We start from the raw sequence: 144,179 nt of genomic DNA, 5'->3' as shown, positions 1-144,179 counted from the left end.
CAACATCCTCTGATCCAGTGAACAAGAAAACAGAGTTGACAGAATTCAGCATTTTAAAAATGTTTTCCCTTTGGCACCATATCATTTAAGCAGTGATCAGTGGCTTCTGCTTCACACCATGACACTGAGGTCTACCAAAATCACTTGGGAAACAAATTGTAATCTCGAGTTTTAAACATGCCACCAGCAGTGGCTGAGGAGGTACAAGCCAGAGAAAAACTAAATTACAGCTTAAATGCAGCAGATGTTGAGAACAGCTGCAAACCTCTTGCCATGGAGCTGGATTTCCATTGTACCCAGAGCATATTTCATCCTTTGGGATTAACTTGGAAGAAGTTAATAGAGGATTAATAGATAAATCACGATTATAGCTGCTCCGCTCCAGTGTCCACAGCCTTGAACTATGGTGTCATAATAAAGAAGAGCTTAATATGAATGCTGTCGTGGAGAGGTATTCTGCCACCTACACCGATTGTGCCGGCGAGGAGAAATTAATTGGTGTGAGATAATATTCTATAAAAATATATATTTATGAAACGCAATATTCTGAACTCTCACCACCCCAAACCATTGTATATTAACATTGAATGGATCTTACACGGTCATGAAAGACATTCTAGGATTAATATCCAACCATAACTTATTAATAACTAGCAAACAGTTCAAACTATAAAGAGAGAGAGGAGTTTTCCCCATGGCAAATACCACTTGGGGTCTATATACTATTTGCCTAGCAGGTGGGCTGAAAGCTCTTTCTGCTCTATGGCAGGAGGCAATAGAAATTACAGAGGCATTAAAGCATTCACTTACAAGTTTTGATTAACTATCAATCACCCTCCGGGGCTACGTCACAGCCTATTACTAGTGTCCAAACTTCAAGGGAATTCTTTGCCCATGGACTTTGAGGCTGGAATCCTCCTGGCTTCAGGGGAAAGGAGAATTCTCCTGGTTTCTGGGGAAAGGATTAATCTCCGACCTTGTTCTCCTGGCGCTGGAAGCAATCTCTGCCCTTGTCTCCTGGCTTCTTCTGGACACTCTGTCCAGGAACTTTTGGCAGGACTTTCAGGTGCAGAGGCAGGATGTCATGCAGTCTGAACATGGTCTCACACTGGCTACATAGGCCAATCGCATGCAGACAAGTGGAGTCTGCTTCTGGTTAACTCAGCGGCAATAGAGTGCTTACCAGGCAATAATAAGGCAGCAGGCATACAATAGGGTGCATGGCTGCTCAGGAGTCTGAGCTCCGTAGGTAAAGGTAAGCAATAGAGGATCTGGCCCTGATAACTCACCACAGTGGTGTGCAAGTGTGCACAGCTGGCTGGGAGACTGTGGGAGATTCTGTCTCTGTAATAACAGCAAAACAAGCAGGCATAAGCAGTGTTGATGAGTCTAAGCCTAATAATGAGTGAGTGAGCCCGAACATGAGCAAGTGACTGTGTGCAGGGGAGTCTGAGCACATTGTTTACCTGTGTACCCCTATTTATCAAATGTGGGCTGAGATCAATGGCCCTTTGGACATGAGAATGACCAATCAGGTTTTGCAGTCAGCCAAACCTTACCATAATAGGCAAAAGCCACAGGCCTGGACTTTCCAAACACAGTGAACACACAGGCCTAGCACCCATCAAGCATGAGCTGGGCGTGTAGGGGCTTACACATCATGTTTACAACCACATTATACAATCAGGGGTCCTGGGCAGGCCAGACTTCATGGCACCAGGTCTCTAGTGCCCCTTTGTGCTCGTTGTGTGTTTACCTCTGGCTTAGGCAGAAAAACATGTCCAGGCAAGGCAGCCTGGACAAGAAGCCTATTTTTGGGCCTACAGGCCCTCCACAACAAATGCAAAGTAATTATTTTTGCTAGTGAAAAGGGCAAATTATAGAGGGTCCTGTAGCTGAGTAAAGTTGTGGGGGCGTTGCACTAGTCATCTGCTCAGCCCTTTTGCAGAGACACAGCCACTGAAGAGAGAGGCTGAATGCTGGTAAACACAGAACAGTTTTACTCATGAGCCAAGGTGGCACAAAGACGCATTGAATTGACTTTTGGTTGCTGAGGCATAGCTTGGTTTGGGATTTCAGTCAAACTGACCATGTCTGTCAACAAGCTTAGAGTTTCCATCTTTGCTACATGGGAGTGTAATTTTCTGTAGCAAGAGCTCTTAGATGGGTCTCCCATATCACAAAACTGCAGACATTATCACTTCTTTGCAACTTAAAGTTCCTAAGTATAATGACCAGAGAAAGAAGGTCTATGTCTGTTTGGGGGATATTATATCTTTGTACAGTATAAATGATTGTTCTCAACTGAAGAGAACCAAAATTACTACAATAAACTATAAATTGCTCAGGCCTAATTTCTTGAATCATAGAATGGTCTGGGTTGGAAGGGACCTCCAAAGCTCATCCATTCCAACTCCCTCTGCAATCAGCAGGGACATCGTCAACTATATCACATTGCCTCAGCCCTGTACAGCCTCATCTTGAATAGCCCCAGGGTTGGGCCCAAACACTTCCCTGGGCAACCTGTTCCAATGCTCAACTACCCTCATGATGTAGAACTTTTTCCTCACATCCAATCTAAAACTGCTCTGCTCTAGTTTGAAACCACTGCCCTTGTCCTGTCCCTTCAGGCCTTTGCAAACAGTTTCTCTGCAGTCTTCTTGTAGTCCCCTTCAGGTACTGGCAGGTCACTATCAGGTCACCCTGGAGCCTTTTCTTCTCCAGGCTGACACCCCAGCTCCCTCAGCCTGTCCTCATAGCAGAGCTGCTTCAACCCCCTGAGCATTTTCATGGCCTCCTCTGGACCTGCTCCATCCAGTCCAGCAGTGCAGGAGAAGTCTCAGCAGAGCAGAGGGGCAGGATCCCTTCTCTCCACGTCTGGCCACGTGGCTTTGGATGCAGCCCAGGCTGCCATTTGCCTTCTGTTCTGTAAGTTCACACTGCCTGCTCATGCCCAGCTTCTCACTCACCAGCACTCCCAAGTCCTTTTCCTCAGGGCTGCTTTTTATCACCTCCTCCCCAGCCTGTATTGACAGTGAGGATTGCTGCAGCCCAGATGCAGGACCTTGTACCTGCTCTCGTTGAGCCTGATGAGGTTCACCTGCGCCCAACTCTGCAGCTTGTCTGTGGGAAGCTTTCTCCTGCAACGAGCTATGGAATGTAAACATCAGACTCTGTGATAAGTGTCCTTGGGCCCTACAAGTTCCCAAGGGCCTAGACTGAGAACAAGTGAGCAACCCACGCACAGCTGCCAGGGGGTGGGATTTGCCCGCCCCCTGAGGCAGGCACTGCCCCAGGGGGCTGACCCCCTGGGTGGTACTCACAGGTTGTTTACCACAGGTAACCTATCTCTGCCTTACACTTAACTTGGGGCCAATCTGTACTGTCCACTTCTGCCAGCCCCAGGCTGGTTGTGCACACCCCCTCTGGGGGGCTATATAGGCCATTGTATTGCCTTAATAAATCGTACTGATGCACAGATGCCTAGAAGCTGCTGTCTCGAGTCGTCAGTACCCCGATCTCGCCTCTCGCCAGCCTCCGTACCCCGACAAATGGTGCTCGAACAGGCTAATTGGACCACCGTATCGCTGCAGCCAGGCACTGAGACCTGCATCGTGACCACCGGCAGGCCTCCAGGCCACGATCGACAGAACTCTAAGCCGGCCCTTGAGCTGCGGGGGCCGCGAGGAGGGGCCAAGACATCGCTTCACCTCCGTGCGTAAGGAGCTGGCAGAACCGTAAGAGATCGGACGCTACTACACCCCCCGCTGGGGAAGCGCGCTGTTTTTCCTTTTTTTTTCCTCCTCCTTTTCGCTTAACCCGTTATTAACCACGGGGGACAGTGTCTGCTAATACGGGCGTGCTATAGAGATAGGCACTTATTGAAGATTGAAATCGCTCATAGATATGGGGGTGCTTTAATATCAGCAGCTGTCGTGACGACGCATGCGACCATACAGATGGGCATGTCCTGGGGGTGGTAATCGTGCAAAGTCAGGTCCTCCCCGGAGCAGCTGCCGCCGGAAAGCAGAAACTCCACCCCCCCCCCTCACTTACGGAATCTTGCCGCTTAACGGAGCACCCTTCACCCCCCCCTTACTTTCGGCGGAATAGCGACCGCGCGGCACCGGGAACCGCCCCTGACCACCACCCGTAATCGCGGCTGCCGGTAGCCGCTCCCACCACCCGTAATCGCGATTGCCGATGGCCGTCCGGCGGCGGCAAACTGCGAAAGTTTCTCAGCCTGTAAAAGTTTTTTCGGGACTGCTGTCCAAGCGGCTGCTTCCAGCCGCCACTGCCATGTCCAATCTGCCAGCCGCTACGGCACTTTCCTTCTGCGTTCGATCGTCTGCAATGCAGCGTCCCCACCACCGCGTCCCCGCCAAAGACGGCATGTGATGCAGGACAGAGACTTTCTCTTTTTCACTGGTAACAGCACGTTAAAGAAGGGACAAAAGGGACGAAAAGCAGAAAGAAAAAGTAGAAACGGCAGCAGCGCCCACGCTAGAGAACTCGGAAACCCAACCCCCAGCCGCGGAGCTCAGCGGAGCCGCGCCGCGCCCCCCCCCCCGACAAACTGCGGAGGCCGGCGGAACCCAACCCCCACCCGTGCCCCCACCGGTCGTGTGTACAGGACAAGAAAACACCAAAGAGACAGACGGACGAACAGAAAGACTCTGGGGGACCGGGCTTGAAAACCAGCCTGCGGAGATCAGCGAGGAGTCGTCTGTAAGTCCGAGCAGCCCTCCGCCCCCCCTTCCCCGTCCGGCGGCAGAGTTCGGCAGGGTCCCTTTCCCGTCCCAGCTTGGAAAGTTCGAAAATGGCGGCGGCTCCGCAGGTCATGGGACACCCCGCCCTCCTCCCCCCCTCTTCCCCTGCCGTTGTCCGGCGCCGGCTCCGCGAGTATCTCCTGCCCTCCCCCGCCCCTCCCTCCCCTGGCACGAGCGGCCAGCACGGCTCACCTACACCCCCACACACACACTTTCTCAGCGGGAAACGAACAGCTAGGTCCTTAATGTAACAAACTCGTATTTTTGTATCTTGCTACCTATATGAAGTATTGACGTCAATATTAATGCTGTTTTCCTTTTTTTTGATTGTACTGGATCTTACAGGTTAAGAGTTTACTGAATGGGATGTTAAATGATTGCTAACTGTATCAAAATTTCTAGGAAGATCTTTCCCCCTCTGTTCTGATTCTGACTTTCCTGCGGTACCACACTTCTTGAATTTTTCTTTGCCTTTTTTTTTTCTCCTATTTCCTTCATTTCCTAGACCTTTCAGCTGCTAAAATAGTATAGTTAAGGCTCAGAGTTTGCAATATGACAGTTATGGGATTTTTTGATATGGGGAAATCATGGGATGTTTTGATCTTGGGTTCTTTCTGTATATCTGGGTAATACTGGAATAAAAAAGAAAAAAAGAGGAGGAAAAAGGGGGTAGAAAGACAAGGGAGCAGGTATAAAGAAATTCTGCAGACAAGATCAATGGATTTGTTAGCCTAGGCACTCGATATGTTTGTGTTTGTTTCTGTGTTTGATTCTGTATTTGTTCACTTGCGTTTGTCTCTGTATTTGTTTGTGTTTGATCCCTTATCTTCACAGGCATTGTAAGATGGGGACCAGCTTGAGTATGATTAGCCTGTCCTTTCTTAAGGTGAGCAGAAATCCTGCTCAGATGGCAGAATTGTGGCAAGATCTTGAAAGGAGTATTGAAATGATGGCTCTATGTGTCTATGGATGATAAGGTCTGATCATGGTTAGTGAATTTGGGTGTTTTCATGAGTTTCAGTGATTGTGGTTTAATGGAATAGATTCAGTTTAGCATCCTTTTGTAAAGGCCAAAGCCCACTCAAATTGGCATAAGATGTCAATGTGACTTTTTCTCTTGCAAGGGCTCTGCAAGAGATAAAAAACACTGCCCTAAATTCTAAAAGCAGATGAAAAACTGTGGGAAAAGGCCTAAGTAGAATAGCCTGAAAGCAACATCTAGGGCATATCTTTGTATTGTATTTAGAGGTTAGCAGTTCTTAAGCACAATAGTCAGACGCAGCTCATAGCTAAGGAGTGTAATGAGAACATCGAGTGAATCCAGAACTATGGGAGTCTGAGAAGAATACTCGACAGCTGAGTGATCTGCGAGTCTGCAGCGTCGACTGCCACACAGAGCCAGCGAAGGCGTGGCACACCTGCACTCTCCTGTGACTGTGATGTTCGTCTGGACTTTTGGGTTTTTGAACGAATGACTTACTGTCGCTTGCAGAAATAGCTTTTGGGATCGTTAGCTAAGCTTGGGTTGTTAGTTTGCCAGGCTATTGCCACTAGCAAAAAGGTTCTTAACAGATGCATTCTCTTAACTTCAGCATTGTTGACCTGCACTTGTATCATCCATCCCTGTATCAAACACGGCCTATATAAGATCTGACGTGGGTTGCTCAAAGAAAAGAAGGGGGTATTGTGGGAAGCTTTCTCCTGCAACGAGCTATGGAATGTAAACATCAGACTCTGTGATGAGAAGTGTCCTTGGGCCCTACAAGTTCCATGGGGCCTAGACTGAGAACAAGTGAGCAACCCACACACAGCTGCCAGGGGGTGAGATTTGCCCGCCCCCTGAGGCAGGCACTGCCCCAGGGGGCTGACCCCCTGGGTGGTACTCACAGGTTGTTTACCACAGGTAACCTATCTCTGCCTTACACTTAACTTGGGGCCAATCTGTACTGTCCACTTCTGCCAGCCCCAGGCTGGTTGTGCACACCCCCTCTGGGGGGCTATATAGGCCATTGTATTGCCTTAATAAATCGTACTGATGTACTGATGCCTAGAAGCTGCTGTCTCGAGTCGTCAGTACCCTGATCTTGCCTCTCGCCAGCCTCCGTACCCCGACACTTGTCCAGGTCCCTCTGGATGCCAGACTCTGCCTTCCGTGTATTGAAGTTGCTTAGGACACACTGACGTCCCCACTCTGCAGCAGAGGGCAAGAAAAGCTGCTCACTTTCCTAAGTCTTCAACAATATACATAGAATAGGAAGGAGAAGGCTGCCAGGTCTCTGGTGCTTTTCTGCTTCTCAAGTTTTACCCTGTAATTCTGCAGCATATTGGCCTAATTACATCTTCTGAGCAGATGTGCAAAAGTGAGATTGATATACCAAGGCTGGTAAATGTCCAATGAGGAGGAGAGTGGTGTGTCCATGGCAGATTTTGTAAATGAGACATTTACAGACATGATGAACAGTAAACATTTTGTTTTGTCATTCCTGAGGTTAAAGGAAACACAAGTCCATTGGGGGAAAAAATAAATTGTAATATATCTCCATTTTCACTTTTAGAAAAATTAGATTTTGTCAAAACCTGTTTAGAATATGTTGGGGCTTTTCAACTTCTTTCCTCTGTTCTCACCCATTTTCTACTTACTGTTTCAAAGGAGAGAAAATAGGAAAGGCTTAGGAAGGGGAGGGGGGAAGGGCTAAATATTTTTAAAATAGATTTTTTTCAAATGTTAAAAGAAAGGGTCATATGCCCTGGGAATTTGTAGACACCAGACCTGAGCAAAGCAGCCAACAGGAATGAGTGATGCTGTTAAGCTGATGTGCTACGTCAGAGATGATTTGCCTGGCCACACAGACACAGCCAGTGCTGCCGAATGTGACACTTAAAGCACGACAAAAGCCTGCCAGATTTTGTCCTGAAAAAAAACCCACACACACAATCCTCCTGTCCCAATTCAGTGTTAAGTTGCTGAGAAAAGTCCCTTTGCAAACGAAAACGAACATTATTTGATATTCAAAATGGTATTTTTCTCCAAATGTATATCAGTAGCACAGAATCGCAGAACATGAGGAGCTAAAAGGGACCTCAAAATCTCATCCAGAGCAGGATCACCTAGAGCAGATCACACAGGATTACATCCAGGACGGTCTTGAACATCTCCAGAGAGAGACTCCACAACCCCCCTGGGCAGCCTGTTCCAGGCCTCTCTCACCCTCACAGGGAAAACATTCCTCCTCGTGTTTTCACGGAACTTCATATGCCTCAGTTTCCACCATTGCCCCTTGTGCTGTCACTGGGCATCACCCGGTAGAGCCTGGCTCCAGCCTCTTGGCACTCACCTTTACATCTTTCTAAGCAGGAATGAGGTCCCCCCCTCAGGCTCCTCCTCTCCAAGCAGTGCAGCCTCAGCTCCCTCCGGCCCTCCTGGTAAATCAGTAGTTCTGATCATGCCATTCCCTAAGGGAACTATGTTCCCACCTGGCTAACTTTAGGAGGATCTTCTTTACTTTCCTTCGGTTTGTTTTCAAACAGAGATGGAGGAAGCTCAAGAAAATGGCAGAGAACTAAAGGGTATTTTGCCTCTCAAAGTGATTTGCGGTTGTCATGCTTTTTATTTTCTCCCCTTAGTCTCTTCATTAATATTCACATATTTCCAATCTGTGTATTCACCTTCTCATGTTTTCATGCTTCTCCTTTATAGTTAATTTTACTTCAAAATCATTTCCCTTCATGACCATGTAATACTTATTACATTAGTGCTAAAACTTCATAAATTATTTATCAACTCTTTTGCCTATTTTCCCATTCAAATGTGGCCCATAATGACTTACTTGAAATATTCATTATTTGAAATGTCTGTCCTACCAAATAATTTTTGCAAATAATTTTTAGCCTGCATATTGGTCAGAGGTGCAACAAGTGGCACAAACTCACCTTTCATCCAGATGTCCCCTGACAGAAGCTCTTCTGATCCAGTGCACCTGCTGAAAATGTCCCAACATGAAACTATCTTTCTGAAAATACTTCTTAATGTTCACTTAAAAGTTCTGATACAGAAAAATAAAGCACACACCAACTAAGTGCATGGTTTTAGACTACTTAGGAAGGACACAAGCAAACTCATTTCAGCAGGAAGAATACTAATCATAGAATCAACCAGGTTGGAAGAGACCTCCAAGATCATCCAATCCAACCTAGCACCCAGACCTATCTAATCAACTAGACCATGGCACTAAGTGCCTCATCCAAGCTTTTCTTGAACATCTCCAGGGACAGTGACTCCACCACCTCCCTGGGCAGCCCATTCCAATGGCAAATCATTCTCTCTGTGAAGAACTTCCTCCTAATATCCAGCCTATATCTCCCCTGGCACAACTTGAGACTGTGTCCTCTCATTCTGTTGCTGGTTGTCTGGCAGAAGAAACCAACCCCACCTGGCTACAAGCCTCCCTTCAGGTAGTTGTAGACAGCAATGAGGTCACCCCTGAGCCTCCTCTTCTCCAGGCTAAACAATCCCAGCTCCCTCAGCCTCTCCTCATAAGGCTTGTGAACAATTTATAAGGAGCTCTCTGCTTGTTCATTCAGAATCGCAGAATGTCAGAGGCTGGAATAGACCTCAAAAGCTCTTCCAGTCCAACTCCCCTGCCAGAGCAGGCTCACCTAGGCTGGATCACACAGGAACACATCCAGACAGGACTGGAATATCTCCAGAGAAAGAGATTCCACAACCACTTTGGGCAGCCTTTTCCTGGCCCTCTGTCACCCTCACAGGGAAAAAATCCTCCTCATGTTTCCATGGAACTTCCTGTGCCTCATCTTCCACCATTGTCCCTTGTTTTGTCACTGGGCATCACCCAGCAGAGCCTGGCTCCAGCCTCTTGGCACTCACCTTTACATCTTTCTAAGCAGGAATGAGGTCTCCCCTCAGGCTCCTCCTCTCCGTCTTCATCCAAGGAGGATGTTTCACCGCCTTCAGCATCTTTGTGGCTCTGTGCTCTGTGGCTCTGTGATATTAAGAGCAACAACACTTGTGGGCAGCTCCCCTGGCAGCATTGATGCTGGGAGCAGAGGGGTCAGCATCAGTCCTGCGAGTGGAGAGATGCAAACAAGAGGCTTCACTTCCAGTGAGCAACACACCAGTGGCAGCCAGGGTATGGGTACTGTGTTTACATGATGAAGGAGTGAGTAGCTGAGACTTTAAGGAGTTCAAAATCAGGTGGCATCAGTGGGTCTTGTAACCAGCTCTCCACCTTCAAGAAGCTGGGTTTGCACTCATCATCTGCTCTCACCAGGAAAACAACTGTTTCCAAGTGAGCATCCCAACTCCCAAATCCATTAATGAGATCCTTAAGGAAAGATCCTTGGTCAAATTCACTCCCAGCTTGCAGCTGGCAGTGACCCTCAGGGTTAGCTTCTCCAGAGAAAGAATGGCAGTGAAATTGGTGTGGCTGGCTGCTGCAGGCTGAGAGGGCTGCCAGATGTGCCTGTCCTCTGCAGAGTCTCTCATAATGTGTCCAGGGCAGCAGGGGGTGAAACAACTGATCAGGGGACAACAGGCACCAAATCACAGAATCACAGAACATTAGACATTGGAAGGGACCTCCAGAGATCATGGAGTCCAACCCCTTGCCAAGGCAGCATCTCCCAGGGTAGTCTACACAGGAATGCATCCAGGATCTCTCCAGAAGGTCCCTGTCACTCATGAACTGGGGAGCCCAAAACTGGAGACACTATTCCAGGTGTGGTCTCAGCAGGGCAGAGCAGAGGGGGAGAAGAACCTACCTAGCCCTGCTGGCCACGCTTTTCCTCATGCACTCCAGGATGCCATTGTCCCTCCTGGCCACAAGGGTACATTGCTGGCCCATGCAGAAATTGCTGCCCACCAGCGCTCCAAGGGCCTTCTCTACAGAGCTGCTTTCCAGCAGGGCAGCCCCAACATGTACTGGAGCCTGCTGATATTCCTCCCCAGATACAGGACTCTGCACTTGGTCTTATTGAACTTTGTAAGCGTACAGGGTTAACCTTTCTGTGGGAGTGACCGTGAACCTGACTCCAGGTGGTCTTGACCCCTCCCCAACTCAAGGATGAAATTCCCCAACTCCAAAAAAATGGATGTGAGTTTAGCTTTGATCATCTTAAAAATTATATTAAACAAAAACTAACCAATTTGGGCTTTGATCCAATTATACACAAGAAAACAGGCCACACAAAGCCCCCACTTCTTCATTAGCTTCATTCTGATTCCCAGAGTTAATTAACAATCACTCAAAAATCAATTTGTCCCGTGTTGGAGTTCCAAATAAAAAGATGTGATGGTTCGGGTGTTCCCCGCCCCCCTGCCCCCCCCACCCCCCCATTAGAAATCACCCAGACTAGACTCAGCCAGCTCTGGAAATAGGAATGAAGCTTATATTTACAGCTGGCACAGTATACAAGCAGATATTTACAGTATATACAGTTATATACAGAAATATAGAAGGTAAAAAGGTAATACAGAAACACAACTCCCCTCCCAGAAACCTGAGTCCCCAGAAGGGGCTCCCAACCACCCCTTCACCTTCCCCCTACCCCTCTCAACCTGACCCCAGTCCCAAGGAAGAATAGAGGTTCGGCCAAGAGGTTAAGAAGCAAAGTGGGTTAGTCCAAAATAGAAGGTAAGGTTAGAGAGATGCACTTCAGCCAGCAGCCCCAGTGAGAGTGATTATCTAATGTTTCTGTTTCTTGTTCCTATACTTCTTAGCAAGACTGTGAGCGAAGTAGACATCACCATTGTTTTCTTTTTACAGCCTGTAATCTAGTTCTTCTCACCAAAACATTCTAGCCTGCTTCTATCTAGCACAATAGCCCACCCACCCTTCCTGTCTAAAGGTCTATAAAAGCAGAGGGGACTTCCTGTTCCTTCTCTCTCTGCTCTCCCTCCCTGCCTGCTTATGAGAAAACCACCATTCCTGTTTCCTGCTGCTTATTGTTTCACCACATGGCCACCATCTCCACAAGGCAGACAAAATCCATTGCCATCAAATCTGGTGTCGTGGAGGGCCCAAATAGGCTTATTCATGCCTTGCCTTGCCTGGACATAATTTTCTGTCCAAACCAGAGGTAAACACATTAAACAGACAAAAGGGGCAGAATAGGCCTAGTGCCACAAAGTCTGGCCTGCCCATGGTCCAGGTTGTGTAATGTGTTTGTGTAAGTGATTGTATAAGCCCATGCACTCAGCTTATGCTTACCAGGTGCTAGGCCCATGCTATCCCCATTTGTGGGAGGTCCAGGCTTGTGGCTTTTCCCTATTATGGTAAGATTTGGCTGACTGCCAAAAGCTGATTGGTCATTCTAGTGGCCAAAGGGCCACTAATCTCAACCCACATTTGATAAATAGGGATACACAGGTAAACAACGTGCTTGCCTACTCTCATTATCCTGCTTAGACTCACCAGCACTGCTTTTTGTTTATGCCTGCCTGCTAATTGCCTACCCGCAGGGTTCACCGACAGTGCATCTACTTTATTCTACAGAGTCTCCCAGCCAGCCGTGCACACTTGCACACCATGGAGGTGTGTTGGAGAAATTCTTGCTAGCAGAGGACACAGAAATGATAAACATGAGCAATCCCTGCTGAGAATGTCCTTGAATCCATCTCGGGAGTTAGATACCAGGCACAGGGTGGCTTCCCCCCACATGCAGCTGCAGGGGGGTGGAGTGCAGCTGCAGGTGGGCAGAGTTTAGCCAGCCCCAGAGGCTGACCCTCAGATTGTTATGGTATACTGACCTATCCATGCCTTACAAGTAACCCTGTACCCTCTGATTGTAACCAATCTTGGTGGAGCATGCCTCTTGCTAGAATGCATACAAGTCACTGTATCACGGAAATAAAGTGGATTATGACCATCTAACCATATTGGTGAAAAAAGAGTCATTTTACCCAGGTGCTCCACCAGTTATACGCCAATAGAGGCAAGACTAGATCCTGTATTGCTTTATCTACGGAGCTCAGCCTCTGTGGAGCCATGCACTCTATTGCATGCCTGCTGCCTTATTATTGCCTGGTGCACACCACTGACACTGAGTTACCAGGAGCAGACCCTGAATTGTCTGCACGCGATCAGCCTATGTGGCCAGTGTGAGACCGTGCTGAGACTGCACGGCATCGTACTCCTTCTGCACCCGAAGGTCCTGCCTAAGAATCTCTGGACAGAGTGTCCAGAAGAAGCCAGGAGAACAAGGTCAGAGACTGTCCTTTCCCCAGAAGCCGGGAAGATCCTCCTTTCCCTGAAGCCAGGAGGATTCCATCCTCAAAGTCCACAGGCATACTCTTCTGAAGATTGGACACTTGCATAGGCTGTGACGTAGTCCCGGAGGGTAACTGAAAATTAGTAAGAATTTGTGAGTAAATGCTTTAATGCCTCTGTAATTTCTATTGCCTCCTGCTATTGCAGAAAGGGCTTCAGCCCACCTACTGGGCAAGCAGCATATTGACCCCAAGCGGTATTTGCCACAGGGAAACTCCTCTCTCTGTTTATAGTTTCAATGTCTGCTAGTTATTAACAAGTTACTGTTTGATATTATTCCTACAATGTCTTTCATAACCATGTAGAACATTAATATTAAAAATTCAGTGGTTGGGGGTGGTGAGAGTTCAGAATATTGAAGTTAATAAATTTTATATTTTTATAGAATATTATCCCACACCAATTAATTTCTCCCCTCTGCCACAATCGGCATAGGTGGCAGAATCCCCTCTGTGACATCTGGTTGTATATTTACATATTTTGTACCTTGTTTTCCCTTCTCTACACCTTTGTAACTTCCCTACATCAGATACCTTTTAATTTATTGCTAAACTTTTCATCTTTTAACTTCCAAATTGCAGTGAGATTATTTATTTGGGTCTGTATACCTTTTCCTCTCTCTCCACCTAATTGCTTTTCTTTTGAGAAAGAAGGGGGAAGAGGGAAGGGCAATCCATAAATTGTTATTGGTTCTATTAACTATATTTGAGTCTCTGGGAATTTAAATTAGAACTGAGACAGTACAGTTTGCCCAGCTCTCAGCCTGCCCAGCTCTCAATGGAGCTGTGCTTTGAAGAGGACAGAAGGAAGGTGCTCTCTTACACACCAAAGCAAACAAGTGGGACTTACTTGGAAGACAGTGAGGAAAGTAAATCTATTTTCTTCTTTCTGAAGCTACAATAAACCTTAAGACATAGAATTATATATCAGGACAAGCACAAAATAGGCAGTTGGTACTTAGTACTCTGTAAATGATTGACTATGGAAGCTGTGACTTTTTGGAATCATCTCATTTTCTTCTGTTAGGCTGAGCTGTCACCCACCATAGCCACATTCCATGGATCTTGTACTTAATTATCACTTACTGGTTTTATGTCTGACCCTTGGAGTTGGTATCTATAAACTGCAAATCATCAGGCTCTGATTCGCATTCACTGCTACTGATGGTGGGAATCATCAGAACTCACTTAACAAATAGAGATGACAAAATAAAATGTCACATTTTATTACATACTTTCGTTCCATCTGTCTGAGCAATTTTAAATGCCAGATCTAAGGAAGCTCCAACAGGCTGTGTCTTTCAGGGGTGATTGCACATGGCTACACTAGGTTTTAAAATTTCCTTTCTATTAAGAGGATAATTTGATGGCACAGTAAACTCCCAGAAGGGGATGAGAGTGCATGTGTTTGCAGTGGGAAGCTGCTCTTTGCTCCTGCCCTTGTGGGGGTCTGCAGTCTGGAGAAGAGAACACTTTGAGGACACCTTGGAGTGGGCTACAGGGGGCTGGGGAGGGACTATTAACAAGGTCTTGTAGTGACAGGATGAGGAATAATGGGTTTAAACTGGTAAAAAGGAGATTGAAACTGAATGTTAGCAAAAAGTTCTTTCCAAGTGAGGGTGGTGAGACACTGGCACAGACTGCCCAGTGTGCTAGTTTGAAGCAAGCTAGAATGTTTTGGTAAAAGAACTAGATAATGGGCAATGAAATGAAAACAATTGTGTCTCCTTCTCTCACAGTCACGCTAAGAATTCTGGGAAGAAGAAGTAAAACATTCTCCATTTAATCTTTTCATTTCTGCTTTTGCCTTCAGACCTAGTCACATCTCATTATCTTTGCTCCCACTAACCTTGCTCCCTAACCTCTTGGCTGCACCTCTCTTCTTTCTGAGAACTGGGGTTAGGTTGAGAGGGCAAGGGGAGGTGTTGGGGTGGTTTGAGAGCCCGTCCTGGGGACTCAGGTTTCTGGGAGGGGAGTTGTGCTTCTGTATTGTTCATCTTTTGTATATTTCTGTATATAACTGTATATATTGTAAATAGCTGCTTGTATAATTGCTGCTGTAAAATAAATAGCTTCATTTATATTCCCAGAGGCCGTCTGAGTTAGCTGGGGCAAAAACAAAGTGTGGGGGGGCGGGTAAGAGCCCAAACCATCACACCCAGGGAGGTTGTGGCTGCTCCCTCCTTGAAGGTGTTCAAGACCAGGTTGGATAAGGGCTTGAGCAACCTGCTCTAGTGGGAGGCGTCCCCGTCTGTGGCTGGGGGTTGGAACTAGATGAGCTTGTGGTGGAAAGTCCCAAGGGTCACAAAATGGGCTTGAGCATGTCCTGTCTTGTCCAGACATGTTTACCTGCCTGTCTGCATTGCAGCCAGAGGTGGGAAAAGAGGACAAAAGTAACCCAGACAACCTAGTCTGGTTTAATCCGGTCGCATAAGAGGGGTTTCATAAAGCCCATGCCCCTGTCGCGTGCAAGGCATATGTGCCTCCCATTTTTTGAGGAGAACAGCCTGTGGGTTCTTCCTATTTTGGGTATATTTGGGTGATTGCCAAAGGTGATTGGGTCATAGTGTGGCCAATGAGACCATTAGCCTTGGCCATTGTCCTATAAAAGGGGGTAAACAGGTGAATAAGGTGCTTGCATGCTTATTCGTTCCTCGCTCACCTGCCACTTCAGCCACCTGAGTCAGCAGCCAATTCCATATTGCAGCCCACGTGGAATTTGCCACAGGACTTCTACTGTATATTTTCCTGCATATGTTTTGGGCCACAGACATTAAGACTGAGGACTAGTGAGTATTCTGAATTCTTTATTCGAGTTACTAAAGGAATTTAATTAACTTCACAAGCAGTGAATTAAGCCACCAGACTCTATCAAAGACATTTCTAAAACCTTTCAAAATTCAATTGTATATAGACATTCTGTAAAATAGTTCTGCTAACCGCATCCAAGAACTTGTGTGGATAGTTGTAAATAAGTTCGGGGGGGATTATCTTTGTATATATATTAATAAATTATTTAATAACTTCTGAACTGGCCTCATTGCATTTCACCCCAAACTCAGATTTCAACTAGGCCCTTCATAACAGAGCTTTGATATCATTTTCAACCTAAATCATACTATGATAAGGAACTTAACTATAGAATCACAATCATAGAACCACAGAACAGCTTAGTCTGCAAGAGACCTCAGAGATCATCTAACTCAACCTCACTGCCATGGGCAGGGACACTTCCCAACTAGCCCAGTTACTCAAGGCCTCATCCAACCTGGCCTTGAACATCTCCAAGGAGAGAGCATCCACCAGGGGAACTGGATGAGCTTTCAAGGTCTGTGGTGGAGGGGCCATAGACCCGAAAAAAGAGGCCTCCCTATGCCTCTACATGCCTGGACATGTTTTCCTGCCAGGACCCCTGGTAGTGAATAGGGTTGTGTAACACACACCCCCCAGCCCATGGATCCCTGGGGTCTGCCCATGTGATCCCCATATTTGGGAGAGTCCAGGCAACCAGCTCCTGCATATTAAGGTAAGGTTTGGCTTACTGCCAACCTGATTGGTCACTTTAGATGGCCAAAGGGCCATGAATTGTGGCCCACAGTCTATAAAGAGGGGTGCAAAGCTGCACCACATGTTCAGCTGTTCAGACTCAACTCTCATCAGATCTGCTCAGATTCAGCTCTCTGATTCTTGCCTGCAGAGCAGCTCAGCTCTCTGATCCACATTGCAGCATCCTGCTGCCTGACTTGCTTGCAAGGCCTAGACACATAGTCTGGCCCCCACTGTGGTTTGGGTGTTACCTGTCCCTCCAGACTTTAGAAATCACCCAGACTAGACTCAGCCAGCTCTGGGAATATAAATGAAGCTATTTATTTACAGCTAGCACAATATACAAGCAGATATTTACAATAGATACAGTTATATACAAAAATATACAAGGTAAAAGGTAATACAGAAAAACACAACTCCCCTCCCAGAAACCTGAGTCCCCAGGAGGGGCTCTCAACCACCCCTGCACCCTCCTCCTGCCCCTCTCAACCTTACCCCAGTCCTAAAGAAGATTAGAGGTTCAGCCAAGAGGTTAAGAAGCAAAGGTGAGTGGAAGGTGAGGTTAGGGAGATGCAGCTCAGTCAGAACCTCAAGGCAGAGTGCCACAAAATGGCAAGAGCGTTATCTAATGTTTTCCTTTCTTCTTCAGCAAGACTCTGAGGGGAGTAGACATCACCATTGTTTTCCTTTCACAGCCTATGATCCAGTTCTTCTCACCAAAACATTCTAGCATGCTTCAAACTAGCACAATCCATCCCTGTCTACTTCATTCAGAGTATTGCTGAGAATTATCTGATCTAATCTAAACCAATATTTACACTAATGAATATTACAAGTTCAGTTCACACTTCATTCCAGCTATCTCAGCTTTAGGTGGTTCAAAAGCTCAGAACAGTTTGTCTCCTCACAGATGAGATGAGAACAGGGACTCCCAGGTGACCTTGGGTTCATGCTCATGTACTGCAGATTTTCTCATAGATTCCTTTCATTGTTGGACACCAATGGTACCTAGAACAGAAAACTCCTAACAGCTTGTATTATACAGTCTGAGTTTAGACTCTCTCAGCTAAGGTTAGATTTCTCTGTGGAATACACTGGATTTCACCATTCTCTGGCATTACTCAGCAGGTATGACCAGGACCTTCAGCAGACACCTCCCTTCAGACAGGTTTCCCTTCGCCCGAAGGTGAAAATACCCAAACAGTTTTCCCTAACAGATTCTTTTCACGTACAACAGGAACTTTATCACTGTCTACTGTTTGAGCCAAGTCTGATTGTGGGGGTCCTGCTCTGTTTACTGAACCTCTACTATTCACCAACTAGGTAGCTTGTGCTAAATGTTTGTCCCAGTTTTTCAGAGTTCCACCCCCCGTGGCTTTTAGGGTGGTTTTCAGCAAACCATTGTAGCATTCAATCTTCCCTGAAGCTGGTGTGTAGTAGGGTATGTGGTAGATCCACTCAATACCGTGCACTTTGGCCCAGTTTTTCACAAGATTGTTCTTGAAATGAGTGCCATTGTCTGACTCGATTCTCTCTGGAGTTCCATGTCTCCACATGATTTGGCTCTCCAAGCCAAGAATGGTGTTGCGAGCAGTAGTACATGGAATTGGATAGGTTTCCAGCCATCCAGTGATGGTCTCTACCATCGTTAGCACATACTGATTGCCAGAACGAGATTGAGGTAAAGTGATGTAGTCCATCTGCCAGGCTTCACCATACTTGTACTTTGACCATCTCTCACCACACCATAGGGGCTTGATTCGCTTAGCCTGCTTAATAGCAGCACAAATGTCACAGTCATGGATGACTTGCATGCTAGCGTCCATGGACAAGTCAATTGACCTATCGCGAGCCCATCCGTATGTTGCATCTCTGCCTTGATGTCCAGATGAATCATGGGCCCACCAAACTAAGAACAGGTCACCTCGGTGTTTCTAATCAAGGTCAAGATCAGAGTTTGCATCAACTTGAGAGATTTTAGCAGCTTGGTCTGCCTCCTGGTTGTGTTGGTGTTCCTCAGTGGCTCTGCTCTTAGGCATGTGTGTGTCTACATGCCGCACCCTCACTGGAATTCTCTCCAGACGTGCATCAATGTCCTGCCATAGATCAGCACACCAAATAGGCTTTCCTTTCCTCTGCCAACCATTCTTCTTCCAGTCTTTTAGCCAACCCCACAGAGCATTGGCTACCATCCATGAGTTGGTGTAGAGGTAAAGGACAGGCCAATTTTCATGTTCAGCCACATCAAGAGCAAGTTGGGCAGCTTTTACCTCAGCGAACTGACTGGATTCTCCTTCTCCATCTCTCGCTTCAGTAACTCTCCTGGTAGGACTCCAGACTGCTGACTTCCATCTTCTCTTGTTCCGAACAAGACAGGAACCATCTGTGAACAAAGCATAGTTCTTTTCCTGATCAGAGAGCTCACCATAGGGAGGAGCTTCCTCAGCATGGGTTATTTTTTCCTCTGGAGGTTTGGTACAGTCTGTGCCTTCCGGCCTGTTGGTGATCACCTCCACCAGACCAGGTCGATCAAGATTACCCATTTGTGCTCACTGGGTTATCAAAGCCATCCATTTAGACCAGGTTGCATCTGTGGCATGATGCGGTACTGAAACTTTGCCTTTGAACATCCAGTTTAGAACTGGCAATCCAGGAGCTAAAAGAAATTGTGACTCAGTTCCAATCACTTCAGAAGCTGCTTTCAATCCTTCATAAGCTGTAGTATCTCTTTCTCTGTTGCAGTATAATCTGCCTCTGAACCTCTGTAGCAATGTCCCCAGAAACCAAGAGGACGACCACGTGTCTCATTTGGAGCTCTCTGCCAAAGGCTCCAAGTTGGACCATTGTCACTGGCAGCCGTGTACAGAATGTTTTTAATGTCCAGGCCAGATCGCACACGTCCCAAGTCCACTGCATGGACTACTTCTCACTTGATCTGATCAAAGGTTGCTTGCCGTTCAGGTCCCCACTCGAAATTGTTTCTCTTACGAGTCACATCGTGCAGAGGTTTGACAATCTGACTGAATCCAGGAATGTGTGGTCTCCAAAATCCCACTGCACCCAAGAAAGATAGAGTGTCCTTTTTATTTGTAGGAACAGCCATGGTGGAGAATTTGTTGATCACATCCTGTGGAATGTGACGGCGACCATCCTGCCACCACAATCCCAGAAACTGAATTTCTCTAGCAGGTCCTTTGACCTTGTCTCTCTTAATGGCAAAACCTGCTTGCAACAGAATGTCAATGATTTTGTTACCTTTCTTGAAGACTTCCTCAGCAGTTTGGCCCCACACAATAATATCAACGATGAACTGTATGTGCTCTGGAGCTTTACCTTTCTCCAGTGCATTGTGGATGAGTGAGTGACAGATTGTTGAGCTGTGTTTCCACCCCTGAGGCGAACAGTTGAACTGGCACTGGATTCCTCTCCAGGTGAATGCAAACTGAGGCCTGCACTCCTTTGCTATGGGAATAGAGAAGAAAGCATTAGCAATGCAAACCATTTAGCATTAGCATACCATTTAGCCTCCTTTGATTCCAGCTCGTACTGCAGTTCCAGCACAGCTGTGCTCATGGGTGGAGTCACCTTCTTGAGGGCATGAAAATCAACTGTCAGTCGCCAGTCTCCGTTGGTTTTACGCACAGGCCAGATGGGACTGTTGAAAGGTGAATGAGCTTTCTTGATGACAGCCTGACTCTCCAGTTGACAAATCAGCTGATGAATGGGCAACAAAGAGTCACGGTTAGTTCTGTACTGCCTGTGGTGCACAGTTTGACTAGCAATTGGCACTTCCAGATCCTCTATGTCATGATGTCCCACAACTGCAGATTCACCTGAAAGTTCAGGTCTAATAGACAATTTCAATTTACCATACTCAGTCTCTACAGATGCTATTCCAAAAGCCCATTTGTGACCTTTAGGATCTTTGAAACAACCTGGTCTCAAAAAGTCAATTACCAGAATGCAAGGCGCATCAGGTCCAGTTACAATAGTATGTTTCTTCCACTCTTTACCAGTTAAGCTGATCTCAGCCTGCAACTTAGTTAACTCTTGAGATCCACCAGTGATTCCAGAAATAGTGATAGACTCTGTCCCCTTGCAATTTGATGGCAAAAAAGTACATTGACCACCTGTGTCAACTAAAGTCCTGTACCCTGTACTTCCAAACTTGTGAACTGCCAGGCCACCTGATGAATACATTCCAATAGATTCGGTTCTCTCCACTATCCCTTTCCTCCTCCTGGCTGGAGGCAGGGCACCCCTAATGCTGAACATGGCATGTGGGGTGTACACAATTATTGGTGGTGTTGTGAGAGAAATTACAATTGTTGGAATAATTGCAGTTGCTCTGGGGAGCTGAAGAAGTGACAGCTACTTTTCTGGCATTGCTGCCTCTTTTTCTGCCACTCTGCAGTTCCCTGACTCTCTTTGAAAGAGCTGAAGTAGGTTGACCATTCCACTTGTTCATTTTCTCACTGTATTGGTCACGCAGAGTTATCCACAGTGACCCATGTGATTGCTGATGTCTGTGTGGAATTTATCTCCTCCTGGGCTGGAATTGCCTTGCAGGAGGTGGGCATCTGTTCCTGATGGCAGAAACATGCACCCATTCAGATGATGCAGGGGCGGTATCCTTTGCCAGATTGGAAATAGAGGTTTTGATTTCCTCCTTCAGTTCTTTCATGGTATCTTAAATGCCACTCCTTATCTCTTTCATCTGTGTAGTCATAGTTTGTACGGCAGAGACTAGGGCAGAATGTGACAAGCTGACCTCTATCTGCCTGAGCTGGCCAGTGAATTCACCAACAGTGATAGACCTTCCATTATCAGTCCTTGATAGGAACTTGCTAGTCAAGATGTTAGCATAGGATGAAGGATCAAGCTTAATAAGCTTCTTCATAAGACCTGTTCCAAGAGGAATGTCATCAGGCTCATGTGTGCCATGATCTCCATAAAGCACTTCCTTCACAGAAAACTCCTTCAGAAGCTTAATTCCCTGCTCAGTGGTGTTCCACCTCTTGGCCGCTCATGGCAGATCATCTCAGGAAGGATATCTCATAGCCACAGCCAACAGAAGGCGTGTCCACAAGCTAACCTTACCAAGAGGACTTGCCAGGTGTTTGTCCACTCCACTCTCTTTGGTGAGTGGTCCTAGCTGCCTGGCAGACTTGTCTCCTGCCTGCAGGGCACTGGCACCAATGCTACGGCATCTCACTAGCCAGCTTAGGATTGGCTTTCCTGATTCCCTTGAGTATTCCTTTCTAACTTCCCTGACCTCTCTGAGGGGATCATTGGAGTCCTGAATGTCATCTTCTTGTTTATCTGGATGTCCCTGGCCTAGAAACAGAACCTTCCTCAAAGCACTCTTAAACTCATTGGAACCATCCTCTTTCTTGGCAGCCATCTCACAGCGCTCTTCTCATCAGAGTACTGGGATCTGAGCATGTTTGCCAGGTCCTGAAGACTAAATGCCTCCTCTTCCTCCTCTTGCTCACCAGAGGACCCCTCTCTTACATCCTCTTTTGAATCGCATTTTGTCAAAAATGTCGTCTTGGCTTTTGCTTTAGCAGGTGCCAAAAAGGCCTGCACAGCGACAGACTTTAATGTGTCTACTGGAGGGTTTGAAAAATTGGGGGTCTGACTTGGGGTCTGTGAGTTCAGATCTGCCTTAGAGCTAACAGGGTTCTGGTCTGCTGGCTGAGGATCCGATATGGCTGAGTTAGTGTTACTAGTATTAGTAGTATTATTTGCCTGTACTCCTGGGACGCCTGCTAATCCTGCTTTGTTATCATTCCCGATAGGAGTGTTGGAAGCATTCCCAGAATCTGGAGAGGGAGGTGCAGTGACTGTCCCTGAATCTTGCTGGGAAGAAAGAGATGGTGTTCCCCCTGAGTTATCTTTGTTTTGGTTTGGATTGCTTTGTTTTTGTGACACTGTCCCTTTCGGTTTGGACACAGAGACCTTCCTAGTTCTTACTGGCATTGCACTCAAATTTTTCACACATAATGCCAGAATTAATATGAAAATCAAAATTACAAGACATAAATTCACATCTGACAGAAACACCACAGTCTTACATGAATAAAATCCTGAACAAGGTTCTGGCATCTCAGTTCGGGGTAAGATAACTCTCATCAGGGCCGTAGATAAAGCAATGCTTTGATTGCTTGTAAAATTTTTGGTAAATACCCATGTAATGTTACTGGTAAAATTTTCAGTGACATTAAAACCAGTATACCCAAGAATGAGATCACCCCAGGACCAGAAAATGTTTGTAAGTTTAGCTTTGACCTTCTTAAAAACAACATTAAGCAAGAAATAACCAATTTGGGCTTTGATCCAATTGTACACAAGAAAACAGAAAACAAGCCACACAATAGCCCCCACCAAATAAAATAGCTGCTTCATTAGCTTCATTCTGATTCCCAGAGTTAATTAACAGTCACTCAAATGAAGTTGCCCCACGTTGGGGAAGCCAAATAAAACTATGTGATAGTTTTGGTGTTACCTGTCCCTCCCACACTTTAGAAATCACCCAGACTAGACTCAGCCAGCTCTGGGAATATAAATGAAGCTATTTATTTACAGCTAGCACAATATACAAGCAGATATTTACAATAGATACAGTTATATACAAAAATATACAAGGTAAAAGGTAATACAGAAAAACACAACTCCCCTCCCAGAAACCTGAGTCCCCAGGAGGGGCTCTCAACCACCCCTGCACCCTCCTCCTGCCCCTCTCAACCTTACCCCAGTCCTAAAGAAGATTAGAGGTTCAGCCAAGAGGTTAAGAAGCAAAGGTGAGTGGAAGGTGAGGTTAGGGAGATGCAGCTCAGTCAGAACCTCAAGGCAGAGTGCCACAAAATGGCAAGAGTGTTATCTAATGTTTTCCTTTCTTCTTCAGCAAGACTCTGAGGGGAGTAGACATCACCATTGTTTTCCTTTCACAGCCTATGATCCAGTTCTTCTCACCAAAACATTCTAGCTTGCTTCAAACTAGCACACTCACTTACGTGCTCACTGAGGCTTAGACCTCGTGCATTGATTTCCATTTGCAGTTAACCTGTCTGCAGACCTCAGAAGCAGAGCACATTCAAGCCTGCACCCATTTACATACATGGGGAGCCGATAGCCCCTAAGCCTAGAGCCAGCCGTGTATACCGGTCAACTATCTTGCTTTGTCTACAGAGCACAGACTCCTAGCTTTAGCCTGGTAAGAAGAACCAGGAGAGCAGACTTTCTAGACTGTTTGCAAACCCACACAAACAGCCTGCTAGCTGTGCAGAAGACTGTGCCAGAGACTGCATGGACAACATCCTTCTCCTGTTCCTGGAATCCTGCCAGCTGATCATCCCTGGACATGCAGCATCCAGAAGAACCAGCAGCATCGAGGCAGAGACCACCTCACACCAGGAGAGAAGGTTAGAGAAACCTGTTTACCCCAGAGACTGGGAAGATTTATCATCCCCCCCTCAAGCCGGGAGGATTCATCTAGTTTCCCCCTCAAGCTGGGAAGTTTCCAGCCCCACAGAGTCCGGACACTGGGCACAGGCTGTGACACAACTCCAGGAGGGTGATTAATAATTAAGGGCAACACTTCTAAGTAAGCTTCAATTCTTTTGTAATATAAGTTACCTCTGCCTTAGAGCAGACACAGTTTTCAGCCCCTGCTGGGCAGACAGCATAGTTCTCAAGTGGCATTAAGCCTGAGGGAAATCTCCCTCCCTGTTTGTAGTTCATATGTGATAGTTATTGACCAAATCCCTGTATATATATCACATCCTAATTGTTTTCATAAATTTGCACAAAAGAACTAATCAGTGGTTGGGGGTGGCAAGAGTTTGTAAATATTAATTTTTATAAATATATTTTTATAAAAAATTATTACCACCTCAAATTAATTTCTTACCTCCCTCAAATAAGGGAGGCTAGAGAAACCCCCTCCGTAACAGGTCCCTTCTAGCCCCTGACCTTCTGTGATTCTCCGACTTCCCAGAAGCTAGAATTTTAACTTTTCCATCTCTTTCTGTGAACTGGAAAGCAAGACGGCAAATTGCTCTGGCTGCTTTTGAGGCACCTCATGTGTTTTTCAGCCTTTCTTTTAAAAGTTGTGTGTACAATGGCAATGCTGACAGGAGATGTCAAGCATCTCTCAAGTTAAAGGTCATTAAAAAAAATATACCAGGAAGTGTCCATCCTGGAGCCGAATATGCAACCAATTTTAATAACCAGTGTGTTTAAAGAGAAGATATTGAAAAGAGGCTGTATCCAGGTGGGGTTGGTCTCTTCTCCCAGGCACTTAGTGACAGAACAAGAGGACACTGTCTCAAACTATGCCAAGGCAGGTTCAGGCTGGATGTAGGAAGAAGGGTTTAGGAAGGGCAGGTCCTGTCTCACCAACCTGATCTCCCTTTATGATCAGGTTACCCGCCTGGTGAATGTGGGGAAGGCTGTGGACGTAGTCTACCTGGACTTCAGCAAAGCCTTTGACACCATCTGCCACAACAAGATCCTAGCCAAGACAGCAGCTCATGGCTTGGACAGATTCATTCTGTGCTGGGTCAAGAACTGGCTGGATGGCCAAGCCCAGAGAGTGGTTGTGAATGATGCCACATCCAGTTGGCAGTCAGTCACTAGTGGTGTTCCCCAAGGATCAGTCCTGTTCAACATCTTTACTGATGATCTGGACGAGGGGGTTGAGTCCAGCATCAGTAAGTTTGAAGGTGACACCAAGCTAGGAGCAGGTGTTGATCTGTTGGAAGGTAGGAGAGCCTTGCAGAGGGACCTTGACAGGCTGCATGTGTGGGCAGAGGCCAACGGGATGAGATTTAACAAGGCCAAGTGCAGGGTTCTGCACTTTGGCCACAACAACCCCAAGCAACACTACAGGCTGGTGACAGAATGGCTGGAAAGCAGCCAGGAAGAAAGGTACCTGGGGGTACTGGTGGATAGTAGGCTGAAGATGAGGCAGCAGTGTGCCCAGGTGGCCAAGAGAGCCAATGGCATTCTGGCCTGTATCAGGAACAGTGTGGCCAGTAGGACGAGGGAACTTATTCTTCCCCTGTACTCAGCAGTGGTCAGGTCACACCTTGAGCACTGTGTCCAGTTCTGGGCTCCTCAATCCAAGACAGATGTTGAGGTGCTGGAACGTGTCCAGAGAAGGGTGACAAAGGTGGTGAAGGGCCTGGAACACAAACCCTATGAGGAGAGGCTGAGGGAGCTAGGGGTGTTTAGCCTGGAGGAGGCTCAGGGGTGACCTCATTGCTGTCTACAACTACCTGAAGGGAGGTTGTAGCCAGGTGGGGGGTTGGTCTCTTCTCCCAGGTAACCAGCAGCAGAACAAGTGGACACAGTCTCAAGTTGTGCCGGAGGAAGTATAGGCTGGATGTTAGGAGAAAGTTCTTGACAGAGAGAGTGATTTGCCATTGGAATGGGCTGCCCAGGGAGGTGGTGGAGTCACTGTCTATGCAAGTGTTCAAGAAAAGACTGGATGAGGCCCTTAGTGCCATGGTCTTATTGACTGGATAGGGCTGGGGGATAGGTTGGACTGGATGATCTTAGAGGTCTCTTCCAAGCTGATTCTATGATTCACAGAAAGAGTGATTGGCATTGGAATGGGCTGTCTGGGGAGGTGGTGGAGTCACCATCCCTGTAGGTGTTTAAAAGGATGAGGCACTTAGGGTCATGGTTTAGTTAGTTAGAAGAGTTAGGTGGTAGGTTGGACTCAATGATCTCAAAAGTCTTTTCCAGTCTGGTTAATTCTGTGATTCTGTGACACTGGATCTAACAAATACTCCATCTTTCCATACTAAACCTTTGAGAAGATATCAATGATTTTTTTCCCCCTGATTAAACGTCTATCTTCACACTTGATCTCTGCAAATCATGCCAAAACTGGAGCCCAAGTTACAAGGGGAGTTAACTCAATATTGTGATTGGAATGTGAAAACTCTTGGTAACTCCATACAGCATTTTGCATCCTGCCAGTGAACAAAGTACAGATTAGGCTCGACAAAATACCCCCATCTGTGACCACATCTCTGGGTAGATTTAGATCAGACTGATTGTTCAGTTAAGCTCCCAGTCTTGTGAAAAGTCGCAGTGGTAATTTGCATCTTCATAAATGAATTAGCAGAGATCTTGCTCTGAAGTTCAGATATCCATGTGCATGTTTAGACCAGAATATTGCAAAAGCATCATGCTGTTTGTACAACTGCAAAGAGCTAAATCTGTGGCATGTTTGCAGGGTTGCCATCAAACCTTCCACAAAGACAGGGCTGTTGTCAAGTCTCCACAAACATGTGGGCAGGCACTGAAGCAGAAATGAAGCTCTAAAGAAAAGTTTATAGCTTCATTTATGGACATTGAGGATAAATTCAACAGGTCAGTTAAGGTGCCAGCTGCAGCTCTATAGTTAAGTCTGAACTGAGCTTTGAATTTAAATCAACTCCACTGTTGATGTGGATGATGTGGTTCCCTTTCGTTATTTTCACTCATCTCTAGTTTACAGTTGTCGTGGAACGCAGTTTCGCGGCAGAGTTTATGGGGAAATACGCGAGGCGTTGACTATTTTATCAGTGATTTATTGCAAAGAATGCGAATTCCCTCTTCCCGAAACTACTCCACCACTGTGAATTCTTTTGATTGAGGTCGAAATAACATTTCAGAGAATGGCAAATTAAAGAGTCTATGATGTTTAAAGAGAGTTCTTTTGAGTCTCTGAGGTTTGAGTTAACAGTTCGTCAGCTACTCACAGTCTGTAGCTTGGTAGGGAGTCCCTTTCTCCCGGTGAGGGTCCAGGTATATGCAGGCTTCCTGCCTCTGCGGCTCGGCTACCCGCCCGAGGCGAGGCTAGATCGGCAAGCAGTTTGTTGTTGTTAAAAGTCCGAGGAAGGACAAGACGAGGGTGAGGTCCAGAAGGGAAAAAAAAACAGAAAGGCTGGAAAAACCCAGAAGGGCAAGGGCAAGGGCGCAAGGGCACAAGGGCCTCGATCCTGGCCTGTCCACCATTTTTATAATGTTCCAAAATAGGACTAGCCCACAATTCGGACCACTTTTACGTTGTTCACATACATTGGTAAAAAACAGTAAGCAACTTATATAATTGGATAACATTACCTAAACAATATAAAGACCACTCCTCAGGCCAGCCCACCTGCAGGTGCTGGGCAGGCCTAAGATAGTCGTTTCTACTAACCAAAACAATACCCTGTTGTCTGGAAAGCAAGGCCAAGTGAAAGGGAAACATGGCCAGTGTTTACCTTTCACTTACCCTAGGGAGAAATCTTCCCATGGGACTGAAAGATTGTTTTGGTTTTTCGATGCTTCTGGCTTGAATGTGAGGCATTAGAAATCTGCATGACATGGAGACTTTAGAGGGGCTTTTGCTACTCTCCATGACAACAGTACATCATGGATTTTCTAGTACCTAGAAAGCAAATCAAGATGGATTAAAATTAAACTGAAAAAAAAAGATCTCTTATGGAATTAGATTTTCTTCAGAATATTGCTGGGGTGTTTCCTATTGTTATTGCTATTGAAAGTTAGACAATATAAAAAAAATGCTGGAAAACACCATACAGATAATTAATGTTTACATAATTGCTATGATTAATAGCTCATTTATACTTACATGGATTATTACAGCAGCACAGTTTAAACAGCCTTTCACCTCTTCTTGCCAGCTTAACCATTCATTGCCATACCACTTCAGGTTACAGCTTTCCAGTACTCCACCTCAGCGTAGGTCTATAGTCCATTCACAGAGACATCTTGGCCCACCATTGCACCTCTCACATCTTGATGACCAGGAGGTCATCATGGCTGCTCAGGCTCTAGAAGTATCCCTCTGTTGGGGCAACCCTTCATGAGACCCTGGCATGTTTCCCAAAGGGCTGGCAATGGACCGTGGTTGGGGCTTGAAAGAAAAGTGCCGAGTACTGCACCTTGGAAGGAACAATAAACTGCAGCTGTACAGCTTGGGAGGTGATTGCTGGGGAGCATCCCTGTGGAGAAGGACCTGGGAGTGCTGGTGGACAAGTTCTGCATGGATAGCAATGTGCCCTGGTGTCCAAGAAGGCCAATGGTGTCCTGGGGTGCAGTAAGCAGAGTGTGTCCAGCAGATGGAGGGATGTTCTGCTCCCCCTCTACTCTGCCCTAGTGAGGACCCACCTGGAACACAGCATCCAGTTCCAGATTTTCCAGATCAAGAGGGACAGGGATCTACTGGAGAGAGTCCAAGAGAGGGATATAAAGATGATGAAGGAGCTGGAGCACTGTCTGATGAGAAGAGGCTGAGAGCCCTGGGGCTTTTTGGTCTAGTGATAAGACTTAAAGGGAATCTAGTCGATGTTTAAAAATATATGAGGGCTGGGGGTCAAGAGGGAGGGGACAAACTCTTCTCAGTTGTTGCCTGGGATAGGACTAGGGGCAATGGATGGAAACTCCATCTGCCCAGAGAAGTTGTGGAGTCTCCTTCTGTGGAGCCTTTCCAGCCCTGTCTGGACATGTTCCTGTGTAACCTGTGTTGGATTCTCTGGTCCTGCTCTGGCAGGGGAGTTGGACTGGAAGATCTCCCGAGGTCCCTCCCAACCTCTTACATCCTGGAATCTGTGATCCAGTGAAAGTTTCTTCCTCTGGGCCCTCCTCACTCATCCACCTTGTGCTCCAGACAGCGTATGACAGGGGCAGGCTGGAGCTGCAGCTCCTACCTGGTGTTCACCCAGGAATGAGCTGGTGGACTGGCAGCAAAGAGACCACTTGCAAAAGCATCTCAGAAATACACTGCTAATGGTCTGCACGTCCCATGGAAAGACAGTCCATGTTCCACCCAGCACTGAAAGGTCAACACTAAACCATGTCACTGAGCACCAGCTCCACAGGCTGCTTAAACACCTCCAGGGATGGGGACTGCAGCACTGCCCTGTGCAGACCATCCCAATGTCTGAGGAGTCTCTCTGGGAAGAAATATTTCCTAGCATCCAGCCTGAACCTCCCTTGGGGCAGCTTAGAATCATCTCCTCTACTCCTGTCCCTTGCCACCGAGGATCAAAGGCTGCCCACTCTTCACTCCAACCTCCCTACAGGGAGCTGTAGAGAGCAATGAGCCTCCTTTTCTCCAGCCTGAACACCCTCTGCTCCCTCAGCCCCTCCTCTTAGCCCAGGTGCTCCAGGACCTTCTCCAGCCTCGTTGTCCTTCTCTAGACTTGCTCCAGAACCCCAAAGTCCTTCCTGCAGTGAGGAGCCCAGAACTGAACACAGCATGAGAAGTATAGCCTCCTCAGTGCTGAAAACAGGGGCATGATCCCGTCCTGTCCCTGCTGCCCACCCTGTTTCTAGCCCAAGCCAGGATGCCATTGGCTTTCTTGGCCACTTGGGCAACCAGAACCCCCAGGGGCTTCTTTGAGCCACAGCTTTACAGCCACACATCCCAAAGTCCACACATCCCCAAGTCCGCAGCTTGCCCCAAAGTTGTTGTGCTGAGAAAGGCACATACACGTGAATAGACAGGTAACAAACCAGCCATATTGCAGTGGTGAAACTGAGCAATGTGCTGCTAAAAGCCTGGCTTCAACACTGGGATTATCCACTGACTGCAAACCTGCTTCAGGGCAGTCCCGTGCTTTCCACTGTCACTTAGCCCAAGTGATAGCATCTGACTGTGCAGAGCCACAGGACCAAACAGCTGACAGCTGTGATTGCTCCCCTATCAAAAAGCAGGCACACAGGAGATTATCATAGAATCATAGCATGGTTTTGGTTGGAAGGGTCAGCAAAGTTCATCTAGTTCCAACCCCCTGCCATAGGCAGGGACACCTCCCACTAGAACAGGTCATTTAAGGCCTCATCCAACATGGCCTTGAACACCTCCAGGAAAGGAGCACCCACAACCTCCCTGGGCAGTCTGTGCCAGTGTCTCACCACCCTCACAGGAAAGAACTTCTACCTAACATCTAGTTTAAATCTCCCCTCTGCCAGTTTAAACCCACTACTACTTGTCCTGTCATTACAAGACCTTGCAAATAGTCCCTTCTCAGCCCTTCTGTAGCCCCCTTCAGATACTGGAAGGCCACTCCAAGGTCTCCTCGAAGCCTTCTCTTTTTGTAAGATGCTGCTGTGCATGAGGAAAAGATGTATTTCAATAGTATTACCTAATCTGTCCAAAGGAAATGCAATTATATGCCAAGTGTCAACTCCCTTACAGTGGCCTAACCATCAAAAGAAGCCAGAAGCCTCTAGGAAGCCTCAGAGAGCAAAGACATTTAAGAAAGACGTTGAGGTGCTTGAAGGTGTCCAGTGTAGGGCACCAAGGCTGGTGAGGGGTCTGGAGCACAGCCCTGTGAGAAGAGGCTGAGGAAGCTGGGGGTGTTCAGCCTGGTGGAGGCTCAGGGCAGACCTCATTGGTCTGTACAACTGCCTGAAGGGAGGTTGTCTCCAGGTGGAGTTGGTCTCTTCTGCCAGGCACTCAGGGACAGAACAAGAGGACACAGCCTCAAGCTGTGCCAGGGCAGGTTAAGGCTGGATGTTAGGAAGAAGTTCTTCACAGCAAGAGTGATTGGCATTGGAATGGGCTTCCTGAGGAGGTGGCGGAGTCACCATCTCTGCAGATGTTTAAAAGGAGACTGGCTGCGACACTTAGTGCCATGGTTTAGTTAATTAGAAGGGTGAGGTGATAGGTTGGACTTGATGACCCCAGAGGTGTTTTCCAGTATGATTAATTCTGTGAATCTGTGACATTTGTCTTGAATGCACTCAGAAGGGAAGAGCAGCTATAAAGAATGCTGTTCCAAGTTCAGAAATCAAAAAGGTAAACCTCAACTTACAATTCCATCAGATAGCTTTCTGCACCACCTTTCTTCCCAACAGAATGTGACTTCTGCCACATAGTATTTCAAATCTTCCCAAGAAAATGTCTAAGGAGTGCTGTGGGGGGCACAGTTCTGGCTGAAATAACAACTCCTGATTCAGAAGTGCTGGGGTCAGGCCTGCTCCAAGCCTCAAGGAACTGTCAGAGGGTGTCTTCTTCCACTGCTGTGCAAGCACAAGGGGACACTTGGGTGAGTGAAAGCTCAAGTCATAGCATATGGCTGCTTCCCAATTTAGTAGGAGGGGAAAGGAAGGCAGGGGGAAACCACCCAAGTAGAAAAAATAGCTCTCAGAAGCTCAAAGTGACCTTTGAGGAATAAGAGCTAAGTCTGTGCCCTGCAGAGATAACTGAAAGTGGTTTTGAGCTGCACATGGGACTCAGGAGTGTTAGTAATAACTACTCAGTACTGTATGACTGAGTAAAGATGATGCTCCCATCTTATTTCTTGCACAGAAGGTTCATTCTACTGCCAGCTCCCTTAGAAAGTGAATTGGTTCCTAACTCCTGAAGTGGGGAGGGGGAGGGAATAACAGAATTTATTGACATTGAGTCAATAAAAACTCCAAATCCACATGCTCTGCTTGGCTCCTCATCCACCAAGAGGAGAATCATATACTTTAATTGGGTATTATTATCATCCATAAACTAATAGGTAGGCCTTGAGGTCTTCTGCAACAACTCTTAAAAGGATGAAGCACCTGCAATAAAGAGTATGATTAACTTAGTACTCAGAAGCATTTTAAACCTTGTTTTTATTTCCAAGTGATCTCAGCCTGCTAATGTACAATCAAACAATTACACCATCTGCAGATGACAGGAGGAGAAGTGAGTTGCAGGTACACTTTGGAGCACTGCCCCGAACCATCAAAGGATGCAGGGGAACTGTTCTTGCATTATTTTAAATGTGGACACAATATAAAATATATTTTAAAAAAGTGCATTCTTGATAGATTACAGCAGAGTGGGTAGGTTGCAAAGAAAGTAGAAAAGGCTAACCAGAATAACCCTGTGTATAGGGTTAACACTCCAGGGGGAGTAACCCTGAACCTGACCCTAGGAGTCTTGACCCCTCCCCAGGGGTGGGTCTGAACACCACCAGGTGATGGTTGGCCCACCACCCCCCCCCCCCTCCTGTCCCATAAAAGGAGGGGGACTTCCTGTTTCTCTCTCTCGCCACACACTTCACTCTGCACATCTCTCCCTGCATACCACCATACCACGTGGCAGACAAAGCCACCATCACAAAACTCGGGTTGTATTTATACCTTTTGTATTTTGCTATTTTCCCTTCCCTATCCTTTGTAAAACTTCCCTACCTTAGATACTTACCTCTCTCTCTCTCCCTATATCTAGTCCCTTTGGGAAAGGAGGGGGAAGAGGGGAGGGCACTCTACAAATTGTTACTGGTTCTATCAAATTTATTAGAGTCTCTGGGAATTTTAATTAGAACCCAAGACACCCTGGAGTTGAAATACTTCAGTAACGTTCACAGAGTTTAATTTGTCACCTGAAAAAATGGCAACAGTGAGATACAGACATGCAACAATGAACCCTCCAGCACAGGAGGAAATGCATCACAATCCTGACACGACTGTCAGGATTGGAAGGGGCCATAAGGATCATCCAGTTTGAACCCGCCTGCCTCATATTAGATCAGGTTGCCCACAGCCACATCCAGCCTGACCTTAAAAACATCCAGGGATGAGGCTGCCACCACCTCCCTCATCAACCCATGCCAGTGTCTCACCACCCTCATGCTGAAAAACTTCTTCCTAAGCTCTAATCTAAATCTGCCTTCCACCCAGTCCTATCACTACCTGACACCCTAAAAAGTCCCTCCCCAGCTTTCTTGTAGCCCCCTTCAGATTCTGCAAGGCCACAAAGTGGTCTCCTTGGAGCCTTCTCTTCTCCAGACTGAACAGCCCCAACTCTCTCAGCCTGTCCTCATAGCAGAGCAGCTCCAGTGCTCTGACCATACTCAGGGCCCTTCTCTGGACACCTTCCAGCACCTCCAGATCTTTCCTTTAAAAAGGGGCTCCAGAACTGGACACAGAACTCACAGAATCACAGAATTAGCCGGGCTGTAAAAGGCCTTCAAGCTCCTCAAGTCCAATCTATCACCCAACCTTTCTAATTAACTAAGCCCTGGCACTAAGTGCCTTATCCAGCCTCCTTTGAAACACCTACAGTGATGGTGACTCCACCACCTCCCTGGGCAGCCCATTCCAATGCCAATCACTCTTGTGTGAAGAACTTCTTCCTAACATCCAGCCCCACCCCAGGTGGAGTCTCACCAGAGAAGTGCAGAGAGGCAGATTTGCCTCACCCTGCTGGCCACATTTCTCTTGATGCAGCCCAGGCTCTGGTTGGCTCTCTGGGCTGCAGAAGTCCCTTGGTGGCTCAGTGCTTCTCATCAGAAGATGCTCAGAACTACTGATGACAGTGCCGTGTTTATGATTGGGCTTCATGGTCTGAAAGGTCTTATCCAACAAAAATCAATCTCTGATTCTCTAATGAGGGTGGCAAATTTTCACTTACAATGTGGCCACTGCATGGCAATGTCTCTCGGGGAGAAATTAGGGCACCAAAAGGAAGCTTTTGAGCAGGACCATCACAGCTGGGTGCACTGAAAGAACACATTTTAACATTGTTCTTCTACTCCATTCCAGCTCAAGAAATGAGAATGATTGTGCTGAAAGCTCCATGGAAGTTCTTACACCCTTAGTGTAGTCTGCTTGATGCTTAGGGTCCTTTAAGTAGGAACTTTATGAAGTGAGTAAAGAAATTTTCTGAAAGCAAGAGCTGTTGAGTAAAAAAATGCCCTGAGGTTGGCACAGGCCAACCATAACCTGGGCTACATCAAAAAAGTGTGAGCAGCATGATGAGGGACCCGATTCTGCCTCTCTGCTCTAGTGAGACCCCACCTGCAGCCCTCTGTCTACTTCTGGTGCCCCCAGCACAAGAGGGACATCCATCAGGTCCAGAGGAAGCTATGAAGATGATCAGATGGCTGGAGTACTTCTCCTATGGGGACAGGCTGGAGGAGTTGAGGCTGTTCAGGTTGGAGAAGTTTCCACGGAGACCTTAGAGCAGTTTTGCAGTACCTTGAGGGTGTTACAGCAGAGCTGGGGAGGGACTTTTTACAAGGTCTTGTGGTGCTAGGATGAGAGGCAGTGGCTTTGAGCTGGAAGAGGGGAGATTGAGACTGGAGATGAGGAAGAAATTCTTGATATTGAGGGTGGGGAAACACCTCCATGGAGGTGTTCAAGGCCAGGTTGGTTGTGGCCAGGAAGAGGTTGCTCTCTTCTCACAGGTGGCCAGCGCCAGAACGAGAGGACACAGCCTCAGGCTGCGCCAGGGGAGATTTAGGCTTGAGGTGAGGAGAAAGTTCTTCACTGAGAGAGTCATTGGACACTGGAATGGGCTGCCCAGGGAGGTGGTGGAGTCGCCGTCCCTGGGGCACTTCAAGGCAAGGTTGGACGTGGCACTTGGTGCCATGGTCTAGCCTTGAGCTCTGTGGTAAAGGGTTGGACTTGATGACCTGTGAGGTCTCTTCCAACCCTGATGATACTGTGATACTGTGATACTGGATGCAACCTGAGCTGGTGGAGTTGTCCCTGCCCATGGTGTCAGGGTTTGAATGGATGATCTTTAAGGTCTCTTCCAACCCAAACTATTCTGTGATTCTGTGATACTTTCACAATTAATGGCTGACAGCATTTTAACTTAAAATTTGCTTTTTTCCATGGTGTGTGACTTGATAAATCTTCACTGGACCAAAACATGGTTCTCAAGGACTAATAGCAGGGACCTCCTTTAAGCAAACTACATTTCAGTAGGTATTTTTTAAATGGTGGGAAACCAGTTTGTGTGACTGAATCTTGATGGCATGTGGCAAGTGCTCAGGATGCAGGGGAAGCTAACAGGATGGTCAGAATGTTGTTTGTATTCTAGAGCAGGTAAAATATTACCTTACTGACAGCATCATGAGAGCTACCAACCTGACACTGCAAATCACTGTCCCTGCAAGTAGGAGCCTTTATTTCACCATTAATGAAAAATGCTGGCCCTGGAAAGACACAAATGGTCACCTGTGCAGCAAGGTCTGTGAGCATTAAAGCACAAAGGGCTCTCTATCCACCCTCCAGTAACCCCTCTTGGATGCCTGCTCAGTAGCTGTGGGATGAGTCTGTGACACATCTCCCAGTGACTTGCCCAGGTTTCCACAGAGAATCTATGCTAAAACCCCAACACCCTCCAGCCCTCAACCTTCATGCCAAACAATTCAGCTCCCTAAACTTTATCCTCTCTCCCCCTTCCAAAAGATGCTCATTTCAACTGGAAGTTTTGACTCAGACAAAGCCTTGCACCATTTCCTTTCTGATTTCTTCAAAGAGAAGCAGAGGCAGAGACATTACTAAGCAACACATGCTGGGTTGGGTGCATGCTGCAGAACCAGGCTGCCCAGATGGTACTTTGCATAGCTCTTCCTGCTGCCCTGTAAGCAGGGGAAATCTCTTAATACTCTCTAGAGGCAAAATGAAGGATTTCTTCACTTCAGAAGCAAAGTATTTCACTATGGGGCTTAATAGATATTAAAACCCCAGAAACTAGGATTTGAAGGAAGGACTCTTCAGAAGCCATATGTCTATCACTTCACATTCTCAGGTGAAGAGCAGAGGCTGTGCTTTCTAAAGCCATCCAAGAGCTAATGCATTGAGCTCTTACTGCAGGCTAAAGCATTTTGCATTTAATTTTACAGAGTCTTTAGCAAATCCTTTGGCTGTGGTATATAAGCACCTTTTCTTCGCCCTAAGAAATTGTCTCCTGCAGAGACTGTTTTATGGCCTAACAGAAGCTGGTTGGACAGCGCTGGCACTGCAGTGGGCAGGAATGCCTCAGCAGGAAGCAGCGAGGCCATTCCACAGGGAACAGCCCTTGCCCACTGCCAAGCTCAGGGCGTGTACCAGTAGAGTGAACTCATGGCCTGTCTTTTCCACTGTCCTGCTATAACAAGAGTATCACTTCTATTTTTGTGCTCCTCATTCCTGAGAATCTTTCCAGGCCAATCTGTTCTGCACAGACTGCTTGGGCCACCTCTGCCCCTGCTCAGTCAGTCATGAGGCATGCATTGCTTAGTCTCTGTTGGCTGTGTCAGATGCACTCACACAGATAAGAAAAATCCAAAAGCATAAGTTATGCTTCTCAGCATATCTGGTAGTCCTTTGTTGGGTGTAGTAATATTAAATGTAGTGATTCTATAGAAATGTCTGAATATTATACACTGCCTTGGACAGGCAAGAGTGCACTCAGTAAGTGCTGAGTTGAGATAAAATAGAAGGTTGGAATGACCTTAGAGAATGGTGTAACAAATATAAACAAATGTAAGGCTGGAGACTGTGGTTTTCACCTATCTGCTGACTTAGATTGCTTAGACACAATATGCGTGTTGTTGAGAGAATATGATGAACGTCTATGCTAATTAGTATGTAATTTCTAACACAAGTACATGTAACCAATTACAGTTTAATACAATTTGTATCCTTCTGATGAAAGGTATATAAAGGTCTAGCCTTGATCTCTGTGGTAAAGGGTTGGACTTGATGATCTGTGAGGTCTCTTCCAACCCTGATGATACTGTGAAATACTGATACTGTGAAAATACTGTAAACACGTTTGGAATGCAATAAACAGCTTGGATTGAAATTGGCTTACATTAAGCATCGCCTGGTGTCTTCTTCTGATGGCATCCAGCCTGTGGCAGTCCTTTGCTGTGTCTCTCCCATGGAAAAGTCTTAGGCAGCTTAGTATCCTATACAATCACATGCCTCTGTATGAAAGCCAAAACCTGAAGGCTTTTAAGCTTAACTTTGTAGGAGCATTCACATAATCACAGAAAACATCCAGTTGGAAGAGACCTCCAAGCTCAGCCAGTCTAACCTTTGACCAAGTTTAGAGTCAATCCTAAACTATGTCCCTAAGCACCAGCTCCACAGGCTGCTTGAACACCTCCAGGGATGGAGATTCCACATGCCCTGGGCAGAGCATTCCAATGGTTGAGAACTCTCAGCTCATAACTGCCACTACATTAAGCACAAATCCAAATGCTCAGCCTAGTACTAGATTGCTTCATCTAGACATAAGCACATCCCTGAATATGTGGACAGATATTCTTTGAAAGAATTCCAACTTCTGGAACTTCAAATGCATTTGAAAAATCTTACCCAAGGACACAGAAAAACAAAACTATTCCCAATGGTATGGAAAAGCCTAAGGGAGAGAGAGACAGCTCTACTGAGCTAGCTCTGCTAGCATCTCTTCAGGCAGAAGTACAAGGTTAATCAAAGAGATCCATCCAGATAAGGGTGACAAAGCTGGTGAGAGGCCTGGAACACAGTCCTATGAGGAGAGGCTGAGGGAGCTGGGGTTGTTTAGCTTGGAGAAGAGGAGGCTCAGGGGTGATCTCGTTACTGTCTACAAGTACCTTAAGTGAGGTTTGTGATGGTTTGGGCATTAAGCCGCCCCCCCACACTTTTGAATTTGCCCCAGCTAACTCAAACGGCCTCTGGGAATATAAATGAAGCTATTTATTTTACAGCAGCAAATATACAAGCAGCTATTTACAATATATACAGTTATATACAGAAATATACAAAGGATAAACAATACAGAAGCACAACTCCCGTCTCAGAGACCTGAGTCCCCAGGAGGGGCTCTCAAACCACCCCAACACCTTCCCTGGCCCCTCTCAACCTTACCCCAGTTCCCAGGAAGAATAGAGGTGCAGCCAAGAGGTTAAGAAGGAAGGTTAGTGGCAGTGGGGTTAAGGAGATGTGACTAGGTCTGAAGGCAAAGGCAGAATGAGAAACAAAATGGAGAATGTTATCTAATTGTTTTCTTCTTCTTCCCAGAACTCTCAGCGAGACTGTGAGAGGAGTAGACACAACCATGTTTACCTTTAATAGCCTATTATCTAGTTCTCCTTACCAAAACATTCTAGCTTGCTTCAAACTAGCACAGGTTGTAGCCAGGAGTTGGTCTCTTCTCCCAGACAACCAGCAACAAAACAAGGAGACACAGTCTCAGGTTGTGCCAGGGGAGGTATAGGCTGGATGTTAGGAGGAACTTGTTGCCAGAGAGAGTGACTGGCATTGGAATGGGCTGCTCAGAGAGGCGGTGGAGTCGCCGTCTCTGGAGGTGTTCAAAAAATGATTGAATGAGGCACTTAGTGCCATGGTCTAGTTGATTGGACGGGGCTGGGTGCAAGATTGGACTGGATGATCTTGGAGGTCTCTTCCAACCTGGTTGAGTCTATGTATAAAAACAGCTAGTAAATAAAACTACACACTTTTAGAAGTAACAGAACCGCTAACACGGGGATCTGTTATAAGGAGTCCAATGGAGAGCCACAAGGATGATCGGGACACTTGAGCATCTCCCCTATGGAGAGAGACTGAGAGTCCTGGGGCTCGTTAGTCTGGAAAAGAGAAGGCTGAGAGGGGATCTGAGCAATATCTGAGGAGTGGGTGTCAAATGGAAGGGGCCAATCTCTTTTTGGTGGTCAGCAGCAACAAGATAAGGAACAATGGATACAAACTGGAACACAAGAGGGTTTCAGTTCAACATGAGGAGAAACTACAGTCACGATGACAGAGCCTTGAAGCAGGCTGCCCAGAGAGGTTGTGGAGTCTCCTTCTCTAGTGACTTTAAAAACCTGCCTGGATGCATTCCAGTGTGGACTACCCTGGGTGATCCTGCTTGGCAGGGAGAGTTGGACTCCATGATCTCTGGAGGTCCCTTCCAATCTCTAAGGTTCTGAGATTTGTAATAAGCACTTAGAAAAGTTCTTTGAGTTTACAAAATACAAAGTAACAACTCCAGACAAAACACAAATCAGAAGTGATTTTCCTGGGAAGGACAACACCCAAAGCACAAGCTGCTAATGCTTATACTTGGTGCTTGCCAGAATCAATGTCCTGCTTAGAACACATGTTCCATATTTCCATTTGTGCTGAGTATAGGGTAAGAATAAACTCCCTTTTCCTACTGGCCACACTGTTCCTGATACAGGCCAGGATGCCATTGGGTCTCCTGGCCACCTGGGCACACTGCTGGCTCATGTTCAGCTACTATCTAACATCTTTCAGTTCATTTTGTTTCTAGAGTAAGATGGGTACCAAGGTATCAGGAATAGTGTGGCCAGCAGGACCAGGAAAGTGCTTCTGCCCCTGTACTCAGCACTAGTTAGGCCACTTCTTAAGTACTGTGTCCAGTTCTGGACCCCTCAGTTTAAGAAAGATGTTGAGGTGCTTGAACGTATCCAGAGAAGGGCAACAAGGCCAGTGAGTGGTCTGGAGCACAGCCATGTGAGGAGAGGCTGAGGGAGCTGGGGGGTGTTTAGCCTGGAAAAAAGGGGGTTCAGGGGAGACCTCATTGCTCTCTACAAGTACCTGAAAGGAGGTTGTGGCCAGGTAGGGTTGGTCTCTTCTCCCAGACAACCAGTGACAGAATGAGGGGAAACAGTCTTAAACTGTGCCAGAGCAGGTTTAGGCTGGATGTTAGGAAGAAGTTCTTCACAGCAAGAGTGATTGGCATTGGAATGGGCTGCCTGGAGAGGTGGTGGAGTCACCATCCCTGGAGGTGCTTATAAAAAGAATGTGGTACTTAGTGTCATGGTTTAGCTGATTTAGACGGTGCTGGGTGATAGGCTGGACTTGATGCTCTCAAAGATCTTTTCCAACCTGATTAATTCTGTGATTCTGTGATTCTGTGAAGGTGAGTGAAATCTTGGTCACTAATCTCTGCCACTTCAGCTTAACTCTGCAAGGCATGCTAAGGTAGCTACAGCATATGAAAACACAAAACCCAGCTATGAGCTGCCCTTCAAAACCAATCTATGGCTTTCCTTACCCACAGATGGAGCTTTCCTTGTGATACTTCTCCTCACAGGTCTCCTTCATTGTTTGCAAAAGTGAATCCACACAAGGCAAGCATGAAGCAAATCTCACACTCAAAAAGCAGTCTGGACACAGTTTATGCTTCTATCACTCTTGTAAAGTTGTGTGAGGATCTTAGTAACAATATACCTGAGCTAGCCAGCCCAGCCCACCATTTAGCACTGCATCACAGGGTACTCAGTGCTTGGTCCCAGGACAGCCTCTTCAGCCACCTCTGGTTTTGCCCAGTGACTACCATTTCAGTGCTTCATGGCAACACTACACCAAGTTGAAGAACAGTTTGTGAAATCAGTTTGATACCTCTGAGTCAACTAAGCCAAACAGAATACATTCAGGGGTTAGCCAGAATGCAAAACGCACTACAGATTCTTTCAGTAGAATGGCTAAGAGCTTAGACTAGAACTCAGACCAAACTACTTTGAACAGGAAACAAGACATAGCTACAAATTTATATCTGCACCTTTGTAATACATTTTTAAAAGAAGTTAAGAGAAAGATTGGCTGAGGTCTTATTTTTGCTGTTGTCTGCCATGTCTTACTTCTTTGCCACTAGCTGAGACCTGAGCAATGCTCCCTTCTAACAGCTGCTTTTTTGCTGTTAAGAATCACAGACTCACAGAATCACTGAGTCTAGAACAGACCTCTGAGACCATCCAGCCCAGCTATAACCTAACACCACCACATCGACCAGACCATGGCACTAAGTGCCACATCAAAGCTTTCCTTAAACACCTCCAGGGATGGTGACTTTACCACCTCCTAGGGCAGTCCATTCCGGTCTCTAATTCCCCTTTCCAGCAGGAATGGCTTCCTAACATCCAACCTAACCCTCTCCTGGTACAGCTTCAGGCCATGCCCTCTCATCCTGTCATAAGTTGCCTGGGAGCAGAGCCTGATCCCCACCTGACTACACCTTCCATTCAGGTAGCTGTAGAGTGTGCTAAGGTCCCCCTGAGTCTCATCTTCTCCAGACCAAACCACCCCAGCTCCCCCAGCCTCTCCTCAACATCCTTCCCCTCCAGCCCCCTCCCCAGTCTCATCACTCTCCTCTGGCCCCACTCCAGCCCCTCAAGATCTCTCTTGCAGTGAGGGCCCAGAGCTGCAGAGTGCTCCAGGGGAGGCCTGTGCCTACTGTGCCAGGACAGAGCAGAATCACATCCCTGGTGCTGCTGGCCACACTGTTCCTCACACAGGCAAATATGCCCTTGGCCTTCTGTGCCAGCTGGGCACACTGCTGGCTCATGCCCAGCCAGCTGCCAGGCAGCACTGCCAGGTCTCTCTCTGCCAGGCTGCTCTCCAGCCACTCACCCCATTCTGTAGCCCTGGACAGGGTTGTTGTGACCAAAGCTTCCTGATGAACGGATTCCACAGGGCAATGAGCAGCTTTTAATTAGAGCCAGGGACAAACAGCCCTTGTCTATCAATGCTTCAGAAACAAACTGCCTGTTCTGGCTGAAAACTAAGTTAAAGGTGTTCCGATTGACCTCAGTAGTCAACACCCAGTGAGCCAACACCACCTGCCATTTTTATGGCTAAGAATTAGAGTCCTTTTTAGAATCTCACAAGCAGTCATAGATTTGAGGGCTGCTTTTTGTTTTCCCCAATTGTTTTAGGATTTTGCCAGGTGAAAGAAATAAGAATGCATGAAAATAAAACAACTCTTAAATGGTATTTTTGAGGAGATGCAGCTTTACATGTTTCTTCTGTGTCTTTGCCATAGGAGTATCAGAAAATCAATGGAGACATTTTTTAAAGTTTCAAGAAAATTCAGTGTGTCTTCAGTTATTTTTACTATCTCCCACCAATTCTCAAGTGTTTATCTGTCAGCTCAATCCAAGGTTTTCTACTAGCTGCATCTTGCATTGCCACTCCCCAGGCTTTGTTCATTAGGCTAAATTTGAGGTGAGACAGCAAAAGACACACCACATAGCTATTAAAGGGAAGCAGATTTTTACAACTCACTCTGACCAAATCAAACTTTCCCTTCTCTGGGGTCTCCCAGGTGTCAATTCAAAAATATCCATGAGCTGGGCAGGTGGACCAGGGAGCAGGTGACAACACTTGGATAAAGTCTTTTCCCATGATTTTCTAACGATCAACTGCTTTAACAGATGATAAACAGGAATCCTCCTACAGCACCATCTTATGCTTACAGCCCTAAGACCTAAATACCTCTTACAAGCTTCAGCTCCAGCAGAGAGCCACAAGGATGACTGAGGGACTTAAGCATCTCCCCTACAAAGACAGACTAAGAGCCCAGGGGCTGTTTTGTCTGGAAAGAAGAGATCTGTTCAATGTGTACAAATATCTGAGGGGTGGGTGTCAAGTAGAGGAGGCCAAGCTCTTTTCAGTGGTCAGCAGCAATAAGACAAGGAGCAATGCATACAAACTGGAACACTGAAGGTTTCAGTTCAACATGAGAAGAAACTTCTTTACACTGAGGATGACAAAGCCTTGAAGCAGGCTGCCCAGAGAAATTGTGGAGTCTCCTTCTCTGAATACTTTCAAAATCTGCCCAGATGCATTTCTGTGTGGACTACCCTGGGTGATCCTGCTTGGTAGGGGGAGTTGGACTCCATGATCTCTGGAGGTCCCAGAGACGCATTCCTGTGTGATATGCTCTAGGCAATCCTGCTCTGACAGGGGGGGTTGGACTGGATGAGCTTTTGAGATCCCTTCCAGCCCCTGACATTCTGTGATTCTGTGAGCCTGTGATTCTATAATAACAATGGGGAAGTCACTAAAGTGCCGGTGGAGCACCTGGGTAAAATGACTCTGTGTTCACCAATATGGTCATTTTCCATTTACTTCCATGTTACAGAGACTTATATGCTTTCTTGCAAGAGGCATGCACAACTAACTTAGTTTAGGATTGGCACATGTGAATAGCTCCGGTTGGTCCAGAGTTACAAGTATGGCATGGATAGGGTGATATACAATAACATTCTGAGGGGTCAGCCCCTAGGCTGGCTAACTCTGCCCACATGCAGCTGGCACTCCACCCCCTGCAGCTGCATGTGGGGGTGCTACCCAGCGCCTGGTATCTTAACTCCCAAAACACACTCAAGGACACTTCCCAGCATGGGTTGCTCATGTTTATCATTTCATGTCCTGTTAGTAAAAACCTCTCCACGCTAAAGGAAGGGAGTAAGATGAGAAAAGAGCAGCAATACTATGTTGCTTCCTTGGTTAAAAAAAAAAAAAAAAAAAAAAAAGGTCAGTCACAAAAAAAAGGTCAGTCACATCTGAAGGATGAAGGTGAAAACAGGTGAAAAGAGGTATCAGGTGACAATTGCACTGACATCAGGTGATACTTGCACATCCCAGCATGGTGCATGTTTGCACAAAGAGGCAGACAACAGCAAAGGTTGAAAAGCACAATGCAAGTATGTATATGGTTATCTTCTAAGGCAACTGCTAAACTGCTAAACTGCAAATCAACATCAAACAAGGAGAACAGTGACATGCTTAAGTAGTGCTGAAGTGCAGAACAGCAGAGAGCAACTGCGCCAAAGGGAAATGGGAAATGACAAATGAGTTAGGTTAATGCATGCTGCAAAGCTCCTTATACCACCTGGCAATAAAAGCAACAAAAGACCAACACCCAAGGGTAATTAAGTTCAAAGATTAACCATGAATAAGAAACTGCTATATTAAAAGAAGATGCCATCTGCTGCAGAGAATGAATGTGAATCACATCTTGCTTATACTCAAAGAGTAAGAAATGACAACCTGAAAGCCTATTTTGATAACCTTCTGTCCTGGAAATAGACCTAGGCCAGCCCATCTTAAAGCCTCCCAAAGAGAGACTGGAATTATCACATGATAATTCCAGTCTCCATCTGGTAGGTGAAAGAGCCTTTCCCCATTCCAGGGCTAACTCCTGATGTATGCAAGCTTGCAGCCTCTTGTCACAACTAAATCTTGTCAGAAGAACGATACTAATATAAATGTGCAAATACTCAGCAGCAGCTAAACCCGTGGCCTAGTTTCCCACAGAATGTCATCCTGCTGAAGACATCTGGTACCCTTTCACCCTAGTGGGAGGGAGCACGGCTGTCTATCTCAGCTTATGCTGCAGAACAACAGTGACAGGAGAAGATCTCTTGCGAAAAGCTGTGTTTGAAGCCTTGCTAATAGTCTCTGAGTGCAAGCTGCAGCGGGGTGACAGCAGAGATGTGCAGGAGATCCACATCAGGCAGCCTACATTTGAAGTCTAATTCAAAGCCTGACCAGGGTGCAGTGAGAGTTTCACAAAGGGGAGCTCTCAAAATAAGAAGACACGAGGTGGCCAAAGGAGAGTCATGATGCCTGGGATTCTCCTGTTGTCTTTCATATGACTTTATTGGTGATTTTATTCTAGCAGCTCCACACAAAAAGCTTGCTTAGGAAAGGGCTATTTTTGCCCTGCCTAGAGCGCTGCTCCCCAATGCTACTTGTATTTGAGAGAATTAACAAACATTTTTACATGACAAAAAAATACAAAATCACCCCTCCCACTTCCTCCACTAGGGCTCCTATTTCAGTCACACAGAATCACAGTGATAGAAGCTGGAAGGAACCTTGGCTTCCCCCCAGTTACACAAACCAGAATAAACAAGAGCAGCCCCCAGTCCTTTCTTGACCAACTTGCTTTTCAGCTGTATTGCAGCTGGCACACACAGCCCTTCTATCATTGCTTTCCCTTTAGTCTGTGACTGGCACTTCTCCACATTTTTCTGCTTTCCTATTCATACCTGGACTTGAAAAATCCATTCTATGCCACCAAAGACCTAGGTTCATCTAGACCACGGTTACTACATGCTGTGACACAGCAATATGTAACATCTAAGGACAAAGATAAACGCCAGAAGCAGAGTGCTAAAGTGAAGGCAGAGCACAGGGCCATACACCACAAAGAGCAAGTATACTAAAGGCTAGTGAGGATAAAGAGGGAAGTGTCAGTACTGTTTTACATCTCTCAGCAATCTGCTTTCCAATTAAAACCACAACCATAGTGGCTATTTGCCATCAAGATCATAAAGAGCCTTGTAGATGACTAAACCCTTGCAGTATCTCCCACCACAGTGCAAAGCTGCCTCTTTGAGCCTGTAGAAGTAATTTCCCCTCTACTACAGGGGCTTTGAGTTTCAGGTCGATAGCAGCATATAGCTAGAAGTGATCTAATTCTCAGAATTACATCCATGAGAGAGGTTTTTTAATCTCTACATGCAGATCATCGGATTCCTGAAGAAAAGAAAATCCATTTTATTCATTCAAAAATGCAGAATACAGCCTTTTACCTTAAATTTGAAGGTAAGCCAGATCCTCAGGTGGCAAGAAAAAGCAGCAGCACAGTGTCCAGTGCTGTGGCAGTACTGACTTCTCTTCTTCTGATGAAGAATCAAACTACGACCATCTGTTCTTAAGATAAATAGTAACTGACTTGAGACATATACATTATAAACAGGGAACATTCCCATAGGAGACCCAGGATGACAGAATTCTGTCACATAAACAGCCGACTTCTAGTTCCTACCCACTTGGGACTTCTTTCCTGAAAAGACTCAGTGTGGGGAAGGTCTCGCCCTCCACTGACAATGTATAGTTTGTTTAGTCTTTCTAGTTGCCCTGTTCTGTGCTGGTGTTTACTGTCTTAGAGTGTGGAAACACAGAAAAAAGACTATACAAAAATAAGGACATTCCCTTTTTCTTTTGGAAGACTCAACATGAGCCACCAGTGGATACTTGCCGCCCAGAGAGTCAACCAGAGCCTGGGCTACATCCAGAGAAGTGTGGCTAACAGGGTGAGGGAGGGAATTCTGCCCCTATACACCACTCTGGTGAGAACCCACCTGGAGCACTGTGTCCAGTTCTGGAGCCCCTGTGACAAGAAAGATCTGGAGGTGCTGGAATGTGTCCAGAGAAGGGCCACAAGGATCATCAGCCATCTGGAACTCCTCTCCTGTGGGGACACGCTGAGACAGTTGGAGTTGTTCAGTCTGGAGAAGAGAAGGCTCCCAGGAGACCTTCTTGTGGCCTTCCAGTACCTGAAGGGGACTACAGAAAAGCTGGGGAGGGACTTTTTAGGGTGTTATATAGCAAAAGGACTGCAGGGAATAGATCCATGCTAAAGGAGGACAGATTTAGATTAGACATTAGGAAGAAGTTCTTCAGCATAAAGGCAGTGAGAAACTGGCACAGGTTGTCCAGGGAAGTGGTGGAAGCCTCATCCCTGGATGTTTTTAAGGCCAGGCTGGATGTGGCTGTGAGCAACCTGATCTAGTGTGAGGTGTCCCTGCTCATGGCAGGGGGCTGGAATGGAATGATCCTTGAGGCCCCTTCCAGCCTTGACAATTCTGTGACTACATGCTCCAACTCTTCATCCTTACAGTATTTTCTGCAATTGCTGCAGAAAAAATCAAAATCAATCTCAGAATGGTTTCTCACCTTGTCTTGAGAACAATGAAAACTACTACCAAAAGACAAGGGTCTTGGTTAACTCCTGCTGTATCCTGCTAAGATTATCTCCACGTTTGCTGTCATCAAGGAGAGTCAAGAGGTTTTTCTTTTGTTTTTCTAAGCAAGCATTTAATCCTTATCACATCAGACTTATTTCTGGAATATCTGAATAGAATATCTTCAAGTTGTCAGCTGCTGCTGTATAAATAGAAGTTGCTAGGGAAGGAATAGTGGCTGCTTCCTTAAGCAACAGCAGCAGAAGGGGATGAAACAGCAGGTAAGGTCTGAACAGGCACAGCAGACTAGCAGCAGCAGGTCTTGTCTGCTGCACCACTTCAGAAATGTAGTCCCTCAAAGCAGTACAGGAAACCCACCTCCAGCTGGGACATTTGCTAACAAGTGGAAGAAGTCACTGTCCCTGCTCCTGAAATTCACTCTCTTCTCATTTGATAGCTCTTCAGTTTTCACTTTTAGTTGCAGACATGTTTACTCTCCTTTTTAGGGTTATTTGCCTTCTTCAGAGCAAGCCTAGGGATTCACAACTCAAGGACCTCACATTCAGAGACATATTAAAGACTGCCAACAAGGCTAAAAGTTCCCTGTGGCTGCAGAGAGCTTGGAGTTAAGTGTAACCTCACTACAACCTCCTTTCACACAGTTGTACGACACAGTAATGTCTCCCCTCAGCCTCCTTTTTTTCCAGACTGAATAACTCCTTTTCCCTCAGCCACTTCTCAGAAGCAACTCTGTTCTCCAAACCCTTCACCAGCTTCAGTGCCCTTCTCTGGACATGCTACAGCACTTCAATGTCTTTCTTGAGGGGCCCAAAGCAAACACATTATTTGAGGTGTGGCCTCGCCAGTGCTGAATGCAGAGGCAAGATCACCTCTCAGCTCCTGCCAGCCACATACAGGCAGCTTGGAATCAAAAGCAAAGCTGTTGAGTCATACTTTGGTATGGTAACTCCACACAGTCACACACACGGGCCTCCAAAGATTGGTTCCAAGGTGTTCACAGTTTCCTCATCTCTGAACATCAAGTCAAGCCTGGGAATCTCATGGAGCTTTTTCAGTCATTCTCACATGGGAGAGGGCAACAGAACAGCAACTTTCTCTTTTAATGAAAAGCCCCTGCTTTTCATTAAGAACATTCAAAAAAAAGCTTGCACAACCCTTGGCAGGCCATGAAAGTTCAAGTGGGCAGCCACTGTGAGTATTTCCTTTGTGGAAGGCCCTGAAAACCAGAAGGCCTAAAAAGTGGAAGAGAAGGCCAAAAGCTGAAGCCACAGGAGGTCCTCATTCATCTGGCTTTCCACTTGTCCAAGCGAGACTCAGGAAGCGTGGCTCCAGCTGCAGTCATGCCTGTAGTATACTCAGATGAAAAGTGCTGGCGTATTGCAGGGAATTCTGTTGGATTTGATTTAGCTGTCAGAGCCTGGTGAAAACACTCCTGTGCTTGGAGGAAGGTGCTGCAGGACTGAGAGGTCTGGAGATCTGCTCACCATTCCACCTGCAAATGCTTTTGGGCATCCTCAAGGCCATGGATATACAGGTAGCCAGGGACATACTTGATCCAAGTAAAATCTGCTTGCTGCCTGGCAAGCTTCAGAAATGCAAAATTAGACTTCAGAAGAGCACATGAAGCACCCTGCTAACATAATGTGCAATTGGACTGCCACAATGACTGTGATCTTGGACAGCAACAAAACTAGAAGGCAACAGCAAAGAAATGGCAGCTGAAAACACACCAATTTTACCATCTCTTAACAGACATCGATAAAACTGAAGAGATATGAGTCCACCTTACTGCAGCTCATGATTATCAACAGCAGAGCACATGGAAGTGAATCCTCAATTGCATGGATACAAGCCCAGTTGCCATCCCCGTATCTCTCAAGAACTCCATTTTTAGGAACACAGCAGCATGCAGCATCAGAGATGCTTCCCAGGTGGCCAAGAGACCCAATAGCGTTATGGTCTATTTCAGGAACAGTGTGGCCAGTAAGACGAGGGAGCTTATTCTGCCCCTGTAGTCAACAGTGGTCAGGCCACACCTTGAGCACTGTGTCCAGTTCTGGGCCACTCAATTCAAGAGAGATGTTGAAATACTGGAACATGTCCAGAGAAGAGCCATAAAGCTGGTGAGTGGCCTGGAACACAAACCCTATGAGGAGAGGCTGAGGGAGCTGGGATTGTTTAGCCTGGAGGAGGCTCAGGAGTGACCTCATTGCTGTCTACAACTACCTGAATGGAGGCTGCAGCCAGGTGGGGGTTGGTCTTTTCTCCCAGGCAACCAGCAGCAGAACAAATGGACACAGTTTCAAGTTGTGCCAGGGGAGGTATAGGCTGGATGTAAGGAGGAAGTTCTTGACAGAGAGAGTGATTTGCCATTGGAATGGGTGCCCAGGGAGGTGGCGGAGTCACTGTCCATGAAAGTGTTCAAGAAAAGACTGCATGAGGCACTTAGTGCCATGGTCTAGTTGACTGGCTAGGGCTTGGGGATAGGTTGGACTGGATGACCTTGGAGGTCTCTTCCAACCTGGTTGATTCTATGATTCTACGATGTAGAGTGGAGCTCTTTCACAGAAGTACATACAAAAAAAGGTCTACAAGGAGAACAAAGCCAGCTGCACTTAGAGCCACTGTAATGGTTCAGTCACAGTGGTTTTTACCAGGGACCACTCTGCACCTGAACAGTCCTTGAATGAGGGACGAATTTTGTTTGTCACAGGCTGCTCACCAGAATTACTTTCAAAAGCAACACCTAAAAAGCCATTTTAATCACAAAATGCCAACTCACTTCTGTTTTGATCATAGAATCATAGAATCAATCAGATAAACTGTTTCTACTGAGAAAGCCTTTTCAGGTCCAGAATGGAAAAGTGAGGGCCCATTCTCCGGGTGGAGTGGTGTGGAAGAGGTAAATTCAAGCTGAGTCCCAAGCTTGGTTAATGCACATCCTGGTGAAAGTCCTTTACCAGCAGGTTGTGGAAAAGTCTGCAATACAGATTCTCCACTCCTGCTTTTCAACTTCATCACAACCAGTCCTAAATGGAAGGTAGTTCGTTCTGGGGTTTCCTGCTTAATTGTAAAAATACATCCCCAAACACAGTTGACCTCAACATCATTCCATTATGTGGATAGACTCAACGAAAATATACTTAAAGCAGATAGCTTTAAAAAAAAGGACTACTATTGAATGAAAAATTATTTTATTTAAAAATACATTATACAGCAGAGTGTCTCTCTTTTTTGTTTTCTCACTGCTGGTTTTACAGAGATAATATGATAAATTTAACCCAAATATTTGACTGGGAAAGATCCTGAGAGAGAAAGACACCAGTTACAAGGTGATGATATACAGTACATTGAAAAAAAAAAAGAGTAATCTCTTTTAACATAAAAGAATCTCTTGGTAATCTTATAAATCAGATATAAAAAAATGCAGGTTTGCTACCATGCAATTATGAGTGAAAATTTCATTTCAATCTGCACACAGAAATCATTAGTACGTTGACTCTAAAGAGCTAAAAGAAGGGTCAGTGTGCCTAACATGGTGATACAAACTTTGTATCTACTACAGTTTTGTAAACACAGTTAATAGTCTAAAAACAATGGAGTTTCAGTCATGTAAATTACATTGTTTGTAGCTAAGGGCTCTATTCTAGGACTTTTCTCCCCACTGATGTCTTTCTTTAGTTCTCAGCTCAGCACAATGGCTTTGTGAGATATATTCTATTGCACTCAAAGATTACTTGGCCTTGCCCTGCTTGCCAAGCACTATTTAGGTAGTTGCATTTTAGTGAAAGATAAGGTTAAAACAGAAAGTAAAAAGCAGGTGTTGTCTGGATGCCTGTGAGGGTGCATTCAAACTAATCATAGCAAATGTATCCCTGATTCTACAACCTTCTATCCCAACCATCTTTTAAGGATGATTAATGCACAGGAAATGCACCAAATTTTAAAAAATTTAGGGCCTTGAACGTTCAGCAGCCAGCACTGGATGTTACTATGCCTCTCTAGCCCTGCCACTTTATCAGATGTTGCCAGAGGAAATTGGCCTGGCAGGCATCAAACACGTCTTCACCATCTACAGTGCTGGGGTCCATTTGATGCTCAGTGGCCAGGCAGCAAGGCTGTCTTTCCAATTGGAGGTTTGAGTTATTCCCAGCAGTAACAGAGGTATAAGAACATAGCCTTATGGTGAATTAAAAAAAAAAAATTGTCAAAATCACACAGACCGATAGAGAGTTCTGTTGTTCTGTTTTTCAAGACTGCAGCCCTGAAAGATAAGCAGAGATAGAGACTTGTAGAGTCTGTCCTGCTCAGTTAGGCTGAAGAAAATCGATTCTGGCATGCTGGGTTTTTCACATGAGTGCTCTAACATAAAACTGGGAAGCAGAAACTCAAATGCACTTTTCTCACTGAGCCAGTGACCCTCCTCTTGTCTTAGCACCCATTCTCCCAGCACATCAGGCTGCACAACAAGGATGAGAAGATGCAAGCTCCCTTGGATAATCTGTTTAAATGATTTCTGAATAGCACAACTTCCCAGCAGATATGCTGAGCTTGGAATGGAGCCCTTAACCTTTCATGGGATATCATTAGTAACAAAGAATATATTAATTATCAAATCCTCTATATTATTTTCATTGCTTTTAACCTAGATACATATATATCATCCAAGACATTCAAGAATTACAAAACAACAATTCAACTACAATTATGTCAGGAAAAATATCCAAATAAATATCCAAATAAATTAGGATACAATACTTATTACAGTAAAAATTGGCTTTTTGTTTGTTTGTTTGTTTTCTCTTCAAAAGCAGAAGCACCAGTCTTACATATAACATACTGTTGGAATGATATTTTACATGGAATACAGCCTCATACTATGTGCAAATAGCATTTTCATACAGAATGTAATATTCATCAAATTTTATACACTGAAATTGATTCAAATGGAAACAAGTTCATGCTGAACTTTAAAAAAAGTAGATTAATTTAAAAAATAAAAACAGACAAAAAAAATCAAAGTCAAATCAAAACATGAAGTACTGCTGGAATAAGTACATGAACCATTAAAAAAAAAGAAGCCAAAATCGCAGGTATTGTCAGATAAACATAATTAGTGCTCATTTTGTTGCATTCCACTCAAAACTAAAGAGTTGGTTTATTTTTTTTCCTCTAGAAAGTACAGTGACATTCTAACAGTTCAGGATTCTTCAAAAGGTTGGTAGCGTTGGAAATGACCATAAAAATCAAGTCAGAAATAGGACCTCTAAAAACTTCTGATCTTTTGAATACACTGCAATTATTGTGTGTGGGCTGTGAAAAGAGATGAAGTCCAATAGGGTGAAAACACATCGGCATCAACATCATGTGACTTCTGCAAAGGCCGTGATATGGTTCTGCGAGTTAAAGGAGAAACAGACAGGTAAAACCCCAGAAAACACACAGACACAACCAGTCATCATTCTCAATGTTTCTGCCTCTTGTGCTTGAGGCACACCCGTCTTTGGAGATCATTGCAGGGGGGTGGAAATAAAAGCGGCTGTGGCTGCAGTGCTTTGGCTCCCTGCCAAAGCAATCCCTTGCTCACCAGTGGCAGGCTGGCTAAGGCAGTGTGCTGAACAAAGGAGTTAGGTGTGGTGGTTCTACCAGCATTTTGTGGTGATTTGGCCCAGGTCCCCTTAACAAAGCCATTGGGTTCTCCTGGAGGAGCAGAGGTCTAGGAAGTGGACCCCAGAAATCGTAATTTTTGTTGTTGTATCTCATAATCCTGCTATTGCAGTTCCCTTCCCTCAGCTCTCAGGAGGCAGTCTTATCTGACGACTAATGGGGGAGTAACCTGCCTGTGGCCTTCAAGGCTGCAGTGAGTTCCTTGCTGCAGTCAGTCCTGTTGGGGCTTAATGGGAGACAGTGTAGGGAGAGCAAATAAGCACTGGGGTTTAGTTTGGTTGGGAGAGAAAGTTTTTGAGGGAATTTTCATGTATCCTGTATCTCTACTAAGTGAAAGGCTTCATCTATTCCCCCTTTTTTTTTCCTGTACATTTTAAAATACACTTTTCTGTATTCCTCTCCAATTAAGGCTATAAGAGTTGGGGCTCTGCAACCTGGAGAAGGTTTCAAGGAGACCTTGGAGTGGCATTCCACTATCTGAAGGAGGTCTACAGGAAGGCTGGGGAGGGATTATTTGTAAGGTCTTGTAATGACAGGATGAGGAGTAATGGGTTTAAACTGGCAGAGGGGAGATTGAAACTGGATGGTAGAAGTTCTTTCCAGTGAGGATGATGAGACACTGGCACAGGTTGCCCAGGGAGGTTGTGGCTGCTCCCTCCCTGGAGGTGTTCAAGGCCAGGTTGGATGACGCTTTGAGTGACATATTCTAGTGGGAGGTGTCCCTGCCTACGGCAGGGGGTTGGAACTGGATGACCTTTGAGGTCCCTTCCAACATGAACCACTCTATGAGTCCATGAAGTAGCAAAAGTGCTACAACCAAATTGCATTTGGCAGCTGAGAACTCCAATTCAAAATTTTTTTTTTCAGAATCACTATGCTGTCCTCTTTATCTGCAATGTTAATTCTCCTCTTTACTTCAGTGGGACTATTCTTGCACGCATGTAGATGTGTATCAGAATTTGACCCTACGCACTAGAACTCCAGCATCCCAAAGAGCTTTGCTACTATTTCATGCTCTGACCTAAGCGAGTGCCTCTTCAAACATCTGGTATGTGACAATTCAGCTGCAGTTATGTGTGGGATCCTAAGGAACTGTATGCTCCCTTCAGATACATGGCACCTTTGGCTGGCACCACTGCTTGAAAAACATGCAATGTGTACAATTAGTAAAGGAAATCTTGCTGGTCAGCCACAAAAATGCAGAGAGAGAAATAATATCCCACAAACCGCTGCAGATTACTCTCAACACCTCCCTTCTCGCGCTGCAGACAAGGGGTGGATGTAGACAGCTCCTGGAGAGCACAGACAACTGAAGGAGACAGATCCCACTTAAGTCTTCAGAAAATCCATTACCACACAGCACAGAAAATGCTGGAGAGGAATGGTGGCCACCACACAAGCCTCTTAGTTGTGTTTTATTCCATATGAATTTGGAGTGTCTGCTGCCTTTTAATGTGTAACTCTCCTCTTCAGCACAGGAATATCTGCTGCTAAGGTGAGGTGTTTAGAGCGCTCCTTACCAGCCTGTAAGAGTACCTGGGGAACACAGAGCTCTTGAAGACCACTCAGATGTCATCTATTAACAATTCTACAGGTTAGTTCCTCCCCAACCCTCCATGTGCCAAAATCCTGGGTGACTGCCACTCCCCACTTCATTGACAGACCCTACTGCAGTCTTCCAGTATCTGAAGGGGGCCTACAGGAAGGCTGGAAAGGGACGGTTCACAAAGACCTGTAGTGATAGGATGAGGGACAGTGACAGTGATTTTAAGTCAGAAAAGAGTAGATGTAGATTTGATGCTAGGAGGAAATTCTTTACCATGAGGGTAATGGAACACTGGAACAGGATGCTCAGGGAGGTAGCTGAGCCTCTGTCCCTGGAGATACTCAAGAGCAGGCTCAGTAGGGCCTCAACCAACCTAATCTAATGGAACATGTCCCTGCTGACTGCTGGGTGGTTGGACTAGATGACCTTTGGAGGTCCCTTCCAACCCATGATTGTTCTGGTAGGGCATAAATCCTGCCTGGCTGGTTTAACCCTTGCTCTCATCCTTCTGTTGTGGGTCCAGGATTGGAGTCAGATGATCAAACAATAAGGGTTTGGCCTCAGCAAAGCCTTGAGGACTAGGGGGCTTAGCACCATGTGTCAGGTGTCCTTAACGTGACTGCATGGTCAAATGAGGCATGGAGCTTTGAATTCATTGACCAGAACAATGGTGCTAGTGCCTATTGTCCCGTTTGATTTTCAAAACAAAGTATTTAAAGGGGGATGATTTAGAAAATTGCACCTTTCTGCATTCAGCCTTCCTGCAGGGAGCCTTCCTGCCTCTTATCATTTGTGGGTCGTTAAAGGCAGCCACATGTATGCAGCTCACACCTGCCAGCTTAGCAGCAACTCAGCTCTCCTTCCCTCTGCCTGGAATATTTTGTATTTTATTCTGGGATCATTATCACAAGTTTGAAAGTGTCTTTGATACAGGAGACTTACTCAGGGACCAGAAGCATCATGAGTACATATGCTGGACCGAATGCCAGAAGCATAGTTAGAATTTTTCCAAGTTACTATTTTCCAAATTCTGATTGTTTAAACTGTTTAATTCTGTGCAATTACTTCCTTTTGACCAAAAATCCAAAGAATCTCAGGGAATTTTCCTGATTTTTAATATGACAAAATAATCTTTATACATAAATTAATATTCATAATTAATAACTTATTGTTAATTTCCAATACAATGATTCAATGCTATTTCTCAGTTCTTACTTTCAAGTGTCTGGATATTTGTCTACTGGTCCATGGAGAGTCAGGCAGGCAGCTGTCTTTGACATTACAGAAAGGCATTCAGAATTACCCTGAGAAGGAGCACAGCAGAACTACCTTACTGCCCTCTCTGCAAACAGGGCTGGGAGTTCTTCTCCCTCTTGTGCTGGTTTGAGGCTAATCGGAATATTTTAGTGAGAGAAATTACATCATTGGTTGTGAAAAAAATAATGATGATGTCTGTTTCATTCATTGGTTTGTTGAGAGGGATAAAAAGTCAAAATATAAACAGTGTTCTCTCATTTTGTCCTAGGATATTGCCCTGTTTGTTTCTCTGGTCTGTGCTGCTTGATCTAATAATTTCCTTTTAAATGTGATCTGCTATGATATCTCATCTCTAATGTCAGCAACTAACATGTAAACTTTGCTGGCTGCTACTGGCTTCTGCTTTGTTTTCTTTGTCCATCTGAGATAGAGGGGGGAGAAAAAGAGGAAGGGGAGGGGTAGCTTTGAGCCCTTCTGGGTAGTTTTCTTTGTCCAGGAGGGAGTTTGTATTTCTGCGTTATTTCTAACTTTTATATAATCATAATTAGTTGTGTATATTGTACATATATGCTTGTGAATTTTGTCATGCTGTAAATAGACCTTCATCTTAACTGCCAAGGTGTCTGAGCTGGTCTGGTAATCCTGCAACTAGTTGTGAGGGAAGAGTTCCTAATCCACCACACCCCTCTTCACTGTGCTGTGTCTAGGAGGAGGGGGAGCTCTCTTCCCTCTCCCCTGAAAAATGCATTTTAGCTCTATTAATGTTCTTGCTGCATTGCATGACAGCTATCAGAGGAGGACACCACCACATCTGTGGAGATCTGTCTATAAATAGGAAAAAAATCTATTTTAAATAACGATTAAACCACACCAGATTTTTTTTTTAAAGCCAGTGTGCAACTTTCTGTATGTTTTCAGTAAATGATGTTAGCAAATGCCATTGTTTCAAGCTTTTGATTATGCAGAAGAAAAGAAGAATTAGATTTCCCAATTAGGAAACAGAACATTAACAACTTGAAATGTTTGAGCTGGCTGGCCAAGGAAATGCAATAGACTGGGGCAAACTTGATGACTCTGGAGATGCTGTGAGGCTATCATGAGATTTTCTTCAAAGCACTTACTATTATTTTCCTTCTTTAGATCTGTAAATTATCTGTCAACTTAGACAAGCATTGGTCTAAAATTACTCACTTTGTTGATAAGTAAATGGTTTAAAAATGATGAAGTGGAAGAAAAGAACTCTTCCTTGTTTGTTCCAATCGATGCTTTCAAGTCCTGCTATCCCTTTCGCTGAGCAACACACATTTGCCTGTGATGCAGAGAACCAAATGTTCTTTCATGTGGCATTAATTCAGGACTGGACAGCCTATACTTAAGAAAGGAGAATACGGTTTGTGTTCCTGCCAGTTATGCTTCCAAAATGAGGACAGCACCCTTGGAAGGATATTCAGGGCATGGGCTACAACAACATAGTAGAAAATGCCCTTTCCTCAATAAGCCCTCAGAAAGAAGTGCTAAGCTACCAGATGCAGAGCTGTTGATTCAGACCCTAGCAAGGACTTGCCCATTCATTCCTAACAGACTCATCAGGGTGACGGACAACTAGGGCCAAAATAATCACTTGCTAATAGCAAGAATCGTTGATACAGATTCATGCAACTGGCAGGGTGTGTTCATGCTTTTTCCTATGATATTGCCTCAGGCAAAACTATAAATAAGCATTGCTAAGACTCTTTACAGAAAAGAAACCAACCAAAGGAACAACAACAAAACAAAAAAACCCTAAACCAATCAACCAAACCCCAAAAAATCAAGACCAAACAGCATCCCTCTTACATAACTGCATTTCAGCTCTTTTACTGCACTCTTTTACTTAGATTACCATGACAAAGTTCAGCATGCCGTAACAACCACCAGCAGCAAACATTCACACAGATGCAGGAGACAAGGAATCAAAAAACAAAACCAAAACCAAACCATGCACAAGACCTCAGCTTCTCCAACTCCATGGGAAATTATTTTTATCATGGTTCTCAAAATAATTATAACATGAAGGGGGTGTGCTCAGTGGCAGTGGTTTAGCAGACAGGCATGCCAGCTGTTCTATTATCATTCTGAACTGGTGCTATCAGCTTGATGTCAGCATCACACAAACAAGGCACGCTTCAGAGCTATGCTCTTACACCAACAGCAAAATGAAAACTAAAGGCTAAGCCTTGAGTGCAGGTTTCTGGAGGGGTAAACAATCCATACTTGTTTATCAGCTGTTAAGATTTTGGTTAAACTCTGTTTATAAGTGATTCTACAGTGTTAAAGCACTGGGGAAAAAAAAGGGTCACCTTTTATGTGGTTGGCAGTTTTCATTACGCATATTAGATATTCTTTTACTTGGAAGTTTTTTGTTCTCATGGATACAGTTAGAAATACTCAAACCCAGCCATCATTCCAACAAAAAAAAATCCATTTTTTCTAAAATGAAAATTTGAAAATTTATTTGTAGGCCTTAACATAGTGGAGTTTGTCAACAGTCAACCTACTATAGTCTGTCAGGCCTGTGATACCTTCTCCCATAAAGACTGTAATGTAGATACAATTCTCTGGCCAGCAGAGTGTATTTGATGCTGGTGGTGGAGGAAAGGTTAGGTTCAGGTGCAATTCCCACTTGAAAAAGTAGCAGAGCTGCACAGAATCCTGCTGCCGCACTCCATCTGCCTATGCTTCACACCTCCCCTCCTCCCCACACACACACTCGGGGTACTCTTGCACACGTGTTTATTGCCAGAGATGAAGCTGTCCAGTCCTATCCAGGAGAAGAACCTGGTAATGCGTGCTCCGAGGGAAGTGCCTTGCAAAAGCTGTTCTTGACTGGTGCTAAGACCTTGATTCTGTAACACCTACAACAGGTATAGTTAAGGAGGTGTGCTGGTTTGAGGCTAATTGGAATGTTTTAATGAGAGAAATTAGATCATTGGCTGTGAAAAGAAAATAATAGTGATGTCTGTATCACTCATTGCTCAGGGATATAAAACCAAGAAACAATAACAAAGTTTCTCAGTCTCTGTCTGGCTGCTGTTTGCTTCATTAACTCTTTTGCCTGGACCTGTATAACTCAACCTAATCACTGTTCTTCTAACCCCTTACCTGCATCTCAACCCTGCACATAAGCCTTCTGAGACAAGGGAGGAGGTTGGAAGAAGGAAGGGAGTTAGTTCAGAGCCCTCCTGGGCGGTTCTGCTGTTTGGGAGAGGTTTTGTAGTTCTGTTTTAACTTGTATATAGATGTAAATTTCTGTATATCTTGTGTATATATGCTTGTAAACTTGCGCTATGCTGTAAATACAGCTTCAATCCTTAACTTCCAGCCAGCTGATTCAGTCTGGTGAATTGTGGCAGGGGGAGGGAGAACTCTCAAACTACGACAGGCGGTCACACAATGTATCATTCCATTTCCTACATTTTAAGTATTATTTTCTGTAAGATTAGATGTCATGATCACAGTTTGTATTCAGTCAGCAACAATTCTTGTACAACCCCCTCAGAAGCAGATTTAAGCAGAAGAGTGGCAGGACATAAATGCAAATTCAAATGCTTGACATTGAAATACAATTGCTTATGGTCTTCCATGAGCTGCCTCTGTTATGTTTCTATATATGAAATGAAACTGTTACTCTATCTCCTCCAATATACTGCATGATTAAGAGAGCAGCATTGTAACAACTGAGAATAAAAAAACTCCCTATGATCTACCATAAGCACACGGCCACTAACCAAGCCATCCTGGAGGCAGAGTGCTCTAATTTATGGATGTCTGTGGATATCCGTGTATGCTTGTGCACATCAAGCGTAACAGTGTTTAGCTACATCTCAGTTGAAATATTTTGAACAGAAACAGACAGAACCCCTCTGGCCCATTTCCCCGTGTATGATACCTAAGACATCTTTGTGCTTTGCTTTTAGCCTGTGACCTCACTGACACGTGATCAGCCTCCCTGGATAAGCTCAGGGATGAGACCAGACTCCTTAGCCCACACTGTGTGTATGCAACCGCACACATCAACTAAAGACTTCTGAGCTCCACAATGCTGAAACCAAGGAAGAACCAGTAACAGAATTAAAATAAAAAATATCCTTTTCTGATACTATGAAGAAGCTGTCCTGTGACTATCCAGATAGAGTAAACAGAAGAAAGATCATACCTTAAAAACAGAAGGGGAAAGCTTCCCCAGTGTTAAAATCCAATCAGAATCCATCACGGTATCTATACTTATTATTGCCAAATGTTTTACCACCTCATCATCTTTAGCATGCAGATGATACAACAACAATTATAGTGTCAAACTCAACAATATTTTCGAGAAAATCAACCTTGACAGCCTGGTGTGACAGGCAACAAGGACACCTATTGTGAGAGGAACTTGAAATATTGTCACCACTGAGACTTAGAAATGGCACAGAGAGAGCAAATTTAAAGTCTCTGTTTCTAGTTCACAGTCATGCTACAGTCAGGCCTATGGGTGGAGTATACAAAACCTCATGTGAACAAGAAATGGTGACTCTGTTTGGGAAAGCATTTGCTTTGGGCACAGTTGACAGAAGTAGCACTATAAAGCAATGCCAGGAAAAGACTCTGGAGATAAATGCTGCTCAGCTGTCAGAGAACTGCAAAGAATCCACTGTGCAAATAAGCGGTATTGCACAGCTACAGAAAACACAGAATCATCCCAGAGGAGATGAAGCACCTCTCCTACCTAAAACACCTCCTTCCAAAGTCTTTTACATTGGGATTCTGCCTACTGCTTCCATTAGTCTTCAATGCTCCATCCTCCCTTTGCATTTGATTTTTTTCCAACCTAGAATACTTATTGTTTTAAAAATAATAATAAAAATAGAGAAAGGCTAGGAGAGTCAGCAGCAACTGCAAAATGTGTATGAACCCTGTGTAAGAAATTTCAGGTGACCAGCATGAAATAATGTCAGTTTCCCCTGAAGCAGAAAACAGGAAAAGTGACTGCACTCGATGAAGCTGAACATCAAACTCTTCCAGGTGCCAAAATATTCCCACTTCCCAGCAAGTCTTGCAAAAGAACAGGAGTCTTCAACCTTGACAGCACTAGGAAGAAAGCCTCCCCTCTGCAGGAGTGTGCCACTTGTGACAAATTCTCTTGTAAGAGATGATGAAGGTCAGAGACATGAAGGAAAAAGAAGCAGATATGTCAGCCATGAGGTTTCTTGGTTTCCATGCTTTTCATTACATTTTGAGGATGAAAGTAGTTAAGGTGAAACCAGTAAGTCTGCATTGCTGAGCCAGCTCTGGCAGGGATTCTTCAAGGAGACACTCCATAGCTATGGCTGATTTGAGTGCATGAGAAGTGGGTACCCATGCAGAACAGCTTCATCGTTTACCTGCACCACAATTAAACACCAAGTGTCACGTAAACAGTGATCAACCCTGGTCATTAACCAGCAGCAGCAGCTCAATGAAGAATATTACAAGCACACTTATTCCTACTTAAGTGCACTTCAAATGTAGCTCCTGACCTCCACCAGAACTCAGACAGTGGCAGCTCTCCATCAGGAAAAAGCACTGGAGCAGTAGGCAGCAGATCTGGAAGCACAGAAGTAAGGTGTTTCGGGCCTGTTGTGGTGCACTATATGCTTACTTATTGATGTGTGCATTTAGAACAACACTGCAATGAGCAAGGTACCACACAGCCATTTCTAATGAAGTCACTCTTAAGACAGCATCTTTTAATTGATTATCTCAGGTACCATGTAATTATTATTTTTAAATACCAATATCAGAGTTGCATTGATTCATGCCAGCACTGCCTTACCCCATGATACCTTCACTCAGTCAGGATTTATGCTGCTCTCAGTGTCTAAGCCATCTTTACTGCTGACACAGGAGTCTGCAGACTGAGAATAAGGAAAAACAGATTTCAAACAAGCCAAATGTAAATCTAAATGCATTCAGAATATGGAACTGGAAGGGCCCTCACTGAAATGTACTGAACAGCAACTTGCAGATGGCTAAAGTAGGCAAAGGCAAGTGGCACATACATTATTTAGCACTCTCCTCTCTCCAGAGGAGAAAAAAAATGAAAAAGGTCACAAAATAAGAAGTCAGTTCAAAAGCAAAGACTAAGTTCTTTCAGTGATGGCAGTTACTTGAAAGCTCAAGTTTAGACCTTAGCTACATATAAGTATTATTCTTAGTGCCTTATATTAACAGGGTCTGGCTTCCATCTAAAACTTTGGGCCAAACATTTTTTTTTTTTTGTATTTTAAAATCCGCAAAATCTCAACATCTAAACACATGTAAGTAGTTGCTAAATCAAACTTAAACTTTCTCAGAGTGGGAACATAAAAAAGCATTCCCCTATCTCATTCTCTCTGTCTAGGAAGGACATCAACTTTGTAATGCAGCCAGTGATGAACCTACACAGAGATTTCAACAAATGTAACACCCTATGGACAGTCCCAAACTTCATGAGAAGCTCCACAACAGCAAACATCTATGCTCCACTGCCACAGGAACGTGAGTTCAAAAGCAAAGAGGCTCATTCACAAAACAGAGTCCTGGGCAGTTCAAAAATGGTAGAGGTCACTATCAAGCAGAGCAAACATCATTTCTGCCACTACTCTTGCACACTCAGCTATAAGTTTCCCCACATCACCTCAATCTTGCCTAGGTTCACTCTCAGGAAAAGAGCATCTTTAGTCATGAGAGAGAGGGTGCCAAATCAGGTAGAAACACTAAGCTGGCATGACATCTTTACCCTCAAAGAAAAGATTTAACATTTCAATAGCTAGAGAATGTACATTTATTATCTATGGGGGCTTCTGAGCCACTGAAATAGATTCTATTGCATGAGATCCTCCATCACTCTTATTATTAGAGTGGTACATCCCACGCCAATTGACATGGTTGGCTTTGCCATTTTACAGGAAGTTTACTGAATGAAGTCTTCTGAAGATACACATTCATCATCCAAATGTTTGTTCCAGCAAATGACAAACGATCTTATAATAAGAAAGCTGGGGAGGGACTTTTTAGGATGTCAGGTAGTGATAGGACTACGAGTAATGGAACAAAACTAGAAATGGGTAGATTCAGACTTGATGTTAAGAAGAAGTTCTTCAGCATGAAGGTGGTGAGACATTGGAACAAGTTGCCCTGGGAGGTGGTGGAAGCCCCATCCCTGGAGGTGTTTAAGGCCAGGCTGGATGAGGCTCTAGACAGCATGATCTAATGTGAGGGGTCCTTGCCCATGACAGAGAGAGGTTGGAACTAGACGATCCTTGTGGTCCCTTCCAACTCTAACTTGATTCTAAGATTCTGTATCAAAAGAAGTACCTCAGACATATCTGGTTCAACAAAGCATGTTAGACCATTATCAAAAGAAGTCTTTTTTTCCTTCAAGGAAAAGGATAAGAAACCCACGGCAAGCAGCAGTTCTTACTACAGGACAACTCCCACCACTTTCTAGTGACTACAACAGACTGGGAAATGGTAAAAACATTTCTCCCAATGTTTAATATGAAAATGTATCAGGAGTTACTTGGATTTAGAAGAATGCCATAGCAACATACCTTTGGTGCCCTATCCAGGGTAGAATTGCTTACTATCTTCAAACATGGACACAACACAAGAGATGTTAACAAACAGGTGAAGTCATTAGAAAAGAGTAGAACTGATTTCAAACTTTGCATTAGTATTTCAAGCTGTCTCCCCTGGCCAAACTACCTAAATGTTTTCCTGATTTGGTTATGTTATCTACTGCAGTCCTTGTTTGCTCAGGAAATAGTTTGGACGTTACCTAACACTGAGGCAGTACAATATCCCCTTTGAAAAACTAGGTTGGGTTTTTGGGGTTAGTTTTGTTTTTTTTTACAAAAAAATAAATTTTAAATAATCACAGTATTTGGTCATTCAAAAAAGTCCTGGCATACTGAGGAGACCATCACTAGCATATCCTAGTCCAAAGAGCCATTTTGCTTTGGCAAGAGGTAGTAGCTTTTGTGCAGCTCTTGTATGACCAATGTGACTCTCTCTTATTATCATGTTCATTAAGTTGTGTTCCACTGTTTCCAAGTTGGTGTTCTGTCCTAGGCTAGCATATACCTGATGATAACAGTCCCACAGCTGATGCAGTAAGGACTGCATTCCATGCTCTGCACCAGAACCATCCCAAAGAAACAAAATAAATGCTACTCTTACTTGAACTGCATAACCCCTTGGGCAGTTCAAGCTCTGCAGACTCTCAGCCAAAGCATTAATCAAACCTGCTTGGGGAGTGGAACAGGGTCTCATATCTACTCAGTCTGACTCCACAGACTTAGCACTGTGGCTACAGCAGCAAACTGGACTGATAGGTAGTGACTATTCTTGGAGGTAACATGAAGAGTCTTCCACGCAGTGTCTCTGAATTAATTCTTGTCTTATTTCTCCTTCACTGACATATCTACTTTAAATCTGATTGCCTGGGCACTTTTGTCAAGATATTTTGGGATCACCCTTCCAGGAATGCTACATTTTATTTAATTGTTTTGGGAACTTTTTTTGTTTGTTTTTTGGGGGGGTTTTTTGTTTGTTTCTTTGTTGGGTTTTTTTTTTTTTTTTAAGTCAGACATTACCTTTTCTAAAGGGCTTTCAACTCTGGGTATGTTGATCATAGGCATCTGGGCCAGATTATCCATATGAGAATGTTCATGCTCTGGCTGACGTCCTCTAAAGTTATTTACCACGCAAACAACCTAGAAGAGATTAGAAGATAAACAGAATACCTAAGGAACAACTCCAGGTTTTTGAGCTTTGATCCTGACATCCATGAGGCAGAACTGACACCAGCTTTAGTTGCAGCTTACTGTAGAAATACAGCTCATGTTCTACAGAAAATTCTTCATTTCAAGACAAAAGATTTTCAACAAGCCTGTTATACACATCATCTGAGAACCAAAAAAATCCCAAACCTCTTATCTAAAAGCAAATCCATCACCAAAGCTGAATAATAGAATACCAATTATTAGCAATGTCATGAACACTTGCAGCAGCAGCAATGTACCTGTGTGGGCAACAGAGCCAAGGCCATCCTGGGGTGCATAAGGAAAAATGCTGTGGCCAGCAGGGCTAGGGAGGTTCTTCACCCCCTCTACTCTTCTGTGTCCAGTTTTGGGCTCCCCAGTTCAGGAGAGACAGGGACCTGCTAGAGAGAATCTAGTGGAGAGTCACGAGGGTGACTAGGGGACTTGAGCATCTCCCCTATGGAGAGAGACTGAAAGCCCTAGGGCTGCTTAGTCTGCAGAAGAGAAGGCTGAGAGGAGATCTGATTGATGTGTACAAATACCTGAGGGGTGGGTGTCAAGTGGAGAAGCACAAGCTCTTTTCAGTGGTGCACAGCAATAAGCCAAGGAGCAATGGATACAAACTGCAACAGAGGTTTCACCGCAACATGAGGAGAAACGTCTTTACAGTGAGGGTGCCAGAGCCCTAGAGCAGGCTGCCCAGGGAGGTTGTGGAGTCTCCTTCTCTGGAGGCTTTCCAAACCTGCCTGGATGCATTCCTGAGCGAACTACCCTGGGTGAGGCTGCCTTGGCAGGGGGCTGGACTGGATGATGTCTGGAGGTCCCTTCCAACCACTAAAGTTATTTCTCTTTTCAAAGAATCATAGAACCTTAAACTCCTGTAAATGGTCAATATCATCTGAATTTTGATCAGCAGAAACTTTCTCCAATGGAGAGTAAGAAAGGGAAAATAAGGCAAGGACCATATCCAAGTTTGAACTAAACTCTCAGTCAGCTCAGTACAAGTGTGCTGCACAAACTCTTCTGTCTCCTTTCAGCTCTTGTTCTTTGCAATTCTTCTTTTGCATTTCTCCCTTCTCTCTTTTCTGACCTTCTGCTGGCGTATTTCACCTATGAGGCACTGAGAATGAAAGGGGAGAAAGCTGGCTGGTAGTCCCATTTGCGTTTGTCCAAAGGGACAGGGTGTTAGGGGTTGGAAGGGACCCAAAGAGATCATTGAGTCCAAACCCTATGCCAGATTAGGACCATACAATGTAGCTCAGGTCACACAGGAACACACCCAGACAGGCCTCGGAAGTCCAGAGAAGGAGACTCCACAACCTTTCCGGGGAGCCTGTTTCAGTACTCTGGGACCATTACAGTCAAGAAGTTTCCCCTTGTGTTGAGGTAGAACCTCCTGTGTTACAGCTTCCATCCATTGTTCCTTGTCCTATCACAGGGAGCAAGTGAGCAGAGCCTGTCCCCCTGCTCCTGACACCCAGCCCTCAGGTATTTGTCTTATTTCTGAATTGCAAATATTTTGTACACATATGCTGTATTTTATGCTTTCAGATTTTAGTTTGCTGGACATATAGCTTTGTTTTGCTTCCAAACCTTCTGAGGTAGTCTGGTGATTTTATTCTGGGAGACACTTTAACCCATCACAGCTACTCAAAGGAGTTATGTAGCATGCATCACAAAACAGAAGAGAAAATGTGGGGACTGATTTATTTTATGTTCTGTTCTTTTATAACTCTGGGGACATACACAAAACAGAAAACTTCTTTAAGACACACAACCAAACATAACACTTGGACACGTTGTCTGGAAGGGAAATCTGAGGAGGTATATTTTGGAGACCTAAAACTGCAGTCATTTCTCAAAGGTGTGAAAACACACACCTCAGCCATCCGTCTAAGAGTTCTCAGCCAAGCCAAGTCTTCAGATTCAAGATCTTGATATAAAGACCCTGAGATCCAAGAATCAAGTTCAAAAGCATTTTCATGAGGAAAAAATCGAGAGGTGTATTTAGTAGTACTATGAGCTGCCAGGCAAACAAACTTGCAGACAGTGAACAGCAGTCACTATTCTGTCACAGGCTCACAGGACGTTAGGGATTGGAAGAGACCTCTGGAGATCTTCCAGTTCAACCCCTGCCAGAGCAGGACCAGAGAATCCATCCACACAGGGCTGGAAAAGCTCCACAGAAGGACACGTCACAGCGTCTCTGGGCAGCCTGTGCCAGTGCTCTAGAACCCTTACAGTCAAGAAGTTCTTCCTCATGTTGAGCTGAAACTTCCTGTGCTGCAGTTTCCAGCCCTTGCCCCTTGTCCTATGCCAGGTCACAAGTGAACAGAGGCTGTCCCTGTCCCTTCCTTCCTGACCCTCAGCTATTTACAGATATTGATCAGATTCCCTCTCAGTCTTCTGCTCTGCAGACTAAGCATCCTCAGGGCTCTAAGCCTTTCCACATCAGGCAGTGCTGCAGTCCCCTCAGCATCTTTGTAGCTCTCCCTTGAACTCTCCCCAGTAGATCACTGTCCCTCTTGAACTGGGGAGCCCAGAACTGGATGCTGCATTCTAAGTGAAGCCTCACCAGGACATGCCAGAATATTATCCTGAAGTTATGAGTGAAGACAATCAACACACCAGCACCAGCTTTCTGATACAGTCATTGTAAATCTGGTTCCAGCAAAGCAAAAGGCTAAACAAGTTTGTTTTGTTGATGATTTGTGGTCTTTTTTGTTTGTTTGTTTGTTTCCTTTATATATATAATAATACCATAAAATTTCAACGTAAATCTGAATTAGCACAAAATAAATTCAATGGGGTTACTTTAAAGCTGCAAAAGAAATGCTGCTTATTGTCTGATCAGTGTAGGTATCAGTAGAGTGAATTTAATACTTCATACATTAATAGATGTTGCTCTCAAGGACACATCTGCTTAAACTGAGGCTTGGTGCAAAAATGCCATAGTATGGTATAGAAGAAATTAAAAAAAGATAATGTGAGCAGTCCTCACTTGACTTCACATGTTTGAGTGTATGTAAATATAACTAAGGAAATTGACAATTAATTAAATCCTCAAATTAGAAGCATCCCTTATGTCACATGATCATCTGAAAGTCTCTCAGTTTTTAAGTGACACAAAGTTATGCACTGCTATTTTCAAACAGAAGAGGCACAGATCCACACTTACCAGAAACACTGCTATAGATATTCCGATTACAAATCCTGCTATTACATCTGACCAGTGGTTTCGATACTCTGACACTCTGTTGATTCCAGTAAGGAAAGCCATGCACATTAAGCCCAAACACAGAACAGGTTTTGCCAGCCTTGTTCCTCTGGCCTTTACTGTGTTGGTGATATACATCTGAAAATCAGAAAGGAAGACAATGCAAGACTGATTGGCATTTCCCACTAATCAGTGAATAAAACCTCTGCCTTTTGTTTGAACAGAGTGTGTGTATTTGGTTTGTTGGGGGTTGGGTTTTGGCTTTTTTTTTTTTTTTTTAAGAAACAAGAAAACAGAACATTAAAGTCATCAGGCCCACTTCTTAGTGATACAGAAAGGGATTAGGCTATACAGCAAAATTACCTTCTGTGGGAATCTGAAAAGCCCCCCAAAAACTAGGAAAATTAGATAGTCCTATCCTCTTACATCAAACCTATGTATTTACTTAGGCAGAGGAATAAGGAGACTGATGTCTCACTGTACAGTGTTGACAAGAATAGGAATTCTTTTTATTAGCAACTGTCTTGCATATGTGAGAGACTAAATCTTGTCCCTTTCGCACATGTAAACCAACAAACATAAAAATCAGCTTTGCCAGGTGGTTTTCCCGAAAGGCCCAGGGATGTGTACTGGGCAAGGGGTGAAAGCTCACTGCTGGCACCCGACCCCTGTGGGCACCTGGAGATGCAACACTTGTTGAAAACGACTTGCCTGCTTGGCTCAGCTCTGCCCACTGCCAGCACACCTGGCACTCATCTCTGCATTAATGTGCCCTGGGGGAGCTGTGACAAACTGAATAAAAGACACTGGGTCTGTACTATCTTTGCCGAGTGTGAGAGAGGGTGAGTGGGAGAAAACATCACCATGGATATCCAACCTGAAGACAGCAGCCCGGGAACGCTCTCTCCACCACCACCACCAGCAATCATGCCGTGCCCTAAAGAGAAAAGAAGCACTCCCAAAGAAGAAGGTATCACTTGCTGGAAACATCCCTGGACAAGCTAAAAAAGACTTGGACTTTGGAAACCACAGGATCACAGGATGTCAGGGATTGGAAGAGACCCAAAGAGATCATTGAGTCCAACTCCCCTGTCAGACCAGGACCATACAATGTAGCTCAGGTCACACAGGAACACATCCAGACAGACCTTGAAAAGTCTCCAGAGAAGGAGACTCCACAGCCTCTCTGGGGAGACTGTTCCAATGCTCTGTGACCCTTACAGTCAAGAAGTTTCTCCTTGTGTTGAGGTGGAACCTCCTGTGCTGGAGCTTCCATCCACTGTTCACAGTCCTATCACAGGGAGCAAGTGAGCAGAGCCTGTCCCCTGTAATATAATCCCTTTCCTTCTCTTCTCCTGTCTTTTCATTCTCCCTTACTCTCTCTCCCCTTCTCTCTCTTTCTCTGTTTTGTTCACTTTATCCTTTAATAAATAGTCTCATTTCTGGTGTCTGGTCTGGCTTGTACTTTCATTCCACAACACAGAAGTATATAAGAACGAATCCCTCTCCTCTGGACAGAGATATTTTTAATCTCTGTCCATGCTACCTCTCCATGAGATTAACTAGAGAGTCATCAAAAAGCAGAGAGCTTTTAACTAAATGCCAATATCATCTTCTAGAAATAATGTGCAATAGCTTCAAATAGTGCTGAATCAATACACCCCTGTGCTTCATAGATGGTGACTAAGGATGTTTAGTACCAAGCTCTCCACCCCCAGCACATAAACCAATCCACATACAGAAACCTTTATGAATCATCCCTGAGAAATCAATTTGCCTGTTTGCAGTCTCTCTGTGCAATACTGCTGAACAAAAAGCACTGACTAACAACAAAGCAGCTCTTCTGCCCTAAGGGTGCCTGCAGTGCCGATTAGGTTTAAGGCAGCGCTCTCCAAGTTCTGATAGGTCAATGGAAGAAATGAATCACAAACCTTTGAATTTCCATTCTCTGGAATCCTGCTGCCTGAAAGTTTCCCTCTGAAAAATTATACTTCAACTAGCAAGATTTTTGAGAAAAAAAGTATTCACTTTCTGCAGAAGATGTTCCTTTAATTAACTCAGTGAAATCACAGAATGGTCTGGCTTGAAAGGGACCTCCAAAGCTCATCCAGCCCAACCCCCTCTGCACTCAGCAGGGACATCCTCAACTAGATTAGGCTGCCTACAGCTCTGCCCAGCCTCACCTTGAATAGCTCCAGGGATGGGGCCCCAAATACCTCCCTAGGCAACCTGCTGCAGTGTTTCAGGACCCTCATGGAGCAGTACTTGTTCCTAACATCCAATCTGAACCTGCCCTGCTCGAGTTTGAAGCCATTGCCCTCATCCTGTCCCTGCAGGCCTTTGCAAACAGTCTCTCTGCAGCCTTCTTGTAGCCCCTTCCAGGTACTGGCAAGCTGCTCTTAGGTCTCCCTGGAGCCTTCCCTTCTTCAGGCTGAACACCCCTGCAGCAATGGCTGCAAACTAGAGCAGAGTAGACTTAGATTGGATGTGAGGAACAAGGTCAGCACCAGGAGGGATGTGGTTGACTCTATGATTCTAAGTGCCAAAAAGACACTACCAAAGACAAAGCTAACTGTGAAGCTTCTGATGTGACCATCTCAGGTCACAATATAATGAAACATTGCACTATTGGCACTTAGCTTGTGCTGGGAAAGCTCTCAAAACCTAGCTGTTGTCTTTCACCTATCTTTAGGCTTACCCACACAACCGCCTGTGCACACAAACACACACACAACAGGTCCCAGCAGCCCATTTTAGAGCTTCAGAGCAGAGATTTATCAGACTGCTGCACCAGCCAAGAGGGACGTTAACTTTCCTGGCATTAGCCTGGGGCCCAGGAACGCGAGTAGGAAGATCCCCTCTGTGTTTGCTGTTTCAGTCCTCCCTACAGCAGATGGTCTGGGGGAGGACAGAGATAGACCAGTCCATTAGTGGGAACAGAATAATGACTCAAGGCGACAAGCAGAAAGAGGAAGGAATCACTGCACAGGCAGTGATCTAAATATAAATTATCTCATGTTTGGTTTTACCTTTTTTAATGTGTTGTATTAAAGAGAAAACCTTGAACTATTCAATTTATATAAATACATATATACGACAAGGGCTGTATAACTTCCAATATTCATCATAGCTACAAGCAAAGAGATACTCAGAGATCTCAAGCTGAAAAAGTAGTGGGGCTAGAGTGGATGGTAGGCTATAAAAAGCTTTCTTGCTTAGTTTGACAAACTGAAAGCTCTTCAGCTTCCTTGATTTGTAACTACTGGGTCACATTATTTCTAGAGCACACCATAGTAAAATTCATAAATCATCTGCAGCTGCCCAATGAGGATTTTTTTCAGTGCTTTAGAAGCCATCTCCAGCTTTCTTCACCAGTTTTGCAGTATTGATGACCCTAGAGAAAAATTTGCTTTCAAAGGCTGTTGAAAAGAAGACAAATCTCTAGAAATCTTGGACTTTATTATTAAGTTTCTGACCACAAGCCCCCCACAGTTGTAACTCTAGAACAGCTAGAAAATAGATTATCTTTCAATGTACAAGGGCTGTAAGATGCATCCCAGACTAATTCAAGCCAATTCAGTCTACAAAGGTCATTACCATGAGGAACTGAATTGTAACGAAGAACTGACTGAGTAGAAAGCTGTAATGTTCTTTTACCACTCAACCCAGAAGCAGCTAACACCTCCAACATCTGAAGCCCATGATGTCTGATGTACAACCAGTTCCAAGGGACACTTTGACTTGCTACACCAGATACTGAAAAGAAACTCCACTTCCCTGCCCTGAGAAGTAGCCAAACAAATCCCTTCGGTTTTCATTTTCTGAGTGAAAAACAGACAACAAAGTCACTCTGCTAATCCTTTTCTTTCAGAACACTTCCCTAAGGCCCAAAGACAGCCCTGTCATGCATCCAAACCACTGCCTACTGAGCAGGTGCCAAACAGGCATTTCAGGCCTAACCAGAGGTCAGATAAGATCTACACCTAAGGAGTGAATCAAGAAGTGACAGTGAGCAGAAGATGACCATGCTGGAAGCACTGTCACCCCAAATGCCTTACTGCCTTTTCCCAGTCACCTACAAACACACTAAATGGCAAGGACAATACAGCAGAATACCAGGAGCAAGAACCCTGTAGGAAAGATGATTCCAGGGCAAACAACTGTTCTACAGAGAGGTAAAAAGATTGTCAACTTTACCTGCTAGCCCTACCTCAGGCCACAGCTGAGGCCATGGGTTTGCAGTAGGAGTCAACAAAAGTAGTCTACAGACCTAAAGGGCTATGTCACAGAATCACAGAATTAACCAGGTTGGAAAAACCCTCTAGGATCATCGAGTTCAACCTATCACCTAACCCTTTTAATTAATTAAACCATGGCACTAAGTACCTCATCCAGTCTCCTTTATACACCACGAGGGATGGTGACTCCACCACTACCCAGGCAACCCATTCCAATGCCAATCACTCTTTCTGTGAAGATTTTTTTCCTAAGATCCAGCCTGAACCTGCCCTGGCACAGCTTGACTCTGTGTCCTCTTGTTCTGTCACTGCGTGCCTGGCAGAAGAGACCAATCCCACCTGGCTACAATCACCTTTCAGGCAGTTGTAGAGAACAATGAAGTCTGCTCCAGGCTGAACACTCCCAGCTCCCTCAGCTGCTCCTCGTAGGGCTTGTCAATTATGAAGACATTATACCTGCTCCTCTATCACTATGAAGCCAAAGCAAAGCTGAAATACATGTGGTAGCAAACTCACCCTACGAGACAGTGGTTGCCAACTGCTGTTGTCCAATGCAGTCAGAATAAAACAGCAAAAAAGGAGGAATTTTATTGAATTAATAAAAACTTGCCTTAAACGACAACAACAATCAATCAATCAATCAATCCTTTGGGTTTGTAACAAAGGACAACTGTTAGCCACAAGTCTCCTTTGAAAAGTCATCAACATAGATCTACTGAATCTTCAAAATCCTTCTAAAAAAAAAGATTCAGGATTTCTCATGTTTGTCTCTCAGTTATGGAAGAAGCTCAAGTATTTTGCTGCCCGAAAATATACCTCCAATTGTCCAGTCTGTGTTAGCTTCTACATAAAATATATAGCTTATAGAATTGCATTTTATTTCATAAACTTGCAGTGTTTGCCTTAATAGCTATGTGAGCAAGCATAGCTCCAGCTGAGAGAGGGTGAATTGCAATATTGATAAGAAATTGGAGTAAATGTAGTCAATCTATTAATTCAACCTAAAAATCAACTAAAATATGTAAGATATGTTGAGCACACACCTAAGGTAGCAGCCAGCTTGGCTAGAGGTTTTGGAATAGATTCATAGTAGTTAATTTTGAAGGCTTTGATATTCTGGGAAAAAATAAACCTAAGAGCCTGAAGACGATAGGTGATGCCCTGAGGAGAGTGCCTGTGTTTTGAGCAGGTAAAGAAAATTCCTAACCAGAAGGCTTCTACTCAACATTTCCACTGCTAAGTCTCTCTTGATAGCTACTGAGAGAAAACGTGAGAGAGCAAGCACCAAAGAGAAGTCTAAATATTAGCAATACATTGTTTGAAAAGGACTGTTCACTCAGCAGGAGAAAAATTCAGAGTTGCTATAGCAGCCACCCACTCTCAAAAGAGGGGGGAGGAGGGAAAGGAAGACTCAAGAAGTTAGCTGAAGAAAAGCAGCTATTGTTAACAAGACAATATCCACAAATGCTAGGTGCTAAGGCCAAGCAAGAAGATAGGGGAATTGCTAGTTAAAATATAGGCTAAGCTTCTCAGTGTGCTGATCAGTGAAATCACACGTGGCTGACACTGCTCTGGCTCAGCCTATTAGCAGTCTATGCCTTTAAGCTGTTTTTGTTTGGCGCACAGCTGGCTGGAAGATTCTGCAACAATCCAGCCCTCCCCTCCCTCCCCATTTCTGTTAAACAGAAAGAAAGCACATTTTTTTTCTGAGATTATATGCTCATGAAACCCTAGCTGAGCAATATATGGAGGTCTTTATGTCCACAAAGCTCATACAAAGACTAAGCTACTGTTTAAATCTTCTACCCCAGTGAACAGTGATGAGAATGTCATTTAGGGCCAACTATCCTAATAAACACCATGACAGTGTAAGGACAAAACCCCAAATATTGGATCATTCTTTCTCTGGTGTCTAATAAACAGTAGTTTTAGCATGCAGCAAGACAATAAATTAAAAAAAAAGCCTCAATATTAATCAAGGACCTAAATTTCAGGCTCCAACTCAGCTGGTACATCACAGCAACTCACTTTATTAGGCAGCTGTTAAGAACTTAGAAATCCTGAGGGCAGTTTATAATGCTTCAGTTAAATGAGTGTCATGCATCATGCAGTGATACAGTGATAGATAGGAGATATTAACTTCTGCAGTTAGCAAAAGATCACCATTGCTGGCGCTCAGTGTATACTGACCACAGACAACGTAAGGTTTGCATGAAGTAGCCATTGATAGTAAGTATTTGACTTGACTAGTGTCTACTCGTATGCTTTTAAAATATATTAATACTATTTTCCTTCCGGCTCTGCAGGAGCTGAACAGTTGGTTTCCTTTAGTTACTGTGACTCATGGCAACAGTGGAAATCCAGCTTTACAGATGGATGAGAAAAATAGGACCAATTAAAATGAAGAATGCTGAATGTTTTCTAAAATAGCTTGTGCCAAATTTAGAGGTGTGTTTCAGAGAAGCAAAGCCTTACATATGTCTGCAAATAAAGACAATACTATTAGGAGCCCTACACTTGCCTTGAGTTAGAAGATGATTTTATTGCTCGTCTCTGATTCGCAGACAACCCTTGCCTGCACTAACTGGTGATAAGCAGACACCACTTAGAAGAAACTTGTGGAAAACATTACTGCCAGGGCTACAGATTTCAAGCAATTTGGCCTCCAAGCATATTCAGAAGCATGGAGTTGACAGATGCCTGTGGATAGGGTTGAGGTCTTTGCCACTTGGCCAAGCACCACTCTCTGCATCAACCAGGAATTAAAAGTCAGCTCATGAAATATACGCTGGAAAGCGTATAGATGTGCAGAAGTCAGGCCACTGTTCAAATACTGAAGGAATCTAAGAGATGACTGCTGCAGTGACCACAGAGATACCCACATATTGCCTAGTTTCCCACTGACACTATGAAGGCAGCCCAGGGCTACAGAGGAGTGTGATTACCAGCACAGACTGCCACAGGCACGTACTGTGAACAGCTTTACAAAGGACAAGATGTGCTTCTGGTTAAGACAACAACACCAAGTTGTTGAACTGAGATTCACTAGTCACTCTGCTTCCTACCTGCCTCCCTGTACTTCTCAACAGCTTCTAGAACAGCTCTGACACCAGGCAGCCAAGACCACTTTCAATCCCAGCCCTACTTGCTCCTTGTATCAGACAGAAGAGGGAGAGTAAAAGCTGTATTGTCCTGTAGCCCACTTCATCACAGAGCAAGAGCCAAAGTGACTTTGCACAAGCAGTAAGATGCCTATATATAAATACCAATTCTGGTGCCTAAACACATTCACAGATCTTGGGAAGCTTGCAGGTATCAGACGCATACACCATTCTTCTGTTTCATCCCACTACAGAATGCAGCTGTGTGCAATTCTACTAATCTATACTGAGTTAAAACTTGGAAAAGAATCTTTACTAGTCACAGGCAATTCCTGCCCTCATTCTTTACCACCCAACAAAGCCTCCTCCCATGTTATCTGGAAAGGAGGAAGTAAACTGAGAAGCTGGTTCTCATTCTTTGACTATTCACCCTCTGCCAGCATCGCCTTAAGCTTTCAAGGCTCTAAGGACTCCCTTTGTAATCACCAGAATTAAGTCCAGTGAACTGCACACACAAAGGCCTCAGCATGTAGAAGGTTTACACACACACAAAAATTATACAACATTTGCCTTATGTTCTCCCCATTCCTCCCTCCTCCACCAGGCATTTGCCCTCTCAGCCACAGTGCCATCAAAGAGTGCAGGATACTTACAGCCAGATACATAGCTGCATACACACTCAGTGCTGCTTCTTTGGAGGGGAAAGTCTTCCTGGCTTTCATGATAAGCTCTGGATTTCCAGTACAGGCATGCACACTACTGATGAATTGTGTGTACTGTTTACATCCAAGGGCTGTGTAGTTTGGTTTACAAAGTGCAAGAAAATGTGGTGCAAGATTCCCTGTTACTACTTGACCAGCATTTACAAATATGTCCGTAGCAAACAGTCCAAATGCATAAATTCCTAAAAGGGAAAACAAAGAGTTAAATTTCCTGACAATTTCACTCCAGGGCAACATATTACAATATTTATCATAGTAATACACCAGCTCATTCCATTTAAGAACATGAAAAGCCTAATATGCATTGTAGCCTGAAGACCTTGACTCCCATTGGAGATGACACTTCCCTACACAATCACAGCAGCAACACTGCAATGTATCACAGAATTGTCAGGGCTGGAAGGGGCCTCAAGGATCACCCAGTTCCAACCCCGTTGTCATGGGCAGGGACACCTTCCACTAGATCAGGTTGTCCACAGCCATATCCAGCCTGGCCTTAAAAACATCCAGGGATAGAGCTTCCAACACCTCCCTGAGCAACCTGTACCAGTGTCTTATCACCATCCTGCTGAAGAACTTCCTCCTAATCTAAGCCTGCCCTCCTCTGGATTGGATCCATTCTCCCCAGTCCTATCACTAACTGAAACCCCAAAAAGCCCCTCCACAGGTTCTTGTAGTCCCCTTCAGATACTGGAAGGCCACAAGGTGGTCTCCTTGGAGCCTTCTCTTCTCCAGACTCAACAACCCCAACTCGCTCAGCCTGTCCCCATAGCACAGCAGGTCCAGCCCTCTGATCACCCTCATGGCCCTTCTCTGGACACATTCCAGCACATGTAGCCACACACCTGATCTCTGTCCAGCTTTCACAGGAGTACAGTCCACTCTTGCACAAGTAGCCTGGTTTGCTAGTACCCTCAGCCATGAATGCCCAGTACTCAGGGGAGCTAACTGTACTTGTGCCCATCTTCACTAAAGAGAAGTGACACAGGCAAAATCTTCACCCCAGAGAAGATTCTTCCTTGAGAACCAAGGAAGTCAGGCCCTGACAAGGTAGCCACCAAAGTTGTAACACATACTGAACAAACATTTTCTGTTTCCCTTGCAGCTGTAAAGAAGCTGAAGAAGTGAATAATTCAATGCACAACTTGTCTTCATTTGCCTGCTGCTGAGTAGATCTCTAGGTATGGCATATTAATCACAATGCCAACACAGTGAATTATAGACATAGGGTTTTTTTTGAGGAGCCACTTATGCTGAAGAGTCTTTTTGTCAGACACATCAGCAAAGCATTAAGCACATGTGCTCATTCATTAACATGGAAATGCAACTATAAGCCTTTTAAAAGAAAACCTAATTCTGCTATTTCAAGTTCACTTTCATATCCTTCTGGGAGCAGAAGATACACTCAAGGAGGAAATGCCAACACAGCACCCTGACTAGAAGCAAAGACAGCAGGTGCATGCCCAAATTTGACTTGAGCTACAGATTTCCTCCTGTACTTCCACAGGCAAATTGCCTTACCTTTCCCAAACTCCAATTCACTGGGAGCACAGGATGAGTTCCAGCCGCTCCAATCTTCACAGAGTACCATGAGAACTTCAATGAATGTACATTACAGCAGATGTGATCTCTGAGAAGCGTGTTTTTCTAAAAACCAGGGGTTTTTACCTCAGCAAAACTAGAGGACCAAGGCTGATGCCCAGGATTCTGGCTGGTCAGCAATGTCACACTAACATTAATTCACTCTGAGCTGCTGGGCACTGCTGAGCTGCTGCACAAAAGGGACCTTTCAGCACGCCCCAAAGATGTGCACTGCCCCAGCGTAAGCGGCCACATCACTGTGTGTGAACTTACTGGGTAGTGATGCCTCCTCTGGCAGAAGGGTGCAGAAGTCATTGTTCATCCCTTCCCTGCCTCCCAGTCTTTGTCTTGCTGGGTTTGTTGTTTGGTTTTGCTTCAGTGAGCAATGAGGGCCCACCAAGAGAGAAGGAAAAGATTCTACACGAAGCAAGTGGAGCTACTCTGGAGCTATGCAAGACAAATTCTCCTTAATGACTTGTAGCAGCGCAGTGTGCCAGCACGCAGTGGCACACCGAGCAGGCAGCTACTGCTGTCACGCAGACACAGCTGCACATGCCCACTCTCCCTCCTCTGCCACTAGGGCATGCAGGAGGATTGGCTACCCCAAGGCTTAGCTCCTCCAGCTGTTTCTCTGAGATACAGCAGTGACTGAGAAGCAAATAAGGGAACTGAACCCTGCTGTGGCACCGCTACACATACTAAAAAGCAGCATCTTAGAATAGCCATTCTGAATGGTGATACTTCTTCCTCCAAACACACTTGGAATGAACTAAGTAGAAAGGGTGACACCTCCTGCCTGCTAAAGCCAAGAGTAGACTTATAGATGCATGGATTTTGCACAGTTTTCCCCTAGAGACCATAATACAATGCCCAGGCTAATACAGTACCTAAATCAGGTTTGGCTTTAAACACACATTTATATTCCAGCATCTTCCAGTTTGTCTACTACATGTGTGGCACAAAAAAAACCTACAAGATATAGGTATGGCACAAGGAGATCTCCTTTCTTCACTTCCCCCTCCCTATTCCACACCTGTTGCTAGTTTTTCACTCTCATGGTCCCTTTTTTTCTTTTCTATTTTTAGTGCTGTTGCTGTGGTTGTTTTCTGTTGGGGTGGGGGGGGGGGGGTTGTTTCATTTTTTTAATCTAAACTTTCAAGAAGTTGCATTTGCTCTCCAAAAGGAGAAGTCATAGCCCCCATGTTAAAACCACACATGAAATGCTAGGTGGTTATCTGAATATTTTTCCCATGTCAAAATTAAGACAAAATTTCTCCCCTCTCACCATTCAGAAAATGAAAGCATTTTTCTCCTACCAAGGAATCTGATGGTCCTTCGCACCAGCGGATTTATATAACAACAGTCTCCAGTTAATATTGTTTTCTCTTGGTTTTCAAAATCCTTTGTAGCTAACTGTAGACAAAACACTACAGTTTCTCCAACGATAATCTTAGGGAAGGAGAAAAAAAGGGGAGAAAAATGGTACATCAGATGACAGCAAATAACACATACTAATATCACACAGATGGCTACGTCGTCGTAAGAAAACAAGACCAAATCAGCACAAAAGACAGCAAATCAGCACAAAAGACACCATAAGCAAACCACGTTCTGCATATTAATCTTCTTATGAGGGAAATGTGCCTTATGGCATGCTTTATTTGCTTTAAAAGACAACAAACTTCTATAACTGTAAGCTGGAATCTGCATAATATTGCCTTCATCCTGAAAAATAAGTTAAAAGAAAGAAATCTCTTAGTTGAACAAGATCAAAGTAGAGTAAGGCTTAATCCTGGAAGATGATGAATATTTCAGACGGTTCCCAAGTGGGTTTCACTCAGCATTTCACAGGGTCCATCTCTAAATTTTTCACCACAGTGGGAGAGAAAAGACAAACCACAACAGAGCTCCTGTTCACAGAAGAGGATTGGATTGCCAGGAGGTACTTAATAGTGTTTGATTCACATTTTGCCAGCCAAGTGTGGTGGTTTGGGTGTTACCTGCCCCCCCCACACACTTTGGAAATCACCCAGACTAGACTCAGCCAGCTCTGGAAATTTAAGTGAAGCTTATATTAACAGCTTAGCACAAAATACAAGCAGATATTTACAGCATACACAGTTACATACAGAAATATACAAGGTAAAAGGTAATACAGAAACACAACAGCCCTCCCAGAAACCTGAGACCCCAGAAGGGACTCCCAACCACCCTTCCACCTTCTCCCACCCCTCAACATTAACCCAGACATTGCCTTGTGCCTCAAGGAAGAATGGAAGGCCGGCCAGGGGGGTTAGGAAGCAAGAGGATTAATCAGAGAGACGGAGGGTGAGGTTAGAGAGAAATGCAGCCCACAGCACAGACAGAGAGTGACTCCCTTACCTATATTTGAATTTTTACTCTCATACCTCTCAGCAAAGCCTGTAATCTAATTCTTGTCACCAAAACATTCTAGCTAGCTTCAAACTAGCACAGTCCACTCCTGTCTACTTCACTCAGAGTATTGCTGAGAACTACCTGATCTAACCTAAACCAATATTTACACTAATGAATATTACAAGTTCAGTTCACACTTCATTCCGGCTATCTCAGATGGAGGTGATGCAAAAGCTCAGAAAACAGCAAACAGTTTGTCTCCTCACAGATGAGATGAGAACAGGGACTCCCAGATGATAGGTTCTTGCTCATGTACTGTAGATTCTCTTGTAGATTCTTTCATTGGACGCCAATGGTACCTAGAATAGAAAACTCCTAGAGGCTTGTATTATACACTCTGAATTTAGACTCTCTCAGTTGAAGTTAGATTTCTCTGCAGAATACACTGGATTTCACCATTCTCCTGCATTATCCAGTATTTATGACGAGGACAAGTTTCCCTTTACTCAAAGGAGAAAATACCCAAACAGTTCTCCCTAACAGATTCTCTTCATGTACAACAGGAACTTAATCACCATCTACTACTGTTTGGACCAAATCTGATTGTGGGGGTCCTGCTCGGTTTACTGAACCTCTACTATTTACCAACCAGGCTGCTTGTGCAAAATGCTTGTCACAGTTTTTCAGAGTTCCACCCCCCGTGGCTTTTAGAATGGTTTTCAGTAAATTGTTGTAGCGTTCAATCTTCCCTGAAGCTGGTGCATAGTAGGGTATGTGGTAGATCCACTCAATACCGTGCTCTTTGGCCCAGTTTTTCACAAGATTGTTCTTGAAATGAGTGCCGTTGTCTGACTCGATTCTCTCTGGAGTTCCATGTCTCCACATTTTGTCATTCCAAGCCAAGAATGGTGTTAGGTGCAGTAGCATGTGGACCTGGATAAGTTTCACCCATCCAGTGCTGGCCTCTACCATCGTTAGCACATACTGCTTGCCAGAATGAGATCAAGGTAAAACGATGTAGTCCATCTGCTAGGCTTCACCATACTTGTACTTTGACCATCTCTCACCATACCATAAGGGCTTGATTCGCTTAGCCTGCTTAATAGCAGCACAAATGTCACAGTCATGAATGACTTGGGTAATAGCGTCCATGGATAAGTCAACTGACCTATCACTTGCCCATCGGTATGTCGCATCTCTGCCTTGATATCCACACGAATCATGGGCCCACCAAACTAAGAACAGTTCACCTCGGTATTTCAAATCAAGGTCAAGATCACAGTTTGTATCAATTTGAGACATTTTAGCAGCTTGGTCTGCCTGCTGGTTGTGTTGATGTTCCTCAGTGGCTCTGCTCTTAGGCATGTGTGCGTCTATGTGCCGCACCTTCACTGGAATTCTCTCCAGACGTGCATCATTGTCCTGCCATAGATCAGCACACCAAATAGGCTTTCATTTCTTCTGCCAACCATTATTTTTCCAGTCTTTTACCAGCCCCACAGACTATTGGCTACCATCCATGAGTTGGTGCAGAGGTAAAGGATAGCCCAATTCTCACCTTCAGCCACATCAAGAGCAAGCTGGACAGCTTTTACCTCAGCAAATTGACTGGATTCACCTTCACCATCTCTTGCTTCAGTAACTCTCCTGGTAGGACTCTAGACTGCTGACTTCCATCTTCACTTGTTTACAACAAGATGACAGGAACCATCTGTGAACAAAGCATAGTTCGTTTCCTGATCAGAGAGATCACCATAGGGAGGAGCTTCTTCAGCACAGTTTTTTTTCTCCTCTGGAGGTTTTGTACAGTCTGTGCCTTCCAGACAGTTGGTGATCACCTCCACCATACCAGGTTGATTGAGATTGCCCATTTGTGCTCAATCGAGTTTATCCCATTCATGCAGGTATCATAAAAAAAAGTAGAGCAGATAGGTCAAATACTGACCACTGCATTCCAGTTCTGATTCCCTGTGGGACTTAAAGGCCAGGCTCTTCCACTCTTCTACCTGAAAAACAACAAAGCTTACTGATAGGTACATCATACTGTGATAAAAAAGAAAGAAGACCAGCAAACTGAAGTCTTAATATTGCATAAATCAAGAACAAGAAAGGCTTCTTTAAATACATCAGAAGGGCTTCTTCAATATAGCAGTATACGGTTCTGCTCTGGCAGAGAGATTGGACCCAAAGATCTCCAGAGGTCCCTTCCAAGTCCTAAGATCCTGTGAGATCCAAGAAGTAATGCCATTAAATTTGAATCACTGCCTAGTTTTTTTTTCCTAAACATCTGACCTAATAGGAAATTAGAACCATTTTCATATGCCACAATAGATCTGAAAAGTTGCACACACAAAGCTGGTTACACAGAAACCTGTAGGTGACTGCTCCTAAGCACCATTTGTTGTCAACAGGAAGAATGCAGTTAAAGACCTTAGTGATTTGTAGGTCTACACACATGACTCTGGGCTCTGCTGTGACACAAGAGAAAAGTGCTTCTTGTAACAAAACACAAATAACAAAAGTAATAGTGTCAAGCATGGAAAAAGCAAAATTCACTCTGCCACAGAAACAAACCAGTGGAATTTTTAGATGAAGCATAAATTTCAATACCTAACCTAACAAGGGTCCTCTCTCTCTTTGATGCAAGTACATTTTCAGCACACTGAAGTATAATTCCTTCAGCTGTAATGAACAGATGATCAGTACATAGATGAAAGGTAACTCAGCCCTGAATTCAAGATCTTGAAAATGATGACAATGATAGGGAGAATTCACAGAATCACTGAATTGTCCATACCACAGAGGCTTCAGACGCTTGGCTTGTTTAATAGCAGCACAGATACCACAGTCGTGTATAACTTGTGTTATAGTGTCCATGAATATGTTGATTGCTCTGTCCCATGCCCATTGGTAGGTAGCATCTCTACCTTGATGAGGAATCATGGGCCCACTGGGCTAAGAACAGTTCACCTCAGTGTTCCCAGTCTAAATCCAAGTTACAGTTTACATCGGTTTAAAACACCTTGGCAGGCAAATCTGCCTGATGGTTGTGTCAATGTTCCTTGATAGCTTCACTTTTGGGCATGTGCGTGTCTGTGTGTCATACTCTTACAGAGATTTTCTCTAGATGGGTAGCAATGTCCTGCCATGTCAGCAGCTCAAATAGGCTTTCCTTTCCATTGCCAATTATTTCTTTTCCAGTCTTTTAGGCAACCCCATAAGGCATTGGCCACCACCACGAATAGGTATAGAGGTAAAGCACAGGCCAGTTCTCATACTCAGCCACATCAAGAGCAAGTTGGATAGCTTTTACCTCTGCAAACTGGCTTGATTCACCTTCTCCAGCTTTTGCTTCAGCCACTGCTCGCATAGGTCTCCAAACTGCAGATCTCCATTTTTGCTTGCTGCCAACAAGGTGTGAGAGTCTAAATCCTCTCTCTCGTTCATCAACAAAGATAAAGATTGCATCATCTCTCCTTAATCAACGAAGATAAAGAAGATTGCATCATCTCTCCTTAATCTTGTTACTTCTGGGACTCAGACTCGGTGCTTGGCCCAAAGCTCAGGGATGCAAATCAACAGACAACACCTTCGAAACTCATGGACCTCAGCCTGGCTGGAATGCCCAGGAGGCCTACATCTTATCTCAGCTACCCCCAAGGGAAAAGGTTTATGTGCATTCAGGTTATGGACAGGTGCAGCCAGGGAGGGGGCGGAGGTCCTCTCCCCGGTGGCGCCGGACCCCTGCGAATGCATGAGAATACACAGGAAGATGCCCTGGGGAGCTGCAGCCAGACACTGAGCAGAAAAACTGTATAAAAAGGCAGGAGAAATGCCTGCCAAAGTGTGGCACCTCCATCGGACCACCAGTGGCACTCCCAGCAGACCACCAGTGCATTCCCACCGGACCACCAGTGGCACCTCTACCGGACCACCGAGGGCGGACCGCCACCAGACCACCAGAGCTGCACACAACCCGAAGAACCTCTGACAGACTCCACAGAAGATCATCCCTGGGCCACGCACCCGTCTCTCTCTCTCCCCTCCATCTGCGACGGAGGGTAATATGATCACAGCTTTTTTCCTTCCCTGCTCCTTCTTCTCTTCTCCATAGTTCTCTTTATCTTTCTCTCTCCCCCTTCTCCCCTCCCTCCCTCTGTTTTGCCCAACCTTATCCTTTAATAAATAGTTTCATGGTGATATATGGTCTCATTTGCACCTTAATTTCACAACACGGAATCCATAAGAACTGGTCTTGCTCCTCTGGACAGAGATACTGTTAATCTCTGCTCCACCGGACCTTGACACAAGGCGACAGGAACCATCGGTAAATAGAGCGTAGTTCCTTTCTCTAGACAAATGACCATAAGGAGGAGCTTCTTCAGCCGGAGTTATTCGCTCCTCTGGAGGATTTATACAGTTTGGGCCTTCTGGCCAGTTGGTGATCATCTCTACTATGCCAGGTCGTTCAAAACTCCCCATGCATGCTCAGTGTGTTATGAGAGCCATCCACTTAGATCAGGTAACATCAGTTGCATGATGTGGTGATGACCCCTTTCCTTTAAACATCCAGTTCAAAACTGGTAATCTGGGAGCCAAATGAGGCAAAGAGTCTGTTCCAATTTCTTCAGAAGCAGCTTTTACTCCTTCATAAGCAGCAAGGATCTCTTTCTCTGTTGGCATATAGATTGCTTCTGACCCTCTGTATCCTCTACTCCAGAAACTAAGTGGTTGGCCACATGTTTCTTCTGGGGCTTTTTGCTATAGGCACCAGGTTGGACCATTATCACTTGCAGCCATATACAGAATGTTCTTAATGCCTGGACCAGTTTGAACAGGTCCCAAACCCACTACTTCCTGCTTTATCTGATCATAGGCTGCTTGCTGTTCAGGTCCCCACCTGAACCTAAAGTTTTTGAGTCACATCATATAAAGGTTTTACAATTTGTCTGTATCCAGGGATGTGCAGCCTCCAAAATCCAACTGTTTCTAAGAAAGATAACTTATCCTTCTTATTTGTGGGATTTGCCATGGTGGAAGCTTTATTTATCACATCCATTGGAATGTGGTGGCGACCATCTTGCCAACGAATTCCCAGGAACTGGATCTTTCTAGCAGGTCCTTTCACCTTGTCTTGCTTTATTGTGAAACCTGCCTTCATCAGAATGTCAATTATTTTGTTGCCTTTCTCAAAAACTTCTTGTTCTGTATTCCCCCAGACAATGATGCCATCAAGGAACTGCAGATGCTCTGGAGCTCCACCTTTCTCCTATGTATCATGGATCACTGCATGACAGATCACTGAGCTGTGCTTCCAACCCTGGGGCAAATGCTTAAATGTATACTGAATCCCCCTCCAAGTGAAAGCAAACTGAGGCTTGCATTCCTCTGCTACTGGAATAGAGAAGAAAGCATTAGCAACATCTATGGTTGCATACCATTTGGCCTCTTTGGATTCCAGCCCATACTGGAGTTCTAACACATCTGGCACAGCAAAACTCATGGGCAGAGTCACTTCATTTAGGCCATGGAAATCAACTGTCAATCACATTCTTCATTTGCCTTTCACACAGGCCATATTGGACTGTTGAAAGGTGAATGGGTCTTTTTAATGATGTTCTGGCACTCCAGATGATGAATCAGATCATGTATGGGCACTTAAGAGTCACAGTTTGTTCTATATTGCCTATGATGTACAGCTTGAGTGGCAATTGGCAACTTCATATCCTCTATATTATGCTGTCCATCAACTGCAGACTCATCTCAGAGGTCAGGCCTAGCAGACAACTTCAGTCTTGTCTCCAGCAGCTTCTACAGTTGCTATTCCAAAGGTCCATTTAAAACCCTTGGGATCCTTGAAGAGCCCTTCTCTCAAAAAGTCAATTCCCAAAATGTAAAGTGCATTTGGACCTGTTACAATGGCACGCCTTCGGCAATCACTCCCAGTCAAACTTAACTTTGCCTTGTCAATTCTTGAGATCCTCCTGTGATTCCAGAAATGGTAATAGACTTCATTCCTTTACAATTTGAAGGCATCAATGTACATTGTGCACCTGTATCCACTAGAGCCCTATATTTCTGAATTTTCAAGGTAACAGGCCATCTAATATATACATTCCAGTATATCCTATTATCTTCCTGGTCCCTGGCCTCCACACCTGGTAAGAGGCAGGGCCCCCCTAATGTTGACCATTACAAGTACAACTGGCACAGTGTTTAATGGTATTAGCTGAATCACTGCCAGAATTGTTTGAGTCATCTGGGGAAACCAAGGCAACTACTCTTTTAGTCTTCTCATTCCGCAACGCTCTCACTCTTTACAGGAGAAGTGACGTAGGTTTCCCATCCCACTTACCCATGTTTTCACCAAATTGGTCACGTAATATTACTCAAAGAGACCCATTTGACTGTTGTGGTCTATTTCTGAGTGAGTTAGTTTGAATTGATCTTTTGGGAGGACGCTTATCTCTGATGTCTGAGACATGTACCCACTCCGATGGAGAAGAGGAAAGGTCATTGTTCTTCGCCAATTGGGATGTGGAGGTTTTAAATTGCTCCTTGAGTTGTTTCATGCCATCCTTTATCTCTTCAGCCATAGTACTGATGGCTGACACCATGGCATTAAACGTAAGGCTATCCTCCATCTGCCTCATCTGATCAGCAAACTCACACACAGTCAGAGGAGTTGTTTCATCTTCTTTCCCTGTCGGGGTCCAGAGGCTGGCGAGACGCAAATCGGGGCACTGAAGAGTCAACTCTGTAGCTTCTATGCATCAATACAACTTTATTAGGGTAGTGCAGTGTCTTATGTAGTGCTCAGAGGAGGTGTACCCAGCCAGCCTGGGGCTGGCACAAGTGAACAGTACAGATTGGCCCCAAACCACGTGCAGGGTGCAGATAGGTTACCCTTATCAAAACAGCCCGGGGTTCCACCCCAGGGGGCTGGCAGGGTCAGCCCTCTGCAGATGTGCATGGGTTGCTCACAGTGTCTTCCAGCTCAAGGACATCTCCCATCACAAGTTCTCATGTTTACAGCTCATGCCCCACTGTGGGAGAAATTCTCCCACATTTCCCCACCATTTTACTTGCCAATGTATGGGCATAATTAGAGGGGGCGAGCTGAATAAGTTTCTTTAGGAGAGCATGGCTCACAGGTATCTTATTAGGGTCCTCTGTCATATAATTTCCGTAATTAGCTCTTTTATGGCCATCTCTCTCAAGCACTGCACCCTCTGTTCAACTGTATTCCAGTGTGAAGGTCTCCAGGGTAAATCATCCCTTTTGGGGTACCGCAGTACCACAGCTGTCAATACATGTGACCAGAGGTTAGAATTGCTGCTGAGATGTCCTAGGTGCTTACCTATGCCATTGTCTCTTGAGAAAACTACCAACTGCCTCACTGTCCAAGGGTTTATTTCTGTGGTATCCATGCCTCCATCCCAGCATCTGTTTAGCCAACTCATCAAGAGTTCTTGCTCTTTCCAGGCATATTCCTGCCTAATATGCCTGACCTCCTTCATTGGTAATGCGGCTTTCTCCTCATCACTATCGTCTGTCTCCTGAGTATATTTTCCCTTAGCTCTAGCCTTTCCATTCCTTTTGCCTACAAGGGTAATAGCCTTCACAGCAGCTGATGTACCCTCTCCTGGATCCTCTTCCCTTTGCTTCATGAGTTGAGCAGATTTCTGAAGCAAAAGGGGTTCTGACAGTTCCCTCCTTGGGATTACCCTGCTGTGGTTTATCTCCATCGTCATCTCAGCTATCTTGACCGCAATGCTAGCTGACATTTTTCTCCTTGTTTTAATTGGAGCAAGCAAGATCTTAACTCTTGCATTTGAATCTGCCTGCTGTGAGAAATGTATGTTTGATCCAATCAATTTGTGGCAAGAGGCCACAGACAAGGGTGAGGGGGGATTTTGAATGGAGCTGCACTCCTCCTCGCACCACCACCACAAAAGTATGCACTTGGCTTAAGATAACAGAGGAATAAATAATTAGAAACTAGAAAGGTTGATGGAGGAGGAAAACAGGTGGAAGAGACAGCCTTTGCGCATGAGCAAACAGAGGAAGAGCCATACAAAGGACACTACTAGTTTCGAGTTCATGAAAAGGTCACTTAAGGAAGACCCTTACTTCATTACTTAAGACCACCAGAGGGACCACCAGATAAAAGGAGACATGCGCGGAAGAGATACCTCTCATTCTTGGAACTGATAAGGAAAATCCAACCTTTTCTGAGAACTAGTAATGAATATGTAACAGAATAGGATATAAAAAGAGAAGATTAAAAACAAATGGTGTGCGTTAGGGTAGAGCAGAGCCTCCCCGCGCACCCAGGCCTGTACAATGCTTGATTACTAGACTCCATTAAAAGCCTTATTTTGCATTGTGAGAAATATATGTTTGATCCAATCAATTTGTGGCAAGAGGCCACAGACAGGGAGGAAGGGGGGGTTTGAATGGAGCTGCACTCCTCCTTGCACAACCATCACAAAAGCATACACTTGGCTTAAGATAACAGCAATAAATAATTAGAAACTAGAAAGACTGGTGGAGGAGGGAGGCAGGTGGAAGAGATAGCCTTTGCGCATGAGCAAACAGAGGACTAGTTTGGAGTTCATGGAAAGGACACTTGAGGAAGACCCCTTCATCACTGAAGACGACCAGAGGGACCACCAGATAAAAAGAGGCATGCGTGGAAGAGACACCTCCCATTCTTAGAACTGATAAGGAAAACCCAACCTTTTCTTAGAATTACTAATGAATATGTAATAGAATAGGATATAAAAAGAGAAAACTGAAAACAATAGGTGTGCGTTAGGGTAGAGCAGAGTCTCCCCGCACACCCAGGCCTGTACATTGCTTGATTCCTGCAACTCTATTAAAGCCTTAACTTGCATGAACACAAGTTTATGCCTGTTATTTATGGCAGCATGAACATAAGTTTATGCATTTTATTTATGACACTGCTCACTATCATCTGCCTGAACTGTTTGCCTATAGTAAATTGTGTCTTACTCTGGGAGGTGCCTTTCATTGAATCATTTAAATTTGGTTTGTCTGCCTGGCTCTGTTCCTCATGTGCTGGTGGAACTGGGACTGAGGCAGAGGGATCCTTTCTCACAGCAGCAGCAGCCGGCTCGGCAGAAACAAGCAGGGCTAGGGCAGGAGCAGCGGAATTAGCAGGCTCGATGGCATTAGTGAGCTCGCCCTCTGAGGACCCCGCCGCATCCCCCAGTACCGCTTCTGGTTCCCTGGTTTCAGGCAAAAGAACCTTTTCCTCAGCAGCCCCTCTAATGGCGGAGGCTCCGGTCTCAGGTACTCTCCTACAGATCAAAATGTTCGAGCCATATTTTCCACAAACAAGTTCTTCAATTTTATCCGCCTGAGGGACTTTGCCATAGCCCTCACCATCTGCAGCCAGATCCGGCGCCGCCGCAGCTATTTGTGAGCGCATCCCCGCAGGGGTTCCATTGCTTCTACCCTTACTTTCCTCCGTTCTGTTAGGTATGAACGGGAACCAGATAGTTTCCTGCCTCCACGCTTCAGGGTCAGTGGGGTACGGGCCATGTCCAACTACTTTTTCTTCTTTCAAAGGTCCTGAGGCAGGAAGTTTTGCTGCTCTGTGAGCAATCCGTCTACCCGGTGCTGCTGCCTTCCCTCCCCGGCTTGTTGCAGGCTGTGTCTTTAACCCCCATCTCATTGCTACTGCCTCCGGAAAAGGCAAAAACCTCACTTGTAGCCTCTTTATTCCTGTATCTCTCTTGTTTCCAAACTACAATCAGACCTACAATAGCAGCCAAAAACATCAAGTTCAAACATACTAGGCAGGCCACTAGATAACTCAGCTCTCCCAAATAACTCCTAGTTTCTGACACCAGCATAACATATAGCACACCCTCAGCAACATTCCTAAACCTTAAAACATCCATAACAAAATCTCCAACCTTAGTTAACACAGCTTTTACTGAGTTCTAGACCATCTTAGCAAAGAAAGAACACACATGGGAATGCACCATAGTGGTAAAACACTGCTGAACCGATAAAGTCAAAATTGAAGCAATAATGGGCCAAAATATATCAAACAAATTCACTTTTCCCTGACTTCCTTATCCTGATTATCAATCAAAAGAAAAACCAGACCAAGATCATGCCCCACATTTGGAAAAGCACCAAAATTAATGTCCCGGGTTAGGGTGGATCCCTCCCCCAGTAGAATAAACTCACCACAACACGGATTTTTTTGGAAGGTCAGGGAAGGATGAAATTGTACTTCTTATAGTTTAAGTCTAACAGTATAAAGAAAAATAAAGTACTCGAGAATAAAAATATAATAACCTTAAGGAAGATGGGGAAGGGGTCAAGCGGCGGCAAAGCAGCAAAAGCAGCAGCAGCCAAAACAGCAGTGGGGGAAGATAGCAAGCCAGCGCAGCTCAAGCCACAGAAGCCAGCAAGGGGCTGTGCTTCTAGACATAAAGCTCCTGATGCTCTAATGAAATTATATTAACTTATCCATTGTTGCCATTATATGGCCTAGCCCTGGAATGTTCTCCTCAGCTCAAACGGCCACAAGACTGAACAATCCCAACTCTCTCAGCCTGTCCCCATAGCAGAGCAGTTCCAGCCCTCTGATCATCCTTGTGGCCCTTCTTTGCACACTGATCATTCATCCCAATGACACCTATAGCTCTCATGAAAAACAAACAAAACATAAAAAGGCACAAGCAAGCAAAAAATAATTTTTAATATAATTAATTATGGGGAGAATGGAAACACTAAGATGTGAGGCACAATAACTCTCTTATTTCCTCTGAAATAATGAAGCATCAACTACAGAACAACCTGAAAACAGTAATATTCTGCATATAACTTTTAGAAGTGTTTTTTTCCCCAAACTCAGTAAAATTAGTGCAGATTACCAAACAACAGGAAAAAGCAGAGTCTAGCACCAGGGAAGCATCTGTGACACAAAGTGCTCAACCTTTTGCAAGATCACAAGAAGGAAGTGTGCCAGGATTCTCAACTCTCCATCTCCAAGTAGAGACTGTGAATCTGCTTATCGAGGACTACAGGTTCTTTGTTTTGCTTGGCAGGTAAGCTGGGGTTCGCAAAATTATAGGAAAGGAGATTCTCCTTCCAGCAATCTGTCTTCATCAGATGCATCTAGGTCCTTGCTGCTGGCAACTGTTTTCCATTCCTGCCTTTGATTGTGACTTGCACAAAGAAAACTCTTCTCCAAAATAAGCAGAGAGCAGTGTTCAAATTCTTAGCTGAACAAAAATACCCTTAGAGTGGGTATGCAGGCGCAAGGGTCTGACAATGCAGAATTCAGAAAGAGGCAGGACTCTTGCTACCCTGAGCCTAGGAGTGCTGTACCCTCAGAAGGCATTGGGATGTGCCATGGAACACAGCAGGCAATGATCACTGTGCCTCTGTGCTTGTACTTTGATATAATCCCTATGGAATTTGGCAATTAATGCAGGTCCTGTGTTTTTCTGTACAAGCGGCTCAGCTAAAGCTGTTCTTCCATCCTTCAGCACATTCGCTGCTCATCTCAATAATCAGCTCACAGATTATTTCAGAAATGGAAGGAAAACACTTTTCAGTCTCAGTAAGCACCAAGAGAGATTCTGTCTCTCATTGCAATTCCTTCCTTCTCCCTGGCACCACTGGCAATACAGGGTAAAGGAAAGGCAGAGTGATGTCCCTCTTGCCCTTTACCATTATTTCCATGCTTGGTATATCTCAAGAAAGAATAATTTCTGCATTCTCGAGACTGTCATTACCCCTTCCACTGCATATGCAAGTTGCAACCAATCAATAAATGCCAACGTAACACAATTACTTGAGCATTTCTTGGCTAAGTCTTGGGGAAAAAAGCTTTTTGAGACATTCCAAAACTGACTTGTAGTGGAGAATCTGAAAGCTTTGACAATATAACTTGTGCACATAGCTACAGAAATTCAAGTATAGAAATATAATTTGCAATTGAAAAAGTGAGGCTAAGAGTTATCTTTTACCCTATTCTAACAGAGTTGTTGTGCAGACATCCTGAAGGATAATCAAATTATTAACTCACAATAACACAGAATCATAGAATGTATGGGGCTGGAAGGGGCCTCAAAAGCTCATCCAGTCCAACCCCCCTGTCAGAGCAGGATCACCTCGACCAGATCACACAGGAACACAACCAGGTAAGTCTGGAATATCTCCAGAGAGGGTAACTCCACACCCCCTCCTGGGCAGTCTGTTACTAGAAGAAGACAGACAAGAATGATTGCCCTGAGCTTCCCTCTCTAACCCTTAGCCCTGGTTCATACTGTACATAATAGGAACAATTAAAAAATCAGCCTACATAATGACATTTAATATTAATATATACTTCCTAAGTAGCACTTAGACAATCCTTTCTTTAGAGAGAAACATGTAGAAAAAAAATTAAAATAGCAAAATCTAAATTCCAGGAAAGTTCTCACAACCATCTCCATGGTAATTGTATCCTGCTTGTGATGCGGCAACCCAATTCCATAGCCACGAACAGGGTTTGGAAGGGGCAAGATATAAAATTAATATTCTCCTTGTTTCATCTCTTGGCTCCTGCTTTATTGATTAGCTGACTGAATTTGGTGGTGGTTTTTGTACTAATAATATATTTATTACCAATCACTCAATACCTGTCCCTTTCCCTGTTCTCTGTACAGGAAACTTAAGGAGTTTTGACAGATCCTCTCCAGTGACTCCCTCCTCTCAAATAGGTTCAGTTTTCTAATCTATTAGTAATTTTCCTGAATCCAGGCAAGCTATTCCCAGTTTTAGCAACCTGATCTGACCTTTCCAAAGTCATCTAGCCAGTATATTCTTAACTTGGTTCTTCATTCTGAGCTCTTTTTCAGCTTGAAATGTCAAATCTGACTCATTCCAAGAAGTAGAGATGAAGCAACTCTGACCTTGCTGATTTTGCAATAAACAGATACATTAACATACTTCCTGTAGTGCCACAAATGCTTTACAACAGCCAGCCCCTATGTAAATCAATGACTTCAAAACTAGACTTCTGAAATGCTAATGCAGTTTATTTGCACACAGAATCACAGAAAGTCAGGGACTGAGGGAACCTTGAAAGTTCATCCAGTCCGACTATCCTGCCAGAGCAGAGGGCACCAGATCATACAGGAACACATCCAGGCAGGTCTAGAATACCTCCAGAGAGGGAGACTCCACAACCCCCCTAGGCAGCCTGTTCCAGGGCTCTCTCACCCTCACAGGGGAAAAAAAAATCCTTCCTCCTGTTTTCATGGAACTTCCTATGCCTCAGCTTCCACCACTGCCCCTTGTCCTGTCATTAGCTCCAGCCTCTTGGCACTCACTTTTACATCTTTATAACCAGGAATGAGGACCCCCTCAGGCAGCATGGCCCCAGCTCCCTCAGGCTCGCCTCCTAAGGAGGATGTTTCACTGCCTTCAGCATGTGTGTGGCTCCGTGCTGTACTCTCTCAAGCAGCTCCCTGAGATCCTTCTTGAACTGAAGGGGCCCAGGACTAGACACAATATTCCAGATGCAGCCTTGCCAGGGCAGAACAGAGGGGGAGGAGAACTTCCATCAACGTACTAACCACAGCCCTTCTAATCTACCCCAGGATGACACTGGCCTTCTTGGCCACCAGAGCACACTGCTGGCTCATGGTCATCCTTACATCGACCAGGACCCCCAAGTCCTTTTCCCCTTCACTGCTCTCCAGCAGGTCAGTCCACTTCATGGACTACCTTCTCACACAAGGCATACCTTCCTACAAAAATCCACTAAGAATGAAACATACACGTGGGTGACAAGGTAACTGCAGGTATATTAATGAATTTAAACAAGAGAAATCCTGAAATTTTAGATTAATAACCTCCATTTGGGATTAGGAAAGAGTATCATGTACAGACTGATAGATCCTTCCAGCTAACGCCTACTGTAGAGGGTACATACATTCAGGAAATACTTCACCTGGACCAGGGAATGTGGTAGAATACACGACTCCCTCTCTGCCATTTCTCGAGATGATGCTGTAGCTACAGCAACCACTCAGGCAATATGAGTGACACTGCAAAGCAGCTACTGCATTAAAAAGACCAGTCCCTATTCATCCACCATCTGAAACTCTCAGTAACAGTTGACCATACTCTGCACTATAATTTCTTTCCTGACTTCACTAATTCTGTTTCTCTCATTTAGGCATGTCTTGAAGCAAGGCTTAAATTAAGTTTTTTTCTCTCTAGAACCATCTTCCACACACTTCTTTATAAGGCTAAAAGGGGTGATGAGAACTGGAGATAAAGATCCTTGGGATGCTCTTTTGGCTGATTGTTATAATTGAAGTTGCAGGGGCTCCACATTCATTTTGCTTCCAGAGTTCTCACTTTACAAGCATGGAGCAGGTTTCTTCTAAAAATATTGCTCTTTTATCCCTGTTCTTTATTTTCTCTTCCCAATTTTCAGCAAGATCACAGACTATTTTTGCCCTCTTTGCCTTTTAAAAATGCCATCAGCATACCACAGAACATAGTGGTGTCCAGAGTTTGGAAAAATCTAGCAACATAATCCCCGATCTTCAGTGATACTGTAGACAAGTTCCAAAGCCTGCTTTACATTACAATTGCTGTCTGAGGTGACAGCCCTGGCAGGAAAAGCAGCAACAGTATTTACAGTGGCAGCAATTTCAAATTCATTATGTAGAGCTTTCCCTCGAGGCCATTTTCTATGTGTTTTTTTTTTTTTCTTGTTCTCATTATTTCCTGCTTCCTTAACCTGACAGGCAATGGCCTAGCTGATTTTCAGAGAGTACATTTTCCATAGAAAAAAAAAAAGACCAGTAGTTACGAGGCAAATGAAAACTAAAATCTTATATGAATACTTCTGCTATCAGCTAAATACATAAAACATGAACTTTTGCACTCAGTGTGGAGATACAGGACCATATGTCACTGCAGCTTCTGAAAGTCTGGAGAAAAGAGGTGAAAAGAAAAGTCCTTTTCTGGAGAAAGACTTGGAAATAAAGGCTACCTTTTTTTCTTAGTAAATTAAAAGAAAATGAAAAAAATCAGTATTCTCCAGATGTAAAAACATCATTTTTTAAATACATTTCTTGATATATATTTGGTCATAGCCATTTAGAGAAGAAATACGGCACTAGAAGATTATATATCCAATAGTGAAATATCATCTCCTTTACTTGTATCTCTGTAGTAAAGAGATCTATGCTACCGAACACTTCTTATGCTTCTGTCACAAATATTCTTTACTGCTCTTTGTACTACCCTGCATACAGTAGGTACCTAACAATGGTAAAGGTTGTTTACTTCATGAAGTCTTCATTACTGGCTTGAGAGCAGCCCTCAAGAAAAGGACTTAGGGCTGCTGATGGATGAGAAACTCAACATGAACTACCAATATGCACTGGCAAACCAGAGAGCCAACCAGAGCCTGGGCTGTACCAAGAGAAGTGTGCGCAGCAGGGTGAGGGACGGGATTCTGCCACTCTGTACTGCTCTGGTGAGACCCCACATGAAGCACTCTGTCCAGTTCTGGAGCCCCTGTGACAGCAGAGATCTGGAGGTGCTGGAAGGGCTGTTCAGAGAAGGAACACAGGGATGATCAGAGGGTTGGAGATGCTCTGCTGTGGGGACAAGCTGAGAGAGTTGGGGTTGTTCAGTCTGGAGAAAACTCCCAGAAGACCACCTTGTGGCCTTCCAGTGTCTGAAGTGGGCTACAAGAAAGCGTGGAGGGACTTTTTAGGGTGCCAGGTAGTGATAGGACTAGGGAGTGGATCCAAGCTAGAGGAGGGCAGGTTGAGATTAGACATTAGGAAGAAGTTCATTCAGTATAAGGGTGGTGAAACACTGGCACAGGTCACCCAGGGAGGTGGCATAAGCCTCATCCCTGGATGTTTTTAAAGCCAGGCTGGATGTGTCTGTGGGCAACCTGACTAGTGTGAGATGTCCCTGCCCATGGCAATGGAGTTGGAACTGGATGCTCCTTGAGAACCCTTCCAGCCCTGACAATTGTATGATTTGAAAGGAAGAGGTAGATGATAACCAAGCATTTGTAATCAAGGTGTTTCAAGGAAACCCTGTGAGTGCATCATCAGACAGACACAGATGACATCATTCACTGAGTTACCTTCACTCATTGCTTTACCATATGACAAAAAAAAGTTAAATATTAAGCACAAGGTCCTGAAAAGCTTCATTTCTGCCCTCTTCCCCTTCTTTCATGTCATTCTTCCTGAGCAACTGATCAGACATGCAAATGAATCTCTTCCATGGAACGTCTGCGCTGCCCAACAGGTCACCATTCTGCAATTCTGTGACCATAAAAGAAAGCTGGAGAGAGACTGATTACAGAGGCTGCAGCGACAGGACAAGGGCAATGGCTTCAAACTAGAGCAGAACAGAGTTAAATCGGATGTGAGGAACAAGTTCTGTACCATTAGAGTAGTTGAGCACTGGAACAGGTTGCCTGGGGAGGTGTTTGGGGCACACTCCTGGAGCTATTCAAGGTGAGTCTGGACAGGGCTGTGGGCAACCTGATCTAGTTAAGGATGTCCTGGCTGAGTGCAGAGGGGGTTGGGCTGCATGAACTTTGGAGGTCCCTTCCAACGCAGCCCATTCTGTGATGGGCTACTACAGAAGAGTAGTACTCAATACTCAGCAAAGTGGATTGACAGGTGGGGTAAATCAGAAAGAAAAGTGCTAGTTTGAAGCTAGCTAGAATGTTTTGGTGAGAAGAACTAGATTACAGGCTGTAAAAGGAAAACAATGGTGATGTCTACTTCGCTCACAGCCTTGCTGAGAAGTATAGGAACAAGAAACAAAAGCATTTGATAACACTCTCGCCATCACTTTCACTCTCACTGGGGCTACTGGCTGAGCTGCATCTCTCTAACACACCCTCCATTTTGGCCTAACCCACTTTGCTTCCTAAACTCCTGGCCAAACCTCTATTCTTCCTTGGGACTGGGTTAAGGTTGAGAGGGGTAGGGGGAAGGTGAAGGGGTGGTTGGGAGCCCCTCCTGGGGACTTAGATTTCTGGGAGGGGAGTTGTGTTTCTGTATTACCTTTTACCTTGTATATTTCTGTATATAACTGTATATACTGTAAATATCTGCTTGTATATTGTGCTAGGTGTAAATAAATAGCTTCATTTATATTCCCAGAGCCGGCTGAGACTAGTCTGGGTGATTTCTTAGTGGGGGGGGGGGGGGGCGGGGAACACCCAAACCATCACAACTGTAATGTCAACTCCTGAGCACATTACCTTAAAGTCATTCTTCTGATGTAATACCTTATAGAGTTCGCATTGCTGCAAAGGGTGCAAGACTCATTTTAAAGGAGTTAAAACCGTTGCTAAAGCCGTTGCAGGAGAAGCATCTGACCTACAACAATGACTTCATTTCAAGCTGCTTCACATCATGATTACTTGCTCTCTACAGTTTGTGAAAGGAGGATGAACTAAGGCTGGTATGGGCCTCTTCTCCCAAGCAATTAATGACAGAACAAGAGCTAACGGCCTCACGCTGTGCCAGGGGAGGTTTAAATTGGATATTAGGAAGAACGTCTTTACTGAAACCATAGTGGAGCAGGCTGGTGAGAAGATGTGGAGGAGAGGTGTTAAAAGAGAAGGAAAGGCCGAGAGCCCTGGATCCTCTGACTATTTCACTGAAGTGAAAGAATACAAGTGGCAGACTCTAATTTTCTGGGAAAGTTTTTATTTGCTCATGTGTTTCCTGGCTTTCAGAGGCACTAGAAAGTGGATTAAAACTGTTGGGAGTTGTTACTCAGTGGTTCTCTTGTTTTGTTTTATGCTGGATGCACGTATTACAAGTAGAACCAGAGAATCATTGGTGTTGGAAAGACATATGAAATCAAGTTCCACCTTCTACACAACACCTCTATGGCCATTAGACCATGCCCTAGAAGTGCTGCAGTCCCCTCAGCATCCTTGTAGCCCTGTGCTGGACTCTCTCCAGCAGATTCCGGTCCCTTTTGAATTAGGAAGAAGCCCAGAACTGGATACAATATTCCAGGTGGAACCTCACCAGGGCAGAGGGGGAGGAGAATCTCCCTCCATCTGCTGGACACACTCTGCTTAATGCCCCCTAGGGGCCCACTGGCCTTCTTGGTCACCAGGGCACATTGCTGTCCCATGCAGAACTTGTTGTTCACCAGCACTCCCAGGTCCTTCTCCACAGGGCTGCTCTCCAGCAGATCACCTCCCAACCTGTACTGCTGCAGTTTATTGGTCTTTCCAGGTGCAGGACTCTGCACTTACCTCTGCTGGACCTCATTAGGTCAAAGTGAGTGAAAATGTGGCTCTACCAAAATGAACTTCTGAAGCTCCACTGGCGTCAAGCAGACCCACATCATTATTCCCATAATGGTCACTGGAGCTGCCAATCAGTGAGGAAGGACCAGAAAGATACAGAGATCAGAAATGTCTCTCCTGAACATGCTCCAAACAAGGTGCAAGCCTGGATGCAAAACAATGTCTAACCATTCACCTGCATTGCATGGGGCCTTGAGCAGCCTGGACTAGTAAAAGGTATTCATGCCCATGGCAGAAGGATTTCAGCTATACCATCTTTAAGGTCCCTTCCAATTCAAACCATTCTGTGATTACAGAATCATAGAATGGTTTAGGTTGGAAGGGATATCAAAGCTCATCCAGTTCCAACCCCCTGTCTTAGGCAGGGACACCTCCCGCTAGAACAGGTCACTCAACGCCTTATCCAACCTGGTTCTGAACACCTCCCTGGGCAACCTGTGCCAGTGTCTCACCACCCTCACTTGAAAGAACTTCCTCCTAACATCCAGTTTCAATCTTCCCTCTGCCAGTTGAAACCTGTTACTCCTCCTCCTGTCATTACAAGACCTTGTTAATAGTCCCTTCCCAGCCCTCCTGCAGCCCAGATACTGGAAGGCAACTCCAAGGTCTCCTCAAAGCCTTCTCTTCTCCAGACTGCAGAGCCCCAACTCTAGCAGCCTATCCTTCCCTCACACTTCAAAGCATTCTAACAGCATTCTTAAGGAGAAATATGAAATTAGTATACTGAAATGATGTTTATCAGAAACAGAACCTTAATTAAGGCATAGAAGTGGGAGCAGAGACCTCTGTATGAGCATCAGAAGTTGTAAGAATTACTTGCCTCTTCTCTTAGTGGCTAATTCACTGCCATTGCATTCAGTAGTATTGAATTAGCCACTAAGCTATCTCACAGAAGACTGCATATCTCATTTGTCTTTATTGGATACCTAAAGTCCACTTGCACACCTCTTCTGTATAGCATGCAGATCAAATAGTGGTTTTACACAAATATGATTTGCACCACTCTTGTCACTCTTTCAACACTGCTACACAACATCTATTTTACTGCTCCTGCCACAAATCCAGATGGCTGCAGATGTGCAGCTGGCAACACTATGTTGTCTAACCCCGTTCAGGAGTTTACACAATGCAGTGCTTGAATTAGGAGGAAGTCCCAAGTTCCCTCATTAACACAGAAGCCAATGAGCTGAAATGGGAGCTGCAAGAGTGGAAAATTTTAGCAAAAAATTCCTAGTACAGGAAATGCCTACAAGACAGAAGGGAGATTGTACACTTTGCTGTGGAGACATCAGAGCATAAAAACAGCTCTTTTATGCCTGCAATAGCATTCTGAAAACTGGAAAGTATTGGCCCAAGTAAGCTCAGACACTTTTCTTCAATGTGTGACTGCCTCATTTCACTCCTAAACCACGGTATAACAGTTAACCTTAATAAGGATCATAAGGATCACCTACTTTGCACTGATCTGGAAAGTAATAGTAAACATGTTGGTAGCTTTGTCAAATATCTTCCCCCAGAAAATCAAGGGGTAAGATAAGTGTTTTCAGGATGAACAAGTCTGTTTAAAAATTTGACACTGGCTGTCTTGAACACAGAGCTGTCATTTGGTCTTCTCTGTGAAGATAATAAAGGGGTATGTGAAAAGTTACATAGTTGTTACATAAAGGTGTGACCATACATTGCGTTTTTAAACAGTGTTGGATTCTTTAAGCATTATCTGAACAACTTCAGATGGTTACTAGAAAGAGAAGTGAGTCTATGTTGTGCTTAAAGGTGCTCTTGCATTCAGTGACGTGATAACCTACTTATGTATTCTGGTGTGATGGATTCAATTTTTTTCAGGCTCTACATTCAGATCGCTGGCACTCAAGGTCAAAAGCACGTGTGAACTGAACTATGGATATAGATCAGCCACATTAACACCACGAGTTTCTGGCAGTACACTGTGCACACACAGTTGCATGTTTAACTACATGGAGCTTTCAAAGGAAAGAGTCTCTGCTTTATTTCCTTCTACTTCCAAACACACAATCACAACAAATTCATAAACAGAAGAAATACTGAGTAAAAATGCAACACTGACTCTTAATGTGCCTCCATAAAAGATTCATTCACCGCCACACTCGTGCACACAGCCCAAGGGGAAAACCTTGCTATTTCAGACAGCACTGAAGCATGACAGTAAATCTCACCAATAGCAAAATAATTAAATAACAATTAGTACACACCTAGCTTATGTGTAATTTTTTCATGCACAAATCTCCTAGTGCTTTACAGCACAGCCTGGTTTCACAATCATCACTTGGCAGCTAGACAGCCACCCAAGTGGCCAGGTCCCTCCATCAAGGAAAAGCCTGAGAGGGCTTTTCCTCCACTCAGCTCCATACATTCATTCTGCCAGCTGCAGATCTCTGAATGACTTGCATGTCCAAGGGTCAGTCTGCCTACAAAGCCTATCTGCCTTTGTTAAATGTTTTAGAAAGAGTCCCCATGACCAACTGAAGCATTGGCTTTTGACAAGGAGAACCGCTGTAACACACTGTCCTCACCATCACTCACATAAGCATGCTTGTGGCCTACAGTACAAGGCAGCACAAACCCCTCATTCCTCCCTCCAGCCTCTTGGTTGCTCAGACATACATCTGTGCAGCTTGAGCACACCATGGCAGCATCTTTGCCCCTCCACTCTGCCCTGGTGAGACCACACCTAGAATACTGTGTCAAATTTTGGGCTCCCCAGTTCAGGAGAGACAGGAACCTGCTGGAGACAGTCCAATGGAGACCCAGGAGGATTACTGGGGGCTTGAGTATCTCTCCTGTGGAGGAAGACTGAGAGCCCTAGGGCTGTTTGGTCTGGAGAGAAGAAGCATGAGAGGAGATCTGATCAATGTGTATCAATATCTGAGTGTGGCCGTTTGAGCTGATTTTCTAGCTGAGACATAGAGGAGAGGTCAGCATTCCAGGGATAGGCCATATAATGGCAACAATGGATAAGTTAATATAATTTCATTGGAGCATCAAGAGCTTTATGTCTAGAAGCACAGCTTATTCTTTCCCCTTGCTAGCTTCTGCTGCTTGAGCTGCACCTGCCTCCTATCTTCCCCTGCTGCTGTTTTGGCTGCTGCTGCTTTTGCTGCTTCGCCACCACTTGACCCCTTTCCCATCTTCCTTAAGGTTACTATATATATTTTTTCTCTAGTAGTTTATTTCTCTTTATACTGTTATACTTAAACTATCAGAAATACAATTTCATCCTTCCCTGACTTTCAAAAAAAATCTGTGTTGTGGTGAGTTTATTCTACCGGGGGAGGGATCCACCCTAACCCAGGACACTGAGGGGTGGGGGTCAAGTGGAGGGGGCCAAGCTCTTTTTGATGGTCTGCAGCAATAAGACAAGGAGCAACAGACACAAACTGGAACACAGAAGGTTTCACCTCAACATGAGAAACTTCTTTAGAGTGAGGGTGACAGAGCCCTGGAGCAAGCTGCCCAGAGAGGTTGTGGAATCTCCTCTGGAGACTTTCAAAACCCACCTGGATGCACTCCTGTGTGAACTACCCTGGGTCATCCTGCCTTGGCAGGGGGGTTGGGCTTCATGATCTCTGGAAATCCCTTCCAACCTCTAAGGTTCTGCAAGTCTGTGATCTGAAGCCTAGCATAATGGTAGAATCTCAAATACAACCCAAGAAGTCCAAAGACACTTCCCCCACAGGAACACAAGAGGCAGAAACTGAACAGTGAAGACAGACCAAGTTCATTCTACATTAGTATGATCAAAGTACTATGAAATATGTGCTGACATTTGAGCACAGCCACACACTGTTCCACATAGAAATGAACTTATGTACAGAGACAAGCACCTCTGCAATGTGGGAGGTCCAACTTCAGGCACCAGCCAGAAGCAGTTTGACTGCAGGAGGTCCCCACTTGCCAACAGAACCATGTTAAGGGATAGCCTGCACAGCCACTCTCTAGAAGGCAGAAGGGTAGTACCTGTTGGCCTAAGTCTTCATTAAAGCAGGTCAGGATCAAATACCTCACTCCATGATCCCATAGGCTACAAGCTGCTCCTCGTTGGTTACTGCAGCTCAGCTGACCCATGATTAAACAAATCTTCAAGCGGAATTAATTCAGTCATGTCTGAGCCCTAAATTGCTATGGACAGGCCACAGAAATCTCTTATTACTATCCAAATTAACTATACTGGGAAGACAAACTCCATTGATTCAAGAAGAATCAGACTACAAATTAACCAAAACCAGTCCTTATAATATTCAGTATGAATGCCAAAAAAAAAATTAAAATGTATGACTCAGACCCTTTTTAGAGACAGCATGAAACCTACAAGCCTAAAACAATGAGCATTTAAAAATGTTGCACAGAGAAATAACTAAAAAGGTTCAGAACACCAGGATACTGTTGAGTTGACTTCTGTTCTTGACAGCTTGCTTTATTATTAAGAAAACAAACAAAAAATACCAGTTCAGAAATTAATGCATCATACATACTCTTTAACCCTACACAAGCCAGCATCAAGCAGTATCTGCAGAAAAGAAAGAGTACTATTTGAAAAGAAGAAAGCTCTAAAGACATAGGCATATTGCATTTATAATTTATTCTACATTAACAAGCATGCAAGGTTAATGCAACTTTCATATAAATATAGAATATATAATCATTCTACAATGGATAATTATACTGAGGGAGATGGGGTTGTTCAGCCTGAAGAAGAGAAGGCTCCAGGGAGACCTAAGAGCAGCCTGCCAGTATCTGAAAGGGGCTACAAGAAGGCTGCAGAGACCGTTTGCTAAGGCCTGCGGGGACAGGACAAGGTCAATGGCTTCAAACTAGAGCAGAGCTGATTCAGGTATAGTTTCTGCACCCTGAGGGTTGCTGGAACACTGCAACAGCGTTCCCAGGGAGGTGGTTGGGGTCTCTTCCCTGGAGCTATTCAAGGTGATGCTGGACAGGGCTGTGGGAAACCTGATCTAGTTGAGGAAGTCCCTGCTGACAGCTGAGGGAGTTGCAGTGCATGAGCTTTGGAGGTCCCTTCCAACCCAGACCATTCTGTGATTCTATGATTTATGCCACATATGCAAAATTACAGGCAACAGTGTTTGTTGTCCAGAATGTAGAGACGTGGAATCCAAAGTCTACTGAGTTTTCACACAGGGTAACCTAATAATTCTTTGACAGTGCTTTATATGACAGGAATCAGCATTCAGGAAGAAGAGACAGTCTCAAGGCAGTACCGAAGAGTTTGTTAGATTAGTAGATTTTCTTTTAAAAACATCTTTATATTGTAATTTTTCTGCTGCAGATTCCTTAGTGCTTTATATTGAATATGAACATATTCTAACCTGTAGATGAATAGAAGTGACCTCAGCAAGGCCAGCACTGTAAATTTTGCTTTCACAGTCTCTTTCCAGTACCACATCTTCTGCACTATGGATGGACATTAAGGACTAGCATGTTTACATTGGCTGTTCCTCATTCAAACACACCTCCTCCTGAGTTCTACACCTATGGTACAGCCACTTCAGCTACGTTCTTCATTCGCAATCTGTGAGGTACCACACCTCAGGTAAACAAGCACCATTTCTGATGATAGCATGGCCATCAGTCACTCCACTGTATCTGAGAGGCTTCACAAAGGCTTTGTGAAGCTTTTTAAACATCACACTGCTTCTAAGGCAGGAAAATACAGCTAAAGCTACTTTAGCTGTCATTTATTATCTGTCACATGGGCATCCATCTCCTCGATGCTGCGTGATGTACAATGACCAAGAACTGTTTCAGAAACTGATTACTTCGAGCCTACTATTTCAGATTACAAACAATTGAAATACATTCCCTAAATGTGTAGTATGAGTAGGATTAACAATTTCCTCACATAAGTGCACCATTTGTAGGACAAGAAGGCATTCATCTGTTGCAAGCAAAATCCTGCCACTTTACTTCCAGAGAGCCCATCAAGTATGAAGTGTATAGCTTTGATACTGTTAGTGTTTGTAAATAGCACACACAGAAAGCACAGCAGAAATTAGGCATTTTATTGGAAGTGTAAATACAGCTTCTGCAGGCAATGTTCACGTAAGTCAGCACAGCACAAGACGACGACAGACAGACTGACAAAGAAAAATTCCCCCCAAACCTCACAGAAGTTCTGAACCTTTTCTTGTTTCTCCTGGTTACGGCTCTGCTGAATTAGCGGCTTTATGGTAAGGAATAAGCACAGCATCAGAGTATCAAGCCATGTACTTTTCAGGCTATGTGTCCCTACAGGCCAATACCAGCATCTGGTGCGCAGTTACTGCAAACCCCAGCCGGGCATGGGAGGGGATTCTGCCCCTTCACTCTGCTTTCCTGAGACCCCACGTGGAGTACTGTGTGCAGTTCTGGAGCCCCTAACACAAGAAGGACATGGAACTGTTGGAGTGAGTCCAGAGGAGGCCATGAAGACGCTCAGAGGACTGCAGCAGCTACAAGAGCTGGGGCTCTGCAGCCTGGAGAAGAGAGGGCTTCAAGCAGACCTTGTAGTAGCCATCCACTATCTGAAGGAGACTACAGGAGGGCTGGGGAGGGACTGTTTACAAAGTCTTGTAATGACAGGATGAGGAGTAGTGGGTTTAAACTGGCAGAGAGGATATTGAAACTGGATGTTAGGAGGAAGTTCTTTCCAGTGAGGGTGGTGAGACACTAGCACAGGTTGCCCAGGGAGGCTGTGGCTGCTCCCTCCCTGGAGGTGTTCAAGGCCAGGATGGATGAGGCCTTAAGCAACCCTGTTCTAGTGGAAGGTGTCCCTGCCTATGGCAGGGGGTTGGAACTTGATGACCTTTGAGCTTCCTTACAACCTAAACCATTCTATGATTCTATGATCACTTTATGCGTTTTGAAAACACAAGAAACTAGCCCCACATCTCCAGAAATCAATTCTACTGGAAGTTAAAGGATTAGACTGACATATATTTCCCAAACTACTTCTGTCACAAGAAGTCTGAAAAAGCAACCACTCCACTGAACAAGAACTGGCATTTCAGAAAATGGCTTAAATAGCACCCAGCTCTCAAATAACACTTTTATGCTTATTACATATAGCAACAGACTCCAATCAAAGGTGCATTAGAAGGGCTGTGGCTAGCACGTTGAGAGAGATACTCCTGCCCCTCTACTCTGCCCTGGTGAGGCCACATCTAGAGTACTGTGCCTAATTCTGGGCCCCTCAGTTCAAGAGTGACATAGAAGTGCTTGAGAGAGTCCACCACAAAGATGATTAAGGGAATGGAATAGAAGAGGAGAATGGAAGAGAAGAGCCTGAGGGAGCTGGGGCTGTGCTGCTTGGAGAGGAGGAGCCTGAGGGGGGACCTCATTCCTGGTTAGAAAGATGTAAAGGTGAGTGCCAGGAGGAAGGAGACAGGGTCTGCAACGGGTGGAAGTTGAGGCATAGGAAGTTTCATGTAAACACAGGGAGGAATTTTTTGCCCTGTGAGGGTGAGCGAGCCCTGGAACAGGCTGCCCAGAGGGGTTGTGGAGTCTCTCTCTCTGGAGATATCCAAGACCTGCCTGGGTGCATTCCTGTGTGATCTGCTCTAGGTGATGCTGCTCTGTCAGGGGGGTTAGACTGGATGAGGTTTTGAGGTCTCTTCCAGCCCTTGACATTCTGTGATTCTGTGCCTTTCTCAGCTTAAAGATTACAAAAGAAAGTTTAAAAAAAAAACACTTTTAGAATTGAGAGTATTAAGAATTCCTTGGCCTAGCAGATTTGTGGCTGCTGGCACTGCAGGCAGCCAAGACAGGAGCACAGGGCCAGCAGCACTCTTTCAATCACAAGTGACAAAGAGAGGTGAGAGGATGTGAAACCACAGGGGCAGTGTCTCTGTGGAAGTCTCTTTCTTCAATCACAGAATGTCATACTTAGGAATTTTACATTCCTATTCCGATTGCAGTTCCATCATCATCTATATTTTGTAGAGCATTTTACTTTGGGCTGCTTAATGCTCCTTACGCAAACATACCTACTCACTCGAGGCATTACTTTACCTGTGCATAAGGTATGACTCAGAAGACCTTTCAGAGATTTTGTTCTGTGTCAAGCTGCATTTGTTTTGTGCCCATGCATACAAACATTTGATTAGAACTCCCTAGCACAAAAACGCCGCTGGAACGCGCTTTTTTCTAAGTTTTTTTCTTTACTTTGGGCCTCTCCCAATCGGAGCAACCAAGAAAGCGGCAGGCAAGTTGCAAGTGCGGCAGGCTACGTGGTGTACGTGCACGCTCGAGGGTGAAGTAGAGGGGGCGGTGCCTGGCGCGCAGGCGATTTAGACGAGGAGCAGCAGCGGGAACGCCAGAGCCTGGTTCGGGAAGAGAGCGAGTCTTCTCTGCTGAGCCCAGCCTGCAGCGCCGGAGAAAGCGAAAAAAAACCACAACAAAACCCAAGCTCCATATTCAAATCATCTTCCATCAGTTCCTCGAAAGAAACGAGACATGGTGAAAACTCAGTCAAAGGTTTACAATACTTGTGAAAGTGTGGGCATCCAAACAGAGCCCACCCGTAGGCATGCAGGCGTCCAGGCAACGGGCTGTGAGGAATGTTGGAGCCTAGCACTCAAAGTTGAGGGTGGCAGAGGCAATGGCTGCATTAGGGGTGAGCAGATTAATGCTCTGCTTAACCTAGTGGCTGAACTGAAGGACGAAGCAGAAAGGCTAAGGGCAAACAGGGAATGTGAAAGGGAGTTGGACCTACAGCACCATGCTCTGCAGACCCCCTTAGCAGAGGGAGGTGAACCAAGAAACAAGGAAGAATGGATACAGGTGCCTGCCAGAAGGGGCAAGGGAAAACCCTTCCAGCCCCCCTCACCTCCTCAGTTGCCCTTACACAACAGATATAAAGCACTAGAGTTTGAGGGCGAGGTGGTTTTAGAGGCAGAAGCATCACCATCTGGGGGGTTGACTAAAGTAAATCAGTTGTCCCTTCACATCAGAGCAAGTACCCAAAAGAAAAAGAGGAGGGTAATCGTTATTAATGAGTCCTTTCTGAAGAGAAGAGAGGGCTCCACATGCCAGCCAGACCCTTCCCACAGGGAAGTCTGCTGCCTCCCTGGGGCCCGGGTGGGGGATGTTACCAGAAGGCTGCCTCCTGTAGTGCATCCCTTTGATTACTATCCCTTGTTAGTTATACAGGCAGGAAATTATGAGGTTGATAACAGAGGTCTAAAAGCAATCAAAAGGGACTTCAAGGCACTTCAAGGCAGTTGAGGCCCTGTCCCTGGAGGTGTTTAAGAACAGGCTGGATGGGGCTCTGGCCAGCATGATCTAGGGTAGGGTGTCCCTGCCCATGGCAGGGGGGTTGAGACTAGATGATCCTTGTGGTCCCTTCCAACCCTGACTACTGATTGTATGATTCTGTGAAAAGCAGTTGAGGGATCAGGGCACAGGTAATTTTTCATCTATACCCTTAGTTGCAGGTTAGAATACTGAGAGGAATAGGAAATTGTAGCTGATTAACAAGTGGCTCAGAGGCCGGTGCCATCAACAAAATTTTGGATTCTTAGATCTTGGGGAACTTAATGTGGCCCCGGGTCTGCTAGCAACAGATGAGGTACAACTGACTCAGAGGGGGAGAAAGATCCTGGCACATGAGCTGACTGGGCTTGTTGAAAGGGCTTTAAACTAGACTGGAAGGGGGAGGGGGTTAAACATGACAGTACTAGACACAAACCGAAGGAGGCTGAGGGTGGTAGGCCAGAGATAGGGGTAAAAGCAGCAGCCCAGCTGAAGTGTATGTACATCAATGCACGCAGTACGGGTAACAAACAAGAGGAGCTGGAAGACATGGTACAAAAGGAAAACTACAATGTCGCCATCACAGAAACATGGTGGGATGAGTCACACAATTGGAGTGCTGTAATCAATGGCTACAGAATCCTCAGGAGAGACAGGCAAGAAAGAAGGGATGGAGGAGTGGCCCTATACATTAGGGATGCTCTGGATGTCATGGAGGCAGAGATTAAGGATGATGAGGGTGAGTCCCTGTGGGTGAGAATTAAGGGGAAGGTCAAAAAGGCTGACATCCTGGTTGGAGTCTGTTACAGACCACCCAACCAGGAAGAAGAGGTTGATTTATTAGTCTTTAAGCAACTGGAGGCTGCCTCAGGATCACCCGTCCTTGTTCTGGTGGGCGACTTTAACCTACCAGACATCTGCTGAGACTTTAGTACTGCAGTGAAGTGGCAGTCTAGAAGGTTCCTAGATTGTGTAGAGGACAACTTCTTATCTCAGCTGTTACATGAGCCTACCAGGGGTGTAGCCCTGCTTGGCCTGCTGTTCACAAATAGAGAGGGGCTTGCGGGAGATGCAGTGGTCGGAGGCTGGCTGGGGTCCAGTGACCATGAAATTATAGAGATTTAAATATATGGAGAAACCAGGAGGGGCATCAACACTGGTCTTCCAGAGGGCAGACTTCAGCTTATTTAAGGAGCTAACTCAGGAAGTTCCTTGGGAAACAGCCCTTAGAAACAAAGGGGTCCAGGAAGGTTGGACCTACTTAAAGAAGGAACTCTTCAAGGCACAGGAGCAGGCTGTTCCATTGTCCTGGAAGATGAGTCAATAAGGGAGACAGCCAGACTGGATGGGGAAGGAGCTTCTGAAGGAATTAAAGAAAAAAAAGGGTGTATCACCTTTGGAAAAAAGGGGAGGTATCCCAAGAAGAGTTAAAGGATGTCTTGTAAGTCCTAGGTCTTGTAGGAAAAGAATTAGAGAGGCATAAATCCATTTAGAACTTAAGATGGCCATTCATGTTAAGGAGAATAAAAAATGTTTATGTAAGTGTATTAATGGCAAAAGAAGGGGCAAGGACAACCTCCAGTCCTCATTAGATGGAGAGGGGGATATAGTGACAAAGGGTGAGGAAAAGGCAGAGGTGCTTAACACCTTCTTTGCCTAAATCTTCAATAATGGGACAGGCTCTTCATCATTTATCAACAGTCCTGGCTCACTGGAGAGGTCCCCAAAGACTGGAAACTAGCCAATGTGATGCCCATCCACAAGAAGGGCCGGAGGGAGGAACCGGAAAATTCCAGACCTGTCAGCCTGACCTCAGTGCCAGGCAAGGTTATGGAACAGGTCATCTTGTGTGCCATCACAAAGCACCTACAGGATGGCCAAGGAATCAGGCCCAGCCAGCACAGGTTTAGGAAGGGCAAGTCCTGCCTGACCAACCTGATCTCCTGTCATGATCAGGTTACCTGCCTGGTGAATGTAGGGAAGGCTGTGGATGTAGTCTACCTGGACCAGGGTCGGTGCTGGGCCCACTCCTGTTCAATATCTTCAACTCCGAAGTTGCAGGGACTTCAAGCAGATACATCTGGTAGCAAACTGCTGAAGTGAGTAACACAACAATTTGCCTTCATATTAGCTCTTACATGACCTAGAAGATCTTGTGGAGCAGAATAGTTTAATTGAAAGGAGCAACCATTTAGTCCAATCGTGTGACTACTTCAGGGCTGGCCAAATATCTGGTTCATACTTTGCAAGTAGGAGTAACACTACAGGTATACAAGCCCAGCAAGTTCCAGGTGCAAATTACAAAACTTCCTTGAGTCCCAGTTTCCCTTACCCACACTAAAGCACCTGCAGGTCAAGCATTACAGTAGAGACAACAGTCTCTGCTTCTGCTCCCCAGACACCATTTCCAAGATCAGACTCCTGAGGACCTATGACCTGACAGCCAGCTGCACTTATCCTTGGAGGACACAGAGGGAGACAGGATGGAGAAGCAGATGGGCTGAGGAATAGGAGTGTGGCAGCAATGCCACACTAGAGCTGCAGGAATACATTACCAGGAAGTAGCATTTTAAAGATGAACCTGCAAGTTTCCAAAATTAACACAGTGATCACAGGCACATCCCTGTTAAATGGCCCAGCGACCTCTTAGCACATGAATGTTGCTGCCTTTTGACCACGAGCAGCTCTACCACATGGCTGGACACTCAGGTCTGCTACCACAGATTCAGATGAGCAGCTGTTTAAGAGTCTCGCTCACACCAGCAGCAAGACACACATTGCTGAGGAGAATCTCATCTAGATGGACCCAGCTACAAGCATTCAACTTCTACAGTTTTTTAATAGCAGGGATGGAAAGTGGATAGGCACTGGAAAAAGTCTGTTTAAAGCAACTCCCATTAAAACTCAATGCTACGGAACAATTGATTGAGTCACACTGAAAGAACCCGAGTCAACTCAAAGCATGCTATGGCTCTAATCCAACATGTCCCATCCCTCAAAATAAAACCAGTTACCCTGAACACCAAGCTAAGGACTCTGCTGCTCTATCTCAAAACTCCAGAACAGCATTAACCCCACACAAATTAGAAGAAAGAACATTTTTAATTGTAGCTTTAAAAAAAAAACCAAACAAACAACCCTCTCACAGATCACAGTATTTAATAAACTATTTTCCGTGGCAATAATGATTTTGAGGGAAAAAAATAGCACAACATCATCCACAACATAAAGAATTTAATTTCCTTCACTGGTCTAGCTTTCATCTTTACAGGCAGAAATATGGCTTTGTTATGTGAACTATACAAATGAGCCATTTACAGAAAAAAGATTACTCTTAACATCTATGCTTAAGATGTTAAATGTAATGTTTGGACAAGAGAAAAATAGAAAATAGAGTAACAGAAAAATTAAATCCAACTAAACTCTGAAGCCTTGAGAAGAAATTTCAACTACCACTAAAAGCACAGTTTGCCTTGGTGAAGAAATACCACCTTATCACCTATTACTCAACATTCCTTTCAATGAAAACATAAACCAAGGCAATGTCCATCTCCTGCACAACTAATTCCACGTAAACACCATGTCCAGAAGGAATGCCCAAGGAGAATCAGAAGATAATTCTGTCTGAAACTTGAAAAAATATTACCCCTATTCAGTAACGTCTGTGATCAGACTTCATGCCATTGAAGTCATCGGATTCTCAGGGGACAAATTCTCCATTTAATAAAATAAAATTACAATACAAGTGTAATACAGACACCTTTGGTGACAATTTTTCCGTGCCCTGACCCCCCAGTGCATGCCATTTTTCCCAGAGACTCATGACTGGGAGCAGAAGCAGAGTTAAATATCATCAAATTCTATTACTAGATTTTTAGGAAGGCTAATTAGAAGTCTGCTAACCAAAAATGTCATGGTGATTTCTCTGATGTCATCATCTAGCAGGAAACGAAGGGAAACTAACAATCCATCTAACTGACATGCATTAGGAAAAAAAAGAGATGCTCCAACTTCCTGAGCCACACCAAAAGAAAAATTAATTAAAAGCGTAACATACATCAAACAGCAGAAAAACATCAGCAATGGAAACATCTTATTAAGATCTTGACAGCATTTAATTGATGTTAAAACGAGAAGGAAAGCAAACTCAGAAGTCTAATAACATACCTGTCAAAAGATGTAGCTCAATCCCTAAAGAACAAAGTCTCAAATACTAAGGCTGAGCCTGGCCATGAGGTATTTATGCTGGATACCATCACATGTTTTGGTGTTATTTTCCTGAAAATTAATTAATCTGTGAACTGATAGTCACTATCTCACAAGGCCACTCATTATTGGGCTTTTAAAGATTATTCTAATGCTTACAGCTCTCTAAAATAAACTCTTCTGAAGAGTTTCTGTACGTGTAACTGCGTGCATTCAGTGAATCGATGTATGATCCATTCACCATGGTTAAATAATCCCATCCCATTCCTTCTCAGTCTTTGCTGCACATTATGGTCAAAGATCGTAAAATTATGCTAATGCCTTTGTTGTCTGAGAACACAACCTTGAACACCTTGAAGGGAAGGCATCACTGCTTTTCCCTCTTAGGTACCTTACGCCAAAAGTCAAAGATAATCATGGAATATATCTTCTCTTAGTCACAGCTGTGCAGATCTCATTGACAGATCACATGCAATTGGAGACACAGGTTCAGGCTGCACACACATCTGTAACGGTGACATACGGAGACGACATACGGAGACAACCAAACCCAACAGATCGTTGTTCCTTGCACATCAGTTTACTTTCTAAAAAAAACCCCAAAACCAGCCACAAAAGCCGAAGGGAGCTGGTAGCTCCGGCACCGCCAGTTACATAAATGGGAGCTAAAAATACTCTTCGGAAACGCGAGTTGGACAGGGGCTGTGGCAATGGCCAGTCTCGGCTGCACTGCCCACGGAGGCCCGCATGGCCGAGATACAGCCCCGCAACGCCGGGAGAACGGAGGGAGAGCGGAGGGAGAGCGAATGGCCCACTCCAGAGCGACGCCGCCGCTGCGGCCGGGGCCCGCAGTGAGACCTGGCCCGGTCCAGCCCAACAAGTTGCCAGAGAAGGGAGCGCGGGCGGCCCCTGCTTACCACCAGCACGGGCACGCCTGCCATCAGCGAGTAAAGGAGCACCGGAGGTACAGCGCTGCGGTCCTCTGGGCCCGGGTAGGGCTTTCGATACGCGCCCTCGTAGCAGAAGAAGCCTTGCACGTTGACCGTGAAGGTGTCCGTGTATTCGAAATAATAAGCTAGCATCACGGTCCCTGCCATGATCACCATCTGGAAGTAGAGCATACTGGTGAGCGGAGAGGGCACTCGCATGTACGTCGGCTCCCGCAGCAGCGGCGGCACCCCTTCCCGGCGCCGCGCTCCGCCCGCTCCCTGGCTGCATCCACGGCGCGCGGAGGCGGCTCGGCGGCAGCGCGGTCAGCGCAAAGCAACGGACCCGTCCCCGCCACGCCGGCAGCAGCTCCGGCACGGCCACGGCTCGGGGGTGGAGGGGAGGGCGGAGGCGAGAGGGGCGGCTCGGCTCCGCCCCGCTCCGGGAGCGGCCTCCATGCCGGACCCCGTCCCTGGCGGAGGGAGAGCGAGGGGGCGGGTCCACACCGCTGCCAAAGGCCAACCTCAAGGTTCCCAGGTCCGGAACGTCTGGCACAGCACGACCCTGAGGTAGTGATTAGTGAGTGAATTCTCCCGCGCTTCTGCACCGGTACACACCTGTGTGGGGGGCGTGCACAGGAGGGGAGCTCTCGGAGCTGCCAAATGCCCGATGCGCTTTCGCACAGAGACTCCTGGAACCACCAGGCGCTCAGCGCTGCGCGATGGTGGCTCCGCTACCGCCAGCAACTACACTTTGGATGAGCCTGGGCAGGCAAACGCATCGCCGCTCTTTGCTGAGGCGGTAAAGGCCTCGGTGAAGCGGATACGCACTGGTTTGTGCTATTAGAGCAACTCAGGTTTAGCGCTTTCCTGTAACAGCTGTAAGGAAAACGGGTAGCTGGGCATGAATTGAATTTGACCCAAGGTAACATCGCAGGGTGAGAGGAGAATCTGCTTCGGTGCAGACAGAAATCAGGGATGTATGAGCACAAATTGTTCCATTTGACAATGCATACAGAGAACATGCACTTAAGTGTTGTGCCCAGTGTCCTATAGATTCACCTGTGTGCAGGCTCTAGTCTGGATTCCCAAAGTCCAAAATGATCAAAAGTTACCTGAAGGTACTCCACAGTCTGAGCCACGATATTAAATGGCCAAGAAACAGTATGTATAGGGATGCCTTAGCCCTGAAGATCCTCTTGGCTTACTTAGTAAAGACTGTTTGATATAACAAATGAGATCTGACCACCCTTGTTTCATAACCTGTAATCATTCTTCTAGCCTTGTGCTTCAGCTTTAACTGTTCACTTTCCTGCCCTTTCTGGATAATTTTGTTTATATTTAGTCTCCATGTATTTATTTTCAACCGGCCCTTCAAGAACATGCTTCTCATACTTGGATTCCACATCCAGCCTATTTTTAGGTATTCTTAATATACTCCTCAGAAGAATCTAAATCAAGTCATTCACCAGACTTAGCTGGGTATCTCCTTGCCGCTGTGAAAAATACCTAGTGAGATATGAGACATCTTGTGGTGAAATCTGCGCAGCAGAGTTTCTTTTCACCTTTAGTGCAATCCCCTATCCGTTACCCGGAAAAATCTTAATTCCAGCCTACAGATTGCACACTAATACGCACACTGTTAGGGTATAAGGCCTGACCCAAAGTCCAAAGTCAGCAACAACACTGCAAAGAGCACTAGACTCAGCTTTTCAGTTCTATTAGAATGGATGCCCCAGAGAAACGCTGCCAGCATATTTCTTTCAAAAATTGGCATTGAGGGTAATTAACCTGTTACCAGCAGATAAAATCCTCCAGCATTTTACTATTACAAGACATTATTTATAGGCATGCAATGGAGCTACTGCATATAAGAATTGGAGAACATATAAAGTAATGTTTTTACGGAACTTTTTGGAGGCTACTAGCAAAAGCTCTGAAGGATTTTGGAGCATAGTTGTGCTAGTTTTAGGCTAATTAGAATGTTTTAGTGAGAAAAATAGATTATAGGCCATGAAAAGAACACAGTGGTGATGTCTACTTCACTCATAGGTTCGCTGAGACATACAAAAACAAGAAAACAAACATAGGTAAGACAGTGTGTGTGTCTGTCTCTTGGAGAGTGTATTTCCCTTTTGCTTGCATCTGTGTAAGTAATCTTTCTGCTTCTAACTCCCCTCGCCAATGCTCCAAATTCACCTTGCATATAAGGCAAACTCTGGGACAAGGTAGAGGGGTGGAAAGAAGGTGGAAGGATGGTTGGGAGCCCCTCATGGGGGCTCTGTTTTCTGGGAGGGGTATTATGTTTCTGTATTACTTTTAACTTGTATATTTCTGTATATAGCTGTAAATATTTAAATATCTGTTTGAATGTTGTGTTAAGCTGTAAATATTAAGCTTCATTCCTTAAATTCCAGCCAGCTGAGTCTAGTCTGGGTGATTTCTTAAGGGGGAGGGATGGGGGGTGGGTTAACTCCCAAGACATCACATAGTTCACCATAGTCTGGCCCCACAGGTCTCATCAGATCAGGCTACTCAGTCCGGGTACCTCAAAAGGTGTTTTCACAACCACTCTGTGCTAGTTTGAAGCTAGCTAGAATGTTTTGGTGAGAAAAACTAGATTATAGGCTGTGAAAGGAAAACAGTGGTGATGTCTACTTCCCACAGAGCCTTGCTGAAGGAGAAACGAAAACATTAGGTAACACTCACACCATTTTCTTTCACGCTCTGGCTGGGCTGCTGACTGAGCTACATCTCTCTAACACACCTTCCACTCACCTTTGCTTCTTAACCTCTTGGCCAAACCTCTATTCTTCCTTGGGACTGGGTTAAGGTTGAGAGGGGCAGGGGGAAGGTGCAGGGGTGGTTGAGAGCCCCTTCTGGGGACTCAGGTTTCTGGGAGGGGAGTTGTGCTTCTGTATTACCTTGTATATTTCTGTATATAACTGTATATACTGTAAATATCTGCTTGTATATTGTGCTAGGTGTAAATAAATAGCTTCATTTATATTCCCAGAGCCAGCTGAGACTAATCTGGGTGATTTCTTAGTGTGGGGGGGGGCGGGGAACACCCAAACCATCACACACTCTAAACAACCTGTACCAGAGTCCAACCACTGATGCATGTAACATCTTTTCCTTATCTTAAGATCGATTTTTCTGTGTTCCATGCTGGGCCTGCTGACTCTCCTCCTGTCACCAGAAATTGGGAGAAATCTCACCCTAATCCCTATGGGATTATCTCACTAAGGCTAAAAAGCTAATAACCCTTCTGGTGGCACAGAAATACATCTCCATGAAAGATGTTATCCATGGGACAGCAATGTGCCCTGGTGGCCAAGAGAGACAAGAAGAATATGTCCAGCAGATCAAGGGAGATTCTCCTCTCCCTCTACTCTGCCCTGGTGAGACCTCATCTTGAGTACTGCATTCAGTTTAGGACTCCCCAGTTTAAGAGGGACAGGGATCTGGTGGAGAAGGTCCAGCAGAGGGCTACAAGGATGATTAGGGGACTGGAATACTGCCTGATGAGGAGAGGCTGAGAGACCTGGAGCTGTTTAGTCTGAAAAAGATAAGACTGAGAGGAGATTTAATAAATGTTTATAAATATCTGAGGGCCAGGGGTCAGGCGGGGGGAGCAGGCTCTGCTAACCTGCTGCCTGTGATAGGACAAGGAGCATAGAATCATAGAATCAGTCAGGGTTGGAAGGGATCACAAGGATCATCTAGTTCCAACCCCCCTGCCATGCCCAGGGACACCCTACCCTAGGTCAGGCTGGACACAGCCTCATCCAGCCTAGCCTTAAACACCTCCAGGGATGGAGCCTCAACCACCTCCCTGGGAAATCCATTCCAGGGTCTCACCACTGTCATGCTGAACAGCTTCCTCCTCATGTCCAGCCTGAACTCACCCATCTTCAGCTTCACTCCTGTTGCGGAGGGGTATTCTGCTGCCTACGGCAATTTGTGGCAGAGGGGAGAAATTAATTGGTGTGAGATAACATTCTATAAAAATTCTATTTATTAACTTCAATATTCTGAACTCTTGTCACCCCCAACCACTGTATTTAATATTAAAAGGATCTTACAGGGTTATGAAATACATTCTAGGATTAGTACCACACCATAACTTATTAATAACTAGCAAACAGTTCAAACTATAAACAGAGAGAGATATTTTCCCTGCAGCTTAATGCCGCTTGGGGTCTATATACTATTTGCCCAGCAGGCGGGCTGAAAACTCTTTCTGCTCTATGGCAGGGGGCTATGGAAATGACAGAGGCATTAAAGCATTTACTTACAAATTCTTATTAATTATCAATCACCCTCCGGGGCCCTGTCACAGCCTATACCAGTGTCCAAACTTCAGGAGAGTCTTTGCCTGTGGACTCTGAGGCTGGAATCCTCCTGGTTTCAGGGGAAAGGAGAATTTTCCCGGCTTTTGGAGAAGTGACAGCCTATGACCTTGTTCTCCTGGCAAAGGATGCAATCTCTGCCCTTATCTTCTGGCTCCTTGTGGACACTGTCCAGGGATTCTCGGCAGGACCTCAGGTGCAGAAGGAGTACGATGCCATGCAGTCTGAGCATGGTCTCACGCTGGCTAGCAGGCCGATCATGTGCAGACAAGTGGAGTCTGCTCCTGGTTAACTCAGTGGCAGTGGTGCACCTACCAGGCAATGATAAGGTAGCAGGCATGCAATAGGGTGCACGGCTGCACTGGAGTCTGAGCTCCACATATATACACAGGAAGGCTTAAGTGAGCTCTGCAAGTGAGTATGCAGGCAGGCAAGCAATGCAGGGGAGCAAGCACGTGCTTACCTGTGTAACCCTATTTATTAAATGTGGGCCAAGATTAATGGCCCCTTGGCCACTAAAATGACCAATCAGGTTTTGGCAATCAGCCAAACCTTACCGTAATAGGCAAAATCCACAGACCTGGACTTTCCAAATATGGTAAACATGCAGGCTTAGCACCCGGTAAGCATGAGCTGAGTGCATGGGCTTACACAAACATGTTTACACAATCAGGGGTCCTGGGCAGGACAGACTTTGTGGCACCAGGTCTGTTGTGCCCCTTTTATCAATTTAATGGGTTTACCTCTGGTTTGGGCAGAAAAACATGTCCAGGCAGGACAAGGCATAAACAAGCCTATTTTCAGGCCTTCAAGCCCTCCAAAACAGCTCCATTCCCCCTTGTCCTGTCACTCCCTGGTAGCCTAAAAAGTGCACTTGGTCTTGTTGGACCTCATGAGGTTGGCTTGTGCCCACCTTTCCAGCCTATCCAGGTCCCTCTGGATGGCATCCCTGCCCTGCAATGTGTCTGCTGCACCACACAGCTTGTTGTCACCAGCAAACTTGTTGAGAGTGCACTCAGTGCCACTGTCCATGCCACTCACTAAGATATTAAACAAGACTGGTCCCAGGACTGATCCCTGAGGGACTCCACTTGTCACTGGCCTTCACTGGGACATGGACCCATTGACAGCCACTCCTTGGGTGCAACCATCAAGACAGTTCTTTATCCATCTAGTGGTCCACCCATGAAATCCATGTTTCACCCACTTGGATACCAGGATGTGGTGCAGGACAGTGTCAAAGGCTTTGCTCAGGTCCAGGTAAATGACATCAGTTTCTTCCCCCTCATCTATTAATGTTGTGACCTGTTCATAGAAGGCCACCAGGTTTGTCAGGCAGGATTTTCTGGTGAGGCAGATCTCGCAGAGAAGGACTAAACTCAATATGCAAGGACACCGCACAATCCAATGTGGATCAAAAGCCAGTGACAACTTTATTTAGTAGACGCGTGCTTATATGTGTTACAGATAATATATGCATACATGTAAGAAGCTAAATGGCTGAATCTCTAAATACCCCATTTGCATGGTGCACCTACTTGCTAGGTGCAGCTGCAAGCAGCAAACCTACTTCCTATCTTATTCAGAGTTAGCTGGATTCTGCTCTGCTTGAGTTGTCTGCTGACTCGTCAAGGACAGTGCCTCCCTAGCTAGTTATATTAAATGCTGCCTTTGTTTCTTCAATGTGGTGTTGGGAAACACGTTCGGTGGAGCGCTATGGGAAGATGACTCTTTGTTCACCAATATGGTTAGATGGTCAAATCCACTTTATTTCCGTGATACAGTGACTTATATGCATTCTAGCAAGAGGCGTGCTCAGCTTAAGATTGGTTACAGTCAGAGGGTCCAGAGTTACATGTAAGGTGTGCATAGGTTAACTTATCACAACATTCTAAGGGTCAGCCTTCCAGACCACCCACTCCAGCCCCCTTGGTTATCTAGTCTCTGCCCACTGCAGCTGTGTGTGGGGTGCTCAGTTGTTTACATCTCGATTTCCTAGCCTCGCTGGGAACCAAGGACGTTCTCAGCACCAGTTACCCATGTTTATGACTTTATGTCCTCTACTGGCGAGAAATTCTTCCACAATGTGGCTTTTGTTTCAGTGTGGCCTAGAACAGCCTTAATTTAGTTCTATATACTCATCCTGCTTGCCCACCTCTAAGTCATGTCCATTTTCCTTTAGCCATCCTGCAACAGGATTTGCCCTTGGTGAAGCCATGCTGATTGTAGCCAGTCACCTCTTTACTATTCTTGTGCCTCAGCAGTGCCTCCAGGAGGATCTGCGCCATGATCTTACTGGGCACAGGGGTGCGACTAACTGGCCTGTGGTTCCCTGGTGTCGTGGAGGGCCTGTAGGCCTGAAAAGAGGCTTATTTACACCTTGCCTTGCCTGGGCATGTTTTTCTGCTAGGACCCCTGGTTGTAAACAGGTTGTGTAAGCCCCACACACCCAGCTCATGTCTCCCTGGGGTAAGCCCATGTGATCCCCATATTTGGGAAAGTCCAGGCAAGCAGCTTCTGCCTATTATGGTAAGGTTTGGCTGACTGCCAACCTGATTGGTCATTCTAGTGGCCAAAGGACCCATTAATCTCGGCCCACATTTAATAAATAGGGGTACACTGGTAAACAAAGTGCTCAGCTTAGACCTTCAGGTACAGACCCTGCATGGCTCAGCCGCTCTGATCCTCACTTGCAGCTCAAACCCGTGCTCAGATGCTCAGCCACTCAGATGCTCAGAGGCCCAGACCTCATGCTTTGACCTATTCACAGCTCACCTGCCTGCATACCTTAGATGCAGAGCTCATTTAAGTCTTCACATATGTATATATATGAAGAGCCTATAGTCTCCTAAACCAGCTGTGCACATCTGCACGCTATGGTGTTATCAGGACCAGATCCTGTATTGCATTTACCTATGGAGCTCAGACTCCCAGCAGCCGCGCACACTTTGCATGCCTGCTGCCTATTATTGCCTGGTAAGACCTGTTGCCGCTGAGATAACCAGGAAGCAGGCTTTGAATTGTCTGCACACACAGTCTGAAGCCGTGAAGAACCATGCCAGAGACAGCACAATATTCTCCTCCTGCTCCTGAGATCCTGCCAGCTGAGAATTCCCAGACACAGCATCTGGAGGAAGCCAGCAGCACCAAAGGTAGAGATCGCATTCTTCGCCAAGGAGAACAAGGTTAGAGAACACCATTTCCCCACAAAATGGGAAGATTCATCTTTTCCCCTCAAGCCGGGAGGATTCCAGCCTCAGAGTCCACAGGCAGAGACCCTGGAGAATTGCACATTAGACATAGGCTGTAACATAGTCCCGGAGGGTGATTAATAATTAATAAGAGTTGTGAGTCGAAGCTTTAATACCTCTGTAAATATCTGTTACCTGTGCCGTAGAGCAGAAAGAGTTTCAGCCCACTCTGCTGGGCAAATAGCATAGAGACCCCAAACGATATTAAGCCACGGGGGAACTCCTCTCTCTGTTTATAATTTGAATATTTGCTAGTTAATTAACAAGTTCCTGTACATGTTTTATCCTAGATTGTTTTCATAACCGTGTATCAAATATTAATATACAGTGGTTGGGGGTGGCAAAAGTTCAGAATATTGATATTAATAATTATATATTTTTATATAAAATTATCTCACCCCAATTAATTTCTCCCAAACTGGCATAGGTAGCAGAATACCCCGTCCACGACACCTGGCTCCTCTTTCCCACCCTTTTTGAAAATGGGAGTTATGTTCCCCTTTTTTGAGTCAGTGGGGACTTCACCAGACTGCCATGACTTTTGGAATATAGTAGAGAGGGGTTTAGCAACCTCATCAGCCAGTTCCCTCAGCACCTGTGGGTGTATCCCATTGGGTTCCATGGACTTGAACACTTTCAGGTTCTTCAGGTGATCACAAACCTGATCTTCACTTATGATGGGCAGTTTTTCCTTCCAGTCCCTGCCATTATCTTCCATGGCTCCAGGAGTGTGGCTGGAGGCCTTTGCAGTGAAGACTGAGGTAAAGAAGACATTGAGAGCCTCAGCCTTTTCCATATCACTCATGACCATTTCACCTGTTTCCTTTCTGAGGCGGCCCACACCTTCCCTAGGTTTCTTTTTACCAATAATATACCTGTAGACAGGTTTTGCTCACTTGCTTCCTGTGATAGGACAAGGAGCAATGGATGTAAGGTGCAGCACAGGAGGTTCCACCTCAACACAAGGGTTCCACCTCAACTGTAAGGGTCTCAGAGCACTGAAACAGGCTCCCCAAAGAAGTTGTGGAATCTCCTTCTCTGGAGACTTTCAAGGCCTGTCTAGATGTGTTCCTCTGTTATTGGATGGTCCTGATCTGGCAGAGGGGTTGGACTGGATGATCTTTTGGGGTCCCTTCCAAACCCTGACATCCTGTGATCTCTTTATCCTAAGCACTCGGTCATTTCTGCCGATGCAAGTGAAAACTGGCGGCCATTAAATGCAGCATAAGATTGTTGAAGGAATTACTAAGAGGCATGATAGCAAAAAGAGTTTGCCTTTTCTTCTACAACAGTGACAGTCTTTATGCTCTAATGTGTAGCTTCAACCTTTTAAACAGATGATGTGCAACAGGCCAAAAAAATCTGTTAGATGCAATATTCAGTTGTATTATTTGGCTCAGCCTACTGCCTATGCTTCAAATACTACAGGTAGAGCAGCCAAGTGATAGAGATAGAAATTTGAAAATACAGGATGCAACTCATTGGTAAGCAACTAACAGTCATCTCAATGGTCTGATTCAGCTAAGGTCACTGATGAAAAAAACTTAAGTGTTGAAAACCTCAGGCTTTGGGTTTCATTCAAAAAATAGTGCAACATAGGTTGTGATGGTTTGGGTGTTCCCCACCCCCTCACACTTTAGAAGTACCCAGACTAGATTCAGCCGGCTCTGGGAATATAAATGAAGCTATTTATTTACAGCTAACACAATATACAAGCAGATATGTACAGTATATACAGTAATATACAAGGTAAAAGAGATAAAAGGTAATACAGAAACACATCTCCCCTCCCAGAAACCTGAGGCCCCAGGAGGGGCTCCCAACCACCCCTGCATCACTCCCCACCCGCCCCCCCCCCCGCCCCTCTCAACCTTACCCCAGTCTTAATGAAGAATAGAGGTTGTTCAGCCAAAAGGTTAAGAAGCAAAGTGGGTTAGGCCAAATGGAAGGTGAGGTTAGGGAGATGTTGCTCAGTCAGCAGCCCAAGGCAGAGTGAGGAAAAAAAAATGGTGAGAGTGTTATCTAATGTTTTCATTTCTTCTTCCCAAACTCCTTAGCAAGACTTCTGAGGGAAGTAGACATCACCATTGTTTTCCATTCACAGCCCGTGATCCAGTTCTGCTCACCAAAACATTCTAGCTAGCTTCAAACTAGCACAGTCCACCTCTGTCTACTTCACTCAGAGTATCGCTGAGAACTATCTGATCTAATCTAATCTAATGAATATTACAAGTTCAGTTCACACTTCATTCCAGCTATCTCAGATGGAGGTGATTCAAAAGCTCAGAACAGTTTATTTCCTCGCAGATGAGACAAGAACAGGCACTCCCAGGTGACATTGGGCTCATGCTCACGTGCTGTATATTCTGTTGTAGATTTTCTCATTGGATGCCGATGGTACCTAGGATAGAAAACTCCTAACAGCTTGTATTATATACTCTGAATTTAGACTCTCTCAGCTAAGGCTAGATTTCTCTGTGGAATACACTGGATTTCACCATTCTCCTGCATTAACCAGTAGGTGTGACCAGGAGCTTCAGCAGACATCACCCCTTGGACAGGTTTCCCTTCGCCTGAAGAAGAAAATACCCAAACAGTTTTCCCTAACAGATTCTTTTCACATACAACAGGAACTTCATCACCGTCTAAGTTTTGGATCAAGTCTGATTGTGCAGGTCCTGCTCTGTTTACTGAACCTCTACTATTTACCAACCAGGTTCCTTGTGCTAAATATATGTCCCAGGGCCTAGCTCCTTTCCTTTCAAAATGAAACACATTTTAATCCTGGCTGCTTTACGGACCCATACAAATGCGGTTTAGAAAAGGCAATCATCTTCCTTGTAGACCCTGCCAGGAATGGCCTAACCTGGAATCACATGCACCATTCTGCAGCTTTTCAGCAACCTCACACATTGGAAAAGAAACTTTCTCCTAGCCCCTTTCCTTAGAAGCAGAAACAGTTTCGTCATTTCTCCTTTGCACACTAATACAAGTGCAGTTTAGAAAAGGCAATCATACTTGCATAACCGGCCAGAAATGGCCTCGCCTGGAATCACACACACCATTTGTAGCTTTCCAGTAGCCTCACACATTGGCAAAAGAAACTTTCTCCTAGCTCTTTTCCTTTGAAGCAGAAACACAATTTGATCCCAGCTTCATTGCAAACCAATACAAATGCTGATTACAAAAAGCACACATTCTGCTTGCAGAACCGGCCAGGAATGGCCTAGCCTGTAATCACATACACCATTCTGCAGCTTTCCAGCACCCTTACACATCGGCAAAAGAAACTTTCTCCTAGCTCCTTTCCTTTGAAGCAGAAACTCATTTTGATCCTAGATTCATTTCAAACCAAGAGAAAGGCGGTTTAGAAATGGCAATCATTCTGCTTACACACCCGGCCGGGAATGGCCTAGCCTGGAATCACATACGCCATTCTGCAACTTTCCAGGAGCCTCACACATTTGCAAAGGAAGCATTCTCCAAGCTCCTTTCCTTTGAAGAAGAAACATGTTTTGATCCTCTCTACTTTACGGACTCATACAAATGCTTTTTTGAAAAGGCATTCATTCTGCTTACAGACCCTGCCAGGAATGGCCTAGCCCAGAATCGCATGCACTATTCTGCTGCTTTCCAGCAGCCTCACACATTGGCAAAAGAAACTTTCTCCTGGCTCCTTTCCTTTGAAGCAGAAACACATTTAGATCCTGGCTGCTTTATGGACCCATACAAATGCAGTTTACAAAAGGAACTCATTCTGCTTACACACCCTGCCAGGAATGGCCTAGCCTCGAATCACATACACCAATTTGCAGCTTTTCAGCAGCCTCACACAGTGGCAAATACACTCTCTCCTAGCTCCTTTCCTTTGAAGCAGAAACACAGTTTCCTCATTTCTGCTTTGCACACTAATACAAGTGCGGTTTAGAGAACACACTCATTCTGCTTGCAGACCCGGCCAGGAATGGCCTAGCCTGGAACCACATACACCATTCTGCAGCATTCCATCAGCGTCAAACATTCTCAAAAGAAACTTTGTCCTAGCTCCTTTCCTTTGAAGTAGAAAATCATTTTGATCCTGGCTGCGTTGTTGACCCATACAAATGCAGTTTAGAGAAAGCAGTCATACTGTTTAGAGACCCAGCCAGAAATGGTCGAGCCTGCAATCACATGCACCATTGTGCAGTTTTCCAGCAGCCTCACACATGGACAAAAGAAACTTTCTCCTGGCTCCTTTCCTTTGAAGCAGAAACACAGCTTCATCATTTCTGCATTCAGTCTAATGCAAGTGCAGTTTAGAAAAGGCAGTCATTTTGCGTGCAGACCCGACCAGGTATGGTCTCGCCTGCAATCACATGCACCATTCTGCAGCTTTCCAGCTGCCTCACACATTGGCAAAAGCAACTTTCTCCTGCCTTTTTTCTTTTGATGCAGAAACACAGCTTCATCGTTTCTGCTTTGCACACTAATATAAATGCAGCTTAGAAATGGCATGCATTCTGCTTACAGACCGAGCCAGGAATGGCCTAGTCTGGAATCACATACACCTTCCTGCAGCTTTCCAGCAGCCTCACGCATTGGCAAAAGAAACTTTCTCCTAGCTCCTTTCCTTTGAAGCAGAAACACATTTTGATCCTGCCTGCATCCCGAACACATACAAATGCGGTTTAGAAAAGTCACTCATTCTGCTTGCGGACCCATCCAGGAATGGCCTAGCCTAGAATCACATGCACCATTCTGCAGTTTCACAGCATCCTCACACAATGGCAAAAGGAACTTTCTCCTAGCTCTTTTCCTTTGAAACAAAAACATATTTGGATCCTGTCCGCTTTGCGAACCCCTAAAAAAACGGTTTAGAAAAGGCACTCATTCTGCTTACAGACCCTGCCACGAATGGCCAAGCCTGGAATCAAATGCACCGTAGTGCAGCTTTCCACCAGCCTCACACATTATCAAAAGAATCTTTCTCCTGTCTCCTTTCCTTTGAAGAAGAAACGTATTTTGATCCTCTCTAATTTACGAATGCGTACACATGCTTTTTTGAAAAGGAAGTAATTCTGCTTGCATACCCGGCGAGGAATGGCCTAGCCTGGAATCACATGCACCATTCTGCAGCTTTTCAGCAGCCTCACACATTGACAACAGAAGCTTTATCCTAGATTCATTCCTTTGAAGCAGAAACACATTTTGAACCTGGCTGCTTTATGGACCCATACAAATGCAGTTTACAAAAGGAACTCATTCTGCTTACACACCCTGCCAGGAATGGCCTAGCCTCGAATCACATACACCAATTTGCAGCTTTTCAGCAGCCTCACACAGTGGCAAATAAACTCTCTCCTAGCTCCTTTCCTTTGAAGCAGAAACACAGTTTCATCATTTCTGCTTTGCACACTAATACAAGTGCGGTTTAGGAAAGGCATTCATTCTGCTTGCATACACGGGCACGAATGACCTAGCTTGGCATAACGTACACCAATCTGCAGCTTTTCAGCAGCCTGAGACATTGGCAAAAGACAGTTTCTCCAAGCTCCTTACCTTTGAAGCAGAAAATCTTTTCAGCCTTGCTCCAGTGCGGGCCAATAGAATTGTGCTTTAGAAAACGCAATCATTCTGCTTGCATACCCGGTGAGGAATGGTCTAGCCTGGAACCACATACACCATTCTGCAGCATTCCATCAGCATCAAACAATCGCAAAAGAAACTTTCTCCTAGCTCCTTTCATTTGAAGCAGAAGCACATTTTGATCCTCTCTACTTTACGCACGCAGACAAATGCTTTTTTGAAAAGGCAGTCATTCTGCTTTCACTCCCAGCAGGGATTGCCTAGCATGGAAACACATGCACCATTCTGCAGCTTTCCAGCAGCCTCACACATTGGCAAAAGAAACTTTCTCCTAGGTCCGTTCCTTGGAAGCAGAACCACATTTTGATCCTGGCACCATCATGGACACATACCAATGCGGTTTAGAAAAAGCACTCATTCTGCTTACACACCCAACCAGGATTGGCCTAGCCTGCCATCACATGCACCATTCTGCAGCTTCACACCATCCTCACACATGGGCAAAAGAAACTTTCTCCTGGCTCCTTTCCTTTGAAGCAGAAACACGTTTTGATCCCAGCTTCATTGTGGACGCATACAAATGCTGTTTAGAAAAAGCACTCATTCTGCTTACAGACCCAGCTAGGAGTGGACTACCCTAAAATCACATGCACTATTCTGCAGCTTCACATCATCCTCACACATGGGCAAAAGAAACTTTCTCCAAGCTCCTTACCTTTGAAGAAGAAACTCATTTTGATCCTAGCTTCATTGCAAACTAAATCAAAAGCAGTTTAGAAAAAGCACTCATTCTGCTTGCAGACCCAGCCAGGAATGGCCTAGCCTGGAATCAAATACACCATTCTGCACCTTCCCAGCAGCCTCACACATTGGCAAATGAAACTTTCTACTAGCTCCTTTCCTTTGAAGCAGAAACACAGTTTCATCATTTCTACTTTTCACACTAATACAAACACAGTTTAGAAAAGGCATGCATTCTGCTTACAAAGCCAGGAATGGCCTGGCCTGGAATCACATAAACCAGGCCGCAGCTTCCCAGCAGCCTCACACATTTGCAAAAGAATCTGTCTCCTAGCGCGTTTCCTTTGAAGCAGAAACACATTTTGATCCTGGCTGTGTTGTGGACACATACAAAAGTGGTTTACAAAATGCAATCATTCTGCTTGCAGACCCACCCAGGAATGCCCTAGCCTGGAATTACATGCACCATTCTGCAGCAGAATGAGTGCTTTTTTTAAACTGCGTTTCTATTAGTATACAAGCAGAAATGAGGAAACTGTGTTTCTGCTTTAAAGGAAAGGAGCTAGAAGAAAGTTTCTTTTGCCAATATGCGTGGCTGCTGAAAAGCTGCAGCATGGTGTATGCGATTCCAGGCTAGGCCAATCCTTGCCGGGTTTGCAAGCAAAATTAGTATCTTTTCTAAACAGCATTTGTATGGGTCCTCAAGTAAGCCAGGAACAAAATGAGTTTCTGCTTCAAAGGAAAGGAGTTAGGAGAATGTTTCATTTCCCCATGTGTGAGGCTGCAGAATGGTGCATGTGATTCCAGTCTAGGCCATTCCTGGCTGGGTCCGCAAGCAGAATGGGTGCCTTTTCTAATCCGCATTTCTATTAGTGTGCAAAGCAGAAATGATGAAGCCGTGTTTCTGCTCTGAAGGAAAATAGCCAGAAGAAAGTAACTTTTGCCAATATGTGAGGCTGCTGGAAATCTGCAGAACGGTGCATGTAATTCCAGGGTAGGCCATTCCTGGCCAGGTCTGCAAGCTAAATGAGTGCCTTTTGTAAACTGCATTTGTATGGGTCCGCAAAGCAGCAAGGATCAAAACGTGTTTCTGCTTCAAAGGAAAGGAGCTAGGAGAAAGTTTCTTTTCCCACTTTGTGAGGCTACTGGTAAGCTGCAGAATGGTCCATTTGATTCTAGGCTAGGCCGTTCCTGGCCGGGTCTGCAAGCAGAACGAGTGCCTTTTCTAAACCGCATGTGTATTAGCGCGCAAAGCAGAAATGATGAAGCTGTGTTTCTGCTTTTAGGAAAGGGGCTAGAAGAAAGTTTCTTTTCCAATGTGTGAGGCTGCTGGAAATCTGCAGAACGGTGTGTGTAATTCCAGACTAGGCCATTCCAGGCCAGGTCTGCAAGCAGAATGAGTGCCTTTTCTAAACCGTATTTGGTTTGGTTTGCAATGAAGCAAGGATCAAAATGTATTTCTGCTTCCAAAAAAAGGAGCGAGGAGAAAGTTTCTTTCGCCAATGTCTGAGGCTGCTGGTAAGCTGCAGATTGGTCCATTTGATTCTAGGCTATGCCATTCCTCGCTGGGTATTCAAGCAGAATGAGTACCTTTTCTAAACCATGGTTCTATTAGTGTGCAAAGCAGAAATGATGAAGCTGTGTTTCTGCTTCGAAGGTAAGAGCTAGAAGAAAGTTTCGTTTGCCAATATGTATGGCTGATGAAAAGCTCCAAATTGGCGAATGTGATTCCAGTATACCCTCTTCCACGCTGGGACAGCGAGCAGAATGATGCATTTACTAAACCGCATTTGTAATGATCTGCAACGGAGCCATGATCAAAATGTGTTTTTCCTTGAAAGGAAAGGAGCTAGGAGAAAGTTTCTTTTGCCAGTGTATGAGGGAGCTGGAAAGCTGCAGAGTGGTGGAGGGGATTCCAGGCCAGGGCATTCCTGGATGGGTTTATAACCAGAATGAGTGCTTTTTCTAAACCAGATTTCTAAGATTCTTCACTAGGGCTAGGATCAAAAAGTGTTTCAGCTTCAAAGGAAAGGAGCTAGGAGAAAGTTTCTTTTGCCAGTGTGTGACGCAGCTGAAAAGCTACAGAATGGTGCATGTGATTCTGGGCTAGACCATTCCAGGTTGTGTCTGTAGGCAAAATGAGTGCTTTTTCTAAACTGCATTTCTATTGTTTTTCAATGGGGCTAGGATCAAAACGTGTTTCTGCTTGAAAGGAAAGGAGCTAGAGGAATGTTTCTTTTGCCAGTGTGTGACGCACCTGCCAAGCTACAGAATCGTACTGGGAATTCCAGGCTAAGCCATTCCTGGCTGGGTCTATAAGCAGAATCAGAGCTTTTTCTAAAAGGCATTTCTATGGTTCTTCAATGGGGCTAGGATCAAAACGTGTTTCTGCTTCAAAAGAAAGGAGCTAGGAGAAAGTTTCTTTCGCCAGTGTGTGAGGGAGTTGGAAAGCTGCAGAATGGTGCACGGGATTCAGGGCTAGGCTATTCCTGGCTGGGTGTACAAGTAGAATGAGTGCTTATTCTAAACCGCACTTGTATGGTTCTTCATTGGGGCTAGGATCACTACGTGTTTCTACTTGAAAGGAAAGGAGCTAGGAGAAAGTTTCTTTTGCCAGTGTGTGACGCAGCTGAAAAGATACAGAATCGTGCAGGGGATCCCAGGCTAAGCCATTCCTGGCTGGGTGTATAAGCAGAATCAGTGCTCTTTCTAAACTACATTTCTATGGTTCTTAAATGGGGCTAGGATCAATACGTGTTCCTGCTTCAAGGGAAAGGAGCTAAGAGAAAATTTCTTTTGCAGTGTGTGAGGGAACTGGAAAGCTGCAGAATGGTGCAGGGGATTAAAGGCTAGGCCATTCCTTGCTGAGAATCTAACCAGAATAATTGCTTTTTCTAAACTGGATTTCTAGGATTCTTCAATGGGGCTAGGATCAATACGTCTTCCTGCTTCAAAGGAAAGGAGCTACGAGGAAGTTTCTTTTGCCAGTGTGTGAGGGAGCTGGAAAGCTACAGAATCGTGCAGGAGATTCCAGGCTAAGCCATTCCTTCCTGGTTCTAAGAGCAGAATCAGTGCTTTTTCTAAACCGCATTTCTATGGTTCTTCAATGTGGCTAGGATGAAATCATGTTTCTGCTTCAAAGGAAAGGAGCTAGAAGAATGTTTCTTTTGCCAGTGTGTGACGCACCTGGCAAGCTACAGAATCATGCCGGGAATTCGAGGCTAAGCCATTCCTAACTGGGTCTATAAGCAGAATCTGTGCTTTTTCTAAACTGCAATTCTATGGTTCTTCGAAGGCGCTAGGATGAAAATGTGTTTCTACTTGAAAGGAAAGGAGCTAGGAGAAAGTTTATTTTGCCAGTGTGTGAGGGAGCTGGAAAGCTGCAGAATGGTGCATGTGATTCAGGGCTAGGCCATTCCTTCCTAGGTCTATAACCAGAAAGATTGCTTTTTCTAAACCGCATTTCTATGGTTCTTCAAAGGCGCTAGGATCAAAACGTGTTTCTGCTTCAAAGGAAAGGAGCTAGGAGAAAGTTTCTTTTGCCAGCGTGTGAGGGAGCTGGAAAGCTGGAGAATGGTACACGGGATTCAAGGCTAGGCCATTCCTTGCTGGGTCTATAACCAGAATGATTGATTTTTCAAAACCGCACTTGTATGGTTCTTCAATGGGGCTAGGATGAAAACATGTTTCTGCTTCAAAGGAAAGGAGCTAGGAGAAAGTTTCTTTTACTAGTGTGTGAGGGAGCTGGAAAGCTACAGAATCGTACAGGAGATTCCAGGCTAAGCCATTCCTTGCTGGGTCTAACAGCCGATTGAGAGCTTTTTCTAAACCGCACTTATATGGTTCTTCAATGTGGCTAGGATCAAATCGTGTTTCTGCTTCAAAGGAAAGCAGCAAGGAGAAATTTTCTTTTGCCAGTGTGTGAGGGAGCTGGAAAGCTACAGAATGGTGCAGGGGATTCAGTGCTAGGCTATTCCTGGCTGGGTCTATAAGCAGAAGTAGTGCTTTTTCTAAACCGCATTTCTATGGTTCTTCAATGGGGCTAGGATCACTACGTGTTTCTACTTGAAAGGAAAGGAGCTAGGAGAAAGTTTCTTTTGCCAGTGTGAGAGGGAGCTGGAAAGCTTCAGAATCATGCAGGGGATTCCAGGCTAAGCCGTTCGTGGCTGGGTGTATAAGCAGAATGAATGCTTTTTCTAAACCGCACTTGCATGGTTCTTCAATGGGGATAGGATCAAAACGTGTTTCTGTTTCAAAGGAAAGCAGCTAGGACAAAGTTTCTTTTGCCAATGTGTGACGCAGCTGAAATGCTACAGAATGGTGCCGGGGAATTCTGGGCTAGGCCATTCCAGGTTGTTTCTGTAAGCAGAATGAGTGCTTTTTCTAAACCGGATTTCTATGGTTTTTCAATGGGGCTAGGATCAAAACTTATTTCTGCTTGAAAGGAAAGGAGCTAGAAGAATGTTTCTTTTGCCAGTGTGAGAAGCAGCTGACAAGCCACAGAATCATGCAGGGAATTCGAGGTTAAGCCATTCCTGGCTGGGTCTATAAGCAGAATGAGTGCTTTTTCTAAACTGCATTTCTATGGTTCTTCAAAGGCGCTAGGATCAAATCATGTTTCTGCTTCAAAGGAAAGGAGCTAGGAGAAAGTTTCTTTTGCCAGTGTGTGAGGGAGCTGGAAAGCTGGAGAATGGTGCAGGGGATTCAGGGCTAGGCTATTGTCGCTAGGTGTCGCTGTTTGCATGCTGACTGCTGCTGAAGTTGAGGAAAAGGACTTACGGAATCCAATATAGATTGTAAAATGTAAGCCGTTTAATACAAAAATCAGAACGCTTTTATACTATATCAGAAGGCTGTTATAGGATTACATCAGAATTACATGTTAATTTCTAATTGGTCCATTCTACACATTGCTACATATTTTGTGGTTACGGCATATTCGTTAATGAGTACAAAGGCATATTGAATATTGAATAAACAAAGGCATCACTCAGTATGACTAACTAGGGAGGCATCGTCCTTGTAGGCCAGGATACAGCTAATTCTAAAATATATCTATGACTATTTTATTACTATGTTTCTTCTGCACAGCTGCACAACAAGGACACAACATCTTTACCCGCTTTGTTCAAGTCGCTTACATATTGATTGCAAAGCAACAGCTCCTACAAAGTTTTCCACATCTCCCCCTTTCTTTTCAAAGACCGTAGCAGCAATCCGATGCATTCGCCAGGATAGACATCGGAAGATGCAAGGGCCTAAAAGCAGTAAAACAATGACAATAAGCAATACTATTCCTACAGTCTTAATCAACTCCTTTGCCCAAGCTGGAATTCCCCATGACATCAACCAATCATCAAAAGGATTGTGATTCTGTGTAATCTTCTCTGTATGATGTTGAAGCCAATCTATTTTCTTATGGATTGAATCACTATGATCAGATAGGTTAAAACAACACATTCCTTCTACATCTTCACAGCCTTTTCCTTGTATTAGAAGCAAGTAATCTATGGCAGCTCTATTTTGCAAGGTAGCCTTTCGCAAACTATTTTGATCTGTTGCAAGCTGAGAAATAACACTAGTAGTAACACTGGCTTGTTTTGCTGACCAACATGCTAATTCCTGGATAGCAGACAAAGCGTGCGCTGTCCCTGCTTGGGGAAGCAGTGCTCCAAAAAATCTTGCTGTATAAGACCAAAGTTCTACCTCATCATTACAGTTAGGGTCTAATGTGCTAATGCTTCTAATCTTTCCGAATTTGTTAGTATCACTTACACTGAGGTGACGTCGGATAAATGCAGAGTTAGGTAGGGAAAAGTGTCCCAAATAACAAGGTCCTCCTTGACTCTCCTTTGGGATTCCTGACCAGGCTCTTCGTCCACAAATCAAAAACACGCCTTTTGGTAATTTTAAGGCCTTGGTGACATTGAAATACATCCCATTTCTGCCTAGCCCGTATATGGTATTTTTTGCACAGAATCTATCACTGCTCCAGTAAGGGAAATGATGAGGCGTCACATCCACAATTTGACGGTTTGTTAGATCATATGACCCAAAAATCAAACATCCTGATTGATTTGGTGACCTAATTCCTAAGATCTTAAATTCTTGAGGATCCCATAACAAAGGTTCAGTTAAACTTGTAACCATCAATGCCATACAATGACTTAAATTCTTTGCTGTGGAACAATCTTGACTTGTGAGGGATGAAAAAGAAGCTACCAGAGTGCGTTGATCATCAAATGGCAAACCTATCAAACAAGTTTGAAATGGGTCAGAAGCAGCTGATAAGTGTAAGCAAAAGGATGGGTTATTCGTCCTGTTAGCCCAATTCACCCAAAAGTTTCCTTGACTAGCCAAACTAAATTTCTCCTGCACTACGGAAATAATTACAATAGCAGATAACCAATACATATTGTGAAACATTTAGCTCAGTTCAGTTGTCTTTGGTGATGTTGTGTAGAGCTTCTAAGTCAGCAGGCTCTTCTATCGCCGTTTGATTATCCTCATTTTCTTTGGTTTCAGCACGTAGCCAGGGTCGCACCCACTTAGCTGGTAACCACCGTTCTCCGTCCTCTGTAATGACACAAGCATACCCACGACCCCAAGTTATTAATCTCCATGGTCCATTCCAGGTGGCTGATGAGGGATCCCAAACTTGCACAGAAACGTGTGATTCTTTTAAAGGATTGTTTTGAGTAAAATGTCTAAAGATAGGGGTTGACCCGACTTCTTGATTCGATTTTTGTGACCAGAGTTTCCAATTTAAAACATAAATTGCTTTCGAAAGGATATCATGGGGCGAATGAGAATGGGAAAACTCCCCCTGTCTTTGAAAAATGGCAATATATCGTTTGAGATCAGAATGCTTTCTTTCAACAATCGCCTGTCCTGTGCTATTGTAAGGAATTCCAAATATATGTTTGATATTCCAGGCTGAAAGAAATGCTTTAACAATTTGGCTTTTGTAATTTGGACCATTGTCTGTCTTAATTGTCTGGGGGTTTCCTAATACAGCAAATGCCATTCTCCAATGTCGACACGTTGCTGATGCCCCCGATGATGTCATGGCAGATGCCCACAAGGCTGAACTATAGGTGTCTACCATGACATGAACATATTTTAGACGTCCAAATGATGGAACAATTGTAATGTCTGTCTGAAATAACTCTCTTGCCTCAGTTCCCCTAGGATTAGTACCTTCCGATTGTAGGGGTGAGACTTTGGCACAATCAGGACACGAGGCAATAATGCCACGAGCAGTTTGTAGTGATATGGAGAATTCTTTAGACAAACTTTTTGCAGATTGGTGAAAGAATGCATGACTTACTTGTGCTTGCTTAATTGCCTGTGTGACTGATTTGACAGAATCAGAAGGTTCATCAGTTTCATTTTGTTGAGCTCCAGCACTCACCACCTCATCAGCTTTCGCGTTTCCTTCTGACAAAAATCCAGGCAAGTTAGTATGACTACGGATATGAGTACAAAAATATGAACATTTTCTGTTTAGAATCAAATTCAGTAATTCAATAGCTACTGTTTCAATAACTCTGTTAGAAATGTGTCCGATAATCGACTCTTCTACTCTATTCACAACAGAAGCTACATACATAGAATCAGTGATAATATTTACAGGAACATCTACAAAGTTTTTAAACACCATTGTTACTGCCTTGAGTTCAAGACATTGAACAGAAACTCCTTCTAGTTCTTTCACTACAGTTGTCCATTGCTTGGAAATGTCATTCCATTTGACATAACCATATTTGTGTGTTTTCCCAGAAGCATCAGTAAAAACAGTAACAGCATTTTCAATAGGTTGTTCACATTTCAACGTTTTCTGATTTAACAACAATTGAGTACCAAATAAAGGAAATGCAGGATAATGATTATCGATAGATGTAGCAATCACTGCAGTGGCAAAAGGATATGACATGTTACACCACTCTTCTATCATTGATTTCATTGCAAATGGTAACATAATCTTAGTTACTTCTACCCCAAAAACATGACGTACTCTACGTTTTGCCTTTAATAGCAAGGAACCAACAAGGTCAAGTTTATGTACAAGTGATGCATGAGGCTGACTTTTTGGAAATAACCATTCCAATAGCAGAAATGGTTTTTGATCTTGTTCCTGTCCTATTGCTAGATAGTAATCATTGTCTTGTTGGCATAAATAAACATTGATTGGCAAGGCAGCATTGTAGCGATATGCTTGTAATTCAGCTATTTTATTACTAATTTTTTCAAGTGCCTCATAGTGTTGACTTTGCAAAGTTCTAGGTTCTGCTGGATGTTTTGATCCTTTCAGTAGTTCACGAAGAGGTTCAAGATCTTTATTAGTAATCCCTATCCATTGTCTGATCCATTGTAATTCCCCTAATAATTTTTGAACATCGTTTACTGTTTCTATTTTCACATGCAGTGTAATTTTTTGAGGCCTGATTCTGCTTTCTGTGACTATCAGTCCTAGATAGTTCCATGGTTCTTGGGCCTGTATTTTATCTGTTGCAATTGTCAATCCCCAATCCTTGAGGGTCTGTGTTAATGTAGTCTTTTCAATTTCTGTTAAAGGAATAGGAGAAGCAATTAAAATATCATCCATATAATGTAATACCACGTATGTAGGGTGTGAGCTCTTCCAATTTTGTAATGCTTGGTTAACATACCATTGGCATATGGTTGGGCTATTACGCATTCCCTGTGGCAGAACTACCCATTCAAATCTTCGCATGGGAGCACTGTTATTTTTGGATGGTATACTAAAGGCAAATCGTTGAGTATCAGCAGGATCAAGTGGAATACTAAAGAAACAATCCTTGAGATCAATAATGTAAACAGCCCAATTAACAGGTATTGCAGCTGGAGAAGGTAGGCCTGGTTGTAACGCTCCCATTGACATCATTTGCTCATTAACTGCACGGAGATCGTGCAAAAATCGCCATTTTCCTGATTTTTTCTGAATAACAAAAACTGGAGTGTTCCAAGGACTAAAAGATTCTTTTATATGGCCTTTCTCCAATTGTTCATCTACAAGTTGGTTCAGGTGCTCTAGCTTTTCATCAGTGAGCGGCCACTGATCGACCCACACAGGTTCATCAGTTTTCCAAGTCAGCTTAATGGTGGGGAGAGCACCTCTGTCAGTGGCCGCTATGAAAAAGGAGTAGACAAAACAAGTTGCCATTGGGAGAGTACATCTCGACCTAGCAACCATAAAGGTGTGTCCATAATTACAGGTCTCACTTTTGCAATGTTCCCTTCATTGTCTTTGATATCTAATAATACAGCACTTCTTCTCATTTCTGCCAGTCCTGCGATTCCCAGAACCTTTTCAGATGAATTTGTACTCGGCCAAGCTTCTGGCCAATATGCAGCTGGCACTACAGTGACATCTGAACCCGTGTCAATCATCATCTCAGCTGTGATGGGGTTAGGGGTTACCTGAGTGTTAGGATGGATAATGGTAACAGAACGTGTGGGTTTATTGTTAGTTATCATCTCAGAGAAAGCTATTAGTGGTTCTGTAGAACCAAACCCTCCTGCTCCTCTGATTTTGGATGTTGAATGTGGTACACAGGCTTTGAAAGGAATCAATTGTGCTATTTTACTTCCCTTTGGAATAGTGATTGGAGGTGTAAAAACTTTAATCATAATGTGAATAACCCCTGTAAAGTCAGCGTCAATCAATCCTGGTTGTACAAAAATTCCATTTCTTGTAGCTGAAGATCTACCTATTAACAAGGCAGAAAGTCCATACCCTAATGGTCCTTTACTAGTAGTAGGAATTAGTGTAACCTCCTGTGTTGTGATTGTTGTTGTTTCACTTACGACCAAATCAAGACCAGCACTTCCTCTGGTGGCGGCGAGCAGGTCATCGAGGCAGCCACCGTTGTGGGGGGTCTGGTTGCTTATGGCGAGATCTGAGCCGCGCCCCCCACGCGGCCTCTCCCATTTCCCTGCTGGGGCACAAGAGGGGTTCCATCCTTCTTGAATCGGGACTTGCAGTCCGACGCTCTGTGTCCGAACTTGTCACACTTGTTACAGGTACCTGCGAAAGGAGAACTTATCGACGACATTTGGTTAGTAACAGCCTTAATTGTAGGACAATGCTTTTTAAAATGACCTGTCTGTCCACACTTAAAACACATGGGATTTGAGCCCCTGTCTCCCTTTCCCTGTGGCGAGCATTTAGAGAATGCAGCTGCTAATGCAGAGGCATGAATCCGAGCTTTTTCCTTTTCTTCTTCGATTGGCACTCGAGAGCATTGCTCCACGATTTGCAGTAAAGAAGCTGTAGGGGGTAAAGTAGCAATTAACCTTTGACAAGCAGCATTGGCGTTTTGCAGAGCAATTTCTTTTACCAATGTCTCTTTCATGTTGGCTGGAATGTCAGGTGCCATTTCAACACCTTCTGTAATTCTGTCAACAAATGCCATAAATGACTCAGAGTCTCTCTGTTTAATTTGCAAGTATGGTTGTTTTGGAGTGCCGACTTGTGGCAGACTGGAAAAAGCTTCAAGGGCAGCCACTTTACTTTGAGCCAAAATTCGCAAGTCTAATGCAGCTTGCCGCTGTGGGTCAACATACTGACCGGTCCCCATCAATTGCTCTAGGGAGGCCACCCGTAAGGGATCTCCATGCGGTAATGCCAAGTTATCAAGCTGTTTCTGCTCTAATCTTTCCTGCCATTTGCTAACAAACATCATATAACTCGTAGGTCCCAGCATCAGTTCAAAAAGATGTTTAATATCTGTGGGTATTAATGTCTGATGTTTTATGAATGTTTCCATTTGTCTCCTCACTAGTCGATTGTCTATTCCATAATCTAAAATTGCTTTCTGTATTTTGGCAACTGTGGTCCAGTCTATGGGTTGCCAACTCCTCTGTCCATTATTATCAACAACTACTGGTGCGGCTGTAAAATGAAAATCTCCAGTAAGTTCAGCATTAGTTATAACTCCTTTCCACCAGTTTGACATGTCAAAGTTAGGATCTTTCGGAATGGAGTCAGAATGTTCCTGATTAGGAGTCTCCTTTGATTTATTTTCACTCGCCTTTCCTTTCCACCACTTCCAGACATCATCAATCATTCCACTTGCTGAACTCTCTTTTTAAACTGAGGATACAACGCAAACCAATCTGCAAGCTTTCTCTTATCTTCCACAGACAATCTCGCTTCTGAACCGTACTTAGATCGTAAATACCAGTCACCCTCCTCTATTCCCATTTCACCATCTCTGATATTGTGCAGCACCCATTGACGAGCCCTTTCCATTGGCATTTTACCGTCTGCATTTCCCTCCCCAGTAACAGCAGGTTGTACACAATTACTAGACTCAATCTTTAACAGCTGATTCTCAATATTTTTCAGTCCTTCAACAATAGACTCATGTGCTTTACGATAGTTCTCTTTGATCACTCTTGATTTAGAACCTTTATCTAACCGTTGCATCTCTTTTAACAATTTAGTCATTGCATCTGCTTGCTCATGTAAAAGAGCCTTTAATTCCTCTTCCTCAGGAGGCAGAGGGACGGTCGAAGGGTCTATCATTTGCAGAGCTGATGGCACCGTGTGTCCCACCTCCATGGGCTCGGGTACTTGTGAACTTTCCGCTCCCTCATTGGGGTCCCAATCAGGAATGAGATAGTCATAAGGACCTCGGGTAGCAGGGCAAACAGTTTTTGTCTCAGGTTTTGTCTCCGCGGCAGTTTTTGTCTCCGCCCCCGACCCCGATCCCGAAGTTACTCTATCTTTAGCGTCTTTCAAGATTGTCTGAATAATTGCTTCAATTTCCGCCTCCGCCCCTATTTTTTGTATCAAGAGTCTGATCTGTCGATAGGTTGAAGCAAGTCTTTTTGCTTCTTTATTATCAGTCTGGACAGATTCCCATATTTCCTCCCCTATACGCTTCCATGTCTCGTCTTTAAAAATTTGTGCAGTTTCCTTGAGTAAGCCTTTACGGCGTGCCCAAAGCAATAAATCAGTCACTAGAGCCCGATCCAGCGGGTCTCCAGCCTTCTGTCCAAATTTTAACAAGGCTTCAATAGTAGCCTTCTCTATTGCCGGGGCCGTATTCCCCATTCCGCGCCTTTTTCCCCTGCTCAAGGCAGCCTGCTCAAGGCAGCCGACTCACCCGTTGAGTCGAAGGTCGTGGTACCACTCGCGCCTCTTTCGGACGCCCGGCCGCAGCCGCCACGGAATTTCTTTTCGTTTCCTCGCTTCTGCAGTCTCACCTCGGTCTTTTTCCCGGGTATCAGGTCTCTTGCTGATCACGTCGCGGGGTCACCAGATGTCGCTAGGTGTCGCTGTTTGCATGCTGACTGCTGCTGAAGTTGAGGAAAAGGACTTACAGAATCCAATATAGATTGTAAAATGTAAGCCGTTTAATACAAAAATCAGAACGCTTTTATACTATATCAGAAGGCTGTTATAGGATTACATCAGAATTACATGTTAATTTCTAATTGCTCCATACTACACATTGCTACATATTTTGTGGTTAAGGCATATTCGTCAATGAGTACAAAGGCATATTGAATATTGAATAAACAAAGGCATCACTCAGTATGACTAACTAGGGAGGCATCGTCCTTGTAGGCCAGGATACAGCTAATTCTAAAATATATCTATGACTATTTTATTACTATGTTTCTTCTGCACAGCTGCACAACAAGGACACAACATCTTTACCCGCTTTGTTCAAGTCGCTTACATATTGATTGCAAAGCAACAGCTCCTACAAAGTTTCCCACAGGCTATTCCTTGCTGGGTCTATAAACAGAATCAGTGCTTTTTCTAAACTGCATTTCTATGATTCTTCAATGGGGCTAGGATCAAAACGTGTTTCTGCTTCAAAGGAAAGGAGCTAGGAGAAAGTTGCTTTTGCCAGTATGTGACGCAGCACGAAACCTGCAGAATGGTGCATGTGATTCTGGCTAGGCCATTCCTGGTTATGTCTGTAAGCAGAATGAGTGCTTTTTCTAAACCGCACTTGTATGGTTCTTCAATGGGGCTAGGATGTAAACGTGTTTCTGCTTGAAAGAAAAGGTGCTAGAAGAAATTTTCTTTTGCCAGTGTGTGACGCAGCTGAAAAGCTACAGAATCGTGCAGGGGATCCCAGACTAAGCCATTCCTGGCTGGGTGTATAAGCAGAATGAGTGCATTTTCTAAACGGCATTTCTATGGTTCTTCAATGGGGCTAGGATCAATACGTGTTCCTGCTTCAAAGGAAAGGAGCTAGGAGAAAGTTTCTTTTGCCAGTGTGTGAGGGTGCTGGTATGCTGCAGAATGGTGCAGGGGATTCATGGCTCGGCCATTCCTTGCTGGGTATATAACCAGAATGATTGATTTTTCTAAACCGCACTTGTATGGTTCTTCCATGGGTCTACGATGAAAACATGTTTCTGCTTCAAAGAAAAGGAGCTAGGAGAAAGTCTCTTTTGCCAGTGTGTGAGGGAGCTGGAAAGCTATGGAATCGTGCAGGAGATTCCCGGCTAAGCCGTTCCTTGCTGGGTCTAAGAGCAGAATGAGAGCTTTTTCTAAACCGCTCTTACATGGTTCTTCAAAGTGGCTTGGATTAAAACATGTTTTTACTTGAAAGGAAAGAAGCTAGGAGAAAGTTTCTTTTGCCAGTGTGTGAGGGAGCTGACAAGGTACAGAATCATTCAGTGGATTCCAGGCTAGGCCATTCCTGGCTGGGTCTATAAGCAGAATCAGTGCTTTTTCTAAACCGCATTTCTATGGTTCTTCAATGGGGCTAGGATGTAAACGTGTTTCTGCTTCAAAGGAAAGGAGCTAGAAGAATGTTTCTTTTGCCAGTGTGTGAGGGAGCTGGAAAGCTGCAGAATGGTGCAGGGGATTCCAGGCTCGGCCATTTCTTCCACGTCTATAACCAGAATAATTGCTTTTTCTAAACCGGATTTATAAGGTTTTTCAATGGGGCTAGGATGTAAACGTGTTTCTGCTTGAAAGGAAAGGAGCTAGAAGAATGTTTCTTTTGCCAGTGTGTGACGCAGCAGACAAGATACAGAATCATGCCGGGAATTCGAGGCCAAGCCATTCCTGACTGGGTCTATAACCAGAATAATTGCTTTTTCTAAACCGGATTTCTATGGTTTTTCAATGGGGCAAGGATCAAAATGTGTTTCGGCTTCAAAGGAAAGGAGCTAGGAGAAAGTTTCTTTTGCCAGTGTGTAACGCTGCACGAAACCTGCAGAATGGTGCATGTGATTCTGGCTAGGCCATTCCTGCTTGGTCTATAAGCAGAATGAGTGCTTTTTCTAAACGGCATTTCTATGGTTCTTCAATGGGGCTAGGATGTAAACGTGTTTCTGCTTCAAAGGAAAGCAGCTAGGAGAAAGTTTCTTTTGCCAGTGTGTGACGCAGCTGGAAAGCTGCAGAATGGTGCAGGGGATTCCAGGCTAGGCCATTCCTGGCTGGGTCTATAAGCAGAATGAGTGCTTTTTCTAAACTGCATTTCTATGGTTCTTCAATGGGGCTAGGATGTAAACGTGTTTCTGCTTCAAAGGAACGCAGCTAGGAGAAAGTTTCTTTTGCCAGTGTGTGAGGGAGCTGGAAAGCTGCAGAATGGTGCAGGGGATTCCAGGCTAGGCATTCCTGACTGGGTCTATAAGCAGAAGGAGTGCTTTTTCTAAACCGCATTTCTATGGTTCTTCAATGGGGCTAGGATGTAAACGTGTTTCTGCTTCAAAGGAAAGCAGCTAGGAGAAAGTTTCTTTTGCCAGTGTGTGAGGGAGCTGGAAAGCTGCAGAATGGTGCATGTGATTCAGGGCTAGGCCATTCCTTGCTGGGTCTAAGAGCAGAATGATTGATTTTTCTAAACCGCACTTGCACGGTTCATCAACGCGTCTAAGATCAATATGTGTTTCTGCTTCAAAGGGATGGAGCTGGGAGAAAGTTGCTTTTGCCAGTATTTGACGCAGCACGAAACCTGCAGAATGGTGCGTGTGATTCTGGCTAGGCCATTACTGGTTGTGTCTGTAAGCAGAATGAGTGCTTTTTGTAAACCGCACTTGTATGGTTCTTCAATGTGGCTAGGATCAAATCGTGTTTCTGCTTCACAGGAAAGCAGCAAGAAGAAAGTTTCTTTTGCCAGTGTGTGACGCAGCTGAAAAGCTACAGAATGGTGCAGGGGATTCAGGGCTAGGCTATTCCTGGCTGGGTGTATAAGCAGAATCAGTGCTTTTTCTAAACTGCATTTCTATGGTTCTCCAATGGGGCGAGGATGAAAACGTGTTTCTGCTTCAAAGGAAAGCAGCTAGGAGAAAGTTTCTTTTGCCAGTGTGTGACGCAGCTGGAAAGCTGCAGAATGGTGCAGGGGATTCCAGGCTAGGCCATTCCTGGCTGGGTCTATAAGCAGAAGGAGTGCTTTTTCTAACGGCATTTCTATGGTTCTTCAATGGGGCTAGGATGTAAACGTGTTTCTGCTTCAAAGGAAAGCAGCTAGGAGAAAGTTTCTTTTGCCAGTGTGTGAGGGAGCTGGAAAGCTGCAGAATGGTGCAGGGGATTCCAGGCTAGGCCATTCCTGACTGGGTCTATAAGCAGAAGGAGTGCTTTTTCTAAACGGCATTTCTATGGTTCTTCAATGGGGCTAGGATGTAAACGTGTTTCTGCTTCAAAGGAAAGCAGCTAGGAGAAAGTTTCTTTTGCCAGTGTGTGACGCAGCTGGAAAGCTGCAGAATGGTGCAGGGGATTCCAGGCTAGGCCATTCCTGGCTGGGTCTATAAGCAGAATGAGTGCTTTTTCTAAACCGGATTTATAAGGTTTTTCTATGGGGTAGGATCAAAACGTATTTCTGCTTGAAAGGAAAGGAACTAGAAGAATGTTTCTTTTGCCAGTGTGTGACGCAGCTGGAAAGCTGACCAATGGTGCAGGGGATTCCAGGCTAAGCAATTCGTGGCTGGGTGTAGAAGCAGAATGATTGCTTTTTCTAAACCGCATTTCTATGGTTCTTCAATGGGGCTAGGATGTAAACGTGTTTCTGCTTCAAAGGAAAGGAGCTAGGAGAAAGTTTCTTTTGCCAGTGTGTGAGGGAGCTGGAAAGCTGGAGAGTGGTACGTGTGATTCAGGGCTAGGCCATTCATTCCTGGGTCTATAACCAGAAAGATTGCTTTTTCTAAACCGCATTTCTATGGTTATTTAATGGGGCTAGGATGTAAACGTGTTTCTGCTTCAAAGGAAAGCAGCTAAGACAAAGTTTCTTTTGCCAGTGTGTGACGCAGCTGAAATGCTGCAGAATGGTGCAGGGGATTCCAGGCTAGGCCATTCCTGGCTGGGTCTATAAGCAGAAGGAGTGCTTTTTGTAAAGCGAATTTCTATGGTTCTTCAATGGGGCTAGGATGTAAACGTGTTTCTGCTTCAAAGGAAAGCAGCTAGGAGAAAGTTTCTTTTGCCAGTGTGTGAGGGAGCTGGAAAGCTGCAGAATGGTGCAGGGGATTCCAGGCTAGGCCATTCCTGGCTGGGTCTATAAGCAGAAGGAGTGCTTTTTCTAAGCGGCATTTCTATGGTTCTTCAATGGGGCTAGGATGTAAACGTGTTTCTGCTTCAAAGGAAAGCAGCTAGGAGAAAGTTTCTTTTGCCAGTGTGTGACGCAGCTGGAAAGCTGCAGAATGGTGCAGGGGATTCCAGGCTAGGCCATTCCTGGCTGGGTCTATAAGCAGAAGGAGTGCTTTTTCTAAACGGCATTTCTATGGTTCTTCAATGGGGCTAGGATGTAAACGTGTTTCTGCTTCAAAGGAAAGCAGCTAGGAGAAAGTTTCTTTTGCCAGTGTGTGACGCAGCTGAAAGCTGCAGAATGGTGCAGGGGATTCCAGGCTAGGCCATTCCTGGCTGGGTCTATAAGCAGAATGAGTGCTTTTTCTAAACGGCATTTCTATGGTTCTTCAATGGGGCTAGGATGTAAACGTGTTTCTGCTTCAAAGGAAAGCAGCTAGGAGAAAGTTTCTTTTGCCAGTGTGTGACGGAGCTGGAAAGCTGCAGAATGGTGCAGGGATTCCAGGCTAGGCCATTCCTGGCTGGGTCTATAAGCAGAAGGAGTGCTTTTTCTAAACCGGCATTTCTATGGTTCTTCAATGGGGCTAGGATGTAAACGTGTTTCTGCTTCAAAGGAAAGCAGCTAGGAGAAAGTTTCTTTTGCCAGTGTGTGACGCAGCTGGAAAGCTGCAGAATGGTGCAGGGGATTCCAGGCTAAAAGATTTCTGGCTGGGTCTATAAGCAGAAGGAGTGCTTTTTCTAAACTGCATTTCTATGGTTCTTCAATGGGGCTAGGATGTAAACGTGTTTCTGCTTCAAAGGAAAGCAGCTAGGAGAAAGTTTCTTTTGCCAGTGTGTGACGCAGCTGGAAAGCTGCAGAATGGTGCAGGGGATTCCAGGCTAGGCCATTCCTGGCTGGGTCTATAAGCAGAAGGAGTGCTTTTTCTAAACGGCATTTCTATGGTTCTTCAATGGGGCTAGGATGTAAACGTGTTTCTGCTTCAAAGGAAAGCAGCTAGGAGAAAGTTTCTTTTGCCAGTGTGTGACGCAGCTGGAAGCTGCAGAATGGTGTAGGGGATTCCAGGCTAGGTCATTCCTGACTGGGTCTATAAGCAGAATGAGTGCTTTTTGTAAAGCGAATTTCTATGGTTCTTCAATGGGGCTAGGATGTAAACGTGTTTCTGCTTCAAAGGAAAGCAGCTAGGAGAAAGTTTCTTTTGCCAGTGTGTGACGCAGCTGGAAAGCTGCAGAATGGTGCAGGGGATTCCAGGCTAGGCATTCCTGGCTGGGTCTATAAGCAGAAGGAGTGCTTTTTCTAAACGGCATTTCTATGGTTCTTCAATGGGGCTAGGATGTAAACGTGTTTCTGCTTCAAAGGAAAGCAGCTAGGAGAAAGTTTCTTTTGCCAGTGTGTGAGGGAGCTGGAAAGCTGCAGAATGGTGTAGGAGATTCCAGGCTAGGTCATTCCTGACTGGGTCTATAAGCAGAATGAGTGCTTTTTGTAAAGCGAATTTCTATGGTTCTTCAATGGGGCTAGGATGTAAACGTGTTTCTGCTTCAAAGGAAAGCAGCTAGGAGAAAGTTTCTTTTGCCAGTGTG

The 144,179-nt window shown here is 44.8% G+C and overlaps 1 protein-coding gene across 4 annotated transcripts; it reads right to left on the bottom strand.

Moving 5' to 3' along the window:
- Window positions 1–50,060: 50,060 nt before the first annotated feature.
- On the bottom strand, window positions 50,061–112,568 carry PLPPR5 (phospholipid phosphatase related 5). Of its 4 annotated transcripts, XM_064147323.1 has the most exons (7): window positions 112,165–112,566; window positions 78,333–78,465; window positions 75,367–75,617; window positions 67,336–67,512; window positions 63,990–64,109; window positions 61,187–61,268; window positions 50,061–52,279 (listed from the first exon to the last, which is right to left on the bottom strand). In XM_064147323.1, exons 1-6 carry the CDS (start codon window positions 112,393–112,395, stop codon window positions 61,203–61,205), a joined length of 978 nt encoding a protein of 325 aa, XP_064003393.1. In that variant the 5' UTR covers window positions 112,396–112,566; the 3' UTR covers window positions 50,061–52,279; window positions 61,187–61,202. The 4 variants fall into 4 exon arrangements, with proteins under 4 accessions (XP_064003393.1, XP_064003394.1, XP_064003395.1 ...); XM_064147324.1 differs by lacking the exon at window positions 61,187–61,268; XM_064147325.1 differs by lacking the exons at window positions 50,061–52,279; window positions 61,187–61,268 and adding an exon at window positions 55,195–58,247 and having other exon boundaries at window positions 112,165–112,568.
- Between the last annotated feature and the right edge of the window lie 31,611 nt (window positions 112,569–144,179).

Source organism: Pogoniulus pusillus, chromosome 8 (genome assembly GCF_015220805.1).
Source record: "Pogoniulus pusillus isolate bPogPus1 chromosome 8, bPogPus1.pri, whole genome shotgun sequence".
NCBI classification, from domain to species: domain Eukaryota; kingdom Metazoa; phylum Chordata; class Aves; order Piciformes; family Lybiidae; genus Pogoniulus; species Pogoniulus pusillus.
This window is presented reverse-complemented; position numbering and strand designations above follow the sequence as displayed.

Coding starts and splice junctions, on each gene's coding strand:
- PLPPR5 (XM_064147325.1), bottom strand. CDS start 112,395: ATGCGAGTGCCCTCTCCGCTCACCAGTATGCTCTACTTCCAGATGGTG. Junction 78,466..112,164: donor CAGGCGTGCCCGTGCTGGTG/GTAAGCAGGGGC, acceptor TCCTTCCCTAAG/ATTATCGTTGGAGAAACTGT. Junction 67,513..75,366: donor ATGCAGCTATGTATCTGGCT/GTAAGTATCCTG, acceptor TCTGATTTTCAG/ATGTATATCACCAACACAGT.